The 123,972-nt window shown below is 45.2% G+C and overlaps 3 protein-coding genes and 2 pseudogenes across 9 annotated transcripts; 4 read left to right on the top strand and 1 right to left on the bottom strand.

Annotated features, from left to right (window-relative positions):
• Positions 1 to 12,786: 12,786 nt before the first annotated feature.
• On the top strand, positions 12,787 to 14,305 carry LOC105493161 (large ribosomal subunit protein eL18 pseudogene; annotated as a pseudogene).
• A 17,995-nt stretch (positions 14,306 to 32,300) lies between these two features.
• On the top strand, positions 32,301 to 49,979 carry LOC105493133 (cholinergic receptor nicotinic beta 4 subunit). Of its 2 annotated transcripts, XM_011760585.2 has the most exons (6): positions 32,301 to 32,628; positions 37,829 to 37,977; positions 42,025 to 42,069; positions 42,172 to 42,281; positions 43,419 to 44,379; positions 48,079 to 49,979. In XM_011760585.2, the coding sequence occupies exons 1-6, from the start codon at positions 32,574 to 32,576 to the stop codon at positions 48,235 to 48,237; spliced, it is 1,479 nt and encodes a 492-aa protein (XP_011758887.1). In that variant the 5' UTR covers positions 32,301 to 32,573; the 3' UTR covers positions 48,238 to 49,979. The 2 variants fall into 2 exon arrangements, with proteins under 2 accessions (XP_011758887.1, XP_070956941.1); XM_071100840.1 differs by lacking the exon at positions 37,829 to 37,977.
• LOC139364147 (uncharacterized) lies at positions 35,102 to 36,286 on the top strand (annotated as a pseudogene).
• A 2,596-nt stretch (positions 49,980 to 52,575) lies between the features above and the next one.
• LOC105493135 (cholinergic receptor nicotinic alpha 3 subunit) lies at positions 52,576 to 79,588 on the top strand. 3 transcript variants are annotated; one of them, XM_011760589.2, is made up of 6 exons: positions 52,576 to 52,824; positions 54,639 to 54,778; positions 54,893 to 54,937; positions 56,404 to 56,513; positions 64,961 to 65,972; positions 78,157 to 79,588. In XM_011760589.2, the coding sequence occupies exons 1-6, from the start codon at positions 52,767 to 52,769 to the stop codon at positions 78,283 to 78,285; spliced, it is 1,494 nt and encodes a 497-aa protein (XP_011758891.2). In that variant the 5' UTR covers positions 52,576 to 52,766; the 3' UTR covers positions 78,286 to 79,588. The 3 variants fall into 3 exon arrangements, with proteins under 3 accessions (XP_011758891.2, XP_024652153.2, XP_011758892.2); XM_024796385.2 differs by lacking the exon at positions 52,576 to 52,824 and adding an exon at positions 53,690 to 53,973 and having other exon boundaries at positions 55,305 to 56,513; positions 78,157 to 78,357; XM_011760590.2 differs by lacking the exon at positions 52,576 to 52,824 and adding an exon at positions 53,690 to 53,973 and having other exon boundaries at positions 78,157 to 78,357.
• An 87-nt stretch (positions 79,589 to 79,675) lies between these two features.
• LOC105493134 (cholinergic receptor nicotinic alpha 5 subunit) lies at positions 79,676 to 108,885 on the bottom strand. 4 transcript variants are annotated; one of them, XM_011760588.3, is made up of 6 exons: positions 108,582 to 108,885; positions 92,629 to 92,780; positions 88,668 to 88,712; positions 86,809 to 86,918; positions 85,124 to 85,417; positions 79,676 to 81,829 (listed from the first exon to the last, which is right to left on the bottom strand). In XM_011760588.3, exons 1-6 carry the CDS (start codon positions 108,685 to 108,687, stop codon positions 81,805 to 81,807), a joined length of 732 nt encoding a protein of 243 aa, XP_011758890.1. In that variant the 5' UTR covers positions 108,688 to 108,885; the 3' UTR covers positions 79,676 to 81,804. The 4 variants fall into 4 exon arrangements, with proteins under 4 accessions (XP_011758890.1, XP_011758888.1, XP_024652154.1 ...); XM_011760586.3 differs by having other exon boundaries at positions 84,586 to 85,417; positions 108,582 to 108,884; XM_024796386.2 differs by having other exon boundaries at positions 84,586 to 85,417; positions 92,623 to 92,780; positions 108,582 to 108,696.
• Positions 108,886 to 123,972: the final 15,087 nt, after the last annotated feature.

Below are 123,972 nucleotides of genomic sequence, written 5' to 3' on the forward strand. Positions count from 1 at the left end.
CTAACAGATAACATATATTTAGTGCTTACTAAGTGCCAGGCACCATGATAAGCCCTTAACATATTAACTCATTTAATTGTCACCGCAACCCTGTGAAGTGGTGACTGTTCTCCCTAAACTACAGTCGAGGAGACGAGGGTCATAGAGGAACATATTGTTGGTAATAGATGAATACAGAACTCGACTCTTGGGATCCCAGAGTTCAGAGTGGACAGAGACCAAAGTAAGATACAGAGCTCTTGTCACTGGAGTTGAAGAGGGTGAGGAGCTGAGGAAGGTGATGGAGGAACTCTGGCCAGCACCACTCTGCCCCTTCCAGCTGTGTTACCCTAAGCCAGGGTCTGGCTGTCTCTGAGCCTCTGTCAGGTGAGGTCTGGGGTGGACTCTTCTTGGCGCAGGCCTGGGTTGATGACACTGGTTCTTAACTCTGGATGCATATCAGGATCCCCTGGGAGCTTTTCAAAATCCCAATGTCCAGGCCACTCCCCAGGCCAACTACAGCAGAGTCTCTCGGGGGTGGAATCCTGGCACATGGGTGGCTTTGACAGCTCCCAGGTGACTCCAATGTGTGGTCCAAGCCAAGAACCGCTGCTCAAGTCTGTCCATTCTCTCCCTGGCTCACCATGTCCAGTAGGGAAGCTGAGGCTCTGACTCCCAGTAGTTACTGGATAGCCAAGAGATGGGCCTGACTTGGCGCAGATGAGGGACACCTGGGGCTGCAGCACAGGTTGGGGTGGGACAGAAAATGGGAAACAAGTCCCTGGTGGGAGTGGGAGTGGCTGGCCAGCCTGCCAGAGCCCCCTGATGTGAGTTCAGTCTCTGGTAGGCCCAGTCCAAGAGAGAAAAGGCCTGAAGGAATGACGCATGGTGAGTTTTGGGTGTCAGAAAATGGGACACAGCAGGACACAGAAACTCCCACGGTGTGACTTCTGGGAAGAAGGACTGGGCAGGAAATGATGGAGGATTCATGCCAATCAGAATGCAGGGACGCTGTGCTGGCCTGGCCCTGACCTTTCCATCGCAGCTCTGACAGCTGGGGTGGTCTAAGGCCCAGAAAGGGGCTAGTGTGAGGACTCTGTGAGGTTTGGGAAGATTTTTGGTGCAGACTTGGCTGGGGCCAACTGACCAGATAGCTCAGGCTGCTGGGGCTGCCCCAAATCTGGGATTCTGTGCCCTGGTTGGAGAAAGCAACCAGGAGAAGCAGACAGAAAAACCCTCCTTCTCCTCTTTTCCAAGAATGAGAATGCGGCCTTCTCTGACCATTTGGGAACTGGGATTTTAAGACCAGGTTAGGAACTATTCTTGATTAAGGAAAAAAAAAAAAAAAGCCCTGCCACCCCCACTTAGAACATTCATTTTGTAGTGAAACTTTGGCTTCAGTCTCTCTCTCTTCCTTTTTTTCTCTGCTCTCTAAGCCAACTGTATCTCTCTTTGTCTTGCTCTGTCTAGATGTGTCTCCCTCTCCCTGTTGTATCTTTTTCTGCCTCTCTCTGTGTATGTGACTCACTCTGCCTCTCTCTATCTCATGCTATCTTTATCTCCTACGATCTCTGTCAGATCCTGGGGTCTAGGTCCAGCCCATGCTGAAGTCCAAGGGGAGTGGGTGGATGAGCAGAAAGAACACTTTGGGGGCCACAGGCAGGTGACTATGGTTTATTCAGCAGCAGCTCTCTTACACAGCTTATTTAAATTGGTTTTCTCATCAACAGCTTACTCACACACTGGTCACCCTGTCTCGGCTGCTTGAGCTGGCTGCCCCCATGCACAGCTGCGCAGCCAGCTCTCCCTTGCCTTCAGAGTCAGCAACTTAACTCTTTCTCTCTCTGGACACAAGCAAGCCAAGTTGTGTCCTGGCTCCTCCTGTCTGTCTGCAAGACGGACAGCTTTGACTCTCTCTCTTTGGGTAACTGCACACCTGCCATGTCCAGCCATGTTGAGCCAAGCTGAGCCCCCAAAAGCGAAGCCCCATGCACAACATCAGCAAGACAGTTACACCTTTTACAGACAATAGTAACTTAGAGCCAAGTATGAACTTATGCAAACGGGTTATATAACACTTGTGCACCAAACTCACTGAGTCATGCCGGCCTGGATATCCACCTTGGCCTATTCCTAGACCAAAGCCCATCCATGTATCTTACAATCCCTTTCTTTGTTTCAGCCTTTCTCTCTCCCATTCTGAGTTTTCTGACTCCTTCTTCTTTTTTTTCTTTTTTCTTTTTAAGACTATGGCAGCCCATAGAAGTAAGAATGTTAGTCCTGGAGAGAGAATGAGACTTACCTAAATTCATTCCTAGAGCAAGCTGATACCTGTGTGAGGCCCACAGCCCTGGCCCCCAATCCCCAGGCTGGGCTTTTTCCCTAGCACTAAACTGCCACCTATCACTGGTTATCAGGATTGTTAGTGCACAGCTGGCCGAGGCCAGGTGCCGGGCACAGGACTCCCTGAGATGAGCCACAGGGTGGGCCCAGTGCCACATAAGATCTTGCCCTCCCAGCTGGAGTCACAGCTCTCCAGGCCCATAGCTCTGGCCTTCCAAGTCTTGTTTCTGGGAAACCAGATTGAATTAGCTGCTGGGCCCATCTGGTCAGCCCTTGGCCTAATACCGTCTGGCAGCTCATGCCTCAATGCCAACCCCAGCCCCATGGCCTCACGGCCAGAAATCCAATTTACCGAAGCTTAATTGAGCCCCGGACTCCCTGGAGCATTGGCCCTCAGGCCCTCCTGCTCAGCTAGCAGCAGATTTCCCGGTGATTAGGAAAGGAGGAAAAAACGGCAGGAGCCAAGTTAATTTCAATTACCCTCATTTTCTCCCTGGAGCAGCACACACCCCTTGCTAAGTGCGTCTTTATGTCAGCTGCAGTGGAAGCTGATGAGTATTAAATATTAGAGCTCTGGGTGCCCCAGACACCTTGCATTTTATCTGCTGACTCCAGAGAGCAGACTGTACCCCCCAACTGCTGGTCCTCAGCATTTAGTCCTATTTTACGGAGCCCAGAGAAGCAAGCTCAGATATAGTAAATGCCCATGTGGGAAAAGGGAGGAATATTTTAACAGTCTTTTCAGAAAATTGTGGATAATTTTCTTAAATACTACACCAAAACTCAACAAGTGGTACTTCTTAAAGGTTAATTGCAATGTGGATTTGGAAACCATATCAATGAAATTTCAGTACTTTGTGACTCTAAAATCCATTGATCTATCTTGCACTTCAGATGAATTTTTTACCTATGCATGATTTTATAACATCATGCATTGGTCATTTGGAAAATATTGGTTTTCTGAGTTACTCAGATCTTTCAGATGTTGATGCATTTTACCATATAGTATTTTAAAAAATCATATTATTATTACCACAATCTCATTAGAAAAGTCTGTAAGTGGCCGGGCACGGTGGCTCACGCCTGTAATCCCAGCACTTTGGGAGGCTGAGGCAGGTGGATCACAAGGTCAGGAGTTTGAGATCAGCCTGGCCAACATGGTGAAACCCCATCTCTAGTAAAGATACAAAAATTAGACAAGCATGGTGGCAGGTGCTACTCGGGAGGCTGAGGCAGGAGAATCACTTGAACCCAAAAGACAGAGGTTGCAGTGAGCTGAGATTGTGCCACTGCACTCCAGCCTGGGCAACAAGAGCAAAACTCTGTCTCAAGAAGGAAAGAAAGAAAGAAAGAAAGAAAAGAAAAGTCTGTAAGTATTGGGAAGATGTTAAGCTTGTGGTAACAAATACAAGTTTTCCAAAATTCTCATCTTCACTTGAAAGCTCAAAAGTTATCATTGCCTATAAGTACTGTCAGTTTTCCTTGAAGTGGCAAGCTTACTTTGTTCATTTTCTAGACAACATCCATCTCTGAATAACTGGTTTGTCCACCATCCATTCAAGCAAAAATGGTGTTTCATGAAAAATGCAACTAGTTCAACTTGCAACTCAAAGACTGCACAAATGTTTTTCATCTAGACATTTATACTTTGCTATAAAACAGAAGTGCTTTATGTCTACCTCTCATTTGTTCACACAAATGATTTAAAAGATGTGAACCCAGAGGTTGAGATTTAACAAAATTAATACATATATATTTGCTTTATCCAGGGCAGTCAGGAATGAAATGCCAAGTTCCACTTGCTGTAAGTGTGTGATGGTGAAGAAAACTATGACCACCAGAATAGTTTGGTGCCACTGCCTTGATGTGGGTTACGGCACTGGCAGTTTTACTCCCCATTGCTTTTGCATGATCAATGCAAAAGGCTAACATCATAATCTATTACGAAAATAACTTTGACCTTGTAGATCCTCTAAAAAGACTTTGGGGACCTCCAGAATTTCACGGGCCACACTTTGAAAACCACTGCCCTAAAGCAGGGATCGTCCAACCCCAGGATACATAAAAGTCACCTGGAAGGCTGATTAATATGCCGATTCTTAGGCCCTAGCCCCAGAATTCTGAATCTGTAGTTCTGGGATGGGATCTATGATTCTGCATTTCTAACAAGCTTGCAGGTGATGCTTATGGTGCAGGCCCAGCAAACAAATTTTTTGTTTTGCATTTACATTTTTTATTTTTTGTAGAGAGGGGGTTTCACCATGTTGCCTAGGCTGGTCTTGAACTCCTGGGCTCAAGTGATCCATCCACCTCAATCTCTCAAAGTGCCAGGATTATAGGCCTGAGCCTCTGTGCCTGGCTGGGAACCAAATTTTGAGTAGAAAGATCGATCCTAAAGTACACAACATTTCTTAAAATATTTTCATAGAATGTTAGCAAATTTAAAAACATTTGGGAAGAACTGGATTATCAAAATTATACAAGCTGATTTACTGTGGGACTTCTCAGAGCCTTTAATATGCCAGTGTAAAATGGGACTCCCCAGGAGAGGCATTGGGTGCTCTGGGTTCCCAAACCTATTTGGTTTAGAATGCTTTTTCAGGGCTGGTAGCAGGGACTTATAAGTTAATGTTCCTCAGAGCATGCTTTCTGAGCCACTTCTGTAACAGTTTATGAATCAACTACCTAAGGGAACAGAGCAGACTATCCCCATCTCCTCCTCCTCCCCTCTCCCTCCCAGGCCAGCTCTGCTCCCCTTCATACCTCATCTACATCTCTGGGGAGGGGGAAGTGGGGACCACCCAATTTAACTGTAGGACTGCATTGTACCACACTTGGCACACTGAGTTTTGTTTCACTTTAAATTTATCAGTCTGTGGTAGACTTATTTCAAACATGGATCACCAAAATCAGGGGCACGCTGTTCAATATGCCTCTTGGTATCTTTTTCTTTTTTTTTAAGAGATGGAGTCTCACTCTGTTGCCCAGGCTGGAGTGCAGTGGCACAATCTCGGCTTACTGCAAGCTCCGCCTCTCGGGTTCACGCCATTCTCCTGGCTCAGCCTCCCAAGTAGCTGGGACTACAGGCGCCCGCCACCACGCCCAGCTAATTTTTTTATTTTTAGTAGAGATGGGGTTTCACCGTTAGCCAGGATGGTCTCAATCTCCTGACCTCATGATCCACCCACCTGGGCCTCCCAAAGTGCTGGGATTACAGGCATGAGCCACCGCGCCCGGCCGCCTCTTGATATATTTTTTAGGTCCTTTTCTTCTTTTTTTTTTTTTTTTTGAGATGGAGTCTTGCTCTGTCACCCAGACTACAGTGCAGGGGCACAATCTCGGCTCACTGCAACCTCCACTTCCTGGGTTCAGGTGATTCTCCTGCCTCAGCCTCGCAAATAGCTGGGACTACAGGCACCCACTGCCATGCCTGGCTAATTTTTGTATTTTTAGTAGAGATGGGGTTTCGCCATGTTGGCCAGGCTGGTCTCAAACTCCTGTGATCCACCCATCTTGGCCTCCCAGAGTGCCGGGATTACAGGCATGAGCCACCATGCCCAGCCCAGTTCTTTTCTTCTTAAGCTTCTATACAAATGAGTTGTGTGCACCTTTCTATCAGGCATGTGTACACCTCCAGAGCTCACAGACAAGGTCACAAAAACCATTCTCTAAAAAAGACATGTAGTTGGAGGGTGAACTCAAAAGGAGCTTCAGGACTCATATTGCACAATTCACTTGGCTTCTAGGGCAGGGTCAGTTATGGGGAATCAGGGAGCCCCCTCTCATGGTGATATGACTCAATAGGCATCTGGATTGGGGACAAAAGCTAACCTGAGAGGGAGGCTGCTATGAAGGAATCCTGGTAACCAAAACAAGTAGAGGAGGGAGGGAGTAAGCCAAGAGGATGCAGAACTTAGCTCCTGCCTGGTGACAGGCACTGCTGCCTCCATGCTGAATAGCATGGGAGCAGCTTGTCCAGAGGGGCTTAGATTCCTGGTGTGCCCAGAAACGTGGATGTGGACTATGCAGACAGGAGCCACCAAACATGAGCTTGTTCTGCTCTGCCTCTCTTCAGGCCCTGGCCATTATTAGTGTGATAAGTGTGTCGGAGACTCTAAAGGATAGAAGAGGAACCTACACCAGACTGGACAATCACACAGGGCTGCCTGGAGGAGGCAATACTGGAGCTCCTGCAGGGAGGTGGGTGGTATGGAAATGGGAGTCCAGGAGAGTTACCCTGATGATTTCCCTCTACAGAGAAGGAAAAAACAAGAGTGGGGGCATAAGTAATCCTTCCCCCAGCAGATGGATTCAAGCCATCTAAGAACAGAAGGGGGAAAGAAGTGTTCCAGGCCAGGAGCCAGCATGAGCTAACACCAGGAGGCATCTAAGAGCACAGCTCACTAAGAAACTACAAAGAGATGAGGCTAGAGATACAGGCAGAATCCAGCTCACAAAAGGCCTTGAATGTCATGGCAGATTTGATCCTGCTGACTCTAAAGGTCAACTGAGGAGTTCAAACAGGGATCTATGCTCAGATTCCTGCTTTTGGAAGGTCACCCTGGCTGTGGCAGCATGTGCTGGGGATGAAGGGGCTGAAGGTGGCACAGCCACAAAGATCCCAGGCAGGAAAATGAGGCTGAGTTAGGGCAGCAGCTGTGGGAATAAATGGGATTCAAGATGGTGACTGAGAAGGCACATTTATATCCTCTCCTTCCCTTCAACTGATGGACCAGTGTTTTAAACAGGCTAAGCCACAACAAACATGACAGGTTGAATGCGGTGGCTCACACCTGTAATCCCAGCACTTTGGGAGGCCTAGGTGAGCAAATCACCTGAGGTCAGGAGTTTGAGACCAGCCTGACCAACATGGCGAAACTCCATCTCTACTAAAAATACAAGAATTAGCTGGGCATGGTGGTGTGCACCTGTAATCCCATCTACTCTGGAGGCTGAGATAGGAGAATTGCTTGAACCTGGGAGGCAGAGGTTACAGTGAGCAGAGATTGCACCACTGCACTCCAGCCTGGGTGACACAGCGAGACTCTGCCTCAAAAAAAAAAAAAAAAAGAAAGAAAGAAAGAAACAAAGAGGATGGAAGGATGTCGTTAGTCATTAGCAGACAAGTGATTTCATCTGGAAGATGAAAAGAAGTTAGAGACCTGTGGGGTAAATTAGAGGGGCTGGAGCACAGCAGGGCTGAGCTATCTGCCTGTGAGAACCTGAGGGAGCCTCTAGGCTCCAGTGCAGGTATCACAGACAGCAAAGTGAAAATGGGGCTGGAACAGGCAGAATAAATGAAGATCCAGGTGTGGACAGTTAATGCCCCTTCCCCCAAGTCATGAGTTCAACCAAGCACTTACCACAAGGTAAAAAATCAGACTCAGCTGGACGCGTCAGCTCACGCCTGTAATCCCAGCACTTTGGGAGGACGAGGTGGGTGGATCACAAGGTCAGGAGATCGAGACCATCCTGGCTAACATGGTGAAACCCCGTTGCTACTAAAAACACAAAAAATTAGCCCGGCGCGGTGGCGGGCACCTGTAGTCCCAGCTACTCAGGAGGCTGAGGCAGGAGAATGGCGTAAGTAAACCCAGGAGGCAGAGCTTGCAGTGAGCTGAGATCACGCCACTGCACTCCAGCCTGGGCGACACAGCGAGATTTCCTCTCAAAAAATAAATAAATAAATAAATAAGAACTGTGTACACTGCCTGGTGAGATAGGTGCTGCTAGTATAGGGGTCGGCACCCTTGAGGAAGCCCTCCTTACTATGGCATTTAGGGGTCCATAAGTGTAATGACTGGTTCCCACTCTAAGCTCTGCCCACATGCACATAATCCCCTTTGGCCTGTGCACAAAATTCCTTTAGATATGGAAGGACACCAGGTAGCCCCATATATTTTAGAAAAGCTTCCAAAGTGAAGGAAAAAGAGCCAAAGAAGTCCTTAGAGAACCTTCAGAGAATAAAATATTAAAAAGAAATAAAGAAAATGTGTATTCTCAGGGAAGCTCAAGGAAATACAACTTAAAAAACACACACACAGGATGTTAAGAAAAAAAGGAACAATTAGAGAAACAATTATCTTTTCAAAGATTGTGGCAAATACATAATATAAAATTCACCATTTTAACGATTTTTAAATGTACAATTCAGTGGCTGTATTAGTCTGTTTTCACACTGCTATAAAGATACTACCCGAGACTAGGTAATTTGCAAAGGAAAGAGGTTTAATTGACTTACAGTTCCACATGGCTGGGGAGGCCTCAAGAAACTTACAATCGTGGCAGAAGGCGAAGGGGAAGCCAGAACCTTCTTCACATGACGGCAGGAGACAGTATGCATCAGTGCAGGAAAAACTACCAGTTATAAAACCATCAGATCAGGTGAGAAGTCATTCACTATTACGAGAACAGCATGGGGAAAACTGCCCCCATACTCCAATCACTTCCCACCAGGTCTTTTCCTAAACACCTGGGTATTACAATTCAAGATAAGATTAGGTGGGGACACAAAGTCTAACCACATCAGTGGCATTAAGGATATTCACACTGTTCTAAAACTGTCATCAACAACCATCTCCACTCTTTTTATCTTGCAAAACTGAAACTCTATGCCCATGAAGCAATAACTCCCCATCCTCAGCTGGCCCTGATCCTAGCAACCACCATTCTACTTTCTGTCTCCATGAATTTGACTGCTCTAAGTGTCTCATATAAGTGAAATCACACAATAATTGTCCTTTGTTACTGGCTTGCTTCACATGCATAATGTCTTCAAGTTTCACTAACGTAGCATGTGTCAGAATTACCTTCCTTTTTAAAGCTGAATAATAGTCCATTTGGTATGGATATACCAAATTTTGTTTATCCATTCATCTGTCTGTGGACACTTGAGTTGTTTCCACCTTTTGGCTATTGTGAATAATACTGCTGTGAACATGTGTGTGCAAACATAAAAGAAGTAATTTTTTGGCCGGCCACAGTGGCTCACACCTGTAATCCCAGCACTTTGGGAGACCGAGGCAAGCAGATCACCTGAGGTCAGGAGTTCGAGATCAGCCTGGCCAACATGGTGAAACTCTGTCTCTGCTAAAAATGCAAAAATTAGCCAGATGCAGTGGCGCATGCCTATAATCCCAGCTACATGGGAGGCTGAGGCACAAGAATCGCTTGGACCTGGGAGGTGGAGGTTGCAGTGAGCCAAGATCACGCCACTGCACTCCAGCCTGGGCAACAGAGTGAGACTCCATCTCAAAAAAGAAGTAACTTTTTACAATTGAAAATATGGTTAACAAAATAAAACTTGCTAGATGGCTTGGAAAATAAAATTGATGGAATGTCTGGAATGCAGACAAACATCAAAAAGACAAAAAAATACAAGACGAGAAATAAAATACGTCAAGGACTTATTCAAGTTCAACATTCAACCAGTTGACACTCCAGAAAGAGAACAGAGACAACAAAGGGCAAGGGGTTACCGAAGAAATAATAAAAGAAAATTTCCTAGAGCCATGAGTTAACCGTGTTGAAGCCCAGCCATGTGTCATGCACCTTGTGGATACTGGAGCTACATACAACTGCCACACGTTCCTGCCACATGGTACTGAGAATCTTGGGAGGGAGAGAGAGAAACCAAACAGTTGCATAAATTAATGTAAAATTGCAGCTAGAATGCCGAGTGCAAAGGAACCTATAAAAACTTAGGCCAAGGCAGAGTCCCCTAAGACAGGGACGTTCAAGCTCAGAAGCAACCAGGCAGGAGAGAATGGGAGGAGTTTTTGGCAAAGGGAACAGCATGTGTAAAGACTGTGTGGCCAGAGAGGGCATGATGAGTTCGAAGAGTTGAAAGAACAACTCCATGGCTGGAACTAAGAAGAGGCTTCCTAGGTGGTGAGCGGTGGAGGAGGTGAGGGGTAGATCCAACCATGTCAGACTTTGAGGGCCCAAGAGTGATAAGAAGCCAAGTTTTAGAGACAAAAACAGGTCCCTAGGGAGATAGAAAATGCTTTCTATTCCTTCTGGACACCAAGAAACAAAGCACAAGTTAAATCCTCAGCAGGTACTTACTTCTCTAGTGCTGGATGGGACTTCCTACTCCACTGCGAAGAGCTCAGTCTGGCCCTGTCCCGTGCAGCACAAGGGGGGCAAAGCTCCTTAGGCTAAATTATGGTGCTTTGGTTTTTAAAACTTGACTGAAGGACTTGGGTGACTGATGGGTGAGCAAGGGGAAAGTTGTCTGGATTCATGGGTATACATTTAAACAGTTTCAATATTCCATGTTTGAGTGCGACTGTGATGCATATTGATGCATTCATTTTGCACATCTGATTATTTCTTTAGGATCTATTTCTAGAAATAAAATTTCTGGTACAAACAGATGGGGCATTTTTAGGGCTTTGGCCCTACAGAGCAGTTGTTCCAGTTTACAGCCCCAGCAGTGGAAGAGTGTCTGTTTACTCAAACTCTCCCCTGTCCAGCTGTCATTATTACTATATCTTTCTAATCTCTGCCAATTCAGCAGGAAAAAAGAGGTATCTTGTGGTTTTAGTCCTCCTTCTCCTCTTCCTCCTCTTCTTCCTCTTCCTCCTCCTCCTCCCTTTGTAAGACAGGGTCTCACTTGGTCACCCAGGCTGGAATGCAGTGTCTCAATCATAGCTCACTGAAGCCTGGACTCAGGCAATCTTTCTGCCTCAGTCTCTGGAGTAGATGGAACTACAGGTGTGCACCACCATGACCAGCTAATTAAAAAAAAAAAAAAACTTACAGAGGGCTGGTTGTGGTGGTGGCTCATGCCTGTAATCCAAGCCCTTTGAAAGGCTGAGGCAGACAGCCTGCTTAAGTCCAGAACTTTAAGACCAGCATGAACAACATAGTGAATACACAAAACACAAAAATCAGCTGGTTGTGTGGTGGTGTGTACCTGTAGTCCCTGCTACTTGGGAGGCTGAGGCAGGAGGATCGTTTGAGCCTGGGAGGCAGAGGCTTCAGTGAGCCATGATCACAGCACTGGACTCCAGCCTGGGTGACAGAGTGAAACTGTCTCATTTTGTGGGTATGGGGTTTTACTTTGCCGCCCAAGCTGGTGTTGGACTGCTAGCTTCAAGCAATCCTCATACCTCGGTCTCCCAAAGTGCTGGGATTATAGGCGTGAGTCACTGCATTTGGCCACATTTCTTTTATTATTCTCATGGTTACAGTTGTTTCATATATTTACGGGTCATTTCTACTTTTTTGTTTTTTGAGATGGAGTATTGCTCTGTAACCCAGGCTGGAGTGCAGTGGCGTGATCTCAGCTCACTGCAACCTCCGCCTCCCAGGTTCAAGAGATTGTCCTGTCTCAGCCTCCCGAGTAGCTGGGACTACAGATGCCTGCCACCATGCCTAGCTAATTTTTGTATTTTTAGTAGAGATAGGTTTTCACCATGTTGGCCAGGCTGGCCTTGAACTCCTGACCTCAGGTGATCCACCCACTTCAGCCTCCCAAAGTGCTGGGATTACAGGCATGAACCACTGCGCTCAGCCATATCTACTTATTTTTAAACTATATATCCATGCCCTGTGCCCATTCCTATTGGGAATGTCTTTTTCCTATTGATTTGTACCGATATTAACTCCCTGTGTGATATACATTTAATTATCCCAATTTATCATTTGCTTATTAATTTTATGATATTTTTGTATCATAAACAAATCTTTTTGCAGTCACGTTTCCAATCTTTCCTTTATGGTTTCTATTTCCATGTTAAACTTAGGATGGCCTCCCTCACATTGACATTACATAAATGTTTTCCTCTATTTCATTCTATTATTTGTTTGGTATCCTTGTTTACATTTAACTCTATCCCATTTGGAATTTATGTTAGCATGTGGTTTGAAGAAAGATCAAATCCTTAATTTTTTCAGCCATATTTATTTCCTCTCCATTTCGAAATGCCAAATGTGTCATTTTCTGAATATTTAAAGTATACTTGGGACTTCTGGGCTTTCTACTACATGACATTGGTGTATCTTTTATAACTGTTATAGCCCCCTACATTCTTTTTTTCTTTATTTACTTGATTTTTCTCTCCCATTTACCAGTGATTTTAAAATGAATTTATCAAGTTCACTACCACCCTCCCTCCAAACAATTCCTTTAGGACCTTGACTGGAATTTATAAATTAACTTTAAGATAACTTCCCTTGCAATGATAATTGTCCCATCTCTTGGCTTCAACGCCCCACATTAGAGCATGTTTACAATGAGCCAAGGTCAAATCGGTGCATCCAGCAGGTTCCTGTCCCTGCCGGGAAGCACAAGTTCCTCCCTGTCCCCTGCCCACCCTGCTGGCTCTGGCAGGCCTTGAAAGGCCCATTAGGAAGAGGCCACTCCTCCATCTTCATTAACACCTGTGCCCTGGGGACCAGACCAGAAGTTCTAGGAAGAGGAAAGTCCTCTCCTCACATACCATGCACTTCCCCCAACAATGCGGGGAGCAGCTGCAGATTCACCATGCCCTGCCCCCACCCCAACATAAGCACTTAAGAGTTGGAGTCACTGAGGCTTAAGGGAGAAGGAGCGACTTGCCTGCCACATCCTGGGGTCCTGACTGGGTGGGCTTCCCTGGGAGACCAAGAACACAGATGTTCTGATGTTCTTTATCATATTGATGGGGGAGGAGGGTGGGTGTTGAGGTTTACTAATGACAATTTACAGGAGTCAATTACAAGTGAGGGTGAGCACAGCTGTCCCAACTGCAGCCTCCTGTTTCCCTCCTCTGCCTACCCCACCCCACTCCCACCTCCACGGCCCTCTATAAACTGTGGCAGATGGACCTTGGTAACAACACCACCCGGGGCTTGTTAGAAATTAGAAATGTGGCTTTCCGGACCTGGCCGAGCAGGAGGCGCCATCACGGGAGTTGACATCCGCCCCAACAAGGACCAACAAGGTTCCGTGCAAGGAGCCCAGGAGCCAGGATATCTACCTAAGGCTGTTGGTCAAGCTGTACAGGTTTCTGGCCAGACGAATCAACTCCATATTCAACCAGGCTGTACTGAAGAGGTTGTTTATGAGTCACACCAACCGGTCACTCTGTTGCCCAGATGATCCGGAAGATGAAGCTTCCTGGCCGGGAAAACAAAACGGCCGTGGTCGTGGGGGCCATAATGGATGATGCGCGGGTTCAGGAGGTAGTCGGACTGAAGGTGTGTGCGCTGCGCCTGACCAGCCGGGCCGCCGCCGCATCCTCACGGCAGGGCAGGGGGCAAGATCCTCACTTTTGACCAGCTGGCCCTGGACTCCCCCAAGGGCAGCGGCACCATCCTGCTCTCTGGTTCTCTCAAGAGCCAAGAGGTGTACCGGCATTTCGGTGGGGTTCCGGGAACCCTGCACAGCCACCCCAAACCTTACGTCCGCTCCAGGGCCGGAAGTTCGAGCGCACCAGAGGCCAACGGGCCAGCCGAGACCACAAAAACTAACCCTGGAGCCTACCCTCTTATTAAAAAGATTTTGGATGAAGAGAGAAAGAGAAAAGGAAAGAAAGAAAAGGAGGAAAGAAATGTGGACCCCACCCTTGTCCTGCTGAGTCAGAAACTGCGTTTCAATCAAATCCCCAGGCAATTGTGTGCGCGTGAAAGTTTCAGAAGCTAGGATCCCGAGATTCACCTGAGCTGGATGGAGCTCACAGCAACCGCTGAGATAATCACCCACCCTGGCCCGGCCTCTCTTGGGACAAGCCTGACCTCAGGAGTAGGGCCTGGGCAAAGCTGAAAAGTGAAAGAACCAAAGCTTCTCTCAGACACCAGGTGCATCAGAAACCAGCCTATTTCCTGCATTGAGGGCTGTGTGGAGTGATGATCAAGCATGAGGTCAGTGTGACACACACTTGGGTTCCAGTTGTCGCACTGACCCTTACAGGGGTTGTGACATGGGGCCCTCTATGAGCCTCAGCCGACTTACCTGTCAAGTGGCAAGAACTATACCGCCTCACAGACCTGATGGGAAAACAGAGGTAAGTTTATCAAATGTCCAGGAGAGTGCCACATCGTAGTGGGTGTTTACTACAAAGGATAATATTGATGCAGGGCAGGTGAACCCCAGAATTGGGACTTAGCCCGGAGGGTTTTTGGCTTCTCTCAGGAAGGAATTTAAGGGTGAGCCAGTGGTGTTAGACAGCTGCAGTGTACTGCAACAGCAGAGTGACTGCTCCTTGTGGGACAGGGCTACCCCACAGGCAGTGTGCCAAGAATAGCAGTTCACAGGCAGTTTTGTAGTCGTATTTATATCCACTTTTTTTTTTTTTTGAGATGGAGTCTTGCTCTGTTGCCCAGGCTGAAGTGCAGCCTGGACTCACTGCAGCTTCTGCCTCCCAGGTTCAAGCAATTTTCTGCCGTAGCCTCCTGAGTAGCTGGGATTGCAGGTGCATGCCACCACGCCTGGCTAATTTTTTTATTTTTAGTGGAGACGGGGTTTCACCATGTTGGCCAGGCTGGTCTTGAACTCCTGGCCTCAAGTAATCCACCTGCCTCAGCCTCCCAAAGTGCTGAGATTACAGGCATGAGCCACCTCACCCACCATCATCTCTAGCTTGGACTCCTGTGAGCCTCCTCACTGGTTCCCTGCTCTCACATTGAACCCCTAGACTCTTGTCTTCATCCAGCAGCTAAAACAAGCCAATTAAAGCAATCATGTCACATCACTCCCTGCTTAAAACTCTCCAGAAGAAACTCTAAACCCGTTTCCTAATTTGAAGACCTTAAATGATGATTCCTACCTCACTACCTCTGTCTAACCATATTTTAGGCTGGTCTTCTCCTTGTTCACACTATATTAGCCTCACATGCTGAGCCCGTCCCTCTGTAACTTTGCCATCTCCTACTCTGTTTGCCTATAATCTTCTCCCAGAGTAGGGTTGGTTCCTTCTGGTAATTCAGGTCTCAACTCAAATGTCACCTCCTCAGAGAGCTAGGGTACCCCTTCTCTGTCTCCCTGCATCACATCACTCTGTTGTGTTTTCTCTAGAGTCCTCACCACCACAAGCAGTGGTTATCCTGTATGTTTATTTCTTTTTCTTTCTTTTTGAGACAGGGTCTTGCTCTGTTGCCCAGGCCGGAGTGCAGTGGTGTGACCTCAGCTCACCTCTGTCTCCCAGGCTCAAGTGATCCTCCCACCTCAGCCTTCTGAGTAGCTGGGACTACAGGCATGAACCATCATACCCGGCTAACTTTTGTTTGTTTGTTTGTTTGTTTGTTTTAGTAGAGATGGGGTTTAACCATGTTGCCCAGGCTGGTCTCAAACTCCTGGGCTGAAATGACCCACCTGCCTCAGGCTCCCAAAGTGCTGGGACTCCAGGCATGAGCCACCCGCACCTAGCCCTATTTCTTTACTTGGTCATTGTCTCCGCATCTCACACCCCCACCATCCATAGAATGAGGGATAATAAGGATTTTGTTTTGTCCACTACTGTATATCTAGGACTTAGAATGGTGACTGGGACATATTACGTGCTCAGTTAGCGTATGTGAATAAAGTAATAAAGATGCTTACTCTTCACCCTCCTTTCTGCTACCTTCCTGCTGAACTGTGTGCGGTGGCTGGCTATATACCACATCAGCCCAGAGCAGTGTTTATAATGGCGGTTTTCAGGCATCTCCTCTCCTTCAGATGCATGAATTAGAATTTCTGGGGGAGTGTCCTGGGAATTTTTATTTGGAGGCCACTGCTTTAGATAACCAAGAATTGGTTCAGGTCAGGGCCTAGCAGACAGCCTTTTTTTTCCTCCTCTTCAAAATATTGTGGCTGACTGTGCTTTCAAGAGGACATTGATAGCTTCATCCTGGTATGCAGGAAGCACTTAAGAACTATTAGTTGGAAAGAAGATGAAATGAAATCTGTACTTAGTTATTACAACTTTCTTTTTTCTCTTTTTCCCAAGATACCAAGGGCAAGTAATTACAACTTTCTTGATGCAGTAGAGGAATCACTGATCTGGGAACCGAGAGGACTGGGTTTGTCCCCCAGTTGTTGCTGCTTCCTAGGGAGGGCAGTCTCTGAGCCCCAGATTTCTTATCTGTAAAAAGGGACAAGTAGTACTTAGACAATGGAGTTGTTTCATTCGTTCATTTATTCATTCATTCATTCATTCAAACATTTATTATCTCTGCATACTAGGACTGAGCCAAGGCCCAGGTGATATAAAAATAAGAGGCTAGGCATGGTGGCTCACACCTGTAATCCCGTCACTTGGGGAGGCCGAGGTGAGTGGATCACCTGAGGTCAGGAGTTCAAGACCAGCCTGGCCAACATGGTGAAACCCCATCTCTACTAAAAATACAAAAATTAGCCGGGCATGGTAGCAGGCACCTGTAATCTCAACTACTTGGGAGGCTGAGGCAGGAAAATCTCATGAACCCAGGAGGCGGAGATTGCAGTGAGCTGAGATCACACCACTGCACTCCAGTCTGGGCAACAGTGAGACTCCATCTCAAAAAAAACAAAAAAAAAACAAAAAAAAAACAGTCATTGTGAGGAATAATGATATATGTGTCCCCAGAATCAAAAGTACCCCACCCTCTCCCTGCCTGTAGCTGTGGTCTCAGTAAGGCCACAGAGCAACACAGGAGAAAGGACCTGCTCTGATACAGAGTCCGATGGAACTTTATTTAAATCATGATGCCTCTAGCATTATGGGAACAGGCATGAGACATCCCAAGCCAGCTCAAAGGAGTTAACTTTCTTCAAAACTTATATAGAATAAATTCACTTTCTGTGCTACCAATCTTCATTCACTCATCCATACAACAAATATTTACTGGATATTCACTACTGTTCCTATTGGATGTTGTGCAGCTTGTGGAGGAGGTTGCCATTTGCAGTAAAGGAAACACTGGCTAAGAAACAGGTTTGAGGCTGGCTGCGGTGGCTCACACCTGTAATTCCAGCACTTTGGGAGGCCAAATCACTTGAAGTCAGGACTTTGAGACCAGCCTGACCAACATGGTCTCCACTAAAAATACAAAAATTAGCCAGTTGTGGGGGCATGTGCCTGTAATCCCAGCTACTCAGGAGGCTGAGGCAGGAGAATCGCTTGAACCTGGGAGGTGTAGGTTACAGTGAGCCAAGGTCGTACCACTGCCTGGGTGACGGAAACTGTCTCAAAAAAAAAAAAAAAAAGAAAAAAAATTTGAGACAATATTGTGAGTTTCATTCTAGAGAAGCTGAGTTTAAGGGCCTATGAGAGATACATGCCTAGAACTTAGGGAAGATGCCTGGCCTCCAATGTACAGAAGATATTGTAAACTATGCATGCAGGTGTGCTAGGGAGAGAATGTAGAGTAACAGGGCCCAGGACCTTCGATCTTTTTCCACTGCAGGATCCCCCCAACTCTCACCACAGAACAACCCACACCCCATAATGGAAAGTGAGAGGTATAATTAAGGGAATCAGAAGAAGGGAGGTTGTTATGCCCTTCTCTGGAGTCTTATTAGTCATTTTGCTCTTCTACTTTCAGCCTTTTGATATCTTCTGCAGCATTTGCCAATGAGTGCTGCAGGAATTCTTCGTATATCTGGGTGCTCCCAACATCCCTGTTGTGAAAGGAAGGAGAGTCCATCATAAAAGTTTTTAGCAGCAAATTTTTTTTTTTTTTTTTTTGCTTAGTGTTACTTTATTCTACAAGTGATTTTTATTTTTATTTGCACACATTTATGGGGCATGTGTGAAATTTTGTTACATGTATATAATGCATGGTGATTAAGTCGGTATTTAGGCTGTCCATCTCACGAGTGCAGTACATTTTTGTTTAACCCTAGTCACCCTACTATGCTATCAATCACTGAGTTTATTCCTTCTTTTTTTGTTTGCTTTTTTGTTTTGTTTTGAGACAGGCTTACTCTCTTGCCCAGGCTGGAGTGTGATCTCAGCTCACTGCAACCTCAGCTCACTGCAACCTCCACCTCCCAGGTTCAAGCAATTCTCCTGCCTCAGCCTCCCAAGTAGCTGGGACTACAGGTACCTGCCACCATGCCCAGATAATTTTGTATTTTTAGTAGAGATGGGGTTTCACCATGTTGGCCAGGCTGGTCTCCAACTGCTGACCTCAGGTGATCCGCCTGCCTCAGCCTCCCAAAGTGCTGGGATTACAGGTGTGAGTTATCACACCCAGCCTTGAATTTATTTCTTCTAATTGTATGTCGGAGCAAACAATTTGAAGGTGAAATTTTGAAAATCTCATTTAGAGTGGTACCAAAAATTTTATAAAATACCTAAAAATAAATCTATCAAACCTCTACACTGAACACCATAAAACATTGTGAAATTGAAGAGGAACTAAATTAATGGAGAGATATGCCATGTTTTGGATTGGGAGATACAAAATTCCCCAATATAATTCTTTCCCAATTTATCTATATACTCAATGTAATTCCAATCAAAATTTTCAGCAGGCATTGTCATTTTGTTTTTCTCAGAATTTGAACAGTTGGTTTTAAAAATGCATATGGAAATGTAGAGGACCTAGAGTAACTAAAACAATTTTTGTTTTGTTTTTGAAACAGGGTCTCACTCTGTTGCTCAAGCTGGAGTGCAGTAGCACCATCATGGCTCACTACAGCCTTGACGTCCCCTGGATCAAGCGATCCTCCTACCTCAGCCTCCCAAGTAGCTGGGACCAACAGGTATGTGCCACCACACCCAGCTAATTTTTTTCTATTTTATATACATATATAATTATATGTGAGATATATGTAAATATATATATAGATATGTAATGTATATATACACTAAATTAGCCAGGTGTGGTGGTGTGCAGCTGCAGTCCCAGCTACTAGGATAGGGAGGCTGAGGTGGGAGGATCGCTTGAGCCTGGGGGATTGAGGCTGCTGTGAGCCATGATCACGCCACTGCACTCCAGTCTAGGTGACAGAGCAAGTCTCATTCTCAAAAAATATAAATGTATGTACTGTATAATTTTGTTCATACAAAATTCTAGAAACTGCAAACTAATCTATAGAGACAGCAGATCAGCAGTTGTCTGGGACAGGATTAGAGGGAGCGATGGATGACAAAGGGGCATGAGAAAACTTTGGGGGATTATGGAAATGTTTGCTGTCTGAATTTTGGCTTCATGAGTGAACACAAACATCAACACTAATCAAGTCGTACATCTTAAAAATGTGCAGTTTATTGTACTGCAGTTATCCATCCATAAAGTTGGGGTAGGGGGAACTCTGAAAACCAGGTGAAATGAATCTATACCATTAGAAATTAGAATAGTGGCTCCATTTGGGAGGGTGGGGACCTGGAGGAAGTACACGGGGTCTTTTGGGGTGCTTGTAATGTGTCTTGAGCTGGATGCTGGTTACACAGGTGTGTTCAGTTTGTGAAAATTCATTGAGTCGAACGTTTATTTGTGAACTTTTCTATACATATATTATATCTCAATTAAAAGTTTCTTTAGAAAAGCTCTTTCACCAGGCCTTAGATGAGTGCTGTAGTTACAGATAGTATCGGGATGATCTGGACTCCGGAATCTGCCTGTCTGGATTTCACATTGCCTATTTTTCACCATACGTGTAAGGAAGATGCTCTTAATCTCCCTGTTTAACAGATGAAAAACATGAGGCGTTAAAGAGTTTGCCCAGGGTTACACAACTAGGAAGCTGCAGATTGCAAGCTCAGGACACGTGATGCTATGACTCACCTCTGCAGTCTCTCCTAATCCAGGCTTTACCTGATACACTTAGCACAGTGCCCAGCAGATGGGAAAGCACTGAATGCATGTTCTTTGCTGTCATTGTTATTGTTTAAGGTGTCTCCACTGAAAATGCTTCCAACAAAGGAAACAGAAGGAAATCAGGCTCCATCAGGACAGACTTAAAAATCATCATCTGCCCTTAAGTGGAGCACCCAGCAATGTTACCTCAATTCCCTTTGAGTATTAGGCTTTCCCAGCAATGTGCCAAAACCCTGGTACAGAGCATTAGGCTTCTTGTCTCTGCTATAAGTTCATCGAGAGCAGGGATCCTGGCTTCATCCATCCCTGAAGCACATGGCCTGGCACAGATCTGGGTCTTTATGCTATGTGAACAAGTGAAAGGGGGAATTGGAATGGACAGGTTCTCAGGTCCCTTTTTGGCCCCTGACGGTCTGGAGTCCTTGAAGCCGTTGAGCTTCCTCTGCACAGCCTTTCATCCTAGAGCCCGTTGCAGCCCATGCCTTCCATGGGGCTGGAGATGGTAAGTGCTCTGGACAGCAGATGCTGAGATGTAGTAAAGAATGAAAGAGCATTCAGTGGGGACCAGTAATTACTGTGAAAGATAGGGGGAGGTAGCTGGATTGGGCAGGGGAGGACTTCAGACTGCCATGCAGATCTAACAAAGTTTCAGCCCCTGCAGCAGGAGGACTTGGAGTTTGAGTTGAGCAAAAATGGCAGGCCCTAGGACTCTCACTGTGCTCAGCAGTTTGTTTGGAGGCTACCCAGGAAAAGTGTGACCTTTACTCAAAAGCTGAGGTGGAGCCTGAAGATGCTAGCCACTGGAGGCAGGCAGCTAACTGCATTCTTGCAGCTGGGAGATTTGAACATCTCTGCAGTGGTCACAGTCACAAAAGGGAAGGAAAACACCCAGCAGGTTTTCCGCCAGCACCGCCAACCTTTGCCTGGCTGTTAACAGACAGCTGGGGAGCCAGGTGAGGCAAGCTATGGAGAATCAAATATGGAGTAAGGAGGTCCTTCAATGAGGAGACCATAAAGATTGGAAGGAATCAGGGCCGGCTTTTCCAAGAGGAGTCCTGAAAGCCCAGATGCTTCTGATCAGCAGGAAGGAGGGAGGAGGTGATTCAGGACAAGGTAGAGTGAACCCTTTAGATTTAAAGCCAGCATTTGAAACAGCTTAATGTCCTGCATCCCTTAGAACTTTCAGATGGAAGTACACATCATTAGTTATGACTGATTGAGGAAGCAACAGGCAGGGTTACACTGTAAAAGGATCGTGCAACTATTAAGCACCTACTGAATTCCCATCTGTTATAAAGGAGACAGGAGGAAGGAGAAGGAAGGGGTGGTGTGCTATCTGCTGAGGCTTTCATGTTCATCATCCCATTTAAGCCTCAGACCAACCCTATGAGCAGGGTGACAATTATGACCCTCTTTTTACAGATGGAAAAACCAAGCCCAAAAATGTGAGATACCTTGCCCACCACAGCTGCTAAGTGACCAAATGGATTTGAAGCCAAGTCAATCCAACCATAAGTTTTTGTAATTTCTCCCCTTCCACCACTATCCCTAGTGCTGCCATCGTTTCTGAGCACTTGTTGAGTACCAAATCACTGTGCGACATGCTCTACCCACATTACCTTGTTGAAACATCAGGACAGCCCTTATAGATGAGGAAAAGGAGAAAGTAGCTGGTCCAGGGTCATGGAGCTCCAAAATGGCAGAACCAGAATGGGTACCCTTGTCTGTTGACCTCACTACCTTCATTACCATCTACAAATGGAAAGTCATAGAGTCACCAGGCTGGAAGGGCCGTGGAGGAAACTCATTCCAATCTGCTGCATGATGAGAGGCTTCTCTGAGACTGAGCAAGGTTTCAGGCCAGCAGCAGGCACTGAGATACCACCAGCCCAGATGATGAGGCCTCAGATGGTGCTGGCCAGAGGGGTGGGAACCAGCTGTTCCTTGTCTCAAGGCCTTCAGGTTGAGTGACTACACTCCACAAGGCCTCACGTCTGAGTCAGCCCTGACCCATATCTTCAGGCCGCACTGGCAGAGCCACCAATGCTAATGGCTCTGTGGCCTCAGCTGCTGTGTGCCCCAGACACAGAGGCACACAGGTGGAAAAGGAGAAGAGCAGAGAGCAGCCAGGCCTGGGAGACTATGGCCTCATGACCCAGCAGAAGCCAGATACAGTCAGGAATCACTGCTCTACCTCCTGCTGCAGCTGTGGGCAAGTTACAAGTGAAGGACCTGTGGGCTTTGCTGCTTGGTAATCGTAGGTTCAAACTCCAGCTTCACCAGACTCCTTCCCTATCAGCTTTCTCACTGGAATATGGGGCAGTAGCTTCTTGTGAGGATAAAATGATGAAGTATCCAGCACCAAGTAGCTACCAGGCATATTGTGGCTTCCTCATCACCTGTCCTAAGAGATGAGGATCCAAGACCCTGCCCTGTCCCTGCAGCCCTTTTGGGCTAGTGTGGGGCAGATGTGACCCTTTTCAAAAACAAGTTCTGTTAAGAGGCTGAAGGAAGCAGGCCTCCCTCTGGAGCTACCAAAGAAAGGATGACGACCCAGAGTGGGGGCGTCCTGCTTCACTTGTGTTCCCAGTGCTCAGAGAGCGCTTGCTGCTTAAACCCTCCTTGATGGAAGTGTCAGGATTCAGTCAGGGAAGAAGCAGAACCATGTGAGTTATGGGCTAAGAGATTTATTGCACAATTAGACCTTACATGATTGTGGAGGGGCTGGGAAGTAGAGGTGTGGGGAGGGATCTGGAGAGTCAGAGAAGGGGTCCACCAAATGGTCAATCTGAGAAGCTGAAACATGTCCAGCTTCTGGTAGAACCACCAAGGGCAAGGCCCTGGAGAGGTCTCTGGGCAGCTGTGCCTTGCAGAGCTCCCACATCTGTGGGTCTGCACGAAGTGCCTGTGGTGGGCTTAGGGTCAGTGCAGGTCATATGGTCAGAATCAGGGAGAAGAGGTGGACTCAGGGCAGAGTGAGGATAAGCTGGTACCTGCCAGCACCACTACATCCATCACTACTGAAACCGAGGGGTAAATTTGATCAGGTCTGCCTGCCGTCCTGCTTGCTTTTGGCCGCTTGCTTTTTGTTTTGTTTTTGTTTTTTCCATGAACCCTGAGGCCATGGTCCACTGAAGGCTGCACCTCAACCTTCACTGGCTGCTTTATAGATCACAGTCATAGGTTGCCATGGTCATGGTTGCTTCAGCTGTTTTTCAGGAATTTGGGTCAGCTCTTGTCCAGTTCAAACCAGTTGAGACCAATGACCCTTCAACTGGACCTGTGCTAATGCCCAAGAAAAGGTCCATTTTGATGTCAGAGGGCCAAATACTCCACCTTCAGATCATGCTAATGCCATCATTTTCTGCACTTACGTCCTGTGAAATGCCGCAAAGCCTGACTACACTTGCACGAAATGAACCTATGACTTCATTTTTCCCCGCTGCCAATCACCTCTCTTCGCATCTTAGACCATCACACTTCCCCAGCCCATAAGCAACCCTAAGCCTTATCTGCGGAGGTGGATTTGAGAGCTGTTCTCCCCCTTCTTGTTTGGTGGCCTTGTGCATAAATCAAGACCTGTGTCACAGTGATTGGTTTGCTGTGCACAGGCAGAATGGACCTAGACCTGGCCAGTGACACCACTTACGGCCACCTTCAGACAGCAATGGCTGCCTCTTTCCTTCTGCCTTACAAATCACACAAAAATGCCCCTTTTGGCCAACTCTTCCTCTGGAAGGCTCCTCCTCAAGGGGCACCAGCACTGATGGGGAAGCCAGAGAAAGGCAGTTCAGGTTGGGGAGTGAAAAGCCAGGAATGTGAAGACCAACTTCTGCTTGGCCCTTACTCCCTTAATTAGAGAGGCTGGAGCCCAGGGCATTAGCCACAGGTCTCAGGACAAACCCTGGGCCCAGGAAAACAGAGCTGGACGAATCCTTGGACGCTATGAGATCTACCATCTCACTCCACAGATGGGGAAGTTGGGCTTTGACTCCTGCTGTCATTTGTGGCAGGTCCCAGGCTGCTAACTCTGTCTTCTCTGGCCAGCACCACTGCAGCCTGGGCCTCAGCTGGTGGAGCCAACTAGGCTCACTCACTGCCAAGGCAACTGTAAGAAGGGCATGCGACAGTCATGGGCAGAGCCCCGGGCCAGAACGTCAGTCTCTCTGGCCTGTGGACAATTGCTCAGCCTGCAGCTGGGGCCTGGCTAGACCAGACAAGGGGCCAGGTATACAGCAGGAAGGGCGCCTGCCCATGTCCACAGCCATCCTCCTCCTGGGCACACTCACCAAAAGGCATTCCTTTAAAAAAACAAAATTTATTAAATATTTCAAACATACATAAATCTATAGGAACCCATATAACAAACACTGGGAACCATTATCCGGGGTTGTTAGAATATACTCATATATAGTCATATTTGCTTTAGACCTTCTTTTCTCATTTTATGAACTAAAGCAAATTTATTTATGAAATAAAACCCCCAGAACCTCCCCCCACACTTATTTTTCTTCCCTTCCCAGAGGTAACCACTTTTCTGAACTTAGAGTTTATCACTCGTGTGAAATTTTATAGTTCTGCTACTTACGTGGGTATCTTTAAATATGTTTTTAAATGTTAGCTAATGTGTATATGTCCACGTATGTTATGTGTGATTTGTACATATTCAAAACTTTAACATTTTTTAAAGATTTATTTTTGTTAATACATGTGACTCTAGATCAAGGGTCAGCAAACTTTTTGTGTAAAATGCCAGATAGTAACGTATTTTAGGCTTTGCAGGCAACATATGTCTCCGTTGCAGTCTTTGCTTTGCATTCATTGTTGTGTTGTGTTGTTTTGTTTTTATAACGCTTTAATATTATAAAAACCATTCTTCTTAGCTCCAGATTTGGCAGATGGGCAGTAGTTTGCTGGCCCCTGCTCCAGATCGTATTGTGTTGTGTGAGTATCCCGCTGTTCATTCCTCCATGTTCTTGTTGATGGACATCTAAGGGGTTTCCAATTTTCACTACACAAGGGTGACTATGAACATTATCATATAAATGTGTGAGTCTCTCTGGTGTGCACACCAAGAAGTGGAAGGGCTAGGCATTGGACACAAGCATCTTTGACTTTACAATACATTATCAATTTCTCTCCAAACTGGCAGACCCAGTTTACATCACCAGCAGCAGTTGACAAGTGCTCCTGCTGTTCCACATCCTTAATGGCGCTTGCTGTTATAGGGCTTTCAAAATAATATGAACTGCCAGGAGTAGTGGCTCACACTTGTAATCCCAGCACTTTGGGAAGCTGAGGCAGGAGGACTGCTTGAGCCCTCCAGTTTGAGACCAGCCTGGGCAACATAGTGGGACCCGATCTCTATTAAAAAAAAAAAAAAAATTAGTCAGGTGTAGTGGCATGGCTGTGGTCCCAGCTACCGGGCAGGCTGAGGTGGGAGAATCACTTGAGCCCAGGAGGTTGATGCTGCAGTCATGAGTGATCATGCCACTGTATTCCAACCTGGGCAACAGAGTGAGACCCTGTCTCAAAATAATAAGAATATATTCTTTTTTTTTCTTTTCTTTTTTTTTTTTTTTTGAGATGGAGTCTCACTCTGTTGCCCAGGCTGGAGTGTAGTGGCATGATCTCAGCTCACTGCAACCTCCGCCTCCTGGGTTCAAGCAATTCTCCTGCCTCAGCCTCCTGAGTAGCTTGGATTACAGGCATCCACCACAACGCCTGGCTAATTTTTGTATTTTTAGTAGAGATGGGGTTTCACCATGTTGGCCAGTCTGGCCTCAAACTCCTGACCTTGTGATCCACCCATCTCAGCCTCCCAAGTAGCTGGGACTACAGGTGCCTGCCACCACACCTAGCTAATTTTTCTTTTTTCTTTTTCTTTTTCTTTCTTTTTTTTTTTTTGTATTTTTAGTAGAGATGGGGTTTTACTGTGCTAGCCAGGATGGTCTCGATCTCCTGACCTTATGATCCACCCACCTCGGCCTCCCAAAGTGCTGGGATTACAGGTGTGAGCCACTGCGCCTGGCCAAATCTCTTTTTCTATACATTTTCTAACCTGTTATTATTGATATATAGGAATGCTAGTATGTCGTGGTCATCTCTGTGTCCATTCCCCTCATTTCTATCCATATTAAACCTCTTCCTATGTTTGCAGGTCATTCAAGTTTTCTTTTCTATGAATTACATGTTCATATTGTTTGTCCACTTTTCTTTTGGTTGGTTGACTTTTAAAAATATTGATATTTATAGGAATTCCTTAAATATTCTAGATATATATCCTTTGTTGATTATGTGAATTGCAAATATCTTGTAATCTATGGTTTCTCTTTAAACTTCGCTTGTGGTATGTTTGGTTGAATCGAAGTTTAAATACTTTAGTGAAGTCAAGTCTATTACCATTTTTCTTTTGAGCTTATGCTTTTAATATTTTTTTCTCCTGAGACAGTCCCACTTTGTTGCCCAGGCAGGAGTGCAGTGGCTCAATCACAACTCACTGCAGCCTCAAACTCCTGGGTTCCAGTAATCCTCCCGCCTCAGTCTCCTAAGTAGCCAGGACTACAGGCACGTACCAGCACACTCAGCTAATTTTTTATACATAGAGAGGAGACGGGGTCTTGTTATGTCACCCAGGCTGGTCTGGAATTCCTGGGCTCAAGCAATCCTCCTGCTTCAGCCTCCCAAAATGCTGGTATTACAGGTATGAACCACCATACCCAGCCACTTTTAGTATTTTGTTTAGGAAATTACTTTCTTTTTGTTGTGGATTGAATGTTTGTGTCCCCTCTAAATTTATATGTTGAAATTCTGGTCTCCAATATAATGGTGTTAAGAGGTGGGGCCTTTAAAAAGTAATTAGGTCAGGAGGGTGGAGCTGTCACGATGGGATCAGCACCTTTAAAAGAAGAGATGCAGGAGAGTTGCTTCCTATCTGCCTTGCTCTCTGCCATGTGAGGATACAAGAAGATGACCCTCTGTGAACCAGGAGGTGGGCCCTCACCAAGAGCCAACCATGCTGGCACCCTGATCTTGGACATCTAGCCTCCAGAACTGGGAGAAATCAATGTTTGTTGATTTCTCAAACCCAGTCTATGGCATTTTGTTAGAGCAGCCCACACTAAGACACTACTCCAGTCATAATGATATCCCCCTATATTTGCTTCTAAATGCTTTCAAAGTTCGTTTTAAACTAGATCTTTAATGAACCTGGATTTTATTTTTGGTATGGTGTGAACTAGGGATCTAGTTGTATTTACTTTCCATATGGATAATCAATTGTGCCAACATCATTTTTAGAATATTCCATCCTTTCCCCAGTGATCTACAAGGCAACTTCTGTCTTATTTCAAGTTTCTACGTGTCATGGATCTTTTGCTGGGTTCCTGTTCTCTTCCAGTGGTCAATTTGTACATCCCCCTCAACAGCATTTAACTGTCCTGATTCCTATGACATTATTATATGTACACAAATCTTAAACCTTCCATTACCCACTGACCTCTATGTCATTCCTTTTTTTTTTTTTTTTTTGGAGACAGTCTCACTCTGTCACCCAGGCTGGTGTGCAGTGGCGTGATCTTAGCTCACTGCAATCGCTACCTCCCAGGTTCAAATTATTCTCCTGCCCCAGCCTCCCAAGTAGCTGGGACTACAGGTACGTGCCACCATGCCCAGCTAATTTGTTTGTATTTTTAGTAGAGAAAGGGTTTTACCATGTTGGCCAGCATGGTGTTGATCTCTTGACCTCATTATCCGCCTGCCCTGGCCTCCCAAAGTGCTGGGATTACAGGCGTGAGCCACCACTCCCAGCCTATGTCATTCTTATTCTTTAAAAATGTATTCATTTGGGTTCTGCTTGAAGGAGAGCCTGAGTCAAGGATTTGGGTGCCAGCATGTTTTTAGAAGATGATTCCAGGAAGCAAGGTAAGAGGGTGAGAAGTGACATAGGGAAGGGAAGAAAGCCAACAGATGGTGCATGAATGAGCAGGTTGCCACAAAAGGTAACTGGGGTTCAATCTCACTGGGCCCTTCAGTTATTCCAACTGAGGGGTGGGGAAGCTGTGGTATTTATCCACCAACTCCCTTTCCTCATGGCTGTTTTAAAATGCACTCAAGATTTTCATCAGACATGGCAAGACACACAAATATGGAAATGACTGTTTTGAAAGAAAGAGTTTTTTATATTCAGAGGTCCCTAGAAACAAGAGACAGGGCACACCAGGCAGGGATACATGGGGAAGCACCAGGGTTGGTGAATAAGTAAAGGGAGCTGGGGGGAAACATGGGCAAGAGCTTTATTTGTGGCATTCAAGAGAAAGGCAAGTCAAGCCAGGGTAAGCAGGCACAAGATTAGCTATTAATAGTTTAAATAATTTCACTTGACTCTGGGGCATAGGGCTGTCCCTAGTTGTCTGGTTCATGGCCCTGGGATGAGGAGGGCAGATGGACAGTGACCCAGTGTAAGAGTCTGATGAAGGAGGTGGTTGGGGGTATGGGCTATGGATTAGCTGGTTTGCATATGGAAGGTGCATTTGCAGGTGAGTCCCTTACTGTCTCGGGGAATTGGCTACCCCTGGGAGGAGCAGTCTCTCCAGAATCAGCAAGGCCTCAGCTGTCAAAACATCAGGAAATACAGGAAATGAAAAGGTACGATGAATACACTGAGGGTACTCTTAAAAGCATCAGCTCCCTGGCATGTATGCGGTTGGCAATGCCAAGGGGTATGGAGAGGGTACCAGCAGTGTATGGACACTGTTCTTGACCCCTCAATTACTATATGAATTTTAGAATCAGTCTGTCAAGTTCCACAAAAAAATCTATTGGGATTTGGGAATTGCTTGAATTTACAGATTAATTGGTGAGAAGTAATATGTTTATAGCATTGAGTTCTCCCATTCATAATATATATGGTCTATATTTTAATTTAGTCAGTTCTTCCTGAGTAATTTTTGTATTTGTCTTTGTAGTACTATAACAAAATACCTGAGATTGGGTAATTTACAGACAGCAGAAGTTTATTTTCTCAGTTCTGGAGGTTGGGGAGTCCAAGATCAAGGCACCAGCAGGTACTGTGACTAGTGAGGGCCTGGTCTCTGCTTCCAAGACGGTGCCTTGAATGCTGGCTTCTCTGGAGGGGACAAATGCTATGTTCTCATGCAGCAGAAGGAACAGATAAACCTCCCACACAAGCCCTTTTATAAGACACTAATCTCATCCATGAGGACTTGCCATTATGACTTAATCACTCCTTAAAGGCCCTACCTCTTAATATTATCTTGGCAATTAAGTTTTAACAAATATGTTTGGGAGACACATTCAGACCATAGCAATACTCTTCATGAAAGGCCTTACATATATTTTGCTAGATATATTCTCAGGTTTTTGTTGCTATTGTGAATGGAATCTCTTTTCTTTTTTTTCTTTTTTTTTTTTTTTTTTTTTTTTTTGGAGGGAACAGAGTTTTGCTCTGTCACCCAGGCTGGAGTGCAGTGGCGCGATCTGCAAGCTCCATCTCCTGGGTTCACACCATTCTCCTGCCTCAGCCTCCGGAGTAGCTGGGACTACAGGCGCCTGCCACCACGCCTGGCTAATTTATTTTTTTAATTTTTTTTTTTTTGTATTTTTAGTAGAGACGGGGTTTCACCATGTTAACCAGGATGGTCTCGACCTCCTGACCTCATGATCCACCTGCCTCGGCCTCCCAAAGTGCTGAGATTACAGGCGTGAGCCACCGCGCCCGGCCTAGAATCTCTTTTTCTATTACATTTTCTAATTTGTTATTACTGATGTCTAGGAATGCTAATGGGTTTTTTTAAAGATGATCTTGAATTCAACAACCTTGCTTAACTCTCTTACTAGTCTTAATAATTTATCTGTATATTCTTTTGGATTTTCTGCATAGACAATCATACCTGTCTGCAAATACAGGTAGTTCTTTTTCTTTCCAATTTTAAAACTTTATTTCCTTCATTTCTATTATAGGTTGAATCACATACATTTCTGATGTTGGGCATCTCATAATCTTTTAAAAAATGGCATTTTCATATGTATTAACCTAACACGTTGCCTAGGACTGCCAGTGCCATGTTCAATAGAAACAGTGATAGAACACACCCTTGTCTACATCCTAACTTTGATGGAAATTGCTTCTAAAGTTTTACCATTAAGTATGATAATTACTACACATTAAGAAAGATAGGGCCAGGCATGGTGTTGCATGCCTGTAATCCCAGCACTTTGGAAGGCTGAGATGGGAAGATTGCTTGGGCCTGGGAGGTGGAGGTTGCAGTGAGCCAAAATCCCTCCACTCCACTCAGGCCCGGGCAACAGTGAAACCCTGTCTCAAAAACAAAGAAGCTAGCTTGCTAATAGTGAATTATCTGATGTTGACTCTGCCCTTGCGTTATTGTAATAAAACCTAATTCATCATGATGCATTGTTTGTGTGTGTGTACGTTGCTATATTCAACTTGGTATTATTTAAAATTTTGGAATCCATGTTCATAAAAGTTAATAGCAGCTAATATTTATTTGGTTTTCTAGGTTCTGGGTATTAAGTTACTTTCCATGAATTATTTCATTTTATCCTAGAAGGCTTATTGTGAAGGTTATTTTCCCCCTTTATATATGAGGAAGTTAAGGCACAGTGAAGGCAAATCATTTTCCCTAAGGTCACAGAGAAGATAAGTAGTGGCACCAGAATACAAATCCGGATGCCTGGCTCCAGAAGCGATGCACTGGTCACTGCTCTGTGCTGTCTCTCTGTGACAAAGACCCATAATTCAGATTGTTCTATGATGTACTTTCCTTGTACATCCTTGTTCTAGTTTTGTACCAAGATTATATTATTCTCAATAGATAATTAGACAGCTGCTCTTTTTATTTAAAGAAAACACACGTCAAACTTCTATAAAAACCTGTTTCATCCTATCCCCTTTGCTAGCCTAACTTTTACAGTTTTGCAATGGCCTCCAGGTTTTATGTCCTTTCCAAGCTCCTGTCCTGGGTATATTGGGGATGTACACATCCTATAAAGCCAGGGATACAGACCACAGATCAGCAGCAGGTCCCCTGCTCCCAGCATCCTTTCAAGTCCTGGCATACACCCAAGCTCCCAGCTTCTAGCCAAGAGTCTTTTGGTCCCCATCTATCCCAAAGGACCTGCCACTGTCTTTGGTTTCCAAAGCCCAACAAGCTCCAGGCTCTTCAGCCTCCAACTGCTTTGCATTTCTTTTCTGGTTTTGGTTCATGGAGATGAGTATCTTATTTTCCAGCCTTGCCATGTCTTTATTTACTTTATATATCTCACTTATTACTGCTGCAGTTTGGAGAAGAGAGGATGCCCTCAAGCCTAACTTCTCCAAAGCATCCCAAAGGGGAAATCTGCTCTACTTCAACAGTGTTGTTTTTGAAGACTGTATGTCAACATGTCAGATTATAGCAACATGGTGTGGGGGGAGCAATATGAAAGCAAGACTGAGAGTCTTGGAGATAAGGTGGCAAAGCTGCCTTTTTACAGGTGTCACTCCCTCAGACCCTGCCCTTTCCTGCCTCGTTCCTCCAGTTGTCAGATTTGCCTGTTAGGGCCCACACAGGGGAGCAGGTAGGAGGACTGGACTGAGAGGGAGATGGAGATGCTGCCAGAGGCCCTTCTGGATCCAGAATTGAGGCAGCAGTTCCAGCCAGGTCCTGAGGTGGCAGCTGTCCCACCACCCGCAAGAGAATGGTACTGATTCCAAAAATGCGTCAAGGAGAGGGCTAGGAGAGGGATGTGCTTGTTCCCTTGAATCACCTGAGCTGCCTCTGTTCAGCCCAGATTGGAAGGCCCATTGGGGAGGATGAGGCCAGCCCACTCCAGCCCCATCCCCTCCCTTTTAACTCTGCTCCTTCCCCAGCCCCCAAGCTGGGTGAGGGGCCCTGAGCTATTCACCCTCCCAGATTCCACTCACTCTTCCTAAACGCCCTCCCTGCGAAGTCTGCAAAGAGCAGCGCTCCCTCGTGTCGGCTCACCCCGCAGTGTCGTTTCTTTCAGCAAACCCCATGCGAATGAACTTGAGATGACTTATTTGCCTAAAAGCCTCTTTGAGGTGAGGGAAGGCAAAGGCCAAGGACCTCCCGGCTCAAGCACATGCTCCTTCCCCAACAGTAGAGGGATCCTGCGCTAGCGTCTGCCGCCCTCGAGGGCTCACTCTCCCCAGCTGTACCAAGGGTGCCCGCACTGTTCTGCCTGCCTTCCTTGGGGGAAGGTTGCGAGGCCCGAGGAGATCGGGAAGCCAGGTGGCAGGTGGGGTCCAGACCACCCACGGCGTCGAAGCGGAGCAGCGGGCCGAGTTCATCCCCAGAGTGGGCGGGACTCCCAGCTGCTGCCCACGCGGGGCTTGGCGGGGTTCAGCGGGGCTCTCCGCGGGGTCCTAGTGAGCGCCGCTGCGCCAGCAAACCTCCGGGGCCAGGACCGGCGCTCACTCGACCGCGCGGCTCACGGGTGCCCTGTGACCCCACAGCGGAGCTCGCAGCGGCTGCCACCCGGCCCTGCCAGCCATGAGGCATGCGCCTTCCCTGGTCCTTTTCCTCCTGGTCGCCCTTTGCGGGCGTGGTGAGTTCTTTTCGGGGAAGGAGGGAGGGGTGCCTGGGTTGGGCTGAACGGGGCTGGACTGGCCACAGGTGAGAGGGAAGGAAGGGTGCCCTGCGCCCGGGTGAGTGGCCCGAGGTTGTCCCGGCCAGATCACTCGCCGAAGCAGCGGGGGCGGGCCTGCGTGGGTGGGTCTGCCAGGTTTGGAGTGGAGGCCGCCTCTTCTCGGAGCCCTTGCGAGGGCCAGGGCCACCCTCCCGAGGGCCAGGGCCACCCTCCCGAGCGAGTGTCTGTGGGCTGGGCAGCGGGGCTGGATGACACCGGCTTTGCTGGCACCGCGAGTCATCCCCAGTAGTCTGGGAGGCTGCAAGTGCACCGACTCCCACTCCCAACAGGGCCGAGGCTCCTTCCTTGCCTAAGAGGTGACTTTCTTGAAGCGTCGGCTCAGAGGAGCCGGCCACCTGGGCGGTGTAGGCACTTGGGAGTGAATCTGCTGCTCAGCTTGAGAGAGAGAAGTCTCCTCCAACACAGCTGTGGTAGAGATGGGGAAACTGGGCCAAGAGGGAAGGGGGCTTGCCCAAATCACCAGCCCTGGAATGTTTTGTGCTTTGCGGGTAGATCTCCTAGGAAACACATTTTATGGCACCACTGCCTCTGGTCACCCACCCAAGGTGTGCCGGGCCTGGACAGCCAGCTTGACTGAGTGCCAGGCTGGTGAAGTCGGGCCTGACACTCAGGAAGGAGACCCTAGCCCTTCTCCAGGTAGAGTGCAAATATGAGGACTGCCTTCTCAGGGTCTCAGTTTCCCCACCTGAATTCCAAGGGCCCTCCTAGCTCCTACACTCACCCAGGCTCTTCCTCCAAGCCCCAGTCAGCCTAGAGGACCAGGGCTACCTCTTCCTTGGATAGAGACCCACCATAGTGGTGGAAGGAGGTAGGAGTCAGGGAATATATAAGGGGCTAATAGTCTGAGAGGAAGCCATAGCTGGAATTCTAAACTGTGTGAGTGTGTGTCCAGTTTGGGAAAGCATATCCAATCTAAAAATTCATATTGAAAAATATGGAAAGATATCCCCATCATTTTGGAATAAACTACAGAAAGTAAGTTTGTACTACTCCTATAAAGAAGAGGAGCTCTCACCAAAGATGGTGTCTGCAGGCAGTCCGTGTATCATGGCTCTGCTACTACTTGCTGGGTGACCCTGTGCCGTTTCTTTCACCATCCTGGACCTCAGTTTCTCCATCTGTTCTATGGAGATAATATGCCCTGCCTACATATTTGGAGACTTGGATGTGTGTGAGAGCCAGTTGCAGTGTTTCCTAGGTGTGCTCCTGGGGTGGTCTGTATCACCCTGTACAGATTTCTGGGCCCCACCCTAGGCTCACAGGATCAGAATCTCTGGGAATAAAGCCTAGGAATCCAGGTGATTAATACACATGATTGAAGAAACACTAATAATATGTTATAAGCTCTTTATAAAAGATAAATTCTCTACTTAAAAAAAAATCATAGCTGCCTTTTAATAAATATAAATATCATGTTCCCTTCGTCAGTTAAGGACATACACCCCAGTTGAAAAATCACTCTGTCTTTCCAGATGCAGAATCTAATCCTTCCAATAAGATTCTGTTAACTGTTACTTTCTGTAGCTTGTATTCCAAAACAATGGGTGTATCTTTCCATTTTTTCAATATAAATTTTTAGGTTGGATATACCTTTCCAAACTGGACACACACTCACACAGTTTAGAAGTCCAGCTATGGCTTCCTCTCAGATTATTAGCCCCCTTCTGGGAGGGAACAATTTTTCCCAAGAAGGCCTGGAAGACAAAACCCTGGGCAGAGGCTGGAGGGGGGCCCACTCCTCATCAGAATCATTGAATCGTGACTGACGCCTAGTGGTGGCTTCTCTGTTTAACTGTCAGCCCATGGGCTGGGATGTGACCCCTAACCGTGCTGCAGAAGCTTCCACCCATCCGGGGCCACCCCTGCCATCTGGGGGCAAAAGGCCTGTTGCTTGTCTTTTGAGCCCAGCAAGCCTCACAGGCATTCAGTACATTGGAAAATTTAAGCATGTGCTGGGCTCGGCTCTCCCGCCCCTTTTTGGGGAGGCAAGTGGGGTGCATTCCAGTCCCCAGTATCCCTGCTGTTTATTCCCACCCTTCACCGACCCTCCCGCCCCCCACCATACACTCACAAGTACAAACACAGGCGCAGTCATGGGCACACACTGCCCGGGACAGCACCATTTCCAGCCCCTGCATGGCAGTCTCCTTACAGGGAAGCTAATCAGGCACTGAAGAAGGCTCAGGGGTCAGGGAATACCTCTGTGGGAAAGAGGCACCTAGACCTGGCTCCTCCTCTGACTTGCTGGGGGCACTCGAGAAAGTTTCTTCCCCTCTTTGGTCTCAGTTTCCCCAGCTGAGAAACAGGGGGTTGGGCCAGATGGTCTAAGGTTCCGGGAACCTCTAACTCGAGCCCACAGCTGTTGGTCAAGATGGGGAGTCCCTCTGGGTCAGCTGAAGGTCTGAGAGGCAGGGCAGGCCCAAAGGTGAGCCACCTGAGCACATCAGGTGGGCTGGGAGCTGGAGCATGAGTCCCACAGCCTACAGAGCAGCCCTGGACTTGGGAGCTCAGTCGGACCAGCCCAGTGGGACTTCAGAGATGTGGGCTCCAGCCTCCCCTAGTATTGCAGGGCTGGGGCATGGGAGCTGCAGATTCTGACCCCAGAGCTCCCTCAGACATGCCAGATGGGCTTGGGCTAGATACACCCCTCTTTATGAAATAAGTCGGTCCAAACAGACATGCTAAAGAAGGGCTGTGGGAGGGACCCAGCTCTAGCCTGGGGCTACAGACTGGCTTCCAGGGTACTCAAGCAGCTGGCCTCTGGGAAAGGGGTCCTGAGTATAAGAGGCAGGGCTCAGAATCTAGGCCAAGCATCCATAGGACCCCCATCTGGAGAGCCCAGGGCAGCCTGGGGGAGGGGCAGCAGGCAGCAGGTGCACTAGGAGCATCTTTCACAAGGCACTAAATATTGCATCTGCTCCAGATAGGCAGCGAGTTGGAAAGTGGATGGAGTAGGCAGGGTGGCGGTTCTCCCCACAACCAGGAGTCCAGCCCAGCACCCACCCCTGAGTCCACCTCAGGCCTGCCTAATTGGGTTGGTCTGTGCTCTGGGCCCTCTGGCCCTACCCACAGAGGGAGGGGTTTGGTGCAACTAGGTGAACTGGCCCTTGCGGGAAGATGTAATTGACTCCTGAGCCTGGTGAGCCAGGCAGCCCCTCGCCAGCATCCCCACCCCCACCTCTCCAGCCCGCCTTATTCCCTGATCCTCCCACCTGCTTCCCTGCCCCAGCACTGTTTCCTCTGCTCACTCTCATCTCTTTTCCTGCTCCCAGGCTTGCCTCCTCAGATGTCCTTGATTCTCCTGAGTCTCCCTTTTTCCAAGCCACCTCCTCTCTGTTTTACACATTCTCCCTGAAGCCACCAGAGTACACAAGCTCAAGTCCCTGAACCTCACCTTTACTCCCAGACATGTGAGGGAGATGACATAAAGACCCAAACACCACTTTGCAAGAGATTGGGGGTGTGCAGAGGGGCAGATCTGAGGCTATGGAAGCTCAGGGGGGCTCCCTGCAGGAGGCGGCATTTAGGCTGGGTCTTGAATGTGGCTCTGAGCTAAGACCTCTCCTGGAAACTCCAGACGAGGAGCCAGCTGCCAGTTGGACCCCTCCATTTGGTGTCTCAGAGGGACCTTACACTCTGTAGGTCTAAGTCTGAACCTGGAAAATCCCCCCTGCCCCGTCTCAGCTCTGTTTCTTCTTAGGGAAAGCACCACCTCGTACCCATTTCTGCACCCAAACTCACATGTGAGTAATGGGGCTGTTCCCCTGCACTGTAAGTGCTCTGGTGGCAGGAACCATTTCTGGCTTTGGCTTGCTATTATCCTCAAAATGTAGTAAAGTACCTGGCACAAGACAGACCCTCAGATAATTCATAACTGGTGGGCTGGGGGCAATCCTGGCAGAAGAAAGAGTGTGTTCAAAGAAGTGAGACAAGCTGGGTGTGGTGGTGCACACCTATAGTCCCAGCTACTAAGGAGGCTGAGGTGGGAGGATCCTTTGAATCCAGGAGGAATCGCTTGAAACCAGCCTGGGCAACATAGCAAGACCCTGTCTCTAAAAGAAAGAAAAAAAAAAGGAAGTGAGACAGTGAAGGTCACAGGGGGAAAGGCAAACAGTAGGCTACGGCCAGAAGAGAGAGTATCTGAGTATCTGGGGTAGAGGTAGAGAGGTGGGAGAAAATCAGATTGAGAAAGATAAGCCAGTGTCAGCAGGGAAAGGGCCTTGAAAGCCGAGCCAAAACATTTGATTTTTAAATCCACCTATAGCTCTGAGAGTTGTGGGTAGGGAAGTGCCCTAGACCAGTTTGCTGTATAAAGACCAGTCTGGCAATGTATGGTACATGGATAACAGGGGCAGACTGGGGGTGGAGAGACCAGAAGGAGGGCAGGGGTGGGGAGGTGGGGACATGGCTGTAGCATTAGAGATAAGGAGGACAGACTGGGGGACTTGGGAGGTAAAAGATAGGACTAGGGTTGGGCATGGCGGCTCACACCTGTAATCTCAGCACTTTGAGAGGCCAGTGTGGGCGGATCACCTGAAGCCAGGAGTTCTAGAGCAGCCTGACCAACATGGTGAAACCCCGTCTCTACTAAAATACAAAACTTAGCCGGATGTGGTGGCATAGGCCTGTAATCCCAGCTACTCTGGAGGCTGAGACAGGAGAATTGCTTGAACTCAGGCGGCAGAGGTTGCAGTGAGGCAAGATCACATCACTGCACTCCAGCCTGAGCGACAGAGTGAGACTCTGTCTCAAAAAAAAAAAAAAAAGGCAGGACTAAATGGCCACTTCGATGAACCAAGGGAGAGGTCAAGAAGAGACACCCAGTTTTTGTGCCAGATATGTAGAGTGTGGGATGCCATTCATTGCTAGAAGGAAGAGGAGGAGGAAGAGGTATGGCATGGGAGGAGACAGTGGAGCTCTGTGTTGAGTGTATTTAATTTGAAGTCCTCAAGGAGAGACAGGCCTGCCAGCACCTTCGCTGCTTCAGCCAGCCCTAAGGGCACCTGTGTTCCCTCTCAACTCTCCCCTTCGCTGCCATGGGCTGCAGTGGGGGTCAGGTGCACAAGGGCCCAGCAGGTCTGACTGTGTGTTTTCCCAGGGGACTGCCGCGTGGCCAATGCAGAGGAAAAGCTGATGGACGACCTTCTGAACAAAACCCGTTACAATAACCTGATCCGCCCAGCCACCAGCTCCTCACAGCTCATCTCCATCAAGCTGCAGCTCTCCCTGGCCCAGCTTATCAGCGTGGTAGGTGCAGAGGGCAGCTGTGGCTCAGGCTCAGGCCGAGAGGCTGCTCATGCCCAAGCCCCAGGCAATCATTGGCCAGAGGAATGAAACTACTATAGTTGACTTAGACTTACCAGTACACGTCAGGGAGTCTGCAGAGGGGTCCATGAAGTTCATAGGTGTCCAATATTTAGTGAAGGCATGGTTTTGTTATAACAAAGAAGAAATGAGGGTAAGATCGGGGTGACATTGGGTAGGCAGCCAATGGGCCTGCCATAGACTCTGCTCAGCTGGGTCTCCAGCGTGACCATAAGCTTCTGTTCCTTGTCCTCACAGCCTCACCCTATTCTCTCCCCTAGCCTGCTCAGATAACTTTATATGCTTCCTACTTGTTGGGAGAAATAAGAACCAGACTGGGGGAACTGATGGATACAGAGGCCCAGGTGTAGGGGCAGGACCAGAGGCAGTGCAGTACCTATAGAGCCAGGCGGGTGAGGGTCTGGACGGTGGGCGTGGCTGCTGCAGGCATGGAAAGGAGGAGTGGTACTGTTGTCAGGTTCTCCATATGTGGATGTGGGGCAGAGGCAGGGGTGCTGAGAGAGGAGGTGCCTGGGAATTTCTCTTCTCTCTGCTGCCTCTGAGTTGAAGATGTCAGAGGGAACCATGGCCTATTGTAAACCTTCCCATGTCCCCATCCACAGGGTTAGAACCCCGTCCCTGGAAGCAGCTCTGGGGGATCATTCACAAGGGGAGAGTGCAGGGCGCTATATCCAGCCAGGGGAAAGAGATCACTAAGGGGGCTGACCCTCCTCTGGCCAGGTGGCTGCCTTCTGAAATGCTAGACTCTCTCTCTAACACGGTTGGCCCACACACACCCAGCCTGTCAAACCTACAGCCCTCAGGAAGCTTTTGGCCAAATTAATGACTGGCTCCATCTCCTGGGAGAACACACAGCCCCAGGATGGGGAGGGCTGTAGAGCTGTATACTCTCTGCCCCTCTCCCTCCATAGTCAGACAGGAAAGAAGGAGGGCTTTCAGCCAGGCTTGCTCAGGCTGGTGTCTGAGTGTTATTGTCCAGTCCAGTGTTTCTTGCTTAATGAGGTGAGCCCAGCTGCTGCTGTGCAGCTGCCGCCCTAGTGAGGGTGAACAAGCGGGAGGCTCTGCCGCACTTCCAGACTCAGGCTGCCTGGTCAGATCTGCTCTGCAGGCCCTATAGGGTGATAGAGGCTACCAGAAGGAGGAGGGGATGCAACCACCAGCCCCCAGGCATGCAAGTTGTATTTCTGAAAGCTTATGTATACAGTAAATATTAGGTTGTGGGTTGCCAGGCCAGGAGAGGGTATTTTCCTCCTATTTTTCAGGGTTTATTTATTTGAGGAGGGAGGGTTATAGGTACAACCAGTTTAAAGATGGAAATCTTTAGAGAGCATGTAGGGATTTAGTGCTGGGTAAGGCAAACAGGCTTGTCAAAGCACCTGTTTTGTAATTGACTTCTGAGTCTGGCGAGCCAGGCACTCCCTCACCAGCATCCCCACCCTCACCTCTCCAGCCCTCCTTACTCCCTGACCCTTCCACCTGCTCCCCTGCCCCAGCACTGTTTCCTCTGCTCACTCTCATCTCTTTTCCTGCTCCTTGGCTTGCCTGTTTTGAGGTCCTTGACTCTCCTCTGAGTCTCCCTCTTTCCAAGCCATTTCCCCGTACTTGACACTTTCTCCTAGAAAACACCAGCATACACAAGCTCAAGTCCCTGAACCTCACCTTTACTCCCAGACATGTGAGGGAAATGACATAAAGACCCAAATGCCACTTGGCAAGAGATCAGGGGTATACAGGGGGCAGATCTATGGCTATGCAAGCTCAGGGGGTAAGTTTAAACCCAAATATATCAGTAACTACATTAAATGTAAATGGCCTAAATATTCTAATCAAAATGAGACAATTGCCATGCATTCTTCTTCTCCCTTCTCCTTCCCCACCAACAGCTTGGAATGTGGAATTTATAGTTGGAGCTCCAACAGTTATTTTGGTCCATTCTTACAAGGGCCACACTCTAGGTATGGTGGAGAAGAAAGTAGGAAAGAATCTGGGTACCTATCAGAACTTTGTAGAGCAGAACTGCCATATATGTCTAAAGTGTTAACATGAGAGGGACATGAATTGCTACTTTATTTAAGCCTGTGTTACTCTGGATCACTGTTACTGGCAGCCAAACCCTATCTTACTGGTAATCTTATATAGTTGTAGGTTCTTTGGGGAAATGTCTCCCAAAATGAGATCAGTATGCTGGAAGTTATCTTGATGAAGGAGAGGCAGCAAAAATAGTACAGACTGAGAACACAAGACTTATCCAACGTACTAAAGAAGGCCAGGGGGCTGGAGTGCAGAACAGAGGGACATAAAGAGGTGAAGTGTGGCTGGGAAACCTGGCAAGGCCCTGTAGACCCTGTGAAGGAGCAAGATTTTTATTCTGTAAGTGAAGGAAGCCAAAGAAGTAATCTAAATAGGGATAAAATTGAGGGAGGAAATGACAGGAACTTTGGAAGGTTTATTTTGGCTGCATAGGAAGAAGAGATGTGTGTGCGTGTGTGTGTGTGTGTGTGTGTGTGTGTGTGTGTGTGTATGGTGGCGGTGTACAGAATGAACATAGACCAGTTAGGAGGGTCTTACATGGTCCAGGTGAGACGTGGATGATGGTGGCCTGGCTTATTATGGTAGGATTCATGTATTTACTCAGAAAAGATTTATGGAGTATCCAACATGTCACATACTCTTCTAGCTGCCTTATTTCCTCATAGCCACTAGATTCTAGTGGGAGGTGGCAGACAATACACAGATAGATAGATAGATAGATGGTGTTTAGGTATGAGAAATGCTATGGAAAAAAAATAAGAAGACTGGTGATGTGGCTTGCACCTGTAATGCCAGTACTTTGGGAGGCTGAGATGCGTGGATCACTTTAGCTCAGGAATTTGAGACCAGCCTGGGCATCATGATGAATCCCCATCTCCACAAAAAATTTTTTAAAATTTAGCCAGGTATGGTGGCCTGTGCCTGTGGTCTGAGCTACTCAGGAGCCTGAGGTGGGAGGATCACTTGAGCCTGGGAGGTGGAGGTTGCAGTGAGCAAAGATCACGCCACTGCCCTCCAGCCTGGGTGACAGAGTGAGACCCTGTCTCAAGAAAAAAAACCACACACACACACAAGAAAGAAAAATAAGGCAGGGCAGGGACAGAGATGCTATTTTATGTAGGTCAGGGAAGACTTCTCGGATAGGATGACATTTCTGAGAACAGAAGAAAGTGTGGAAGCATCCCGGTGGGTTTCCAGGAAAAGGGAACATTGTGTGGGAGCAAAGAGGCAGTGCAGTGGAAATGGAATGAGCAAATGGCAGAGTGTTGAGATAAGAGGTCATAGAACTAATGAGATGAGGGGTGGTGGGGAGGCAGATCATTAGCACCTTGTAGACTCTAAGCAGAACTTTGGTTTTTACTTTGAATGAGATGCAGCAGCAGAGCAATTAGTCGAAGGGATTGAGATTGTAAAGGGATCACCCTGGTTACCATGTAGAGAATAGACTAAAGGCAGGCCAGGGCAGAGCAGGAAGCCCAGTTAGGGGACTACTGCAGTAGTCTAAGTGACAGATGATGGTGGCGGTGGAGAGAAGCAGACAAATATGAGATGCTTTAGGAGATATAACTTACAAGACTTAAGTTTTTGTCTTAAGTGATGGATGGATCAGAGAGCAAAGTGTCAGAGACAATGTCCACACTTCTGGCTTGTGGAACTGAATGGCTAGGGGTGCCATTCACTGAGACAATTAAGCCAAAGGAGGATCAGGTTTTGGGGAAGATCATGAGCTTTGTGTCAAACATGCTGAGTGTGACATACCTTTGGGCCATCCAAGAGATGTTGGTGCTGAGTGTGACATACCTTTGGGCCATCCAAGAGATGTTGGGGTGGCAGTTGGTCACATGGGCCTGGAGCTCACAGCCTTTTGCACAATAAAGTGAAATCCATTTGTGAGGCTCCTCCTTCCTGGTTAACTGATAGCCCTGTTTCCCTCCCCAGAATGAGCGAGAGCAGATCATGACCACCAATGTCTGGCTGAAACAGGTAAGTGCCCTGAAGGGCCCCTAGCCCAAGAGATCTTTTCTTGAGGGCTGCCCTTTGGTGGCAGTGGACCTACAAGTGACAGGGCCTTGCCTGTCTGTCCAGGAATGGACTGATTACCGCCTGACCTGGAACAGCTCCTGCTACGAGGGTGTGAACATCCTGAGGATCCCCACCAAGCGCATCTGGTTGCCTGACATCGTGCTTTACAACAAGTGAGTGGCAGGGTTGGTGGAGGCCTGGTGACAGCCAGGCCAGGGCAGCAGGCCCAGCCCTAAGAGTCATCCAGGCCTGAGTCCAACCCTGAGCCCCATCTCTGCTTTACCCAGCCTTCCAGGCCATCAAGCTAGAAGAGAAACAGAGGTGAGCAGAGCCAGAGCCCTCAGTTACAGATGAGGAGTTCGAGGCTGAGGGAGGGGAGGGGCCTTATCTGATTCACTGAAGCACAGCTGGGACCAGAGCAGTGTCCTGACCTCAAGCCCAGTGCCCTTTCTGTGCTCCATACTATTCTTTCGAGCCTCTGTTGCTTTGCCAGTGTTGGTGTTGGTACCACTGACTTACTATGCATAGATATCTTAGGCAGGTGGAGGAAGCCCAAGAGACTCTCCCTGAGTCATGATTATACCAGCAGTAGCATGTAATGGCTAAGAGTGTGTGGTCTGGGGTCAGACAGACCTGAGTTCAAATCTCAGCTGTCCTGCTTACAACTTTTCTGACCTTGAAGAAGTCACTTAACCTCTCTGGGCCTTGGCTTTCCCATCTGTAGAATGGGGATAATAATAAAACCTGCCTCACTGGACTACTGAGAGGCTTAAATGAGCTATTCCATGGGAAGCCTTAAGAGTGCTTGACCGACCGGGCATGGTGGCTCACGCCTGTAATCCCAGGACTTTGGGAGGCTGAAGCGGGTGGATCACCCGAGATCAGGAGTTCGAGACCAGCCTGATCCACATGGAGAAACCCCATCTCTACCAAAAATACAAAATTAGCCGGGCATGGTGGTGCATGCCTGTAATCCCAGCTACTCGGGAGGCTGAGACAGGAGAATCACTTGAACCTGGGAGGTGGAGGTTGCGGTGAGCCAATGTCACACTATTGCACTCCAGCCCGGGCAACAGAGTAAGAGTCCGTCTCAAAAAAAAAAGAATGCTTTGGTGCTTTGATGGTAGGGCTCTCTCCATGACATAGTTGCCAACAAAAGCAGGCCCCTTTCAGTGAGGGCCTGGGGGACTGGAAGGGTGGGAGGATGACTAGTGGGAAATAATCCCAAAGAGCTCTTCAGTGAGTTCTGAGAACAGGCCAGGCCTTGTGTATGGGTTTCACGATGTTCTTCATGCCCTGACCCTGCCCAGCGCTGACGGGACCTATGAGGTGTCTGTCTACACCAACTTGGTAGTCCGGTCCAATGGCAGCGTCATGTGGCTGCCCCCTGCCATCTACAAGAGCACCTGCAAGATTGAGGTGAAGTACTTTCCCTTCGACCAGCAGAACTGCACCCTCAAGTTCCGCTCCTGGACCTATGACCACACGGAGATAGACATGGTCCTCATGACACCCACAGCCAGCATGGATGACTTTACTCCCAGTGGTGAGTGGGACATAGTGGCCCTCCCAGGGAGAAGGACAGTGAACCCACAGGACCCCAGCTATGTGGACGTGACTTACGACTTCATCATCAAGCGCAAGCCTCTGTTCTACACCATCAACCTCATCATCCCCTGCGTGCTCATCACCTCGCTGGCCATCCTCGTCTTCTACCTGCCGTCCGACTGCGGCGAGAAGATGACGCTGTGCATCTCTGTGCTGCTGGCGCTTACAGTCTTCCTACTGCTCATCTCCAAGATCGTGCCGCCCACCTCCCTCGATGTGCCTCTCATTGGCAAGTACCTCATGTTCACCATGGTGCTGGTCACCTTCTCCATCGTCACCAGCGTCTGCGTGCTCAATGTGCACCACCGCTCACCCAGCACCCACACCATGGCACCCTGGGTCAAGCGCTGCTTCCTGCACAAGCTGCCTACCTTCCTCTTCATGAAGCGCCCTGGCCCTGACAGCAGTCTGGCCAGAGCCTTCCTGCCCAGCAAGTCACACGTGACCAAGCCCAAGGCCACCACCACCTCCACCAGCCCCTCCAAACTCTATGGGAACTCCATGTACTTTGTGAACCCTGCCTCTGCAGCTCCCAAGTCTCCAGCCGGCTCCAGGGATTTCTGGCTGCGGTCCTCTGGGAGGTTCCGACAGGATGTGCAGGAGGCATTAGAAGGTGTCAGCTTCATCGCCCAGCACATGAAGAATGACGATGAAGACCAGAGTGTAAGTTGCTGCCCACCTGCCCAACAGAAAGGGCTCAGATAGTAGCACCAGCTTCCCACTTCCTGCAGTTAATTCACAGGAGACAAGAACTCTCAAACTCTGAATAAGGAATCCAAAATTGAAATGAGTTTGTGTTAAATATTATAGCTTCATGCATCCGGGGAGAGGAAGGAAGTGCCAGTGATTTTGTTTGTTTGTTTTAGGTGTCCCAGAAGCAAACCCTAAGATGGGGACTTGGGTGCAGGTGGTTTACTTGGGATGTGATCCCGGGAAGCACAGTGAGGAAGGAGGGAAAGTGAGACAGGGAAAGGAGAATGAATGAGCAGGATACTGCCATGGGTGCCCGGGACTCAGTACCCTTACAGACCCTCTGAGGACCCGTGGGAACAAGCCTCAGGATCACCCCCCTGGAAGGAGGCTGAGGTATTTACCCAGCAGCCCCCATGCCCTAAAGGATGAGGGTAGCCCCAGGACATTAACTCCGCTGCGCTTCCAGGTAATGCCAGCCTGCCAGAGAAAGCGCCCTTGGTGCTGCAGAAAGCCCTGAGGCAGAGGAGAAAGGAAATGCAGGCACCAGAAATGGAAGGCTGGGAAGTGACTCTGCAGGCTTTAGGGAACACAGGTGGGCTGGGGTACCAACCGCATCTGCCCTATCCTCTTCAGACTTGCAAAGAAGCCATTCAAGCACTTATAGCTTTCAGGGCTTTAGGAACATCAGTAAATATACTATGATTACCACGGTAATGAATTAATCAATTGTGCTAACTAGAATTACAGATTTTTTATTTTATTTATTTTTTTTTTATTTGAGACGGAGTTTTGCTCTTGTTGCCCAGGCTGGAGTGCAGTGGCACAATCTCGGCTCACTACAACCTCTGCCTCCCAGGTTCAAGTGCTTCTCCTGCCTCAGCCTCCCAAGTAGCTGGAATTACAGGTGCTGGCCATCATACCTGGTTAATTTTTGTATTTTTAATAGAGACAGGGTTTCACCATATTGGCCAGGCTGGTCTTGAACTCCTGACTTCAGGTGATCCGCCCACCTCAGCCTCCCAAAGTGCTGGGATTAGAGGCGTGAGCCACCGAACCTGACCTAGAATTACAGATTTTTTAAAAAGAGGCTTAATTTACTTTCACAGGATAAAGCAATGAGTGCTGGAGTCTGGGTATTTCACATGACTCCTTTGAATAAATAACACTTCTAAGGACAATGTCATAGTAACAACACAGAATGTAGTGGTGGCAGAAATTTTCACACCCATTTCCATACCAGGAGGGAGAACAAGTTTCATGCTCTTGTGAATGTTCTCATATCAGCACCTTCAGATCAGATTTTTTGGGCAGGTTTTTACTATACAACATGGTGTCTACCCCTATGCAGCTGCATGGACAAAAATGGACGTCTCCTCATTCTTATCTTGTCAAGATTGCTTTCCACTCACTGCATTCTCAAGGAGAAGCACCGGCATTCCATTAGTTAGCCCACAGAGAAAAGAGCAGGAACAGCTCCAGAATCACACTGTGCCAAGAAAAGAAGAGAAATGCAAACAAATGGAATATAGGACCTGAGATATTCTTCTGGTGTAGTTCTTGGACCAGCAGCACTGGCATCACCTGAGAGGTTATCAGAAATGCAGAATCTCAGGCCCCAGTCCAAACCTGCTGGCTCCAAACCTGCATTTTAACCAGGTCCCCAGGAGATTCCCAGGCCCATTGCAGTTTGAGAAGCACAGCTTTATAGGATTCTCAGATTTCACTTTCTAAAACGTTAATTTGATCATGCTATTACTTAGGTTAAACCATTCTGTAGGTCAGCATCACCTAATTCATTGGTTCCCAAACATTAATATGCAGCCTGGGGCCCTGCTGGCTAAGTGAGAACCACGTGGGCTATGCTGTAGGACCACCCTTTCTTGACTGAACCAGGATCTCTCAGGGAGGCATATTGGAGCCTGCATTTTTAACCAATTCCTAGTGGTTCATGTGCACATTCTAGATTGAGAAGTACTGGTCTCCTACGTCCCTGGCTGAGCCGGCACCCACCTTGAACTCTCTTCTAAAGACCTCACCACCCCCTTGGCACCCACGTACCTTCTGCTCTTTCTAGCTCAATTAATTACAAGCCTCTTAAGGGAAGGAGCCAGGCAGGACCCCTGTTATTATAATCACCAGTGTTCATTAAGCTCCAACCACACATCAGGTGCTCTGCCAGGAACTGACATACATTATTGCTAACCCTCCCTGGAATCCTGTGAAGTGGCTTTTAGTAGAACCCCCATTTTACAATAAGGAAGCTTTCAAAGCAAAGCTCAGAGAGGTTCACTGACTTGACCAGTGGCACACAGCTGGCCCAGGGCAGTGCCAGGCTCTGTACCCAGATCTACCTGACATCCTTAAACTCTCTTGCCCTTCCTAGTTTCTTGCCCTGCACTGAGCACGTGGCCGGCTTATTGGTTGATTGACTTTCTCATGGATAGTTGGAGAAAAGAGGCTTTCTTCCCTTCCAGAGCATGCCTGCCCCTAAACCAGCCCATGCTGCTTCTCATCTTCGGTACTTTCACCCACCCTGGTGATTAACTGGTCACTATAAATAGCACAAAAATATTAAAAGGGGGAAAAGCATGTGCGCGCACACACATACGCACACGCACACCGCTTGAAATTAGGCCTGTTAAAAAGAAACCCAGGAAAGCCAAGGAGTGCTCTGTGGAGAGAGCTGTGCTGTGCCTGCTGAGTCTTGGGGACAGGTGCCAGTCATGCTTGGTTGCAGGTGTCGGGGTTGGCTTGACACAGGATTATCCTGCACATTAGATACACCGTTGACAGGGCCCTGACAAATTGGGTCACTGACGTCAGCATGCCCGTTGCTGCCCACATTTCCAACTCCAGAGCCTCTGCTGATTTCCCAAGCCTTCTGATCCAGCCCGTCTCTGCCAGGGAATGAATGCAGTGTGAGCCAGCCAGTCCAGGGGTGTGAAAGCAGGCATAGGGGAGGGAGGCCAGGATCCTGGGCACACGGGCGTTTCTCTGGGCTCTCCCCCAGTGCAAAGGAGACAGGGCCCATCTGTGGTGGCCCCTCTGGAGGCCAGCCAGGTCTCTGCCAACCTTATACCCTGCAGCAGGGTCTAAGAAGACCACAGAGACCTGGATGATGCAGCAGGAGGAGGCTGGGTCTTAATTACAGGGAACAGACGCTGCTGTGAACAGACTTGAACAAATTAAACAGTAGGATTTCCAGGTGTTCTGTAAGCCCCCGTTTCCCTGCTCTCACTGAACTAGGTGAGAGCCACCTAGTTCTTTCTTTAGCTAGAACCAGCTCAGGCAGTGAGTTTGGGGTAAAAGTGAGAAGATGGGGCTTCAAGATCCTCAGGCCCTATCTCCTATTTATAACCAGATTTTGTTTTCAAATCACAGTATGTGGTATTAACAAGCCCTCACGTTCCTAACTTTTCTGTACAGCCCAAGTTCCCAGTGGCCCTAAAGTGCTGTGGGGGACAGGCAGGGGTGGAGGTGGAGAACAGCCAGAGAGGCTCAGAGCTGCCCAGCTGATAGGCCAGTCTGGGACTCAGAACTTGCCCCACTAGTATGCAGTTCCACACCTGTGGCCTGTGGAGTCCCTGGCCAGATAGTAAGGGCCTGACTTGGGGAAAGGAGGGACCCCAGTACTTGGCACCTGTGACCAGCCCTTCTCTCTGCCTGCAGGTCGTTGAAGACTGGAAGTACGTGGCTATGGTGGTAGACCGGCTGTTCCTGTGGGTGTTCGTGTTTGTGTGCGTACTGGGCACTGTTGGGCTCTTCCTACCGCCCCTCTTCCAGACCCACATGGCTTCGGAAGGGCCCTACGCTGCCCAGCGTGACTGAGGGCCCCCGGGTTGTGGGGTGAGAGGATGTGAGTGGCCGGGTGAGCAGTTTGCTGCTTCCTTCTGGGTTGTGGCTGACGAGGCCCTAAATAAATTTGACCACTGGCCATCAACCCCATCAAACCAGCCACAGCCATGGAAGAGGCAAGGATGGGGGCCTGGACTGTCCTCTCTGAATGCCTTGGAAGGATCCCAGGAAGCCCCAGCAGGAGGGAGCTTCAGACAGTTCAATTCTGGCCCGTCTTCCTTCCCTGCACCGGGCAATGGGGATAAAGATGATATCATAGCAGCACCTACCATGCGTCAGCCATGGTGCCGGCCTGCCTCTCCATCGCCATCTCTCTCCACTTCCCCTTGTCCAGTCCCTCACACACTTCTAGTTTCTTCCCAGCTCAGAGGCTTGGCATTTGCCATATCTTTTTTTTTTTTTTTTTTTTTTTTTTTAATGGAGTCGTGCTCTATCGCCCAGGCTGGAGTGCAATGGCACAATCTCGGCTCACTGCAACCTCCACCTCCCAGGTTCAAGTGATTCTCCTGCCTCAGCCTCCCAAGTAGCTGGGATTATAGGAAGCTACCACCACGCCCAGCTAATTTTTGTATTTTTGTTGGCCAGGCTGGTTTCGAACTCCTGACCTCAAATGATCCACCTGCCTCGGCCTCCCAAAGTGCTAGGATTACAAGTGTGAGCCACTATGCCTGGCCTTCCCTATCTTCTACTTGAACCTTCTTCCTCTTCCCCCAGGCTTCCCAAGCTCTTTCCACAGCCACATCAGTCAGGGCATGGCTCCAATCTATTCTTTGCTTCAATGTCACCTCCTCTGAGAGGCCTTCCCTAACCACCCAATCATTCTAAAGCAGCCTCCCTATGATCACATTACCCTGCCTCCTTCCTCAAGCACTCCTTGGTACCTGCCACTTTTATCTGGTGGCATATATGTCATCCACAACTCACCCACTGGAGTGTGAGCTCCATGAGAACGGGGACCTGCTCCTTCACATTCATGGTGGTATCCCAGGGCCTAGGACGAGCTTGGCACACAGTAGGTGCTCAATAAATGTTTGCTGCATGAATGAATGGCTCCTACCCCTCCTTCAGATCCAAATGCCCCTCCTCTGAGCAGCCATCCCGAGTTTCCCCATCTGAAAGGCATGGCTTGCTCCTCCATGACTCTACGGCGCTGGTCATTTTGCAGTTCTCTATCATGGCTGGGTTCAGGTCTGTCCCCCACACCGATGCTGATTCACTCCTCACACATATTACCTTTTGCACAGTGTCTGGCATGTAGTAGGCACTCAAAATATTGGTGGAATGGAGGAGGACGTTCTAAACAATTCTATTTTAAAAATTACTATACAATAAAATTGACGTTTAAATATATAGTTCTAGGAATTGTAACACATGTACAGATAACCACCATCACAATCAGGACACAGGAAAGATCTGTCATCCAGAACAACTCCCTGCTGCTATTCCTTTAGACTCCCGACTCCCTGCACTCCTAGCCCCTGGCAACCACATATCTTTTCTCCATCACTACAGTTGGGTCTTTTCAAGAATGCCATTTAAATGGAAACATACAGTAGTGACCTTTGGAGACTGGCTTCTTTCATTCAGCATAGTGACTTCAAGATTCAATCAAGCTGGGGTTTTTTGTATTGCTGAGGAGTGTTCAGTTGTATGATGTTGACGCATGTTTAGGCTGTTTCCAGTTTTGGGCAATTATGAATACAGCTGATATAAAGATTCACATATAGGATTGTGTATGAATAAAAGTTTTCATTTATTTAAACACTCAGGAGGGTAATTGCTAGGTTATATGGTAAGTGTATATTTAACTTTATATGAAACTGTTGAGGCCAGGCATGGTGGCTCACTCCTGTAATCCCAACACTTTGGGAGGCTGAGGCTGCGAATCACCTAAGGTCAGGAGTTCAAGACCAGGTTGGCCAACATGGTAAAACCCTGTCTCTACTAAAAATACAAAAATCAGCCAGGCATGGTGGTGTGTGTCTGTAATCCCAGCTACTCGGGAGGCTGAGGCAGGAGAATCGCTTGAACCTGGGAGGCAGAGGCTGCAGTGAGTCAAGATTGTGCCACTGTACTCCAGCCTGGGTGACAGAGCGAGACTCTGTCAAAAAAAAAATAATAATAATAATAATAATAACATGAATGAAAAAAAGAGAAAGAAACTGTCAAAGTGTTTTCTGGAGTGGCTGTACCATTTTGCAATCCCACCAAAGTATGAGAGATCCAGTTTTTCAGCAACTGGATTCCACCCTGGTTTTAATTTGCATGTCCCTGATGGCTAGTGATTTGAACATCTTCCATGTGCTTTTTTTTTTTTTTTTTTTTTTTGTCTTCTGTATACCTCTTTGGTGAAGAGTCTGTTTACCTCTTGCTCATTTAAAAAATTAATTGTTTGTTTCCTTACCATTGAGACTTTTTTTTTAGAAAACTTTATTGAGGTATAATTTACATACCATAAAATCCACCCATTTTAAGTGTACAATCCAATGAATTTTCATACATTTATCACCAGAATCCAGTTTTAGAACATCTGCATCACCCCAATAAGATCCTTCATATGCATCTATACTTACCGTTGAGTTTTGAGAGTTCCTTATACATTCTGGATACAAGACCTTTGTTGGATATATGACTTACAGTATTGTCCCAATGGGGGACATTTGCCAAGAGATGAGAATGCTATAATTGGGGGCCTGAGAGGTGGGTCCCAATTCTTACAAACATCTTCCATTCCACAAACTGTCTCCTTTTGTTTGGTTTTAATATGGGTAAGCAGCACATTCTGGAAACAATAAAGGCAACTCACCATCTGAACGCCAGGAGGAGAGTTTATGACAGAACTTCCTCCTGCGATAAAGGGATGTCAAAGAAGCCAACATCAAGTCACCACCCCTATCCCTGGTGGGTGGTCAGAGAGGGCAGGAGGCTCCAGGGCACACTGCCTAGCCAATCAGTGCACATTCTTGGGGTTGCAGATGGTGGTGGGGAAGGGGACAGAGGGGTTCTGTGGGGGACTAGGATGGGAACCCAATGCCCTCTCAGATTGCTCCATCAGAAGAGCAAATGAGGCCAGACACAGTGGCTCATGCCTGTAATCCCAGCACTTTGGGAGGCCAAGGCAGGAGAAGCGCTGAGCCCAGGAGTTCCAGTCTGGGCAACCACAGGGAGAAGCCCCTCTCCACAAAAATAAAAAATTAACCAGACGCGGTGGTGCCTGCCTGTGGTCCCAGCTGCTTCAGAGGTTGAGGTGGGAGGGTCGCTTGAGTCAGGGATGTGGGGACTACAATGAGCCAAGATGGAGCCACCGCACTGCAGCCTTGGTGACAGGGTGAGACCTTGTCTCAGAAGAAGAAGAACAAATGAAGCCTCATTTTAAATTCTGTCTTATCTTTCTTTAGTTTTGTTGGGAGAAAAGCTGTGCTGGGAGAGAAGCTGAGGCAGGGCTTGGAACATGTCCTGGGTCCAGGGTAAAATCCCTCATGGCCTTTGAAACGTGTCTAGACTTGCCAGCTCCTTGCTTCTAGCACTCCCATTATCTTAAGTAGCCATGTTTCAAAGAAAAATGCTAAACCGTCACAGTTGTAGTTCATTCGCTTCATACATCACTTCCTTTCAACCCCCACATCCTCACCACCTGTTTCTTTGATCATCAATAAATAGCATGGGCTCCCAGCGCTCAGGGCCTTCCCAGCCTCCATACTAGGGTTGGACCCCTGGTCCCACTTTCTCTCTTGCCTTTTCTCATTCCTTTGACTCCGCTGGACTTCGTTGCCCCCACGGCCTGGTGTTGGGTCCGATCACCCCAACAAATTTCCATTAAGGAACAAGCCAAACATAATCTAAAGTTAAGAGCAGTATAACCTCCAGGTACCATCACCCTGCCTAGACAATTATCAACTCATGGCCAATATTGTTTTAACTAATTTCTACCCACCCCTAAACTATAAAGACTTAAAAAAAAATACCAGTGTTATATCTAAAACACTTAACAATTACTTAATAGCATTAAATACATGAAGCCCCTTTCTGAGTGTGTTGGCGCCTCTCCTACAGCGCCCACCTAGCCCGGTTGTCCCAACCCCCTGCGGGAGCTACACACGCTCCGGAAGCCAGGGACAGAGATTGGGTCCCTCTCCTTCCTGGCGATGGTGACAGCACCTGTTCGGATCTGGTTGTGTGCTGCCGTCCGGAGCGCCCAGCCCGATGCAGAAGCAGCCCGCCCAGCGCTGGGGACTCCGACGCGGAGCCCCTTCCCCTACTGCACGTACGCCCAGCCCCGCCCCACGCACGCCCTCGCTTGGCGCAGCTGCACTCCTGTCCTCCCGCAGGTCGGAGGGTGCCGGAAACCCAGCGGCGGCGAAGCAGAGAGGAGCCCCGTGCGTCTCCGCCCCTAGGGCTCCGGGTCTGGGGTCTGCGCTGGAGCCGCGCGGGCAGAGGCCGTCGCTGCGCCCGCCGCGCCCTCTCCCGACCGTCCGGGTCCGCGGCCAGCCCGGCCACCAGCCATGGGCTGTCGCCCGCTGTCGCCGCCGCGGCTGCTGCTGCTGCTGTCTCTGCTGCCAGGTACGCTCACGGGCGTTAGGGCTCCGGAGGAACGGGCGCCCGAGAGGAAGCGCGGGATCCGGAGGGGCTGCCGGTGAGAGCACCGCGCGGGCGAGCGGAGAAGGCTGGCGCCGTAGCCGTGGACTCGGAACCCGCGCAAACTCGCTCCAGCCCGGCGGCGACTTGGGTTGGGGTGGCTTTTTCCCTTTCGGCTCGCCCCCTACCCCTAGCCACCACCAAACCTGGGAGTCACCGAGCGGACGCTGGTAGGCGCGGGGTAATGGGGAGGTCGAGACTGGGTCCTTCGTCTTGGGCGCAGGAGTTGGGGATTCGCGTCCCAGCGCTGCCCGTCGCCCTGCCCCGCGCACTGGCTCCCAAACTGGCACGCCCAAGCCACCCGCTCCACCGTCTGCACCCCGCCCACCTCCTCATTTGACGGATAGATAGGGAAACTGTATCCAGAGGTGGCTAAAGACTCGGCTAAGGCCACCTGGGGGAAAGGAGAGTCGCTTCGGGACTGGGGCTGGAGCCGGCGCGCCAGCCTCTCCTCCGGTCCTAGCCCCTAGCGCTCCTGGCCGCCTCGCTGTGGGACCTTCCACCGGGAGAGTGCCTCCCGTCTTCCTCCCGCTCTCCAGAGGAGCCTGCTGGGGGAAGCCGGCCCTGGCCCGCCGCTGGGAGGCTCTTGGGTGCCTGGGAGGGCTGGTGGATAGCGAGGGTCGGGACCCGGCAGGGCTGCAGGGAATTCCCAGCGGGCCCGGGCGGGCGGTCTGTTGTGCGATTGTGCGCTCAGAGAGCTTTCTGCCCTCGGTGCCGAGGCCTCTACTATTCAGAACGGCCATACACTCTCAACCGACTTCCTGCCTGGGACCCTCCTTTCATTCTGGGGAAGCTGGAAAAATCCCATTTCAAGACCTGACGAAGTTGGATTCAACTTCCCAGAGGATTCCCCTCCCGCCTCCCCAAGCTGCCCCCGGATCTGTACGTGGGAATCAGAAGACAGCTGACCCCCGTATGCCTCACCTGTACTGGGGTGTGGCTTAGGAACAAAGAGGGGTGCCTAAGGGTTGCAGAGAGGTCAGAGTCTTTGATCAGGATGTGAAGACGGCATCAACAAGAGCTGGGGGTCACACGAGATCACGGGAGCCACATAGTGCCCTGGCTTCTAAGAGGGTTGGTGGCCAAACCCCTACAGGGTGCAATGCAGGAGAGGCCCAGACCTGGGTTGCGTTCTCCCAGAGGCTGGGAGGCAGAAGACCTAGGCCTGGGTGACCGTGGGTGGCCCTGCCCCTGGGGGTGGACTGGCCATCTTTCCATAGTGGAAGCAGCAAGTGGCTGTATCTAGGCAGACATCATTTGCACCACACCCCTGCCTTGCAGTAACAACCCAGGAAAGGATTGTGAATAGTTCTTGAGCTCTTAGCACAGCACCAAGCTGTGCACTTCCTTCACAACAACCCTTTGAGGTGGATACGTTTATAATCCTCATTTTGACTGGTAAAGACCCTGAGGTTCAGAGAGGTTAAGCCACTTGCCTAAGCTCACACAGCTCACAAGTGATTTGTCAGGATTTGCACCAGATCTGTCCAACTCCAGAACCCAGGCTTGCAACCACTGTGCTTCTCACTGAATGTGTGTGGCCTGGTAGAATCCTGCTCCTCTTGGGCCTCAGTTTCCCATTCTGTAACCCACTGGATAAGACTAGCCTGAAAGTCTAGGGTTCCACAGAATCCCTCCACAGGTGGAGGGGACGCTGTAGATGGGTGATGTTTCTGGTGGGCTGGGTGGGGGAGGTTAAGTAATGATTTCCCGGGGACTGACAGGGCTGCTTCCCCCAGTGGCCAGGGCCTCAGAGGCGGAGCACCGTCTATTTGAGCGGCTGTTTGAAGATTACAATGAGATCATCCGGCCTGTGGCCAACGTGTCCGACCCAGTCATCATCCATTTCGAGGTGTCCATGTCTCAGCTGGTGAAGGTGGTGAGTGCTGGAGCCACGAGCCGTGGCTATGGGGACCGGAGCTTCTGAAGGAGCCTTTCCCAGAGTGAGCCTTGTTTATGTAATTCTCCTGTCTACTTTAATCCCTCTTTCTAGGATGAAGTAAACCAGATCATGGAGACCAACCTGTGGCTCAAGCAAGTAAGTGACCAGACCCTAGGCACTGCTGCCCCCTGGTGGTGACTTCTTTATTTGCTTCAGGTGAACCAAGAAGGGCCCAACGACCAGGCTTTATTTACTTCTGTAGAACCCAGACTGGACTGACTGGCAGATCTATCTCTTCTAAGGCTTGAGGTCACATGCACTGCCCAACAGTCCTCCTGGAAGGACTGTAGGGCCCAACCCCTCAAGTCCCAGTTGGACAGGTTTCAGCCTGGTGAAAGACATTCTCCATGTTCAAACAACAGAAGAGTATGAACCTGAGATTGAAGCCCTGCCCCCAAACCCTAGGGTGGTGCCTGAGACACCTCCTTCTCTCCTTGCTAAAAACTCAATTTTTTTTTTCCAGACAGGATCTCGCTGTGTCACCCGGGCTGGAGTGCTGTGGTGCAATCTCAGCTCACTGCAGTCTCCACCAGCAGGGTTCAAGCAATTCTCCTGCCTCAGCCTCCCAAGTAGCTGGGACCACAAGCATGCACCACCACGTCCGGCTAATTTTTGTATTTTTTATAGAGACAGGGTTTCACCATGTTGCCCAGGCTGGTCTCAAATGCCTGAGCTCAAGCAATCCACCCACCTCGGCCCCCCAAAGTGCTGGGGTTACAGGCATGAGCCACTGCACCTAGCCCAGAAACTCATTCTTAAGTCAGAATCAGATGCTGCTGTTGTTGGTAGCATGGGAGTAGATTTTTCTGTTCACATTGAGGCCAAGAAATTGGCTTCCACATGTCCTCCCCAGGGAGGCTTTGTCCAGACTTGCCAGGAGACATAATGGCCCATTGGCCTGCTGGTGACCCTTCTGCCAGCCTTGCCAGCTGAGCACTCAGCACACAGAGCCTTCATCCCCAGGAGGCTGGAAAGCCAGATGGGCACAGTGCCCCACCCAGTACTTGATGCACACGTTCCCTCTGTGGCCGCAGCCTCACCCCTCTCTCCTCTGGTGCTCAGGACTCAGACCTCCCAGACACTTCCTGGGCCCTGCGGGGGTCATGGCTTCTTCCCCCAGAACCTTTCAGAGGCCAGCCTTGCTTAACCTTGGGATGAAAGAGAGTCTGTATTGGAAAACACCCCTGGAGAACCATTCAGGGGCTGTAAACAGCAGGCACGTGGACCTGGACATGGTGCAAGAAGTCCGGGAGGCTCCGCCTGGCACTAGAAGTGACCAGAGAAAGCACCAGTAGACCCTGTTTGGTTGATGAGGGGCTGGGCTTGCTCACGGTCATGTGGGCAGTGGCTTCCCTAGTGCCAGGAGGCGGCCTGCAGATCCAGCCCTGTGCTCTCTCCCCACTGCACCCACAGGAGAAGTTGGACTATGTGATCATGGCATGGATGTGGCTCCGTCACATGCAGCAGGGGTGAGGACTCACCAAGATGGGTGGTGCCAAGAGAAGTAAAACCAGGCTGATTCTTTTACTGTCTCCTTCTCCCTCCCTGCTTCCTTCCCCGAGATCTGGAATGACTACAAGCTGAAGTGGAACCCCTCTGACTATGGTGGGACAGAGTTCATGCGTGTCCCTGCACAGAAGATCTGGAAGCCAGACATTGTGCTGTATAACAAGTAAGGTGCTGGGGGGCCCATGCCCTCTCAGGGCTGTCAGCCTGGGCTCTGGGTTTTTGGCCCACTGTGCTTAAAACTTGGCCTTTTCCAAGAGGGCTTCATTCATTTGTTTATTCCACAGGTACATATTCAGCAACCGCTGAATCATCCATGGATGATTGGATCCAAATCATCCAACTCATTTTCTCTCTCTTCTCCTAGTTAGAATTTCAGTTGCTCAGGATTGACCCTCTGTTAAGGATTTCTCTTCATTTTTTAACACAGTAGGAACATGTGTTTTCATATACCAAAATTTCTCCTATGATATTTTGTTTTCTAAAGTTCATTCCCTGATAGTATACCAGGGACCAGAGATGTTGGAAAGCCATGAATAGTTTGCTGAATGGCTTCAAAACAGGCATAGGTGGGTGGAGGAAAGCTTCGGGGAAGAATTGGCATTTGAATTGAGTCCTGAAGATTGTGCAGGATCTCAGGACATGGAGCAGACGAGGGCCTGGGGAGGCAGGAGAGTATGTCATGGGCAGCCAAGGTGACCTCATTGGCTGGACTGTGGGACATAAGGATGGAAAGATCCATGGGCCAAGGACAAACCTGTGTGTGGCGGGGGAAGCTCAGATGCCGGGGGCGCCTGGAATGTAGCATCTGTTCGCAGCTCTGTGCACACAGACAGGAATGGAGTAAATGGTCCCTCCTCACTTTTTCTTTGAGAGAGAATGAGAGTGTTGGAGATCATAGCTGGGTGGGCCCCGCCTGGCTAATTTTTGTATTTTTTAGTAGAGATGGATTTTTGCCATGTTGGCCAGGCTGGTGTCTTAAAGTCCTGACCTCAAGCAATCTGTCTGCCTTGGCCTCCCAAAGTGCCGGGATTACAGGCATGAGCCACCGTACCCAGCCCCGATGAGCTTTTTAAAAATACAGGTCTTGGCCAGCCATGGTGGCTCATGCCTATAATCCCAGCACTTTAGGGGGCTGAGGCAGGCAGATCATTGGAGGCCAGGAGTTCGAGACCAGCCTGGCCAACGTATCAAAACCTCATCTCTACTAAAAATACAAAAAAAAAAAAAAATTAGCCAGGCGTGGTGGCGTGTGCCTGTAATCCCAGTTATTCCAGAGGCTGAAGCAGGAGAATCACTTGAACCTGGGAGGTGGAGGCTGCAGTGAGCTAAGATCGCACCACTACACTCCAGCCTGGGTGACAGTGAGACTCCATCTCAAAACAAACAAAAAAAAATACAGGTGCCTGCATTCAAAATATTTTCTTCTTTGTTCTTCACTGTCTTTTCTAAAGTTTATATGTATTACGTTATCAAAAAAATCTCTATACCTGTCCCCAGGTCCTGCCCCACAGAAACACTGAGTCAGTGGCTCTGGGTAGGCCTAGGAATGGGTGTTTTCACAAAGCTGTTCCAGGGACTCGTGTGACCAGCTTGTTTTGGGGATCCCTGATCTGGCCCATCCCTGACATTTCACAGATAAGGACTGAGGCCCAGAGTGGATGTGTGGCACAGCCGGGCCTGGGGTGGCCTCAGCCATCCACTGTAGCTTTCGGGCCGCTGTGGGCAGTGGATGCAGGAGGCCGATGCTGTGATCAGGGGCTGAGCTGGACACCCCAGCCTGTCTCTGCCTGTGTCCTCAAACCTCTACTCTACTCTCTCAGCAGCAAACCTGCCGTCAGACAGCTACCCTGCTACACTGTGTACGCTTCAGAACTCCTCCCACTGGAAAAAGGTCTGGGCCTCGGAGAAAGGATTGATGCTCCCCCAAGTATGTGAAGTGAGGTTCCCATGTACAGAGTAGCATGAGCTATCTGGGCCCCGTGCTCCCAGCCCGTCTGGGTGGCTACATCCAGATCATAGTTAAGAAGGGTGAGTCTAGGACTAAAAAGACTTCCCTGGCTCCTGCCTTCCAAAGAAGCTGCTCTTGAGCCGGTGCTTCACAATGGGCTACTTCCAGTCTCCTCTGGATCCAGAATGCACATCTTCCCGCCAATTTTGGGAGGCCTCTCCTCTTTCTCTCTTGTAAAGGTTCTTCCTCTGCCAGACTGGTCCTACTCATCATGGCACCTCCAAAACCCCTCTCTTTTCTCTAAGTCCACTCAAAACTAATACTTTTCACATTTAAGCTCTTTCATTTGACTGACATAAATTTTAGTTGGTATTTTACAGTATGCTCGTTAGTTCTGTAGGTATTGAAGAATATCATTTTTGTACCTGTGCTTTGGAGTTAAAATGTTTTAACATTTAAACATTTTACATTTACATTTAAACAATTTTCAGCAAAACACTTGATATAGAATTAGTCTATTCTGATTTTAACGCTAAAAATATGTCTAGGTTTTTATGCCGTATTAGTACAAAATAATGTTTTCTTAGTAGTAGTGTTGATTTTACAGTTAGTGTCAGAACTAGAGAAGCTAGGTTTTATACCGAATCACACTTTCTGGACTCTGGCAAAAACAAAAGGGGGTCTTGACTCACTCCGAAGACAGTCCATGTTTTATTTACTATTTTCCCAAGGAAACATAGCACTTATAAATGTTTCTTCTATGTAATTTGTATTTGTAAACTGGTCATCAAAGAACTGGGACATAGTATAAACTTAACAGGCTTGCAGGTTTTTTTTGTTGTTCACTGTGAGTTGTCATAGGAATCACATAGTTCAAATGCTCTTAAGGGAACTGGGCAGGGTGTAGAGAATTTTTGCTAAGCTAGAATTCAGAAAATGAGCAGAAAGCTTAATCTTTATGTTTTGGGTTTTATAACCATTTTCTTGCTGGCAATCTTGAGTGAACAGCTGGAGTACTATAGGATGTATGATTTTAGCAATAATGAGAAGCGTAGCAAAATGTTTCAAATTGGATGTGGAGAGGAGCAAATATCATAAGGAATTTCCTTGAAATCTGAAGCTGAAAATAACATTTAGAAAAAATCATCCAACTCATTTTCTCTCTCTTCTCCTAGTTAGAATTTCAATTGCTCAGGATTGACCCTCTGTTAAGGATTTCTCTTCATTTTTTAACACAGTAGGAACATGTGTTTTCATATACCAAAATTTCTCCTATGATATTTTGTTTTCTAAAGTTCATTCCCTGATAGAATCCTCCAAGTGTTCATGGACACTGTAACTCTGTGTTCTGGCAAGTTCATAATTCATTGTAACCTTTTTAGAGAATACTTTTAGGTAACTTGGCTGGGTGTAAAATCATTGGCTCCTTTTTACCTTCCATGAAAATCTTTTTTTTTTTTTTTTTTGAGACAGAGTCTTGCTGTGTTGGCCAGGCTGGAGTGCCTCGGCTCACTGTAATCTCTGCCTCCTGGGTTCCAGCTATTCTCCTGCCTCAGCCTCCTGAGTAGCTGGGATTACAGGTGTGTGCCACCATGCCCAGCTAATATTTTATATTTTTAGTAGAGACAGGGTTTCACCATGTTGGCCAGGCTGGTCTCAAACTCCTGACTTCAAGTAATCCGCCCACCTCAGCCTCCCAGAGTGCTAGGGTTACAGGTGTGAGCCACCATGCCTGGCCTGCTTGTTCTTATGTTTCATCTGGTTTTACTTATTTATTTTTTTTTTGAGACAGAGTCGAGCTCTGTCACCCAGGCTGGAGTGCAGTGGCACGATCTCGGCTCACTGCAAGCTCCACCTCCCAGGTTCACACCATTCCCCTGTGTCAGCCTCCCAAGTAGCTGGGACTAGAGGCGCCTGCCACCACATCCGGCTAATTCGTGTGTGTGTGTGTGTGTGTGTGTGTGTGTGTGTATATATGTGTGTGTATGTGTATATATTTGTATTTATATATATATACACACACACACACAAAATTAAGTGAAATTTAAATACACACACACACACATATATATATATATATATATTTTTTTTTTTTTTTTCTTTTCTGGAGATCGAGTCTCACTCTGTCGCCCAGACTGGAGTGCAGTGGCACAATCTCAGCTCACTGCAAGCTCTGCCTCCCAGGTTCACGCCATTCTCCTGCCTCAGCCTCTCAAGTAGCTGGGACTACAGGCACCCACCACCACGCCTGGCTAATGTTTTTTATATTTTTAATAGAGATGGGGTTTCACCATGTTAGCCAGGTTGATCTCAATCTCTTGACCTCGTGATCCGCACGCCTCAGTCTCCCAAAGTGCTGGGATTACAGGCATGAGCCACTGCGCCCGGCCTCTTCTGGTTTTATTTCTAGAATGATTTTTTTCTTTTTCCTAATTCTTTCCTAAATTCTACTAATTCTTTATACATTCTGTTTAACCAAATTATCCCTTGTCTTTTCTGATTTCTGTTGTTGTTTCACAGTTTCTAAAAATTTCTTAGTTTCTTTTCACTTAATTTGTAATATCAGATTATCATCAGCTTCATCTGGTTGGTGACTCTGTTTTTGTAGTTGCCGTTAATCTGCATGTGTGTTAATTCAGTTACTTGTTTTTGTATTTTCCTTTCTTTCTTTCTTTTTTTTTTTCTTTTTTTGAGACATCGTTTTTTTGCTCTTGTCACCTAGGCCAGAGTGTAATGGCATGATCTTGGCTCACTGCAAATTCTGCCTCCCGGATTCAAGCAATTCTTCTGCCTCAGCCTCCCAAGTAGCTGGGACTACAGGCGCCTGCCACCACGCCCAGCTAAAATTTTTTTTTTTGTATTTTCGGTAGAGACGGGGTTTCACCATGTTGGCCAGGCTGGTCTCAAACTGCTGACCTCAGGTGATCCGCCTGCCTCATCCTCCCAAAGTGCTGGGATTATAGGCATGAGCTGCTGCACCCAGTTTGTGTTTTTCTTACAGTATGTTTTCATAAGGCTCTGTTGCTCTTGTTTAAATAGATGTCCTTGCTGTACTTTTAGGGCAAGTTGCTGGAGGGAATAGGAGAAGACAGGTAGTTACCTTGAGGTAACACTTGTCTCTCTGCATGGACACCTCCACAGTCTCCACAGTCATGACACCACAGCCATGACATGTCATGACACCACACCACATGCCACAGTCATGGCACCTCCATGAGCTGCTGTCTCTGGATGCTGACTTCAGTTTCTGAACCTTCTTTCTCTTCTCAACCCCACTTTTTACCCCATTGAGTTTGGATCCTACCATAAGCTGCTTTTTCTCTGAGTGGTTCTCTGTCCCTCTGGCAGGGAGGTTTGGGGAGGCATTTCTGACATCCTCGGGAGCCCACGCCAGCCAACTGACCTCTGCAGACCCCAAGTGGGTTCCCGTGGGGTTTTTGTTGTTGTTCTTACCCACAAATCGGAACCTGTGGAGCCCTCTCTGCCCCATTGTTCCTCTTGCCGAGGATTCAGCGCAGAGTGGCGTCCTCGTCTTTTGAGGGGCAGCCACTTCTTGGAGATTTCTGTGTCTGGCACTTTTAGGATCTTAGGACATGAGAACCCATCTTTCTTTTCCCCTGGCTGCCTCTACCCAGCAGCTAATCGCATGGGGGTCCCACAGGTCCTGCTGGTGGTGGTGGTCTGACCCCACACTCTCATATCCTGAGGTGCTGCGTAACCTAACTTTGTTGACGATGTGATCAGAAGGTTTGTTATTTTTCTGTCATCCTAGTTGCCCTATTTTTCTGAAGAAATTTAGAGAGATTTTAAAAACCCATGCCATCATGATCGTTCTCATAGCCCTCACCACCCCACCCCACTTCTGTTCTAAAATATCTGTATGATAGTGCTACCTTGGCTGATCATTTGCACCCATACTACCTTTTCTTTTTTAATTGCCTCACGTGGTTTGGCAGTACGTTGCTCAGACCCCTCCCACCTCTGCTGTCCCTTGCTGCCAGCCATCTCTGGGTGTGATGTTTATTGATTGATTGATTGATTGATTGATTGAGACAGAATCTCACTCTGTCATCCAGGCTGGAGTGCAGTGGTGCCATCTCAGCTCACTGCAACTTCCACCTCCTGGGTTCAAGCAATTCTCCTACCTCAGCCTCTCTAGTAGCTGGAATTACAGGTGTGCGCCACCACACCCAGCTAATTTTCGTTTCATCATGTTGACCAGGGGTTTCATCATGTTGACCAGGCTGGTCTCAAAACTCCTGACCTCAGGTGATCCGCCCACCTCAGCCTCCCAAAGTATTAGGATCACAGGCGTGAGCCACCGCGCCCAGCTTTCCTTTATTATTTGGTCATTCGTTAGGTGAACAAATATTTACTGAGTGCCCTTTATGAGGCTGGTGCTGTGCCAGACCCCAGTCTCCAGCTGGGTCTGCATGTTGTGTCTCCTCCTAGCAGAGATATAACTGTTGACACTGCCCCAGGCAGCACACAGTCCTTCTGATCTGGGCAGATACACCCCAGGGGTGCCGTGGGCAGCAGCAGCAGTGACCAGGATCCCCAGAAATGAGCCATCAGCCCAGCTCAGCTAACCTCTACCATAAACTCTCTGGGGTCTCCGGCAAATCATTCCTGTCCTTTGACCCTCAGTTTTCTCGTCAGCAAAATGAAGCCTTTGGACTAGAGCAGGGGCTAGCGAATGTTTTCTCTAAAGGGCCAGAGAATAAATATTTTAGGCGTTGTGGGTCGTACGTACAGTCACGGTCACAGCTATTCATCTCTGCCCTTGGAACTCAAAAGTAGCCACAGATAATAGACCGCAAAAGGCAGTGGCACTATTCCCCCCAGATTTTATTTACAGAAATAGGACCGCAGCTTGCCAACCCCTGGTCCAGACCTTGGGCTCTGAAGCTCCCTTGCTGCTCTGACGTTTTGTTGATCCAGGATTCTGCGAGGAATTGGTTCAGGAGACCTCTCCTTCCCAAGGGTCTTTTCAACCTTCTGCTTAGCCCAGCCCTCTCCAGGGCCCCTCAGTGCTGAACGTGGGCTGAGTCCGCTTGGAGGCTGTGTGGATATTCACCTCCACCCCCACCCTCCTACCTCGCCCTTTTTGCTGCAGCCACAGGCGGAAATACTCGTGTAGGGAATTAAGGGCATGGTGGGAGTGAAGTGGGGCAAAGAATGTATAAACTCAGCAGGGCACCTTTGGGGGCAAACCAGCCAACCAGAGGAAAGACAGGTAGTGGCTTTGGCATTTAACCTTCATGGGTAATGATTATCCTCCTCAGCCAAGACCCAGGAGAAACTAGCAAGGGAGAAGGACACGCACCAGAACATTCCCCTTCTGTTTTCACAGGTTCTCATCCCGTTACAGCAGCACAAAGATAGCGCTAGATGTTTAGGTTTTTCAGCTCTTTGTTTACAAGGCAACGGAGTGTGGCGGTTGCTCCCTGTGAAGGATGTAAATGCCTTCACAAGGCTAAGAAACTTAACAGGGCTGATCTGAGGAATTTTTAAGAACCTTCCTGGGCAGGGCCATTGTGGAAGCAACCGGCCTTGCTCTCAGATGGACCATCTGGCCTTCATGGACGGAATGCCCAATGCAAGACTCAACAGGGATCATCAGCTGATTTTCTGTCAAACAAACCAACAAGACTATTCCTAGAAAAATGTACATTTCTAAGGCCAGGCAGTGGCCGAAGCCTGTATTCTCAGCACTTTGGGAGGCCGAGGTGGGTGGATCCCTTGAGGTCAGGAGTTTGAGACCAGCCCAGCCAACATGGCAAAACTCCATCACTACTAAAAATACAAAAAGTAGCCAGGTGTTGTGGCACATGCCTGTAATTCCAGCTACTCAGGAGGCTGAGGCAGGAGACTCACTTGAACCCTGGGAGACAGAGATTGTAGCGAGCTACTGCATGCTAGCCTGCTCAAAAACAAAAGAAAAGAAAAACATATTTCTGTGTGAAAATGAAGTCAGGATGTACATAGTGAAAAGGAAGGGAGAAGAAACATGGCGAGAAAGTGGGGACAGATAGAGACACAGAAAGTGAAGAAATCTGTTATGCTGAATTCAAAAGACAAGGAAGCAAACACATGATTATTATAAAACAGTACTGGGAAGAATGGGGGTGAGGAGGGTACAGGGAATGGTCGAATCAGGATCCAGAGATCGGGTTTGGAAATAAACCCATCTGATGAGGTTCTGTTTAATGGGGGTAGATTCCCCTGTGTGGTCTCTGCGGCCCCTTCCAGCTCCCAGTGCAGACTGAGAGGGCCAAGCCTCAGGGACCCTGGGTGGCAAATAATCCCAAAGGCTGCTTCAGCACCTGGCTCCAGGAGGATGACCTTCCTCCCATTTCTTTAATTAAAGGGGGAACAATCTAGGCATTTGGGAGTCTATCAGTTTGGGACCTGTGTTGTGGGATGAACTGGTGGCATGCCCTGAGGGGTGTTCAACATCTCAGATTGTTGTTGGGGAGGGATCTTGGGCCTCAGTATCCCCGTTGGTAAATGGGGCTGGGAATCGGGTGACTTTATGGCACTTTCAGCTCTCATCTTCCGCTGCCTTCCAAATCATTACTGTGAGAAGCTGGTCGAGATGACCACTATATGACCCAGTGTTAATGACCATGTGTTACTGTGCCCCCCATCTGTCTTTGCAGTGCTGTTGGGGATTTCCAGGTGGATGACAAGACCAAAGCCTTACTCAAGTACACTGGGGAGGTGACTTGGATGCCTCCTGCCATCTTTAAGAGCTCCTGCAAAATTGACGTTACCTACTTCCCGTTTGATTACCAAAACTGCACCATGAAGTTCGGTTCCTGGTCCTACGACAAGGCGAAAATTGATCTGGTTCTGATCGGCTCCTCCATGAACCTCAAGGACTACTGGGAGAGCGGCGAGTGGGCCATCATCAAAGCCCCGGGCTACAAACATGACATCAAGTACAACTGCTGCGAGGAGATCTACCCCGACATCACATACTCGCTGTACATCCGGCGCCTGCCCTTGTTCTACACCATCAACCTCATCATCCCCTGCCTGCTCATCTCCTTCCTCACTGTGCTCGTCTTCTACCTGCCCTCCGACTGCGGTGAGAAGGTGACCCTGTGCATTTCCGTCCTCCTTTCCCTGACAGTGTTTCTCCTGGTGATCACTGAGACCATCCCTTCCACCTCGCTAGTCATCCCCCTGATTGGAGAGTACCTCCTGTTCACCATGATTTTCGTAACCCTGTCCATCGTCATCACTGTCTTCGTGCTCAACGTGCACTACAGAACCCCGACTACACACACAATGCCCTCATGGGTGAAGACCGTATTCTTGAACCTGCTCCCCAGGGTCATGTTCATGACCAGGCCAACAAGCAACGAGGGCAACGCTCAGAAGCCAAGGCCCCTCTCTGGTGCCGAGCTCTCAAATCTGAATTGCTTCAGCCGTGCAGAGTCCAAAGGCTGCAAGGAGGGCTACCCCTGCCAGGACAGGATGTGTGGTTACTGCCACCACCGCAGGATAAAAATCTCCAATTTCAGTGCTAACCTCACAAGAAGCTCTAGTTCTGAATCTGTTGATGCTGTGCTGTCCCTCTCTGCTTTGTCACCAGAAATCAAAGAAGCCATCCAAAGTGTCAAGTATATTGCTGAAAATATGAAAGCACAAAATGAAGCCAAAGAGGTAAGGATATGGCTCTTATTATATTGATCATTCATTCATTCAACAAACATTTACGGATTCCTTGTGGGGCAAGGCATAGGGTAGGGGTTAAGAAATTACACTCTGGAGTCAGTGGCCTGTGTTAAGACCAGTTATATGTCCTAGGGTATATTACCTCACCTCTTGGAGCATGTTTTCTCGTCTGTAAAATGGGATGATCAAGCATGTAGTATGTGGTACCCAGAAGCTAGCCACCAGGCTGCCAGCAGGCTGGACCATGAAAACACTTGATGCCAATAGAGTAGATTAGGATGTAGGCTGGAAAAGGGCATGGGGCCAGATGATCTCCAGTTGGTATTGGTTAACTGAGGTTATATTTTTATTTTTACTTTATTTTTAATTATTTTTTTGAGACAGGGTCCTGCTCTGTCGCCCAGGCTGGAGTACAGTGGCTCAATCTTGGCTCACTGCAACTTCTGCCTCCTGGCTCAAGCGATTCTCCCATCTCAGTTTCCTGAGTAGCTTGAACTGCAGGTGCCCTGCCATCATGCCCTACTTTTTTACTTTTTTTTTTTTTTTTTTTTTTGAGACGGAGTCTCGCTCTGTCACCTGGGCTGGAGTTCAGTGGTGCAATCTCGGCTCACTGCAAGCTCTGCCTCCCAGGTTCATGCCATTCTTCTGCCTCAGCCTCCCCAGCAGCTGGGACTATAGGTGCCTGCCACCACACCTGGCTAATTTTTTGTATTTTTAGTAGAGATGGGGTTTCACCGTGTTAGCCAGGATGGTCCCGATCTCCTGACCTTGTGATCCGCCCGCCTCAGCCTCCCAAAGTGCTGGGATTACAGGTGTGAGCCACTGCGCCAGGCAATTTTTGACATTTTTTTGTAGCAATGGAGTTTTGTCATGTTGTCCAGGCTGGTTTCAGACTCCTCGACTCAAACTATCTGCTCACCTCAGTCTCCCAAAATGCTGGGACTACAGGTGTGAGCCACTGCACCTGGCCTTTATTTTTACTTTCTAATTATATATGTGTTCTCATTGAGGAAGAATTTATGTAGAGTAAAGTGCACACCTCTTCAAGGTACATGTCAATGAATGTTTACATCATGTATAGAACCATGTAACCAAGATCCAGGTAAAGATATAGAACACTCCCAGTGCCCCAAAAATTCCCCAATGCCTTTGCCAGTCAGTGTCTCCTTCCCTGCTTGATACCCACCATCCTGGCTTAGGCGCAGTGGCTCTCACCTGTAATCCTAGCATTTTAGGCAGCTGAGGCAGGTGGATGGCTTGAGATCAGGAGTTTGAGACCAGCCTGGGAAACATAGCGAAACCCTGTCTCTAACAGAAATACAAAAATTAGCCAGGCATGGTGGCATGTGCCTGTTGTCCTAGCTACTCAGGAGGCTGAGGTGAGAGGATCACTGGAGCCCAGGACGTCTAGGCTGCAATGAGCCATGATCATGCCACTGCACTCCAGCCTGGGTGACAGAGTGAAGTCCTTTCTTAAATTAATTAATTAATTTTTTCAAAATAATCATTATACTGATTTATTTGATAATTGATTCGTTTTACCTTTTTTTTTTGTTTTTTTTTTTTGTTTTTTTTGAGATGGAGTCTTGCTCTGTCACCCAGGCTAAAGTGCAGTGGTACAATCTCTGCTCACTGCAAGCAACCTCTGCTTCCCAGGTTCAAGTGATTCACATGCCTCAGCCTCCAGAGTGGCTGGGACTACAGGTGCCTGCCTGCCTGCTACCATGCCTGGCTAATTTTTTGTATTTTAGTAGAGACGGGATTTCGCCATGTTGGCCAGACTTGTCTCAAACTCCCGACCTCAGGTGATCCACCTGCCTTGGCCTCCCAAAGTGCTGGGATTACAGGTGTTAGCCACCATGCCCGGCCAGTTTTACCTATTCTTGAGTTTCATATAAATGGAATCACATAGTATAAACTCTCCCATGTCTGACTCCTTTCATTCAACATAATGTCTTTGAGGTTTATCTTTGTTGCTGTTTCTTTCTTATTAGTGTGTAATATTCCATAATATGACTATAATACTGCCTTCTGTTTGTTTTACATTTGTTGGACATTTGGTTATTTCCAATTTGAGGCTACTATGAATAAAACTGCTACAAATATTTATGTCTTTTGGTGAACGTATGCGCTTATTTCTCCTGGATGTATACCTAGCGGTGGAATTGCTGGATCAGTGGAGAGATGTCTTTAACTTCAGTGCATACTGTAAGCTTTCCAAAGTGATGGAATCATCTGACACTTCCCTAGCGATGTTTCAGCGTTCCATTTGCTTCACACCCTCACCAACGTGTGTGATGTGGCATTTTACTGTGGATTTAATTAGCATTTTCTCATTGAGTAATTATTAGGGCTCTTTGTCATATACTTATTGGTCATTTGGATATCTTCTTTAGTGAAGTATCTATTCACATTCTTTTGCCCATTTTTTTGAGATGGGGCGTTGCTATGTTGCCCTAGCTGGTCTCAAAACTCCCAGGCTCAAACGATTCTCCTGCATCAGCCTCCCAAGTTGCATGCTGGGACTACAGGTGCTACCACACCCAGTTCTTGCCCATTTTTTAATTTGTATTATTATTATTATTATTATTTTAGATGGAGTTTCACTCTTGTTGCCCAGGCTGGAATGCAATGGTGTGATCTCAGTTCACTGCAACCTCTGCCTCCTTGGTTCAAGTGATTCGCCTGCCTCAGCCTCCCAAGTAGCTGGGGTTACAGGCATATGCCACCACACCTAGCCAATTTCGTATTTTTAGCAGAGGCGGGGTTTCACTATGTTGGTCAGGCTGGTCTGAAACTCGTTACCTCAGATGATCCACTCACCTCGGCCTCCCAAAGTGCTGGGGTTATTACAGACATGAGCCACCATGCCCAGCCCATTTTTTTATTTGAGTGAACTTAGTTCTGTTTTCTCCAAAAATCTAATGCTTGAACTTAAGAACTGAGAACTTATGTCAAGTAATAAGAATAGGAAAGACTTACTGTAAATAATGTCATGTGCCTGGTCATTCCATGACTGTATACCACCAAGGTTACCAGGACCACACTTAATGACTTTATGAGAAGTTCTGCTTTAAAATTAAGTGGATCTGCCTTAAGTTGTTTATCAGCAAAGAGGTAATTACCAGATAACTTCATCTCTTGACCCACTGTAGGCAATTAATATTGATAAGGTATGTCTGGAGCCTCTTTTATTCAGCTGTGAGTGGCATACCAAAGTGGATGGGACAGGAGGGAGACAGCCACAGCTGCCCTCATCCCCTCACCCCCACCCATCTGAGCAACTATGAGTATGTCTTCTGACCATAATGGTGCAAAACCTCCAGCTGATCCCAGTAATTTAGCGGAAGAGTCAGGCACTCCTTTAAATTCAGTTGAAGCAGTTGTTGGACACCATGAGTAATTAGAAGTGAACAAATGAACAGGGCCGGGCGCAGTGGCTCATGCCTGTAATCCCAGCACTTTGGGAGGCCGAGGCGGGTGGATCACCTGAGGTCGGGAGTTGGAGACCAGCCTGACCAACACGGAGAAACCCCCATCTTTACTAAAAATACAAAATTAGCTGGGCATAGTGGCGCATGCCTATAATCCCAGCTACTTGGGAGGCTGAGGCAGGAGAATCACTTGAACCCAGGAGGCAGAGGTTGCAGTGAGCCAAGATTGAGCGCCATTGCACTCTAGCCTGGGCAACAAGAGCAAAACTCCATATCAAAAAAAAAAAAAAAAAAAAAAAGGGCGCGGTGGCTCAAGCCTGTAATCCCAGCACTTTGGGAGGCCGAGACGGGCAGATCACGAGGTCAGGAGATCGAGACCATCCTGGCTAACATGGTGAAACCCCGTCTCTACTAAAAAAATACAAAAAACTAGCTGGGCGAGGTGGCGGGCACCTGTAGTCCCAGTGACTCGGGAGGCTGAGGCAGGAGAATGGTGTAAACCCGGGAGGCGGAGCTTGCAGTGAGCTGAGATCCGGCCACTGCACTCCAGCCTGGGCGGCAGAGCGAGACTCTGTCTCAAAAAAAAAAAAAAAACAACAACAACAACAACAAAAAAAGTAAATGATCAGTGAAAATCTATTTGTCTAATACTGATCACTTTTGCAGACATCTTCTTTACCCACTTTAAAAATAATTATTTCTTTACTAAAGGTCGAGCTCTAAGTACCTATACTCTAGCTTTTGTCAGGCTATTAGAAATTACTTTTATTCTAAAACTTATTTATTAGATACCATACAAGGTGTTAGAGTTTTAGAAGGGCCTAAGGCATGGAGACAGACATATAAAAAACTTGTAATTAAAAGGGAGGTCACAAACTTAAATACAAGGTAGGTAGATTGGTGAAATGGCCTGAATGCAACGATAGGGAGTGGTGGGGTCTGTGGCAAACTAGTGACACATGGTCCGTCTCAAGAGGCAGCCACTGCTCACCTCTGGTCATGTCTCCACATGGGCTTGTGAGCCCATTATTGCTAGATCTTCCTGTTTTTTTCAGAGAAGGCAGAAATCTGGCCAGCAAGCCACCAGATTGTCTATGAGAAAGTAGCGAGTGTTAGAGTAAAGGTGCCAACTCAGTGCTCGGAGGAGAAAGTTGAGCTGTCTGAAGGATTCCTTCTTTCCCTGAGTGACTGACACTCTGCTATTTACACAGAATTTTTCAGAGATATTTTAATTTCCTACATCTCTGGCTCCAGCTTGGCTGGTTTTAACTGTCCTTGGTTCTAAGGAGCCTAGACTGAAGCCTAGGCTGTTTTCCTAGAGCCATCTCCTGAGGGTGCTGTGAGCCTGTGAATGCTGATCCCTGGACACATTCACAGGCTCCTAAGGTAGGGGAAGTGTCCAGCCTTCCCTGGCTGTTCTTTTTTAAAAAATTGTTCACACCAAGAAGCAGCTTCTCTGCTCCTTCTTGAATCTCCGCCTGGTTCAGCCTGCCTGCCTCCACCATGTCCATCAGGGTGACCCAGACGTCCTACAAGGTGTCCACCTCTGCCCCCCAGGCCTTCAGCAGCCGCTCCTACACAAGTGGGCCCAGTGCCCACATCAGCTCTTCGAGTTTTTCCCGTGGGCAGCAGCAGTTTCTGGGGTGGCCTGGGCGGAGGCTGTGGCGGGACCAGCGGTATGGGAGGCATCAGTGCTGTCACGGTCAACTTCTTCTTGTGAAGAAGATCAAGACCATGGGAAGCTGGTGTCCAAGTCCTCTGACACCCTGCGAAGTGAACAGCCACAGCAGCCCCTCCCAGCCTGCCCTTCCTGTGGCTGCCCCAGAGCCTGGGAGGGAGGCCCATGTGCAGGGGGGCACAGGGAACGGAAGACCCACCTGAGGCTTCCCCCAGCCCTCAGTCCACCCTCAGGGGAGTTCACTGCCTAGGCACCCCTCTTGCCCATGCCTCCAGCTATAAAACAATTCAATTGCTTTTTTTTTCCCCCAAAAAAATAAAACCTCAGCTACCTCTGCAAAAAAAAAAAAAAAAAAAAAAAGTTCACATTGGTCATCCCCATAGGCTCGTACTTGGTCTTATTAGTAAGGAATTTAATTAGCAATAATACTCTAATTTTAGAGTTAGGACTAGGATTGGATTATCAAATTAGAAAACTAGTTAGGGAGCTGGTTTGTGGTAGCATGGAAGCACTCTTTGTTGACAGTTGTTTTGATGGCTGATCCCTCAGTGATTGGCACACTGTAGGAGTTGCTTTCTAGATCTTAGAGGGGCCACCGATCCCAGCCAGGATTCTGTTTTTTTTGAGACAGAGTCTCACTCTGTCCCCCAGGCCAGGTTGCAGTGGCATGATCTCTATTCACTGCTATCTCCACCTCCTGGGCTTAAGCGATTCTCCTGCCTCAGCCTCCTGAGTAGCTGGGACCACAGACACAAGCCACCATGCCTGGATACTTTTTGTATTTTTAGTAGAGACAGGGTTTCACCATGTTGGCCAGGCTGGTCTCAAACTCCTGACCTCAAGTGATCGCCCTCCTCGGCCTACCAAAGTGTTGGGATTATGGACGTGAGCAACCCAGCTATGATATTTTGAGCTGATAATTCTGAGACTTTTTTTTTCTATTTGGTAGAGAAAGATATAGGTATAGATATAATTTCATTCATTCCAGTTGGAGCCTGGCCTTTGATCAATTGTTTATTAATTTGCATGTGTTGTAATTACTGCTTTATCAGGATTACATTTGTTATGTCACATTTTCTATTTATTCTTTTTTTGATATCGAACAGGTAATGTGCCACGTGTTTGTTTTTTTGTTTGTTTTGTTTTTTTTTTTTTTTTTTTTTGAGACGGAGTCTCGCTCTGTCGCCCAGGCTGGAGTGCAGTGGAGCGATCTCGGCTCACTGCAAGCTCCGCCTCCCGGGTTCACGCCATTCTCCTGCCTCAGCCTCCCAGTAGCTGGGATTACAGGCGCCGCCACCACGCCCGGCTAATTTTTTGTATTTTTAGTAGAGAAGGGGTTTCACCATGTTAGCCAGGATGGTCTCAATCTCCCGACCTCGTGATCCGCCTGCCTCGGCCTCCCAAAGTGCTGGGATTACAGGCGTGAGCCACTGCGCCGGGCCCACGTGTGTTTTATATTTATTCTCCTGTAGCTATTCCTAACTGATTTAAACCCATCCCCCAGTTCCCTTTCCATCTCGATCAGTCTCTTATATGTCTCAATATCTGTATCTTACACCCATCCACTCTCCTTCCCCTCTTACCTTCCCATAGAATAAAGGGAACTGCCTTTAGCCACCCCAGTTATTCCTAGTTCTGGATTTTTATGAATGTACATTTTCATTTTTGCCATTCCTTTTTTTAGTCTACAATGAACTTTGCCAAGTTTACTTATCCTTCACATACATTGCATGGTGTCCCCCTGGATTTATTTCTCTTCTTTAAAAAAAAAAAAAAATTCTTTGAAACGGTGTCTTGCTCTGTCTCCCACATTGGAGTACAGTGGCACGATCACGGCTCACTACAGCCTCAACCTCCTGGGTTCAAGTGATCCTCCCACCTCAGCCTTCCACGTGGCTGGGACTACAGGTGGATGCCACCATGTCTGGCTAATTTTTTAATTTTTTGTAGAGATGGGATCTCACTATATTGCTCAGGCTGGTCTTGAACTCCTGTGATCAAGTGATCCTCCTGCCTCAGACTTCCAAAGTGCTGAGATTACAGGTGTGAGCCACCATGCCCAGCCAATTCCTTCTCTTACAGGCATGCCTTCTCAAGAGTGTTTAAGGGTAAACCTTCTGGGGCCTGGCAGGCTAAAAAAATTATTATAGCCTCACTTTAAAGAGGGAGTTTAGCTGGCTACAAAACTCTTCAGCTAAGGTTGGATACTTCAGCTAGGGTTGAAATTCTCTTCCATAATACTTAAATATTGCTCCACGGTCTTTTTCACCTGTGTCACTTTTGAAAAGTTTTAAGTGGATCGGGCGCGGTGGCTCATGCCTGTAATCCCAGCACTTTGGGAGGCCAATCACCTAAGATCAGGAGTTCGAGACCTGCCTGGCCAACATGGTGAAACCTCATCTCAACTAAAAATAAAAAATTTAGCTGGGCATGATGGCGGGCACCTGTAATCCCAGCTACTCGGGAGGCTGAGGCAGGAGAATCACTTGAATCCAGGAGGTGGAGGTTGCAGCGAGCCAAGATTGTGCCATTGCACTCCCAAGTGACAAGACCAAGACTCTGTCTCAAAAAAAAAAGAAAAAAAAAAAGTTTTAAGTGAGTCTGAGTGTTGGTCCTTTGTGAATACTGGATTCTGCCTAGGAGCTATTAGAATTTGTAGAGAATGTGTCTGGGTAGGGTCTCTCCTACTCTGCTTGGCACTGGTTATGAGCCAGTTCATTCTGAAGTTGCTGTCTTTAATTCTGAGAGATTCCAGCTTCTGATTTCTGTAAAGACTCCTTCCCACCCCTTCCTTTTCTCTTTTCCTGAGCTCCTGTTGCAGCGACATGTCGGCGTCCAGCCTCCCCATCTCTTATGCTGTACGCTTCCCATCTCGTCATTACTTCTGGCTGCTCCCAGGAGCTTTCCACAGTCTCTCCTCCCACCTCTCTGCTTCTTTCCTGAGTGGCATCTATCCTGCCAGTTACCCCATCCCCTGAGTTCTTGATTTGTAACTTTTCTGTTTCTCACACCTGTTATTTCCACTTGGTTCTTCTGTAAAACTGCAGGTTCCTTAGTTTCCAATGGTCCCTTATCTCATGTTTATTTGAAATCTATGAATTTTCTTTCAAATAATTGAGTTGGTATATTTGGGGCCTGTAAACTCCCTTTTCCTGGGGGTGTCAGTCATCCTTTCTGAATTGTGTTTGGGAAGGGGCTGAAATCCAGGTTTTCAGAATGTTGAGGGTCCACACAGCCACAAACTCTGCTAGATCACCTTTCAAGGTCATCCCCTCCAGATGACCTTGTCCCTCAAAGAATATCTCATTATCTGCCTGACCCTGATCTCCTCCAAGGACCTCCTGCTGGACTGAAGCTGTTTGGTCCTTGATGTGTGGAACTTCAGTCTTAGCTGAAGAGTTTTGTATCCAGCTACTCTCTCTGAAGTGAGGCAATGGCCAGGCACAGTGGCTCACACCTGTAATCCCAGCACTTTGCAAGGCCAAAGCAGGAAGATTGCTTGAGGCCAGGAGCTAGAGACCAGCCTGGGCAATATAATGAGACCTCATGTCTTAAAAGATAATAAATAATAAAATAAAAGGGGATGGGCACCGTGGCTCATGCCTGTAATCCTAGCACTTTGGGAGGCTGAGATGGGTAGATCACTTGAGCCCAGGAGTTCAAGACCAGCCTGAGCAACATGGGGAAAACCTATCTCTACCAAAATAAATAAATAAATAAAAGTGAGGCTGCAATAAAATTTTTAGCCTTCTTGTTTTTTTGTTTTTGTTTTTGTTTTTGTTTTGAGGTCTTGCTCTGTCATCCACTTTGGAGTGTAGTGGAGCTATCGTAGCTCACTGTAGCCTCTAAATCTTAAGCTCAAGCAATCTTCTAACCTCAGCCTCCCAAATGCTAATTTTTTTTTTAAATTTGAAGAGGCAGGGGTCTCACTGTGTTGCCCAGGCTGGTCTTGAGCTCCTGGACTAAAGCATTTCTCCTGCCTTGGCCTCCCAAAGTGCTAGGATTAAAGGTGTGATCCACCACACCTGGCCTTTTGAGCCCTTAGAACAACATTTATCCATAAACATTCTTGAGAAGGCAGGCCAATAAGAAGAGAAACAAATCCGGGGGCTACAAGGGGGAGGAGGAAAGCCTCGGGTTCTACCAGTCAATGGGCAGCTCAGTTCTCTGCACATCCCTTCAGCCAGGCTCTGCTGGGCTTGCGAAGGGACCCCCTGAACCTGCATCTTTGGGCTGGGAGTGGCAGGCTAAAGAGGCAAAGAGGCGAGGGAACAAAGAACTCTCCCTAGCCCTCCCCTCCACCAAGCCCCTCCGCCTGCCCAGGGCTGCCATCCCCAGTCCCCGGCCACACCTTCCCAGTTTCTGGGCCTTTAAAGTAGTCTTCTCTTGCTTCTGGGCCAGCTGTCAGTTTGGGCTAGTTCACCATTTTGCCTAACACTCATCTATCTGTGACTCATCAGAAAATAGCCAATATCAAGTGCTTTAAAGACTTTAGGAGTTAGATATAAGTCCAGCACAGTGACTCATGCCTGTAATCCAACACTTTGGGAGGCTAAGGAAGGAGGATCACTTGAGCCCAGGAGTTCAAAACCATCCTGGGCCACGCAGGGAAACTCTGTCTCTACAAAAAAAATTAAAAATCAGGCCAGGTGCAGTGACTCACGCCTGTAATCCCAGCACTTTGGGAGGCCGAGGCGGGTAGATCACCTGAGGTTGGGAGTTCAAGACCAGCCTGGCTAACATGGTGAAACTCCATCTCTACTAAAAATACAGTAAATTAGCCTGGGGGTGGTGGCATGAGCCTGTAATCTCAGCTACTCATCGGAGGCTGAGGCACGAGACTTGCTTGAACCTAGGAAGCAGAGGTTGCAGTGAGCCACGATCGTGCCACTGCACTGCAGCCTAGGTGACAGGGTGAGACTCCATCTCAAAAAAAAAAAAAAATTGCAGGTGGCTCACACCTGCAATCCCAGCACTTTGGGAGGCCGGGGCAGGTGGATCACCTGAAGTTGGGAGTTTGAGACCAGCCTGGCCAACATGAAACCCCATCTCTACTAAAAGTACAAAAATTAGCTGGGCATGGTGGTGGGCACCTGTAATCCCAGCTACTCAGGAGGCTGAGGCAGGAGAATCACTTGAACCTGGGAGGCAGAGGTTGTAGTGAGCCGAGGTCATGCCATCGCACCCCAGCCTGGGCGACAAAAGCCTGGGCGTCTCAAAAAACAAAAAAAGTCACCTGTGTGTAGTGACACACACCTGTAGTTCCAGCTACTCGGGAAGCTGAGTGCAGATTACTTGAGCCCAGGAAGTCGAGGCTGCAGTGAGCCATCATCGTACCCCTGCACTCCAGCCTGGGCAACAAAGCAAGACCCCATCTCAAAAAAAAAAAAAGATAAAAAATTTCTGTCCAGCCAGCTCTTTGTGCACCACTGTTTATATTCATGTGTAAGACCCAAGTGTCATCTTTCTTCATGAGGCTTAAGTAAGGGTCATTTTATAAATCAACATTAGTATCACTAGGCTCTATTCATTAAGGACTCTTCTGAAACAACCTTCTGAGGGAGGTACTGTTCTTATCCCCATTTTACAGATGAGGAAAATGAGGCTAAGAGCGGTCATGGAATTTGCCCAGATTCTCACAGCTCGAAAGGAGCAGAGCTGGGATTCTAATCAGTTTGTCTCCAAGTCTCTGCTTTTCCACCCCTCTGGCCTCCTAGAGCCTTAGGACGTGGCTGGTAGGGGGTGGGTAGGAATCTCACATCTCAAGGTGTATCTGAAGCACACACAAACCAGTCTTAGGAATTCAAATAAAGTACCTTATGGCAAATATGGCATCATAATTCTAATTTTACCTATGACAGTAGTGTCACCAAGAGGACACATTTACTCAAGCTCACAATGGTGATGTAAAATCTTCGTCTCCCAGTGCCATTTCAGTATACTTAAATTAATAAATTACATGCTGCCTCTTTATTTTGATTATTGCTTTAAAATCAGCTGATTCATGGGTTCTCTCTCTCAATTCAATTATGGCTTCTTTGCTTTCTGAATTGTCTAGGAGTATAATTACCCTACAATTTTCCTTCCTATTTCAAGCCCAAATTGAAGCTGTATGATATACACTTGGTCTTGCTTTTTCTCCCATCTTTTACTTTATTGTCAGCAATTATTTCTGATGTTCAACCTGCTCTCCAACTGCACAGTATTCCATGATACTTTGGCCTTACACTAAAAATGACTTTCGATCAGCTGGGCATCGTGGAGAGGGCAGTGGGGAGGGAAAGGGTGATGAGGATGGACTTGCCCTGATGTGTGTTCTCATTTTTGGAACAGATGTTAAAAGGAAATTTATTTTGTTTTTGAGACAGGGTCTCGCTCTGTTACCCAGGCTGGAGTGCAGTGGTGCAATCTTGGCTCACTACAACCTCCGCCTCCTGGGTTCAAGAAATTCTCATGCCTCTGCCTCCCAAGTAGCTGGGATTACAGGCATGCACCACCACTCCTGGCCATTTTTTTTATTTTTTTGTAGAGACGGGGTTTCACCATGTTGGCCAGGCTGGTCTCAAACTCCTGATCTCAAGAGGTCTCAGCCTCCCAAAGTGCTGGGATTACAGGTGTGAGCCACTGCACCCAGCCAGAAATTTATATCTAAAACTGGATAAGGAGTACTTTGAAGCACTTGTAGATTATGTTGGACTATATTAGGCATTCTAACCAAGGCCCAGAATCCTTCCGTGGAAGTCCAAACTGGTTTCACTAACTTTATAAAATTGGAATTCAATTTAGAAAAACTAGGTTATGCATATATTAGGAAACTTCTGATTTGAAACAGATCTAACATGACAAATCTTTTACACCTGTTTCTCTCCTGCATCAAGAGAAACTTGAGAATGGTAGATTTCCTCAGACTACATCAATTAGGGGGAAAAAAGGGCTTCTTGCATATTAGAGACAAAATGGCTTCTACTGCAATGTATTTATTAAATCTTCAGTATTGAAAATGTGTTAATTTTGCCTTTTCCTCCATGTTTGTTTCCTCTTTTATCATTTTGTTTTGCAGATTCAAGATGATTGGAAGTATGTTGCCATGGTGATTGATCGTATTTTTCTGTGGGTTTTCACCCTGGTGTGCATTCTAGGGACGGCAGGATTGTTTCTGCAACCCCTGATGGCCAGGGAAGAGGCATAAGCACCAAGCTGTGTGCCTGCCTGGGAGACTTCCTTGTGTCAGGGCAGGAGGAGGCTGCTGCTTAGTAGGAACGTACTTTCTGTTATCAAGCTACCAGCTTTGTGTTTGGCATTTCGAGGTTTACTTATTTTCCAGTTATCTTGGTTTTTGTCAAAAAAAGAATCATGCGAAAAAAAGTAGAATATTTATTATGGATAAGTGAACATTTAACTAGCCTTTTTGGCATGGTAAAGAGATGTCAAAATGTGATTCTTCTATGTGATAAGTAGTGTGCTGTGCTATGGAATATACGTGTAAAAATGTTTCAAGACAAAACTGGATAGAAAAATGCTGTTGAGAAATATGAAAAGTCATTCAGTTCAGTATCACTGCAGATCTCCCAGTGGTTTTTCTTATTTAGCCCATAATCTCTTTACAGGTTTATACTAATTCAGCAATCTCCTACTGTTACCCATTTCTCACCATGCATTTCTCATTCTTTATTGGGTCTAAAGGGCTGTGCCTCCATTTCAGAGAGCTTCAACTAATTCTCTTGCATAATTCTAAATTATACCATGAGAAATCATGCCTAGTTATTCATTGTTAATAAACTGTCTTAGTACACCATAAACTGGGTGGATTATAAACAACAGAAATTTATTTCTCAGTTTTGAAGGAGGTCCAAGGTCGAGGCATCAGCAAATCTGGTGTCTGGTGAGGGTCCTCTTCCTCAAACGGTGCCTTCTAGCTGTTTCCTCACATGACTGAAGGGACTAGCTACCTCTGTGGGGTCTATTTTATAAGGGCACTAACCCCATTCATGAGAGCAGAGCCCCCATGGCCTAATCACCTCTCCAAGGCCACCTCCTTCTAAGACAATCACACTGGGATTAGGTTTCAACATATGAATTTGGGGAGGACACATTCCGACCATAGCATGAACCTTTAGAACAGGGTTTCTCAGCCTTAGCACTATGGACATTTTGGGCTGGATAAGTATGTGTTGGGACAGAGTGGGGGTATCCTATGCATTGTAGGATCTTTAGCAGTACCCTGGGCTCAACTTACTAGATACCAATGACATACCCTGCTTCTTCACCAGTTACAATAACCAAGAATGTCTCCATTGTTAAATGTCCCCTTAGGAGCAAAACTGCCCCTGGTTGAGAAACATTGCTTTAGACAAATTGTTAAGAAAGAGTATCATGTACTACACTTCTGAATCTTAACATGATCATCATCACTGACGGATAATTCAGAGACTGTTTGTATCTTGTCTCACTAGCTGTTTTTCCTATGCAAAAATAAAACGGACAGAATTGCAGCCTGCTGTGACTCATGTTTCAATAAGTCAAAAGAAAGATGTCAACAATATTTATTTATATATAAAAATCGTAAGTAACAGTAATGGCAGTATAAGAGAGATCAGGGATGTATACAACAAGCTAAGGTAGCTAACAGGCAGTTTAAATTCATCACACCAGGCTTTCACTCATTAAATGGCATTAAACACCTGCCTACAATTAAATGCAAATTAGACAGGGTCTGCTCTGTCTTCCAAAGAGCATTAGCTTGAACTTAGATAGGTTACTTATTATAAATAAATGAGGTGTTTGTGATCTCAACAGCTAGTCCTAAATTGAACGCAGGGTTTTTGTCAGTGTTTGCTACCTGGTCACACCTGAAGTGGTGACCTTTAGAGATGAAATGTAACTGTTTTATCCTTGATACATTATACTGTACTAAATCATTTATGCTGTACTAATAGACTAAGATTGATTACATCTAAAGGCCCTTGCAACTCTAAGATTCTATTATTGTAATTACAATGGAGAAAGTTGAAATATTACAAGTATATAACAGTGTGCTTATACCAAATTAGAATACTATTTTTAATATTAGAAGACTTTTCTCACAGAATGAGTTAGACCTAAATGTGTTTTTTATTATTTATTTTTTGAGACAGAGTTTCGCTCTTGTTGCCCAGGCTGGAGTGCAATGGTGCAGTCTCGGCTCACTGCAACCTCCACCTCCCAGGTTCAAGCGATTCTCCTGCCTCAGCCTCTTGAGTAGCTGGGACTACTGACACCTACTACCATGCCCAACTAATCTTTTGTATTTTTTGTAGAGACGGGGCTTCACCATGTTGGCCAGGCTAGTCTCAAACTCCTAACCTCAAGTGATCCACCCGCCTCGGCCTCCCAAAGTGCTTGGATTACAGATGTGAGCCACTGCCCCCGGCCCTAAATATGTTTTTTAAATGGGGTTCATGTGATTGTAGTGGACTGACTATTCTAAGATCAAGGATAAAGAGATACTACCACAATTTACATAGAAGATGGTTCTATTAATTGTGGGAAATGTGGACAACAGGATTGAAATTAATGTTAAGGATATGCTACTGCGTGTCCACAGGAGTTGTCTACTCTATGACTTTACAGTGGAAGGTAAGCTACAGAAATAGTTAACACAATAATTATTAAGTTTAAGCATCTAAAGAATAAAGTAAGCCTTAAAGGAGTTCCCAATTCCTATTTTTCATTTATTTTAAAAACGTTGGTTATGAAAAAGCAGCATCACATTAAGTTGTTGTTGTTGTTGTTGTTGTTGTTTTCATTATTTGAGACAGAGTTTCGCTCTTGTTGCCCAGGCTGGAGTGCAATGGCGTGATCTCAGCTCACCGCAGCCACCACCCGGGTTCAAGCGATTCCCCTGCCTCAGCCTCCCAAATAGCTGGGATTACAGGTGTGCACCACCACCCAGGCTAATTTTGTATTTTTAATAGAGACGGGGTTTCTCCATGTTGGTCAGGCTGGTCTTGAACTCCCGACCTCAGGTGATCCGCCTGCCTTGGCCTCCCAAACTGCTGGGATTACAGGTGTGAGCCACCGTGCCCGGCCACATTAAGTAATTATTATATCAAGCATCACATTAAGTAATTATATCAAGTAGTCAGCTTTTTAAATATAGCAGTATATATATTAAAGATTAGCTGTTACTCAGTGAGTACAGGAAAGTTTATATACCTTTACCAGATGCAGAAAAGTTTTAAAATCAGTCTTCAAATACAACTGGAATTCTCTAGCACAAAGGATGAACTTTACTGTGGATTATAAATTAGTATTATTTGCCAGGATACAAATACTAGATTTTTCACTAGTACAGTTCAGATAATATTTTGCTGCTATTTTTAGAGGATCAAATGTTATCTCATCAGTTACTACTTCAGTCATACAGCCAACTGTTCAAATGGATCATCTGTTAACATAAGTTGAGGTTAGCAACTGTTAGTCTGTTAAAGCTTGCACCAAATTTAACACATAACTTACATTTTCATAATTTTTTAAGTGCCATAAGATGTATGTGTGTTAACTAAAGGTATACTTCGGTCCCTTGGGAGGCTTCACTTATTTGCATTCCCAATATGAACTGGTATCAATATATTTGCCCATTTATAAATAACAGGAACAAAAAGCCCAAGAGATCCAACAATTGAAACAAAAAGAAAAGTCCACAGAAACATCCGATCAAGAACCTGGGCTATGAATTTCCAATCTTCAACAACCTGTGATGAAAAAAATAAAAATGCATTAAATAATTGTAAATTGTGTACATATTTTAACATATAACAAACACACTGAGTTAGAAGCCAAATCAATTTCTGCCTCCCGTTGCTGCCTGTAAACAGTAACTGACCCTATACTCAGCTCAGAGACAGACACTAGCCTGATGGTCTGTTATAGATATAAGCTTTAAAAGACACTACAAAATATGTTCATTTACACATCAACTTATCTTACAAGTGGTTTACTTTGATAGATTAAAATAGACTACTTGGATATTTTACAATAAACTAAAAGTTATTCTTACTATGTAGTTATTCTTGCTATTTATTCTTGCCCAACAGTGTTTACTTATTTTAATATTTTGAGAGACTCTAGCCTGAGATTAATTTCATGCCAAATTAAAAGTTGGTTCAGAATAATACATGTTAGAAAGCTGTTCATCTTCCCCACATACACACTTTATTTATTTTTGGATTTCCTAGGGACCACTTCAGTCTAATTTCATGAGCACAGAACGGCCCTCCCTGGAGCCAGCTTTAGTAGGGAGCTGGCTGAACAGCTCAGAGCCACCACAAGGAAAGAGAAGGATGAGCCTAGCCACTGAGCAGCCCTTTCTACCAGGCCGTTTCCTTGACCAGGGGCTTCCCTGGCCCTGAGCCTCTATGAAGGATGGTGTCTATGTAGTTCCTCTGTAGGAACTATGCCTCCAAGGTGTAGGATAATTTAGAATTTAGGGCATTGTAAACACTCTGTTACTTCTCTGCTTCTTTTATTTTGAGACGGAGTCTCACTCCGTCCCCCAGGCTGGAGTGCAGTGGCACAATCTCAGCTCACTGCAACCTCTGCCTCCCAAGTTTAAGTGATTCTCCTGCCTCAGCCTCCCAAGTGGCTGGGACTACAGGCGCACACCACCACACCCAGCTAATTTTTCTATTTTTAGTAGAGACAGGGTTTCACCATATTGGCAGGCTGGTCTCAAACTTCTGACCTCATGATCCACCTGCCTTGGCCTCCCAAAGTGCTGGGATTACACGGCATGAGCCACCGCACCTGGCCACCTCTGCTTCTAAGTTTTCCTCTGAAAATAAAGCCAACCTCCCCGATCCTAGTAGTATGAGCCATGGCCCTTTTGCACAATACTTTGCAGACATTTATTAAATTCCATCTCAGTCTAAACCATTATCTAATAAATATAATGTACTTTTGAAAACTCCATTGATAGCTCCAAACCTTACAAACTAATTTAATTATGCTACCACCAAACAGATACTTTACAAACCCACAAGCATTAAAAAGTTTTTATGTTGGTTGCCCAAAGTCTCAGAAATCAGCATGAAAGAACTTATGCATGTGACCAAACACATGCTCCCCAAAAACCTATTGAAATTAATAAATAAGGAAGGAAAGTCTTATTAAAATTAAATCATTCAAATATGAAAAAATGTTTTAAAAAAATATACATCAAATGTCCCTTTTGGGGTAAAGGCTATTATTTTGCCAGATTTATTCTGTCTCCTCATACCTGATGGAAGATTTTCCATTTAAAATAGCTCTACAAATTATAATTCACATAATTTTAATGTGCATTCAATTATGAAAATATTACTATAGTCATAGATTTAAAATAATACACAATAGAAGAAATAACCGTGAAAAAACTGAAATCTTACACGTTTTGAAAGAAAATGCAGGCCAATGTGATCACATTAATAAAATTAAAATGTATTCATGTTCAATTCTTGAATTTTAAATATTAACCTTAAGGAGACAGAGCGATTTTTCTATAAAAAAAGTTTTAAGCAAATTTTTGATTTTAGGCAAATTAAGCACAGTAAACACTAAGTTTCAATGAATCCTCTGATATATAACAACATAAAAGAACACCTTACTTCTCTTAATTTCCCTAACATTCTCTTATAAATGAACAAAAAGATTTGTTTTAGAAAAATATATTGGCTATATTTATAAATTCCACATTAGGCTCATTCTTTATAATAACTTTTTTTTTTTTTTTTTTTGAGATGGAGTCTTGCTCTGTTGCCCAGGCTGGAGTGCAATGGTGTGATCTCGGCTCACTGCAACCTCCGCCTCCCAGGTTCAAGCGATTCTCCTGCCTCAGCCTCCTGAGTAGCTGGGACTACAGGCATGTGCCACCATACCCGGCTAATTTTTGTATTTTTAGTAGAGACGGGGTATCACCATGTTGGCCAGGCTGATCTCGAACTCCTGACCTCAAATAATCCACCCGCCTCAGCTTCCCAAAGTGCTGGGATTACAGGCGTGAAGACGCTGCGCCCAGCCTAAAATAACTTTTGATAACTCCATTAACTGTTATAATCGAGTTCTGCCTTCAGATTGTCACAATTTAGAAAAGTTACTAAAGACAAAATTAAAACAGTTCACCCTCTGCCCTCACCCCAAGAAATTAAAAAAATTCATCATGTCAGAGCCAAGAAATATGGCAGGATTATTATTCCTTAGAATATATAACACTAAATTTTCTTTCGAGTTATCCAAGATGCTGATGGCGGAAGTGGAGAAGTGCGATTTGTGTAGATGCCCCATTTTGCAGGTGTTTTAACTGAAACAAGCCTTAGTAAAGATCTTTTATAGAAAATTATGTCAACCATTCTGGCCCTCAATCTATGCTTAGTCTTACTTAAGGGTCATGCTGTTTACTCTGCCAAAATTAATGAAAGTAACTTCTGAACTTAGAATGGAAGCAGATCTGCGTTTGTAAATACACATCACAGACCTCACGGACATCATTTTCCTTCATGATGTGTCTTGTAATGTAGCGAATAGAATCGAGCGCAGTTTCCAATGTGTTTCTAGAAGATTCTGGTCCACTACCACTCTCAGTTTCCTCCTTCTGAGTGAAGTACCTATCTACATGACTTCTCATGCAAAGCAGTTTGGGAAGCTTGTGAAGAAATATCTTGCGGACCCAAGGCGCCATGGCATTATGTGTTGAGGAAGAACGATGATGAATGTTGATAGCGAAGACGGTTACCATAATTGACAGTGTCACAAAAATCATAGTAAATACCAGATACTCTCCAATCAGAGGTATGACTTTTGAAGACGAGGGTATGATCTCTTCAATAACCAGAAGGAAGACAGTCAAAGACACAAGTACTGAAGTGCAGAGACAAATCTTTTCACCTTCATTTGAAGGAAGATAGAAGACAAGTACAGTTAAAAATGATAGCCCAATACAGGGTATTATAAGGAACAAGGTATAAAAGAGAGGCAGGCGCTTGATTACAAATGAGTAAGTGACATATGGATACCAGCAACAGCTGTCGGTTCTGTTTCCTTTGCTCCCCGTTGCACTCACAATTTCCCATTCTCCATTATCAAAAAAATCTCTCTTGTCTACATCTTGGTCCTCTAGAATTATATCAACCTGTGATCCATCGTAAGTCCAAGAACCAAATTTCATGGAACAGTTCTGCAGGTCAAATGGGAAAAACGTGACATCTATGGTACAGGAACTTTTGTAGTTTGCTGGTGGAGTCCAGGTGACAGTGCCATTGTACCTGACGACTGTTTTCGTACTGGTCCCTTCAAAACGTCCATCTGCACTAAAATACACACATAGACAATAACAATGCAGAAATTAAACAATGCACATGAATTGTATTAATATAAGCCTAATATAAATGCAGGCCTATCACTGATTGCATGAAATAATTTTTAAATTACTATACTTCAGATAAGATATACCTGCTACACAGAATATCTGCTACACAGACACTCCTGTTCCAGGAATATATTCCTTAAATATCTAACTCTAGGAGAACTGAACCCCTTCTTCTGCATCTACTCCAGAACTGACAAATCTCTATTTCACAGAAGCCTGAGATTCTAATGATTGAAAAGACCTCACCTTACACACAAAACAGACTCAGGCTGTTTACACAATGGGCACGCATACAGCCAGAACCTGAATCCACATTCCTAGACTCCCTGCACAGTGCTCTTCTTCCTTCATCACAAATACTGGCCATTTTTTACTTGATGGGGAAAGACCATCAACACCAAGCTGGGCATGACCCTGAAAAGCGGCTGTGCCTCTCAAGCTCTCCCACCAAGTGAATTCATATACTAGAAAAGCCTAGCAGGAAAGCACACCACCAACGTAAGATTTCTTTAAAATATTGCTCTTTGTCTTCAAATTAATGTGCCTTTTGCACACTGTTCTGTAATATATCCATGTTTAATATAAAAATGTTTCCAATTATTGAAAATAAAATGATGCTCCAGGAAGCTGCATCATGTGTCCTTACAAGCTTTGTTCACTTCTTAAGAAGCATGGAGGTAAAAGGTGTCAAAAGATTAAAGAGATTTTTGCATAGCAGTTGCCCTGTCCTCATGCCAAATGGCCTTCTTTCAAATTAGATAAAGTGCTTTAATATAAGCACAAATTCCCAGATTTGCCCAGGAGTGGTCTTAGAAAAAAATAAAACTGGTAGCCAGAATTATCCTCTCCCCTAAGTTAAAAAAAAAAAAAAAAAAAAAAAATCCTCAAAACACACCTAGGTAGGATGCCTCTAAAGATGAATTAATAATTAACCCAGCATTCTTCATTGTGGGAAAATGACAATACAGTATTTAAACGCAATTAGAAGGATGTACAATTCAACATAAAATATGACCTCAACGATGTAAAAAACATATTTAAAAAATCTGGAAGTCCGCCAAATATATAGTCTAGTAAATCAAAGGGTAAATGGAAGTATCAGTCCCCCTGGTGTGACCCCCCCTACCCTGCCACGTGATAGCTCTGTGAACCACCACCCTAAGCCTCTGTTTCCTCATCTATAAAACATGTAATCACACCCAATACATACAGTCACGTCATTTGATTTTTATACCTAAACAATTTTCAAAAGGGAGAAAAATTATTAGTGCCTAATAGAAACACAAATGTTTTCTTTTGGAAATATGAAACTATACTTAGAATACAACTTACTTATCAAACAAAACGATATCTGGTGTCCAGACAGAGTCTGAAGGAACACGTATAACTTTTATTCCACCATAGTCATCAGGGTTCCATCTTAATTTTACATCTATCCATTCCTTTAAAACAAAGAAATCTGCCTCAATTTCAATAAAACTAATAGTCAAAAACAGTGAATACTATACTTTTTCGTCACACCAGAAATTTTAGACATGAGATCACCTCTACCCCGAATAGAGAACACCTCCCTATCTTTCTTATTATGGGCACCAGATAACCCTGTCCCCTTGTGTGGTGGTTCTCACCATGGTCCCTGTGAGACACAGGTGAGAACCAGAGCTAGATGTGTTCATGGCTCTGCTCAGCAGCTCTTCTCCCATCAACTGAATGACTACATCCAGTACTTGAAGCCACACGCACTTAATACCCAGGTTCAAGGGAAACATTCTTTTTCCCAGATGTATTGTCACCCAATTTGGCTGTTCTGGTCCATGCAAAAGGGAGTTGGATTTATTGTACATTCTGCATATTTCAACACCTTGCCCTACCCTCCATGCAGTTACAATTCTGTGATCAAGTTAGGAGCTGCAGCCTGAGAAAAGCATATATGCCTTTCAGGAGTTTGGGGTTAGGAAACAAATAGTAGGTATAAAAATTAGGGATAAAGGAAAACAAAAGGAAGCATTCAACAGCAGTTAGGATATATGCATGGTGGCCCAGAAAAAAACAAAAGTCCTTTATATAAAAGGGACTATTTACAAAAAAAAAAAAAAAAATTCATTTCATTCTTGCCCATTTCCACCTCAGAGAGTCAGAATCCTTGCAGTGGACTACAAGCAGTTGCTACTCCACCAGCCTCTTCTTGCTTATCTGACCCCATCTCCTACACCCCCTCTCCCCAATGGTTCTCTCACCACTAGCCACACCAGCCTCTTTGCAACTGCTTAAACACACTAGGCACACACCAGCCTCAGAAACCTTTGCACTTGCAGGTCCTGCTGCCTGGAACACTCCTCCCCGGATATACACATGGCTTGGTTCCTCTCCGCCAAGACTTTGTTCAGACATTGTCTTCTCAATGCTGTTTTCTCTGACCACCATTTTTATAAGTACACCCCCCCCCCAATATTCCCTATCTTCTTTTCCAGTGTGTTTTTCCCCAAGCTTATCAGTTTCTAAGGTACTATACAACTTACTTGTTATTTTTCCCCCACTAGAATGAAGTTCCATGAGGGCAGGTGATGTAGTTTGGCTGTGTCCCCACCCAAATCTCATCTTGAATTGTAGCTCCCATAATCCCCACATGTTGTAGGAGGGACCCAGTGAAAGGTAACTGAATCAAGGGAGATGGTTTTTCCTGTGCTGTTCTTGTGATAGTGAATAAGTCTCATGAGATCTGATGGTTTTATAAAGGGCAGTTCCCCTGCACACGCTCTCTTGCCGGCTGCCATGTAAGACATGCCTTTGCTCCTCCTTCGCCTTCCACCATCATTGTGAAGCCTCCCCAGCCATGCTGAACTATGAATCCATTAAACCTCTTCCCTTTATAAATTACCCAGCCTTGGGTATGTCCTTATAGCAGGGTGAAGACAGACTAATACCACAGGGTTTTTTGTCTGTTTTGTTCACTGCTGTTTCCACATAACACTGTCTGGCACATAATAGGCACTCCAAAAATACTAGCTGAATAAATACAAGAACTCCATCTACCCTCATCTTTCTGTATCCTGCCAATCCACCAAGGCCATATATTCACGTATTCATTCATATTCACAAATATACATCCTCTTGTATTTCTGCTACAAGACATATAATAAAAACAGGTGTCTCAGTCACTAATTGGGTGCCTGTTTGAATTTTATACATACCTGTTTCAACCAGACGTTCGTTGTCATTAACTGATTTTTCTCATCCTTTAAAAAGCAAAAATTTAAATAAGGTTGATTTCAATTACAGAAGCAATAATTCTTTAAACAATAAATTTCACATTGTTATATAAACACTCTTCTGCACATAGTACCCACATTTCATTCATCAGTCTGGTTCTCTAGAAAGCTAGGATCTTTCTTCCAGCCTAATTTCCCATTATTCCTTTCAACATACTCTCTATTTCAGATAAACTACACTAAAAGATACCTTTGGCATTTTTGCATTTAACATTAATCATCTCAACTACTATATTTCCTCAAATTTAAGATGCAGTCTAAGATATAAGCACAGTATTATTTTATGTGCTTAGCACTAAGAGGAGAAAAAAAAGCTATCAATGAATTTCAAGCTGCCATGAATTATAAGACACATCATGATTTCAGAGGTGTTAAAATGCGGACAGACAAATGTAGGATGATCCCCAGGAGGAAACCACTAATAAATGGAAAAATGTTAACTACAAGTGTAAGCATAGCAGAAGAGTTTCAGGGGTAATCATATTTATAAAAAGATTGTATCTTTAAAATCAAAACAAGCCAAAAATGAGATTTAAAAAAAAAAAAAAGACAGAATATGTGGGAAATAAGGTAGGAATCCACCAGATATGATTCCAGGGAGCTTAGCGATAAAAGGAACCTAAAATAGCTCAGACACAATTCAGTGAATTTTCCATTCTCCATCTCCAGGGCCCTCACCCTTCATCTCCCCTGACTCCAGTCCTCTTCCATGTTCGTAGTCCCTGACATTTCATTTTCTGGGCTCTTCTCTCAAGAAGCAACCCTTCTCCAACTTCTCTGCTTGATTAGCCCTTCCTTCTACCACTTTCTACAAATGTTCCTCAAGGATCAGGTTCCTGCTCTTCCCACTAACTTTAAAAACTCATCAAAGTGGGAGGTGAGAGGCAAGGGCAAAAACAAAAACAAAAAAACTCATCAAAGTTTTCAACAGTCACCTCCAAGCCAGCAATTCCAGATGGACATCCTTGTTCTCATCTGTCATCTCAGAGCCAGTCTTGACTTCCCAAAAGCTAGTGAACATTTTCTTTGGGATTAACACCTCAAACCACAATCAAACTCATCATCTTCTCTGCCCTACTCCCATAACAATGAAGATTCTTTTTCTTTTTTTTTTTTTTTTTTTTTTTTGAGATGGAGTCTCACTCTGTCACCCAGGCTAGAGTGCAGTGGCATGATCTCAGCTCACTGCAAGCTCCACCTCCCGGGTTCACGCCATTCTCCTGCCTCAGCCTCCCGAGTAGCTGGGACTACAGGCACCTGCCACCATGCCTGGCTAATTTTTTTGTATTTTTTAGTAGAGACAGGGTTTCACCATGTTAGCCAGGATGGTCTTGATCTCCTGACCTCGTGATCTGCCCACCTCAGCCTCCCAAAGTGCTGGTATTACAGGCGTGAGCCACCACGCCCGGCCAACAGTATTTTTCAAATGTGTTACTCTTCCACTCTAATCACCTAGGCTTCAAAATGTGATGCCTCCCTCCATATTCAGTGGTCAAGTCCTGCTCCTTCTGTGTGGTCTTCTAACTTGCTTCTCATCTTCTAGTCTCTCTTTCACTCCTCAAAATCATGTACATTACTGTTTTACTGATCTTCTGAAAGTACTGCTTTGATCATGTCTGTTGCCTATCAGGTCTCTCACTCATTCAGCATTTACTATGTACCAGATACGGTACTAGGCTCTAGGACAGATACAAGGAATAAAGCTCACCCAGTTTTGAAGATGAAATGCCAGAGCACATGAGTACCAGTGAGTGTAATGGGCACCATATTAAAGTGCAAAAAAAAAAGTTTGAACACAGGAGAGGCCGTCTTATGCAGTCTGGAAAGATTTCACAAAGGGTCTGACAAATGAATTTGGTCTTGAATAATAAATGGCTAGTGCCGGTTGGAAAGCTCTCCCAAGAAGTAAACATGGCAGGAGCAAAGACAAAGTGGCATGCAGGGATCCTCCTCATCTTCTCCACCATCCAGTCAGACCACTCCTGTATGCCAGGGCTCCCAACATTCATCTTTTGATCTAAACAGCTGTACAGCAAGGCTCAGTTATCATACGTACGATTATATTGTTCCTTTGTACTTAAATACTTTTCCTCTCTGCCATGTCAAACCCTACACTTCCTACAAAGCCAGCTCAGGTGCCACCTCATCTACCCTACCTTCTTTGATAAGGTCATTCATCAAGATCTGAATTCCCAGCTCTTTCTGGTATCATGAGTTAGTGCTACAGTTTTCTACACCAGTTGTGTGCCAATGACCTCAACCAGAAAGATCTTTGAGAGCAAGCCCCACCCACCTTACTTTTATTTTCCTGGGGTTTTTTTTGTTTTTTTTTTTTTTTTTTTTGAGACAGAGTCGTGCTCTGTTGCCCAGGTTGGAGTGCAGTGGCACAATCTCAGCTCACTGCAACCTCTGCCTCCCAGGGTTTAAACGATTCTCCTGTCTTGGCCTCCTGAATAGCTGGGATTACAGGCACAGACCACCGCCCAGCTAATTTTTGTATTTTTGGTAGAAATCTGGTTTTGTTATATTGGCCAGGCTGGTCTCAAACTCCCAACCTCAAGTGATCCACCCGCCTTGGCTTCTAAAAGTGCTGGGATTACAGGCGTGAGCTACCGTGCCTGGCCACCACCTTACTTTTCCACTTTCCTATTTTCATTTAAAATCTCCCCATATTGACTAGCCAAAGGTTGAGTGCACAGTCCATATATATTCATTAACCTTTCTGGAAGCAGTTAGATGACATAGATATAGACTTTGAAAAAGGTATATCCTTTGGTTCACTAACTGCCTTTCTTAAGGAAAGGAGATGTTCAGGCATTTGTATACAAATATATTCATCGTTGTTAATTATAATAAGAAAAATTGGAAACAAGTTTCTGTTCAAAATGGGAGAATGCTTAAATAAATTATAGATGAAATATGTAACCATTAAAAATTACATTTGAAGAGCATGTAATGACATAGGAAAATGTTCATTATGTCATAGTAGAGAAAAAGCAGTAATCAAATTATTTCTAAAATATTATTACAATTCTGTAACATACACACAAAGAAAGTCTGGCAAGAAACACAACTAATTATTAATATTAGTCATCTCCGGGTAGTACGATTACAGTCAATTTTTAACTTCTCATTTGTAATTTTTTGCCCTTTCCAAATTCTCTACAAAAATCACCCATTGCTTCTGTAATCAGAACACAAAGCACATCTATAAATGTTATTTTAAAACATACATATATATATGTATATACATACTTGGTTATTCTGGGAACACAACAGGGAAATAATTATTGATTTACACGTTCAGAACAAGAAGAAACTAGTTTAAAAATTAGCACGAATGTTTTAGTTTAAATAGATAGAATCCCTTGGCAATAAGAACAATTTATCAAGGGAACTTATTCTACTGATGAATGTCACATGGAAAAATTTCTGAAATGTTTTAAGTGTGAGCCCAAGATAATGATCTCTTGTGATACTTTTAGGTCCTAAGAATCTACCACTCTATTTTTGGACTTTTTCTCTTAAACGTAAAAATTTTTTTTTCTTTTCCCTACTTTCAAGCTAACAAGTTACTCTTAAACTTTTTGAACCTATTTTTAACACATTTAAGGAATATACAATGTTTTAGATCTTTGAATTTGTTAAAGATAGACTTATAATTACCAAATTGAGATAAACAGTTTCTAAACTATAAAATATATAAACACAGTGTGTTATCATGTATGTGACACAATCATTACTTTTCCTTGGTGAGTTCCTTCAGGCAAAGGACTGCCTCAATCACCTTTGTAATCCTTGGTGCCTAGCACAGTGCCTGGCCACACATCAGGCTCTCACTAAATCTGTGAGAAATTGAGTATAGAAGGATACGCACACCTACCACATCCACCAATTGAGATATTGCAAGTCCAAACTTTATTTTTATTTTGTCATTCAGGTGTTCCACAGGACGAACCCATCTTTCGTAGTCTTGAAATAAATCCTTAAGCAAACTATCTTCATGTTTTGCAATAGAAGAAGGTTCAGATAATCCTGTATAACAAATTTCTAAAAGTTAATGTACTGGCTTCTCTCCCACCAGATCCCTATACTTTCAAACAAAAGTTCAAACCCAGGAGGCAAAGGTTGCCATGAGCCAAGATCGGGCCACTGCACTCCAACCTGGGCCACAGAGAGAGACTGTCTCCAAAAAAAAAAAAAAATAGGAAAAAAAAAGTTCAGCATTATTAATAATGAACCAAACTACAACTTAGGCTATTATTAATGCAGCTTTTAAAATGAAGTATTAATATAAGTATTTCTGATCGAATAAGGGACTCTCTGGCTCAGATATGTCTTAAATTATACTGACTATGGAATATGCTGAGTTTCTTAAGAAACATTCAGTACTCAATACAGAATAATTTCAAATCTAAATAATAAAAGCTTTTAAATTGCCAGGGCGGCAGGAGTTATCTTGAAATTCTAAACCTAGAAAACAGATACATTAAAGCAAAGTTCATTTATCAATTATAAATGTTAAAATTGCTTTAATTTGCATAACCTTTTTTTTTTGAGACGGCGTCCCACCTGGTCTCCCAGGCTGGAGTGCAGTGGTGCAATCTTGGCTCATCACCACCTCTGCCACTGGGATTCAGGCAATTCTCCCACCTTAGCCTCCCGAGTTGCTGGGACTACAGGTATCCAACACCATGCCGGGCTAACTTTTGTATTTTCAGTAGAGACGAGGTTCCACCATGTTGGCCAGGCTGGTCTTGAACTCCCGACCTTCGGTGATCTGCCCACCTCAGCCTCCCACAGTGCTGGGATCACAGATGTGAGCCACTGTGCCTGACCTTATTGGCATAATCTTAATATGAAATATATAAATATTGAGTGACTTATTTAGCTTTGACATACTTTGCTACTATATTTGTATAATATATTGTTATATTTGTATAAAACATTTGTATAAAACTGCTTTTTAGGGAATAAGGAAGGAAGAACTCAAAGATAGCAGACAGCATGCTGTCCTAGAAGCTAAATGAAGAAAATGTAGCAAGAAGGGTTGAGCCTCCCAATCTGTTGATGCTACTCATGAGCCATGGAGAGGCAGCTGAGAACTGAGTGCTGGATTAGCAACAGTGAGGTAGACGGTGAATCTAACAAACGCCATCTACGGGAAGAGAAGAGAGATGACTTGGAGTATGTTTAAGACAGAGTGCAAACACAGGAATGACCTCTTTCAAAAGTTACGCTGATATAGGGATACTGAGGATAAAGAGTCAAGAAAGGTTTATTTCAAGATCAGTAAGAAAATAAATAGGCGGTGGCTCATGTCTGTAATCCCAGCACTTTGGGAAGCCGAGGCAGACAGATTACCTGAGGTAAGGAGTTTGAGACCAATCTGGCCAACATGGTGAAACTCTGTCTCTACTAAAAACACAAAAATTAGTCAGGCATGGCAGCACACGCCTGTAATCTCAGCTACTCAGGAGGCTGAGGCAGGAGAATAGGTTGAGTCCGGGAGACAGAGGTGCAGTGAGCCTACAGTATGCCACTGCACTCTGCGTGGCCAACAGAGCGAGACTCTGTCTCAAAAAACAAATAAATAAATGTATGTACGTATGTATGCTTGTGTGTGAATGTGAACATGGTTGGCTAAATAATTCACAAGGCCCAATGTAAAATGAAGAGGAGGAATTCCTGTTCAAAAATCAGGAAACATGTGCCATTAAATATACTAAAATAAACTTTTTTCTTCCAAAAAATATATTTTAGGACCTAAGTTGTTAAAAAAAAAAAAAAAAAGTCAAAATATAAAATGTTTTAGATACCATGGCCGAAGACTGGTTAGATTTGGGGATCACAGTTATGTTTATACTCCTACAGAGCTCGAATAAGCCTCTCTGAAGAAATGAGTTTTCAGTGTTGTCTGGCCTGGGATCACTTAAGGAAATGTGAAATGTATAAAATGCAAGCATGACATTTACTTAAGACTAATGATATTATGAAAAAAAACACTTTTACTTGAAACAAAAATGTCACTGGCTTATTAATCAGCAAATATACGCACAAGGATTACAGTAGCTAGTGATGGTTCTTCTCCAACCTAAAAGAAATGGTTGCAGAGAAATTAACACTTTCACAAAATCTTCTCTTTATGATGACAGACCATGTTTTCCACGCAGAGATATGAACGAATACCCGGGTACTCTAGCTCAAGGAAACCTATTTCCCAGTTCTCCTTTGCTGTCTAGTTCTTCATAAATAACCTACTCCTCAAGAGTTTGTGTCCTGCTTCCTTGAATAACTAGTTTAATTTTTAAAAAATATTTATTTTATTTTTTATTTATTTATCTTGAGATGGAATCTCGCTCTGTTGCCCAGGCTGGAGTGCAGTGGTGTGATCTCGGCTCACTGCAACCTCCACCTCCCGGGTTCAAGTGATTCTCTGTCTCAGCCTCCCGAGTAGCGGGGACCACAGGTGCACTCCACCATGCCTGGCTAATTTTTGTATTTTTAGTAGAGATGGGTTTCACCATACTGGTCAGGCTGGTCTTGAACTCCTGACCTTAGCCTCAGCCTCCCAAAGTGCTGGGATTATAGGCGTGAGCCACTGCGCCGGGCAGTAACTAGTTTAAGATACTTAGTTTAATCTTCAAATACTATGGAGTTTGTGTGGTGACACCTGTAAATCTCCTTATGCTGAAATGCACAGCATTGAAGATATTTAGACTCATTTAGAAAATTATACACTAGAGTCATTCTTATTGTTTAAAAGCCATTAATTTTAGAGCTTCAAGTTAAAATAGCATTATTGAACCATTTCTCCTCTTCTAATCCTAATTATAGTTCCTGAAATACCAAAAATTTAAGGGTTAAAAGATAAAAGTATTAATAAATAAAATCTTTTTTTTTTTTTCTTTTTTTAGGAGACAGGGTCTCTGTCACTCAGGCTAGAGTGCAATGGTGCCATCTTGGCTCACTGCAGCCCTCGACCTCCTGGGCTCAAGCGATCCTTCCACCTCAGCCTCCTGAGTAACTGGGACCACAGGCATGCACCACAACTGGCTAATTTTTCATATTTTTGGTAGAGATGGGTTTCACCATGTTGCCCAGACTGGTCTTAAACTCCTGAGTTCAAGCGATCTGCCTGCCTCTGCCTCCCAAAGTGCTGGGATTACAGGTGTGAGCCACTGCACCCAGCCTAAAATGTCTTTCAATAGCATCTAAGGAACTTTTGCCTGAGTGGGGAAAAAAACTAGCTTGAATTGCTATCTCAAATCTTGTTTGAAAGAAAGTAGCCAGGGTATAAATAAAATACTAAATTAATCTCAACATTCTACCTAATGAGAATCTTCAAGATACTGCTTTGTGAATATCTTCACAATACATCCCATACTAGAAATACCATTTTCTTATGACACTTTATAGCAGTGTCTGGTGCAAATGTCAAAGGTATTTTAGCATAAAACCTTGATAGTGCACTTAAATTCTTAGTGGTCATGCTTTTTTATCTGGCTCTAAATGTTTTAAGTTTACACTGTTCACAAACCTCAGCATGTTAAAAAGGAGACAATCCAATGCATCCCCTCATTTTACAAATCAGGATATATGTATGACCAGAAGGGTTGCTGCTACAGAGCTCATTAACTGCAGAGCTCTGAGGGGCACCCTTGGCTTCATGCTCTTGTCACAATAACACCTTCCATCTTGTGACAACTTTCTAGATTAACTTAATGAATGCCACACCCCCAATAGCTCTAGCCCACTTTGATGTTTACTTATTCATTAATTTAACAAACATTTATCAGACAGGCACTGGGAACATACTGGTAAACAAAACAGACAACATCGACATTTACAGTCCAGTAGGAAAGACTGACAATATATGTGAGCTAAATTCTAAATAAACTGAATTAAATGGAAAAGTTCTTTTTAGAAGTTGTTTTAAATAGTTAACATTTGCTCATCCTATTCAAAATGAACATTTTTCTGGCATCGCTATAGCACTACATATACGCTGATGACAGTAATGGCTTTTTTTTTTTTTTTTTTTTTGAGACTGGGTCTCGCCCTGTCACCCAGACTGGAGTGCAGTGGCGCCATCATGGCTCACTGCAGCCTGGAACTCCTGGACTCAAGCAATCGTCCCACCTCAGCCTCCCTCCTATCTCAAGCTCCCACACAGCTGGAACTACAGGCATGTTCCACCACACCCAGCTAATTTCTTTATTTTTTGTAGAGACAGGGTCTCTTTTTGTAGCTCAGGTTAGGCTGGTCTTGAACTCTCGGGTTCAAGCGATCCTCCTGCCTTAATCTCCCAAAGTGCTATAAGATTCACCATGCCCGGCCTTATTACATTATTACATTTTAGTTTTCTTCCCCTTTCTTGTCTTAAAAATTGTTGACTAGGGGCGGGCGCGGTGGCTCACACCTGTAATCCTAGCACTTTGGGAGGCCGAGGCGGGCGGATCACGAGATCAGGAGATCCAGACCATCCTGGCTAACACGGTGAAACCCCGTCTCTACTAAAAATACAAAAAATTAGCCGGGCTGGTGGTGGGCGCCTGTAGTCCCAGTTACTCAGGAGGCTGAGGCAGGAGAATCGCTTGAACCTGGGAGGCGGAGCTTGCAGTGAGCCAAGATTGCGCCACCACACTCCAGCCTGGATGACACAGCGAGACTCCATCTCAAAAAAAAAAAAAAAGTTGACTTGGGCCAGGCGCAGTGACTCACGCATGTAATCCCAGCACTTTGGGAGGCCGAGGAAAATGGATCACTGGAGGCCAGGAGTTCGAGACCAGCCCGGCCAACATGGCGAAACCCTGTCTCTACTAAAAACACAAAAATGAGCTGGGCGTGTAGTGCGCACCTGTGGTCCCGGCTACTAGGGCGGCTGAGGTATGAGGATCTATTGAACCCGGAGGCAGAGGTTGCAGTGAGTCAAGATTGTGCCACTGCACTCCAGCCAGTGAGACAGAGAGAGACCCTATCTCAAAAACAACAACAACAAAAAAACAAAACAAAAAACTTGATTTAAAAAGATCCGTTACATCAAAAGGATATACAACCCAGAGAAAATATCTGCAAATCATATATCTGATAGGGGACTTGTATCTAAAATATATAAAGAACTATTATAAAAATCAATAATAAAAAGATTCAATAATCCAATTTCTAAAAGGGCAAGAAATCTAAATTAACTTAGACATTTCTCCAATGAAAGGCCAGTAAGTATATGAAAAAATGCTTAACACCTTTAGCTATCAGGAAAACACAAATCAATACCACAATGAAATAGCACTTCACACCTAATAGGATTGGCTATAACCAAAAAGACAAATAAGTTACTCAACTTTGCAGATGACTTTTCTTCATCTGTAACATAGCTATAAAAAAAGTACCTCCTTTATAAGGTTATTGTAAGGATTAGCTAAAAGTGTAGATTTAAGTGCCAGCACAGGGTCGTTCTTATTCTTCCATAAATGATTGCTAAAGTAACGGTAACCGACAGACCAACAAAGATTGTCTCCAGACAGTCCTAGCCAATGGAACTTTGCAAAAATACAAAGGAAGAATGTGCTTGTGGCATTGGGTACTCTTAACACAGTGCAATGATGGGTCACTATAAAGCTTTCCTCAAGTCTCTATTCTTGAAACCAAATAATAGTAATTATAATACAACCTGCTAATAGCATATAAACCACATATCTCAGAAAAACAAAGGAAACCAAGCAGTGAAGCACACGAAAAATAGGATAAGAACAACAAAAAAAAATGTAATGGGATAATTCTTCTAAAGTAGTTAAAAGTACAGCTGCTAAGAGAAAAACTAAGCTGAATACCTAACAAAGGTATAAATGTGTAGAGAGTAATATCACTAACACTTTTATATATTTATATTTTGGTTTTACAAATTCAATTTTAACTCTATCATTCATTGCCTAAAGTTTGAGGAACTGGGAGAATGACATTTAAAAAAAAAAAAAATCACAGTCAAATCGTTTGGTGAAACCACATTTATTTTCAAAGAAATGTAACCTTGCTTCTTAGTTTTAGTATGGTGGAAAGGAAAGGACACAGAACTGCAAAGCTGAAAACCTTAATTTGAATACTTGGCACCATTAATTAGCTGTTAACCTCCATAACCCACATTTTTTATTCTTTTCCCTTTTTTTTTTTTTTTTTTTTTTTTAGACAGGGTCTCACTCTGTCACCCAAGCTGGAGTACAGCGCACGATCTTGGCTCACTGTAGCCTCGATCTCCTGGGCTCAAGCAATCCTCCTGCCACCACCATGCCCAGCTAAGGTTTTTGTATTTTTCTGTAGAGACGTTGCTCAGGCTGGTCTTGAACTCCTGAGCTCAACAAATCCACCTGCCTCGGCCTCCCAAAGTGCTAGGATTACAAGTGTGAGCCACCGCATCTGGCCCATAATTTTCTAGCCTATATAAAATAAGGATATCTGTTAGCAATATGTCAATAATTGTTAAATGGGTATGGCAACGACTTTTTAATTCATTACATTGGACCATTCTTGTGAACATTTTTATTTTTCCATTATAAAACATTAATACAAAGGAGAACCTCTGCTTATCTGCTTCACTCTCATCTGGATCAAATGAAATAAAGTACATTATCTTACTATGTTGGGTAGTGTCTAAGTAGTTTAAGTTTTTTAAAAAATCTTCTTCACTAAATATAGTATGTAGCCAAAAAGATACCTGAGGATTTTTTTTTTTTTTTTTTTTTTTTTTGCGACGGCATTTCGCTCCTGTTGGCCAGTCTGGAGCACATTGGTGCAATCTCAGCTCACCGCAACCTCCGCCTCCCAGGTTCAAGCAATTCTCCTGCCTCAGTATACTGAGTAGCTGGGACTACAGGCATGAGTCACCATACTCGGCTAATTTTGTATTTTTAGTAGAGACGGGGTTTTTCCATGTTGGTCAGGCTGGTCTCGAACTCCCAACCTCAGGTGATCCGCCTGCCTTGGCCTCCCACTGAGGATTTAAAAAACCAATTCTAGGCCGCGCGCGGTGGCTCAACACCTGTAATCCCAGCACTTTGGGGGCCGAGGTGAGCGGATCACGAGGTTAGGAGTTTGAGACCATCCTGGTCAACATGGTGAAACCCTGTCTCTACTAAAAACACAAGCAAAAAAATTAGCCAGGCGTGGTGGCACACACCTGTAGTCCCAGCTACTCAGGAGGCTGAGGCAGAAGAATCGCTTGAACCTGGGAGGTGGAGGTTGCAGTGAGCCGAGACTGTAACACTGCACTCCAGCCTGGGTGACAGAGTGAAACTCTGTCAAAAAAAAAAAAATTCTAGGAATATTTGATAGTGCTTTGCTCTGGCATTTTTCCATGAAGAATCATGATTTTCTTATCAAAAGGTAATGATTTGGAAAAAAAGTCAACCAACATGGTCAGCAGCCAAATGTGGATATTAGCAGTCTTTAGCTAACCTGCAGATAAAAACAGACATTAACTATAATTTTAAGTTATTGCCATAAATTATTCTTAAATATTTAGCATCTGCTACAACTTAGCCACACTAGAGCCTAATGTGATATCTCGTTCAATTCATTCATTAATTCAACAAATGTCAACTAGCTGCTTACTGTGCCAACCTCTGTGCCAGATGCCGGAGGGAGAGCAGAAAACAAAGACCTGGTGCTGTCTTCCTGGGGTACAAACTTGCACATTTATTTACCTTATTATATCATACTTATAATTCTATGGCTATGCAAACTACACCCCACGGTGAGAATGGCGCCCCTGCCACTGCACAGTGCATCATCTGCATATTCCAACACCACTGCAGTCTAACACAGGATTTCTCAACTTGGCACTACTGACATTTTGGGCTGGACAATTATTTGTTTTGGAGGGCTGTCTTGTGCCCTGTATGTTTAGCAGCATCCCTGGCTTCTACCCACTAGACATATCACCGCCCCACGTGACAACCAATCGTGTCTCCAGACATTGCCAAATGTTGGTGAGCGGGGAGCAAAACTGACCCTTTTTGCAAACCACTGTCGTAACACCAGTAGCTAATAAGCAGCAGAAGTAGACCTCAGACCCAGATTTATTTTGGTTTTTCTCAAAATAATGCTATAATTGCAAAAGTAATGTGTGATCACTGTCAAAATTCAAATCCAGAAGCTCATAAAGAGTAAGAATTCTGGCCGGGCGCGGTGGTTCACGCCTGTAATCCCAGCACTTTGGGTGACCGAGGTGGGCGAATCATGAGGTCAGGAGATCGAGACTATCCTGGCTAACAAGGTGAAACCCCATCTCTACTAAAAACACAAAAATTAGCCGGGCGAGGTGGCGGGCGCCTGTAGTCCCAGCTACTGGGGAGGCTGAGGCAGGAGAATGGCATGAACCCGGGAGGCGGAGCTTGCAGTGAGTTGAGATCCCACCACTGCACTCCAGCCTGGGTGACAGAGCAAGACTCCATCTCAAAAAAAAAAAAGAGTAAGAATTCTCCCTCTCCTCCTCTCCTTCCCCTTCCCTCCAAGGGTAACCATTGTTAATTTTGATGTGTAGATATTTTAAATTACATGCATGCTCACTCACACATGGAAACATGTTTTCCTCTAAGTTCTGCAACTTGTTTTTTTTCATTCAATACTATATACCAGCCAGGTGTGGTGGTTCATGCCTGTACTCAATCCCAGCACTTTGGGAGGCTGAGGCAGGGGATCACCTGAGGTCGGGAGTTCGAGACCAGCGTGACCAATGTGGAGAAACCCTGTCTCCACTAAAAATACAAAATTAGCCAGACTGGTGATGCATGCCTGTAATCCCAGCTACTTGGGAGGCTGAGGCAGGAGAATCGCTTGAACCCGGGAGGCAGAGGTTGCGGTGAGCCGAGATCATGCCACTGCACTCCAGCCTGGAAAACAAGAGCGAAATTCCATCTCAAAACAAAACAAAACAAAACTGTATAAATTATATACCAGTAGATGTCCAACTATCTCCAGTCTTCCTTCATAAGCTGCAAAGTGATCTTCATTGCAGGTGCATCAGACTTTATTTAAGATTTCACCACTGATTGGCATTTATACTCTTCAGTTTTTAGTTATTTCTAATAATGCTACAATGGGAAAAATGCTATAATTAACAAATCTCTTTTTCCATACTGATGCAAAGATTTCTATAGCAATGATTCTCAGAAGTAAAACTGCTGAGTCAAGGGGATGCACATTTTAAATCTTGCTAGGTGCTGCCAATAGCTTCCTTTTCTTCTTCACAGGCTGCCATAAGAAGGAAATGAGATAACATATCTAAAAAAGATTTGAAGAGTGATGTATATTATACCTCCCCAATTAATAATCAAGGCATTCCTGGAGCAGTTAATCTACCCCTGAAGTCTCCTTGTATCTTTTTATAAGTTAGCAAAAAGTGACTTGTACTCTTTTGAAAAAAAAATCCTCTTTGCAGCAGTCCTAGGAGGGCTATTTTAAGCAACGGCAAGATAAAGCAGTGAACATAACCATTTGTAAACGAGGGGAAATGCGTACTATATTCAACATTTTCCATGTGACAAACAAGAATGCTTACCAATCATTATTTTAAGTATTACAGATAAAATATAGAGGGATTTTTTTTTCACTCTAGGATTTTCATTATATTTTATATTGATTTTTATCACAGAATTATAGGATAAAGTTACACTGCAACTGCTATGCTTTAGTAAACTTAATATCTTACCCTGACTCTCAGAACACTTGCAGTAAGAAAATGAATGACCTTAGGTGGTATTAATTTAGGTGCAGTCAATAGTTCTCAAGGAGATGAGACAACTCGCACACTTAAAAAAACAAACAAACAAACAAAAAAAACGCTGAGCATCATCAGATCAAGTAAATGCAGAGTTCATTATCTTAACTTGGGGCTATAGCTCTCTCAACAGGCAATAAATATGTATTATGAGCTAGTATATTTACAGTATTATGGAATAAAACACCTAATGGTGCATGAGGTTGCCTGTATGACCTTGAAAAGATGCTTGCCAATTTCCCCCTTAGAGATGTCCAATTATGAATGAATACTAAGCACTGGAAGAAAATATGGAAAAGTGAAGACAGCTGCTTTGTTAAGACAGCAGGATAATGCTTGTTTTCTTAGCTTCTATTAACCTTACATTGTTTGGGCTACAATTCACTGTAAATTCACTATTTTCATAATTACTGTCATCAGTTTCCCTTGAGAGTTTACCCAATGGTATGAATGTGGAATTTTCTACAACCTCGCTATTTAATTGTGATACACTGACTCAACAGTATTGACATCACCTGGGAGCTTGTTAGAAATGCAGAGTCTCAGGCCCTGCTTCTGACCTACTGGATCAGCATCTGCATTCTCAGGGAATTCCTGTGTACATTTAAGTTTCAGAAGCCCTGGTCAACAAGACCTAGAGAAGTGGCTCTCAAGGGGTAGCAAATGTGAAGCACAATTTTGCCCCCAGGGCACATCTGACAATGTCTGGAGACATTTTTCAGTGGGTGCTACTGGCATCTCATGGCTAGAAACCAGTATGCTGCTAAACATCCTACAAGGCACAGGACGCCCCCTCTCTGACAACAAAGAATTATCCAGTACAAAATTTCAGAGGTTGAGAAATCCTGACCTAGAGGAAAGAGTTTTGCCTAATTCCATATATATAGAGAGTTGACTGTAAAATAAAAATGAAAATAAAACCAGAGAAAAATAAAACCTAAAAGTTCATATCATCTTTTTTGTCAGAATTCAAATATTCATATTTAACTCCTATTTTTACTGGTAAAAGGCTATATTTTATAATCACACTTTGGAAGAGAAGAGCATGAAGTCACTGAATGAAACACAATAGGAGGGGCTGGACGTGGTGGCTCATGCCTGTAATCCTGGCACTTTGCGAGGCCAAGGTGGGTGGATCATTTGAGGCCAGGAGTTCAAGACCAGCCTGGCCAACATGGTGAAACCCTGTCTTTACTAAAATAAATAAATAAATAAATAAGCTGGGTGTGGTGGTACACACCTGTAATCTCAGCTACTCAGGAGGCTAAGGCACAAGAATCGTTTGGACCCAGGAGCCAGAGGTTGCAGTGAGCCAAGATCACACCACTACACTCCAGCCTGGGTGACAGAACAAGACTCTGCCTCAGTAAAAATAATAAATAAATAAACATAGTAGGACAAACAACATCATGTTTCCTCAAAAGGAGAACAAAACATCTAAATTAACATTTTTCATCATAGAACAGAAAAGGATAATTTTAAATAATCCTTTCCATCATGTTGTCATTATAAAACTATACCCAGGCCAGGCGCAGTGGCCCACGCCTGTAATCCCAACACTTTGGGAGGTCGACGCAGGCAGATCACCAGAGGTCAGGAGTTCGAGACCAACCTGGCCAAAATGGAGAAACCCCATCTCTACTAAAAATACAAAAATTAGATCCCGGCTACTTGGGAGGGTGAGGCAGGAGAATCACTTGAACCCAGAGGCAGAGACTGCAGTGAGACGAGATCATGCCACTGCACTCCAGCCTGGGTGACAGAGCGAGACTCTGTCTCCAAAAAAAAAAAAAAAAAAAAAAAAAAACACTATACCCATGCTGTTTTGTGGAACAGATGGCTAAAGAAACAAATTCCAAACTTCTTGCAAAAACAATTCCAGGCCGGGCGCAGTGGCTCACATCTGTAATCCCAGCACTTGGGAGCCCGAGGCAGGTGGGTCAGACTCTGTCTCAAAAAAAAAAAAAAAAAAAAATCCAGTATTTAACAACTCTAACAGTAGACATGCTTGTTTATGAGTGAACTTAAACTATCATCTGATAATTTAATTCCAATGCTTTGAGAAGAAAAATAATGCTATTAGAAAAAAATGTTCTGTACTGAAATTACTGAACTAAAACTTCAAGTCCTAATTATAAAAAATTACTTGCTAGATCTAATTTGTAGATTATAGGTTGAAAAAAATGCTATTTTTTATAAGCAAATTTTTATTTCAGAAACACTCTGAAGCCCAAGAATTAATGATCTGGGGCATTAATTCCTTTATATCAATGCTGATATTTTTCCTTTTTTATTTTTTTTTATTATTATACTTTAAGTTCTGCATAACAAACAACATGCAGGTTTGTTACATATGTATACATGTGCCATGTTGGTGTGCTGCACCTGTTAACCCATCATTTACATTAGGTATATCTCCTAATGCTATGCCTCCCCATCACTACCCCACAACAGGCCCCCATGTGTGATGTTCGCCACCCTGTGTCCAAGTGTTTTCATTGTTCAATTCCCCCCTATGAGTGAGAACATGCGGTGTTTGGTTTTCTATCCTTGCGATAGTTTGCTCAGAATGATGGTTTCTAGCTTCATCCATGTTCCTACAAAGGACATGAACTCAACCTTAAAAAAAGCTATTCTTACAATTGACTGAAAACCTCAGAGTTCAGCCCATATGCTACATTAATAAATACAGGTACGGCCGGGCGCGGTGGTTCACGCCTGTAATCCCAACACTTTGGGAGGCCGAGGCGGGTGGATCACGAGGTCAGGAGATCAAGACCATCCTGGCTAACACAGTGAAACCCCGTCTCTACTAAAAAATACAAAAAATTAGCCGGGCGAGGTGGCGGGCGCCTGTAGTCCCAGCTGCTCGGGAGGCTGAGCCAGGAGAATGGCGGAGAATGGTGTGAACCCGGGAGGCGGCGCTTGCAGTGAGCCAAGATCATGCCACTGCACTCCAGTCTGGACCACAGAGCCAGACTCCGTCTCAAAAAATAAAATAAAATAAAATAAAAATAAATAAATAAATAAATACAGGTACATCTGCAATGTATCAGGAAATACACAGACAAATGAAATCCTGCCTTCCAGTTGCTCAGTCTAGTTCATACAGCATATTTAGTATTTCTTGGAAATCAAAATAATTTTAAATTGCAAATTAAATTGTGTATAAAGTTTATGTAAGGACATACATAACAAAAGTAAAACTGACAGTCACTATGTGTGTACTTCTGTTAGCTTCTGAAAATGTTAATGAAAATGACTAAAGCTGAGAGGAAAAAAATCTTTGATAGCTCTCATTTTCTACGAATTATTTTATTTTCCTATTTTATTTTCAGCCACTACATATACTAATTAAGTTTCAACCATTTAAAATGTCACATAGCGTGCAGTCACAAAAAAGAATGAGTTCATGTCCTTTGCAGGGACACGGATGAAGCTGGAAACCATCATTCTCAGCAAACTAAGACAGGAACAGAAAACCAAACACCGCATGTTCTCACTCATAAGTGGGAATTGAACAATGAGAATACATGGACACAGGGAGGGGAATATCATACACCGGGGTCTGCTGGGAGGTTGGGGGCAAGGGAAGGGAGAGCATTAGGACAAATACCTAATGGATGCAGGGCTTAAAACCTAGATGACAGGTTGACAGGTGCCGCAAGCCACCATGGTACATGTATACCTATGTAACAAACCCGCACGTTCTGCACATGTATCCCAGAACTTAAAGTAAAATTTAAAAAAAAATTAAAAAAATTAAATGTCACACAGCTAAGAAATATGACCATCAGCTTTAAAATGTCACATAGCTAAGAAATATAATTAGATAGTTAATGATTATCTAACTTTCATAATCACTGTCCCAATCACAGGTCAGTTTAAAATGCTTGTATTATCTTAATGTACTAGTTCATTATACTTTATTATACTTTAATTGTCTCCTGAGCCACTCTCCACAGCTCTGTGACTGTTCATCAGTCAAATAATGGCTGCTGGCTGTCTAGATATTCTCTTTACCTGGGGACTGGCTCACAGAAAACCATAGAGAAAGGTTACTATTAAGAACCTAAGACGAATATGAAAACAATAAATTGTAAAAATAAAGGTAAATACTTGAACTTAAAAAACTTAAAGTTGACTTAAAAAACATCTACTACCACCCTTTCATTTTAAAGAGAGAGAAATAAAGAATTAGCAAGGTCAAGTAATACATCCAAGGAAACACAGACAGTGAGTGGCAGGTCTCCTATTTCCAGACAGTACTTTCAACCACCCACATGCAACGACAGCTGTACACAAATGCACATTAACAGTTAAGAGCAAGTGTGCAATTACATCATCCATTCAATATCACTTTGTTTTTCAAGATGATCACTTCTAAGAGCACACAGAATCTTACAATTTACGAGGTGGAAAGGGGAATCCTTTAATGGCCCCTCACCAAACAGATGGGGAAACTAATATCCAGGGAGGTAATACTGTTCCACTCCTTCCTTCTGCAAACCTTCACTGGGCTCCTACAGTAAGGTAGGTGTTGGGGATACAAAGATAAACAAGAATCACAGTTCTTAAGGAGCTCACGTGGAACAAGGAGGAAACATAAGTGCAATACAACCAGATGGTTATTATGAGAGAGATATTAACTAAGTGGGGCAGAAAGTAGGAACTAATCAATTTCACTTTGTTACTGAACACCATGCATGAAGGGAGATAGCTATTTACACTATTTAACGCTTGGCTACAGTGTTTTATATTAAAAGAAATGAAACAGATTTTTAAAGTTCAGTTTCATCAAAAGGGGTAGAGAACTACCATTTTCTCGAGTGTCAGACACTGTGCCTGGCATTTTATATGCATTATTTAATCCTCAAAATAACTCTGAGAGGTAAGCACGGTTACCCCCCATTTCTTAAAGAAGGAAAAGAGCTGAGAGAAGTTTGTCCAGGCAGGATGCACCAGAGCCATAATTTAAATGCCTGGCTCCAACATCACATTCCTTTCTTTCTGTTTAACTCTCTCTGCCCAGGATTCTCTTAATTTGTTTAAATCACCCTCCATCTTATTTCTCTTCGGTCTACACTAAGCAATACATCCTGCAATGACTTATTCTAGTCTTATTACTTCCTAAAATCAGGAGCCATAGATTAAAAACCTTAACAAAGAAAGGCAAGAAAAGGTTCTTGCAACATTTCCCCTATTTAAGAAACTCACTCATAAAACCTGAAATACAGACGTAGTGAACTTCTGCAATCATATCTTGCTTAACGGATGCTTAGCTTTTCTATGTTTAGATCACACCATAGCTGCTCCACAAACGTATTTTTCTTCAAGGTACTGAGAGAACTGACTCTAAAACTTTCCCAGGCACTTGAAACATGTAGGACTACGCGATTTCTTTTGTTGTTTCCATTCCTGTCCAAAACCTCTTGAAAAACATCAGGCTGAAAAAAGCTGTGCTCTAAGGAGCTAGTGAGGAACTTTGGATGCAAACGATTAGCCCAGAAGCCAGGGAAGTCGGCCGCCTAGCCCGCTACAACACACACTTTTCATCTCCAGAGAAAGGGAAGGTTTTCAAATGCTGCGGTGGGTGGGGGACAGGAATTGGGGAAGAGGCGGGCAGGAGGTGGAAGATAAGTCCCAACCCCTAGAATAAAACCCAGAGTCTCTATATCCCGTGAATAGGCAACAAAGTGGTAAGCCTGGCTGCCACCACGACAGGAAAGCCCTACTGGACAACAGCGGCATCTTTTACTGAAAAAGTTGTGTGGAAGTACACGCTAAGCCAGCCTCGTAGTCTCCAGCGATGCAGGTCGTGGAACAACAACGAAAACCCACCCAAGTGGCTTTTCTCTGCATTTAAATGAGCAAATCTGGGCATTTAAACTGAAACCTCACTCCAAGCCCCCAGGAGAAAAAAACCCACCTCGCCTCGCAACCAGGTTTTCCGGCGGCCGTGGCCTGGCGGCTTCCTGGGCACCGCGGTTGGGGGCCGGGCCAGTCCCCGCTCTGGCCCGCGGCCCCCCGCCCCGCCCCGCACCTCTGCCGCCCCGGCTTACCTCCCTGCGCGCCGCCCGCCGCGCCCGCCAGACCGCAGCACCCCGCGACCAGCTGGACCAAGAGCAGCAGGCGGAGCGCGCGGGGCCCAGACCCCCGTGCCGCCATCGCCCCGGGCCCGCGGGCAGCCGCCTCTCGACCGCCGTGCGGGGAACGCGGACTCTTGGGGGATGGAGCACCGAGTGTGAGTCGTGAGAGAAAACGAGGGCAGACGCAGCAGAGGGGCCGCTCCGCTCCTCAGATCCCGCCGGGACAGCAGCTTCAGCCTAGCAGCTTCAGGCGGGCTCGGGACGCGTGTAGAAGCTTGCGGCGCCTGACCCCGCCCAGAACCACCCCGGCCCCGCCCCTGTTTTCTCTTGCCCCGCCCAATCCCCGCCTTGTTCCTTCTGGCCCTGTCCGGTCTACTCATAGCCCCGCCTCCGATCCCCACCAGGCCTTTCCCCCCCGGCCCCGCCTCTGGCCCAACCCTGTCTGCTCCTAGCTCCTCCTTTTCCAACCCTGGCCCCGCCCCATCGCCCTGGACCCCGCCTCCAGGCCTTCCTTCTGGCAGGTGCGACCTAGAGCAGAGTTCCAGGAAGGCAAGGACTCTAGGCTGGCATCGCAGGCGCTTCCTTCTCTAACCACCGGGTGTCCTTGGCCAAGTCACTGCACACCTTAAGATAACAGCTATTCATTGATGTCTGCTCTGTGCTCAGCACCAAAAGGGAAGCAGAGGGACAGAATGCTCCCAGCTGACAGAAAATGTAAATAAAGTAATTCCGAGTTGTATCAGAGCTGCGAAGGAAACAAGCGGGAAGCTGGGGCAGAATCACAGTGGTGGGGGACTTGCTCCGGGCTGCAGAGTTCTCCATGGGCCCCGCTGCCCACTCAAGTCTTTCTCACCAGGAAGTACCAGTCGCAGCTTGACTGCCTTCTGGGGCTGTCGTGCCAGCCAAGGGGTCCCCACCAGGAGACCTGTGTTGTGGCCCAGCGAGGCAACCCTGGGCAAGTCACCTTCCTCTCTGGGCCTGTTTCCTCGTCTGGAAACGAGGAACCGAGGCAGATAAACTAGAGGACTCGGGAAGGTACAGCTCTGACACTCAAGCCATCCCCGGAAATGATATGCAGTCGCCTCAAACGTGGGCATCACCCTCCGTGTTGCCATCAATTAACATTTGTAAATATTAGTGACGCTATCTGCTACAGACACTTAGCAGCTCCAGTGGAGATTGGTGCTGACTGCTGGAAACCCGTCTCAAATCCCTCCAGACCCTATATTTCATCCTCTCTGTCCATAATTGATTAGAGAGGTTCATTTGACTGAAGGGATTCAGGCGAATTATCTTTAAATTTCAGTGGCAGAGGGAGCCGCTGACTCTTCACAGTATGCTTTGTGGAGTTGACACCTCTAAGACTCACTGTGAGCAGAAATTTCACTCCAACCTCCAGACTAGTAAATCTGTGAAAAACTAAACCTGGTTGCAAAGAATCTAAACGGCAAAATTCAGTGAAGACGGTCCAACTTCTTAGGTCCAACTACAGCTAGAAAAATGGAAATTACATCCAATGGAGCCAATCTGTTTAAGCAGGACTTACAGAAAGGGGCCACAGAAAAGGAATGCACAAGACGTGGTTAACCCCAGTTAGGGTTAGTAATTAATTGTACTTCTGCACAGAAATGAAAGACAGTACCTATCATCTTTTCACTGCAAATTTATGTTTTACTCTGAAGAATTTATGGGACTTATAGGCACTTATGCAATTCATCCTAACAGTGTTTGGATGACTTTAAAGTGTTATTCTGCTTTTACAGCTAATTGATTTGAAACAGAGGAATTGAATAACTGCTGAAGATCACAGTACCTGTCAGTGGCAAAACTGGAATGAAATGGTTGTTAGTGGAGCCACTGGAAGTATAACTGGAACTCCTAGATGTTATATCAATAATCATGAGAATGATGGTTATTTACATAATCTATGAAAAACACTATTAATTGTCGCTATTAAGTGAAAGGCAAAGCATGTCATTTGTAGGGCATTTTAAAATCCAAGCAAATAATCAGAATATAACGTCTACATCTTAGATGGTTTTTCCAGGGGGATATGCCAATTTCTCATGTTTGCTGGATGTGGTGCTACACCTGATTCTGGTAACAGACATCTTCACACTGCTAGGAGACATTAGCTGATCAAATGACAATGAAAATTGCTGCTGTTGCTGCAGCCACCGCCTACAAAGTTCCCCCAAAGTGGCCTCTATCTACCAACTTTCTGAGACTTAGCCAAAGGGACTATTACACAGTTCTTGCATCCCAGACACATTTTCCTCTGAAGATGGTGGAATTTTTATTACACTTTGCTGTCTTCACTTGTCCTTCCTTCTCCCCTTTTCTGAATATCTAAACCCACCCTTTCTTCAAGGCTCATTTCAAATGCCACTTGCCTTCTCTTTATCTATTTCTCTATAATTATGTTCTCTACTAGATAATGGGTTTCTCAGTCTAGCGGCTATGTTTTGTTTTTGTTTTTGTTTTTTTCCTAGTAGAGACAGGATTTTACTCTTGCCCAGGCTGGAGTGTGTAGCAGTGTGATGATAGCTCACTGCAGCCTCAACCTCCTGGGCTCAAACTCAAGCGATCCTTCCTCCCCAGCCTATCAAGTAGCTGGGATTACAGGTGTGCACCACTACAACCAGCTAATTTTTTTAGTTTTGATTTTTTTGTTTGTTTCTTTGGTTTTCTTTGGTAGAGACAAGGTCTAACTATGTCGTCTGGGCTTGTCTCAAACTCCCAGGCTCAAGAGATCCTCCCATCTCAGCCTCCCAAAGTGCTGGGATTAGGAGTGTGAACCACCATACCCAGCGGGGCTATGTCTTATTCACCTTTACAATACCCACTGGCCAGTCAGTACCTTGTCATAGAAAGTAGAATTTAATAATTAAATTAACACTGCTAAGTAAGGGGACTGTAAGAAGTTAAACACTGTTTAATATGCTAGTTCATTTAATCTCAATATTATAGGAGTAGTACTTTTATTATCCTTGTTTTGGCCAACTCCTTCTCAGTTCTCTTGGCAGGTTCCTCCTCTTTGACCCAGGCTTTGCCTGTTGGAAATTCCAGAGGCTCACATCTGGGACCTATTCTCCTGTCTCTGTAAACTTTCTCCCTCAGTGATCTTATCCATTTCCCTGGCTGTAAATACCATCCATATATTGATGATGACCAGATTCATACACAGATAAGTGCTGATCTCGCCTCTGAGCTCCAGTGTATTTGACTATGTACTTTACATTATAGTCACTTAGATATGTCGCTTAAGATGTCCCCAAACCATGTTATCCTCTTAGCCTTCCCATCTCAATCAATGCTACCACCATCTGACTAATTACTCAAGCTAGAAAACTGGAAGTCATCCTTAGTTCCTCCCTCTACTTCACCCACCAATTCTAATTCAACCCTAAGTGCTATTTACCTGGAATTTATTTATTTATTTACTTATTTTATTTTTAAGAAGGTGTTTCACTCTTGTTGCCCAGACTGGAGTACAATGGTGCGATCTCAGCTCACTGCAACCTCTGCCTCCCGGGTTCAAGTGATTCTCCTGCCTCAGCCTCCCAAGTAGCTGAGATTACAGGCATGCGCCGTCAGGCCCAGCTAATTTTGTATTTTTAGTAGAGATGGTGTTTCACCATGTTGGTCAGGCTGGTCTGGAACTCCAGGTGATCCACCCGCCTCGACTCCCAAGGTGCTGCGATTACAGGCATGAGCCACCGCACCTGGCCAGCCTTGAATTTATTTTGAATCCATCTCCTGTATATCCTTTCCACTCCTACTTTATTCAAATGCATCTCTATCTTAGACTCCTGCCCCAGCCTCTCTCTGGGTCTCCTTCCCTGGATCCTCCAACACACTCTGCAGATGGCAGCCCGAGTGATTGTCTTCAAACAGAAACAAAATCCCAAGTCCTTGTCATGATTTTTAGAGGCCCCCCGCCCCCCGCTATGCTCACAAACTCCGCATCACACCCCTCCCCTTTGCAAACTAAATTCCAGCCACATGGGTCCCTTCAGGACAGGAACCACCAAGCCCAGTCCCGCTCTAGGGCCTTCACACATGCTGTTCCTCTGCCTGGACTAATCTCTCCCCACCCCTCCTCCTCCTCTGCTTTGCCTAACTCCTACTCCTCCTCCGGCACTGGGCTTATTGTCACTTCTTGTATGAAAGCAATCTCTCTAACTAAGTTGGGTCCTGTACTCCCTCTGCTCGTTGCTTTCACTGAATATATGAATCCTAACTGGTTTTCCCAAGATCTCAGAGCTAGCAAGCTAGAAAATAGTGGGCAGGGATTCAAATCCAGGTGACCTGACTTCAAACACTTAACCATTCACTAAACTAAAGTTAATCTCTTTAAGCCCCATTACTAATTTTTAAACAGTGCCATAAAACCTGCCTCACAGAATATAAAGTTAATAAAGTCCTTAGCACAGTGCTTGAGTATGCAATAGATGCTAGCTATTATTATTTATGTAGCAATTATTCTCTGACGTACTTTCATACTTACAAAACCCTTAAGTAAAGGGCAGTTGGTGCTTTGGAGTTAAAAAGAGAGTGCATGGAAAGGGAATTCGGAGGCCAAATAAATAGCGGAAATCAAAAATAAACATTGTCATCTGTTAGTGGTATGGCCTAATGAGTTGTCTTTTATATCAATGTTGTTCACTTTTCTTTTTTATAATGGGGTCAACTGAGCTAAATTCAGAGCTAGTCAGCTTCTCTGAATCTTCCATTCAGCACTTCTATTATGGCTTGGTGATAAATTCTGCTGTGAGCCTTTAAGATGAAAGCCAAACTGAAAAGTTAATTAAAGATAAAAATGGATGCTGTCAATTTTACCGCTGAAATTAAATTCATTTTCACAGATTAAATGAAAAAAGCAAGTATTGATGTGATATTAAAATTCAACCCTTCATAAGAAACAATATAAGAAGAAAAGCTCTCTTTAAAGGGCTATTTCAATGACCACAATCAAAACGTAAAAGTACAGACATATTTTAATGTGGAGAGCTTTAAAAAAGAAAATCAATTGGCCACATTTTTATTAGATTGTAATAACTAAATAGTAATGCATAAAATCAAATATCACAAAAATATAAGCCATATATAAAACTAAACCTTCTCAACAGAATTTAATAATAGCATATATATATAACACAATGTGACAGGTTCAATTACCTACGTTCAAGAAAAATGCATGTTAACAAGGAAATGGCAATTCAGCTACCAAACTTTTTTTCTTTTCTTTTCTTTTTTTGAGATGGAGTTTCAGTCTTGTTGCCTAGGCTGGAGTGCAATGGCGCGATCTCGGCTCACTGCAACCTCTACCCCCCAGGTTCAAGTGATTCTCCTTCCTCAGCCTCCCAAGTAGCTAGGATTACAAGCATGCCTCACCACGTCTGGCTAATTTTGGTTGTTTAGTAGAGATGTTTCACCATGTTGGCCAAGCTGGTTTCGAATTCCTGACCTCAGGTGATCCGCCCCCTTGGCCTCCCAAAGTACTGGGATTACAGGCATGGGCCACCACACCTGGCCTACAAAACATTCTTGTTAAAAATGAAGATACTAGGCTGGGTGCAGTGGCTCATGCCTGTAATCCCAGCACTTTGGGAGGTTGAGGTGGGCGAATCACAAGGTCAGGAGTTCAAGAGCAGCCTGGACAATACGGTGAAACCCTGTCTCTACTGAAAATACAAAAAATTAGCTGGGTGTGATGCCAGGAGCCTGTAATCCCAGCTACTCAGGAGGCTGAGGCAGGAGAATCGCTTGAACCCAGGAGGCAGAGGTTGCAATGAACCGAGATCCCATCACTGCACTCCAGCCCTGGCAACAGAGTGAGACTCTGTCTCAAAAAAAAAAAATGAAGATACTGTTTTACACTTTTAAGAAAGTACAATACAATATCCCATGTGCCCTAAATGTTGAAAGCTTTAAAATCTGGGAATGATGAATTACGTTATAAAATAATTTTTCTTTTTAAGACAAATATGAATTTCCATAAAGTCCTAGAGTAAAGTAATAATTTTTAATATGCAAAAGTTCAACATTTGTCTACTAAATAAAGATACCTTATTAGGAATATGTAAATGTATGTAATATAAATACATATTGTCTGTTCTCCATAGATGGTATACTATTATAAATGTTAAAATGAAACTTATACTTTTAATTTGATATCTACAAGACACAATTACAAATATTCAATTCTGTGCAAAAGGTAGAATTGGAATATTTTTCTAATATCAAATATCTAGCCTCTGTCTCTCCCTCAGGCTTTCTATTCTGGACATGAAAGGTATTTATAGACACTGCTATGTATACCAGAAGTGAATCCAAAGTACAAATTATACTGCAGGTTTAGACCACAAATGTTCCAGATATTTGTGGCTAGAGACCAGGAGAACTGTCATCTTAGAATTTAATGTATCGATTGCCAAATTATTTGTTCCCAGATTAACTCTCCTTCAGTCAAGAGATATTATGAAATTCTGATCCTCAAAAGCACAAAAAAAATCCAAAATTTAATATATTTCATTTCCATGTGTAATCTGTAAACTGCCATATATTGCTTTTAGGGAAGTGATGGTAAAATGAAAATAGAGCTGCTTCTCTGATACGGTTTAGAATCTCTGCTTTAATTATCGTCTCTTCTAATTTATTTAGCAAGGGTTCACTTTCTCATCTAGCTTCATTTACCGTGGAATACTAATTGACATCAAGGTTTCTGTATGGATAAAAAACAAGACCAGATGAGCAACCTCTCAGCAATACAAAAAGCTCCTTCTGAAGATTAGAGTTATGCATGGCATTGATTGTTCCAGGGAATTGATTATCTTTAATCTAATTCTAAGCCACCTGATCCAAATCTCTTAAAAGTGGAAATCATTTGGTAATTTCCAGTTCCACAGCTGTCTCACACAGAACACAATTTTTCCTTGCTCTTTTAGAACATGTCTGATTAATTTTAGGTGTTTTAAATTTTTTGAAAACTGAAGAATACTTGAAGTCACCTGTATGGAAAAGAATATTTTGATCCTTGATTATATCTGATCTTCTCAGTCATTGGTGAACCAGAATTGAAACTGCCTGTGTTCTTAACACACACATGATCTCTTCAATGCTCTATGGGATAACAGATTGGGAAATACAGAGAGCTTTTGGCATATTGGGCATCGCACAGCCTTTGATTTGATAAACATGAGTTTGAATCTTTGCTGTCACTCCCAGCTATTCATTCATTCATTCAACGAATATTTAAGAAACAACTAATGTATATGCCAAATTCTAGGAATGATTTAGTGAACATGATAGTTAATGTCCCTGCATTCTTGGAAAGTACTGCCTCGGGAAGGAACTCAAACAATAAACAAGTAAACAAAGCTGGGTGGAAAGGAACTCAAACAATAAACAAGTAAACAAAACTGGAGGCGGTGGCTCACGCCTATCATCCCAGCACTTTGGGAAGCTGAGGTGGGAGGATTGTTTAAGGCCAGGGGTTCCAGACCAGCCTGGGCAACATCAAGAACCCCCTTATCTCTATTAAATAAAATAAAACAAAATAAAATAAAATAGCCAGGTGTGGTGGTGTGCACCTGTGGTCCTAGCTACTTGTGAGGCTGAAGTGGGAGGGTCCCTTGAGCACAGGAGTTCACTGAGCTATGATCATGCCTGCTGCTGCACCCTAGCCTGGGCAACAGAGTGAGACCTTGTCTTTAAAAAAACAAACCTTGGTTGGGCGCAGTGGCTCATGCCTGTAATCCCAGCACTTTGGGAGGCTGGGGTGGGTGGATCACCTGAAGTCAGGAGTTCAAGACCAGCCTGGCTAACATGGTGAAACCCCATCTCTACTAAAAATATAAAAATTAGCTTGGTGTGATGGCACATGCCTGTAATCCCAACTACTTGGGAGGCTAAGGCAGGAGAATCGCTTGAACCCAGGAGGTGGAGATTATAGTGAGCAGAGAGTGCGCCATTGCACTCCAGCCCTGGTGACAAGAGCAAAACACCATCTCAAAAATAAAAATAAAAATAAGCTTTGTCTTTAAAAAGAAACAACATAAGACCTTGTCTTTAAAAAAAAATAACAAAAAACAAGCAAGATAATTTCAGAATTTGATAAGAACAATTGAGGAGTGCTTGGCGCAGTAGCTCATGCCTGTAATCCCAGCACTTTGGGAGGCCTAGGCAGGTAAATCACAAAGTCAGGAGATGGAGACCATCCTGGCCAACATGGTGAAACCCCGTCTCTACTAAAAATACAAAAAATAGCTGGGTGTGGTGGCGCACGCCTGTAATCCCAGCTACCCGGGAGGCTGAGATTGCAGTGAACCAAGATTGTGCCACTGCACTCCAGCTTGGCCTGGCAACCGAGTGTAACTCTGTCTCAAAAAAAAAAAAAAAAAAAAAAAAAACTATTGAGGGATAAAATTGATGCAGTAGTGGGTAGGGACTTTTACTTTAGAACGAGTGGTCAGGAAATGCCTTCCTGACAAGGTAACCTGAGTTAGGACAGAAGATGGAGAAAGTGGCAATCGTGCAGGATGGAGGGAAGAGCATTCCAGATAGGGGGGTGATCTAGCCAAAGACACTTAGGTAGAAAAGAGCTTGCTACGGCTAGGCACGGTAGCTCATGCCTGTAATCTCAGCACTTTGGGAGGCCAAGGCAGGAGGATCGCTTGAGCTCAGGAGTTCACCAGCCTGGGCAACATAGTGAGACCTCATCTCTACTAAAAATAAAAACTATCTGAGCGTGGTAGTGCACACCTGTGGTCCTAGCTACATGGGAGGCTGAGATGGGAGTATCACTTGAACCCAGGAGGTTGAGGCTGCAGTGAACTATGATGGCACCACAGCTGTGGTGACAGAGAGAGAACCTGTCTTAGAAAAAAAAAAAAAGAACAAAGAAGTTTGTGTGAGGGAGGGGCAGAGAGGAATCAGGTACAGATTCTCAACAAGATAGGGGGACAATGGAAAACAGGGGCTAATTCCAGTTTATATTGAATATTATATTATTTGGGCAGGTGGGAAGGAGTTCTGTTTAAGCAAAGAATATGACAATACAAGCCAGGTGTGTTGGCACGTGCCTGTAGTCCCAGCTACTGGGGAGGCTGAGGAGGGAGGATCACTTGAGCCCAGGAGTTCAAGTCAAGCCTCAGCCTGGGCAACATAGCAAAACCCCATCTCTACAAACAGAAAAAGAATAGGATAGTACAAATGTGAAATTGGGTGTGAAATTGGTTATTTACTTAGAGCAAAAAAAATTTCAACAAATTACATTATTTGTTGGACCACAACACTCAAAGCCAGAACAAATTTTTTAAAAGATGACAAACATCACAGTAACTAGAAAATGATAGTTTGACTATCAGTCTGACATCCTATAGTACTTTTCCCACTTCCTGTTTTGGTATTGATGAGAACTGAATCCTTAGCTTATAATTTTATACATCTGGAGACCGGAAGTGTTTATCATAGACTAGCTTCTGACTCCATATATTTCAAGCCTTGTTTCTCTCTCCAGTATTCATAAACTTCCAATGATGGGCACCATAGAAGACGTAGTTCACGTGGTGACACAACCTCTGCCCCTGTATCTTCTTGTCATGATACCAGGTGAGTTGGCACAATGGTGGTAGGAAACATCCCGAAGCCATTTCTACACTGGAATGGTTAACAATAAGCTCACTATCCATGAAAGTGACTGTGAATTAACATATTCCATTACACCCATGACCACTCCAATGTCTTCCAAAAGGAGGAGAAATTTGTGCAGAAACAAACAGTAGTGCTTCTCAATTGCTGTTAAAAGATATTTTGCGGCCAGGCGCAGTAGCTCACTCCTGTAATTCTAGCACTTTGGGAGGCCAAGGCAGGCAGATTGCCTGACTTCATGAGTTCGAGACCAGCCTAGGCAACATGGTGAAACCCCGTCTCTACTAAAATACAAAAAAAATTAGCTTCGCATGGCGGCATGCGCCTATAATCCCAGCTACTCAGGAGGCTGAGGCAGGAGAATTGCTTGAACCCAGGAGGTGGAGATTGCAGTGAGCCAAGATCGTGCCACTGTACTCCAGCCTAGGCGACAGAGTGAGACTCTGTCTCTGAAAAGAAAAAAAAAAAAAAAAAGGTATTTTGCGTATGAGCATAAGAATACATTATTAGGGTCCTTCCCAGAGCCTAGGAAGGAGCCATGCAAATGAAGACTTGAATCTTAAGCTGCATTAGCTTCACAGTAAACTGGGGAAGTTCTCTGATGGGAAACCTATGTGAGGTTTAAGACATGTGTTCATGTGCTCCGACTGACATATTAAGAAGATCCCTCTAGCAGTGAAGGAGAGAATAGGTTGGAGGGGAACAAGCATGGGCAGCTATTATAGAAGTCCAGGCAAGGGAATGATAGTGATGGCTTGCATGGAATGATAGCACTGGAGTTGTGTGACTTGGCACAAATTACTCACCTTTTCTGATCTTTGGTTTCCTCAGCTACACGATAGAGAGATTGCCTCTAAATCACTGAGCACAGAGTAGGCCCTCAAGGGTTTACAAGGTTGTTGTGAGAATTAGCACTAACATTTATAATGTAGCTGACACTTACTGTTTATTCAACAAATGATAGCTTCTACTCTGCTGTAAAGAGAAACAGGGCTTTCTAAGGCTGCAAAATACTTGGGTGCGGTGGCTCTTGCCTGTAATCCCAGCACTTTGGGAGGCTGAGGTGGGTGGATCACTTGAGGTCAGAAGTTCGAGACCAGCCTGGCCAAAATGGTGAAACCCCATCTCTACTAAACATACAAAATTAGCCAGGCGTGGTGGTGCGCATCTGTAATCCCAGTTACTCAGGAGGCTGAGGCAGGAGAATGACTTGAACCTGGGAGGCGGAGGTTGCAGTGAGCCACGATGGTGCCACTGCACTCCAGCCTGGGCAAAAGAGTGAGACTTCATCTCAAAAAAAGGAAAAAGAAAAGAAAAACAATTAGAAGGAAAAAGTATTTTTACATTTCTCCATTAAGAGTATTTTTAGGCTGGGCGTGGTGGTGGCTCGTGCCTGTAATCCCAGCACTTTGGGAGGCCGAAGCGGATGGATCACTTGAGGCCAGGAGTTTGAAACCAGCCTGGCCAACATGGTAAAACCCCCTGTCTGCTAAAAATTAAAAAAACAACAGCTGGGCATGGTGGCAGGTGCCTGTAATCCCAGATACTTTGGAGGCTGAAGCAGGAGAATTGCGTGAACCTGGGAGGTTGCAGTGAGCCGAGATTGTGCCACTGCACTCCAGCCTGGGTGACAGAGCAAGACTCCATCTCCAAAGAAAACAAAATAAAACAGTCTTTTAAAATAGTTTGCCTATAATTTGCTGAAGGTTACCGGTATACTCATTCAGTATCTAAACTGGGCCAATGAGATAAGTTAATAGTGGCTAACTCTGGGCAAGATATTATGGGTGATTTTTATTGTATTCACTGTGTGTTTTCCAAAGTGATCATGCATTGCTTTCCTAATCAGAGAAAGTAAGTTATTAGGTTGTTCAGGACTCAGAAGACAATTTACCCTGGATTCTCCCATTCCATGTGATTCCTAATTTTTCAGAGGTTATTACATAAAGCTCTTAGGTACAGAATCAAAGACTTGGCCTCTCTAGTGTTAAGTATAAAGAAACTTAGAGAAAACATTCTTCCTGTCAAGATGAAAGGAAGTGAAAATCCTCTCCAACTGTGAGACCTACTTCTATAACTAACAGATTCATATACATTTACTCAAATAGTCAACCCATTTCCCATTTCTATTGGGTTCTTATAGGAGAAAATAGGGCAAAGTAGATTTTTAAAAAAATCCATATCACTAATGTTAATGTACGGCATAAAGATGGATTTTAAAATAAACCAACAATTCTACTTCAAGGTGTATACTCAGAATAAATGAAAACGTGTGTCCACACAAAAAACTTGTACATGGGTGTACATATCAGCATTACTCTTAAGAGTAGAAATAACTCATATTTTTGCCAATGAGTAGATAAACAAAATGTAGTATAACCATACAATGGAAAAAAAATACATCTCTGCTTTTTTTCTCTAATCTAGTAAACAAATTACTAATGCATACTACAACATAGATAAACCTTGAAAACATTACGCTAAGTGAAAGAAGCCAGACACAAAGGACCACATATTGTATGATTCCATTTACATGAAATGTCCATAATAGGCAAATCCGTAGACACAGTAAGAAGATGAGTGGTTGCCTAGGACTGGGCAGTGATTTGAGGGTGATGGCTAAGAAGTATGTGGAGTTTTATATTTGGGGTGATGAAAATGTTCTAAATTGATTGTGGTGCTGGCTGCACAATTCTGGGAGTATACAAAAAACGACTGAAATGTATGCTTTAAATGGGCGAATTGTATGGTATGTGAACTGTATCTCAGTAAGGCTGTTACCAAAAAATAACAAAAATAAATGGAGAAAGGTAAATAACTATCATTTCATGTAATTCTGAATTCACTCAAGAATGGAAAATTCCCAAGTAGTCTGAACAATTGAATTAAAGTTTCATGATTAATTTAAATACTGCTTTTAAAAATAGATTAACAATTATATTTTGCAAATTGTGTATTATAAAGATGATTACACTACAAATTTACTAGAATAACGTTGATGTACTTTGGCATGGGGAATATTTTTATGTGCATTGTACTAACAAGAACTTGAAATGATAGCTTTGTTTACATAAACACAAAACAACCCTTCGGCACATCAGCATCAAAAACAAAATAAAAATGCAAATGCTACAATGAAAAAAAATGTAACACAGATGACAAACAACTATTTTAAAAGAGCTCACAAATGAATTTTTAGAAAGTTAAATTCTCTGATAGAAATTGGGAAAAAAGATGATCAGACAGTGCACACGAGAATACAAATGAATAATATCTGGAAGAAGAAGGGGAAAAAAGCATTTGACATGGGTTTACCCTGATGTGTGATATGCAATGTTGTTTATAGAATTCTTCCCTACTAGGAATATTAACTCTAATTGGTTTCATGTGATAACAATAGTAACAAAAAAGACATTAGGAAATTTTAAGAGTCGTTCATCGTGTTCACTGAGTACTTTTTTAGATCAGATTGTGACTACTTGAATTTGACACCCTTGTCATCCCTTTCTTTTTCTCTCTCCTCTGTCACTCCATGGCAGCTTCCCTTCCTCTCTGTTCCCTTTGCTACAGTCTTACACCGTCATCTTTCCTTGCCTATTTCAGTAGCCTCCTAACTCACTGTCTCTTCCCACCTAGTCCATCTTCTGGGCTCCCAGAATCATTGTTCTAAACGAGTTAGAGTAATTGTTTTTCTTATTCACTAAAAAATCTCAGCTGCCTCTGCATTGCATACAGCACAGACTTCAAGACCTGCAAAGCTGTCTTCTCATCCTAGTGTACATTTCCAACCTCATCTCTTATTTCCCCAGTAAGTTGTGCTCTAGCTCTGCTTAGCTACTGTGAAGTTTTCCCATTACCAAGCCTTTGCACGTGCAGTTCCTTCTGCCTTTACTCCCTACCCTTCAGCACACAGTTACCTGGAGTCTAGCACTCCTCCACAATATTAAGTTGTTGATTATCCGCTTTTCCTGCAAGACTGCAAGTTAAGAGCCGAGAACATGTCTTATCCATGTATCCCCACCACCTAAAATTATCGGGAACATGGTAAGTGTCCAATGAAGGAATGAATGAACTTTCTGGTTTTGTTTTTCAGAGTATGGAATATTTTTGCACTGCTAAAATAAACACTCTCATGAAACTTTCAAAGTGCTAGACTGTACAAATTCCAGAGTCTTCCTTTATTTTCTGATTAAGAAAAAACACCAGAAGTAAAATTATACATAGGAGTGCATGATTTTTTTACATGATTTATTTTTAAAAGCATGATTTGAAAGCTCACCAAAATGAAATCAACTTGACTTTGATTTTAAAGTTTTGACTCAAGATTTAAAACTTAGCTGTCTTTGGTTTCTACTTATTTATATCAAGGTGCTTCTGAGCTGGTAGGGTCCCTGTGAAAACCCATGAGTTTTGCCCAGATGAATGAGATGCTTGCTATTAGTGATGGGCCCCTGTTCAGATGTGTATTGATTGCTAAGCCGACATTTGGGATGCATCAGGCAACACTCTGGAAACCAACAGCCCTGCAACTCGGGTTAAAAATATGCCACAGAGCAGAGGAAAGTCAGGCTAGTGTGAGAATCTAGACTAGGTAGGCAAACCCCATAGCAGGGAAAAAAACTCAGTTATAGAGTAGCCTTTGCCTCACCTCCTATCTTTTGCTTTTCCCTGTGGTATGAACTTATTTCAACAAAAGGATGAATACATTGAAATTTGCCTGTTGTTAGGGTCAAATTCTGAAGACTTTCCTAATGTGGCGGCAAATATACCAGCCTCTCTTATCCACTATTGCCTTTGAAGAAGTTGTCCTAGCTTTAGGCAAGTGTTGAAGGGGTAGTCAGAATACAGAAAATCCACCAGTGCTATTGATCTGGATGGAAAGTGGGTATTTTTTAGGATTTCACACCAGCATATCCAGGGCATTTATTCATTCATCAGTATTTATTTGTTGCCTAACATGTGCCAGTTTCTGTTCTAGGTACTGAGACACAACTATTGAATGAAAACAAAGTACTGCTCTGGAAGCCTGTATTCTAGTGGAGAGAGACAATAAACAAATACACCAGTTGGTGATGAGTGCTATGGAGAAAAAATCAACAGGGTATGTATGGGGAATAGAAAATGTTAAGTGTGCAGGGGAAAAAAATTGCTCCTTCACAGAAGTACCCCAAAAAAGGTGACATTCAAGCAGAGACCTGGAGATGAGGGAGTGGGCGATAGATACCCAGGAAGAGCATTCTCAAGGCAGAAGTATTGGCAAGTGATGCGAGGGGCGCTTGGCACATTCAGGGCTGTGATGTCAGCACTTTGGGAGGTTGAGGCAGGAGGATCACTTGAGTCCGGGAGTTTGAGACTGGCACGGGAAACATGGTGAGACCTTCCCTGCTTGCTGTCTCTACGAAAAAAAAGTTAGTGTTGTTCCTAAGCATAAGAGGGCTGTGATGTTAACACTTTGGGAGGTCAAGGCAGGAAGATGGTTTGAGCCTGCAGTGAAATATAATCACACCACTGCACTCCAGCCTGGGTGACAGAGCAAGACCCAGTCTCAAAAAGCAAAACAAAACTAAAACATTCAGGTAAAGAGCTGTTGGCTGAGTTCTATGTTAATGAATCCATAATATACATTTAAAAAGGTGTCTTTAAGTAGAAACACACAAAAAACAGGTTATGTACTGATCAGTTGGTAAAAATGTGACCAGTGGCTTGTAGG

Source organism: Macaca nemestrina, chromosome 7, assembly GCF_043159975.1.
Source record: "Macaca nemestrina isolate mMacNem1 chromosome 7, mMacNem.hap1, whole genome shotgun sequence".
In the NCBI taxonomy this organism is placed as follows: domain Eukaryota; kingdom Metazoa; phylum Chordata; class Mammalia; order Primates; family Cercopithecidae; genus Macaca; species Macaca nemestrina.

Excerpts from the sequence above, each read along its gene's own strand:
- LOC105493133 (XM_011760585.2), top strand. The coding sequence starts at position 32,574 with ATGAGGCATGCGCCTTCCCTGGTCCTTTTCCTCCTGGTCGCCCTTTGC. Across the intron at positions 32,629-37,828 it reads GGTCGCCCTTTGCGGGCGTG|GGGACTGCCGCGTGGCCAAT; the intron begins GTGAGTTCTTTT and ends GTGTTTTCCCAG. Across the intron at positions 37,978-42,024 it reads TGGCCCAGCTTATCAGCGTG|AATGAGCGAGAGCAGATCAT; the intron begins GTAGGTGCAGAG and ends TTCCCTCCCCAG.
- LOC105493135 (XM_011760589.2), top strand. The coding sequence starts at position 52,767 with ATGGGCTGTCGCCCGCTGTCGCCGCCGCGGCTGCTGCTGCTGCTGTCT. Across the intron at positions 52,825-54,638 it reads GCTGCTGTCTCTGCTGCCAG|TGGCCAGGGCCTCAGAGGCG; the intron begins GTACGCTCACGG and ends TGCTTCCCCCAG. Across the intron at positions 54,938-56,403 it reads CCAACCTGTGGCTCAAGCAA|ATCTGGAATGACTACAAGCT; the intron begins GTAAGTGACCAG and ends TCCTTCCCCGAG.
- LOC105493134 (XM_024796386.2), bottom strand. The coding sequence starts at position 108,687 with ATGGCGGCACGGGGGTCTGGGCCCCGCGCGCTCCGCCTGCTGCTCTTG. Across the intron at positions 85,418-86,808 it reads GATATCGTTTTGTTTGATAA|TGCAGATGGACGTTTTGAAG; the intron begins GTAAGTTGTATT and ends TGTGTATTTTAG. Across the intron at positions 81,830-84,585 it reads AGGAAAATGATGTCCGTGAG|GTTGTTGAAGATTGGAAATT; the intron begins GTCTGTGATGTG and ends TTTTCATCACAG.